The sequence below is a fragment of the Falco cherrug genome, chromosome 7, assembly GCF_023634085.1.
Source record: "Falco cherrug isolate bFalChe1 chromosome 7, bFalChe1.pri, whole genome shotgun sequence".
Classification (NCBI taxonomy): Eukaryota; Metazoa; Chordata; class Aves; order Falconiformes; family Falconidae; genus Falco; species Falco cherrug.
In genome coordinates, this window is record NC_073703.1 from 2,109,075 (window position 1) to 2,246,562 (window position 137,488).

Sequence of the window (137,488 nt, forward strand, 5' to 3'; positions counted from 1 at the left end):
ACTGTTAGACCCCATGCTATTGCAAGGTATAAATGCAGCAGGCAGCCAGAGAAGGGCTGAGTTTATCTTAGATCTACACACATGCAAGCAAACAGGGACAAGACAATCTTAAGCATGGCGGTAGCTAAAAATTATTCCTATGCTGCACCAAAGGCCCCAGGCTACAGCAGCCTGACACAGCCCTCAGGCTCCTTGCTGTCCTCACTGCACTTCTCTGCTCTCCCAATGCTCGGTGACTTTCCGGTCATGAGACAGCCAGCCTAGGATGCCACCCTCCCACTCCACACAGAGGGGCTTATCTGCCTCTGCTCCGTCACCCGGACAGCGCTGCCCAGCCCCAGGACATAGCGGCCTCCATCTCTGCAGATGGGTCAGAAGAGTAAACATGCTATCTGTGCTGACAAGCAAAAGCTCAGTGTGGGATGTGAACGCACCTTTCTCAAAGCAAAGCCCAGCCGGTCAGCATTTAGTTAGAAAAATACATGGAGGCAGGGGGAGGCTGGAAATAAAAGGGAAGATAAGCAAGAACACAATGTGCAAAGTTGAAGCACTTGCTTCTGCGCCAGCCCAGGCTGCTAAGGCTGAACTCACTCCCACTCTGCATATTTCAACAGACAGGGAACTTGCCGTTTACCATCTTCCTTCGTTAGGACACTGGAGAGGGTAATAGCCAGAAGAGACCCTGACCCACCCGCATGCTGTGTCAGCTGCAAAGGAGAGACAGGGCAAAGCCCTGGCCACTAAAAAGGATCTTCAGCACTTCAGATATGAGCAGTGGTCTGGAGCTGACCTCAGCCCTTTGGTCTCAGTGTCTTTCCAGTAAGAGGAAGAAATCCTGCAGAGTCAGACGTGCTTTGAAAGAGCTGCTTTACCCAGCCGGACCCCAGAGCTGGCCACCTGTGCCAGCTGCCGGGAGAGCATCAGGGATCACTCACCCTGCCTTTGGTGGCAAACGCTCCCCAGCACATGTTGAAACTGGGCTGGTCTTTGGGGAAACCTGTCCCTTCCTCACCCCCTCCTGCACTGCGCTGCGCCCTCAGGGAGGCGAAATAAAGGCAGCACAGCGGCCGAGGCCTTGGGGCTGGCTTTATACGCACTGCATTCATGGAAAGGCAGATCTGCAGAACACGGTGCTCCAGCCACCCACCGCCCTGGCCCCACACCACAGGTCTGAGGCCCCAGGACTGTAAAGTTACTTAAATCCCAGAGCTCCAAGCACCGAGACAGGCTGACTCTGTTTCTTTGTCTTCAGATGTGAGCTCGGGATTGTGCCACCTAAGCCCAGCTACATATTCTTCCCATGTCGCAATGTCCCCTCACCTATTTCTTGCTATGAAAACGGACAATGAGGGACCATGGGGCAAAAGAGCAGAGTAGTTCAGGCTGCCTGCAGCGAGGCCAGGGCTCCCTCCCTGAGCCTGGGGGGGTGCTGGCGAGGGGAGCAAGGCTGAGAGATGGAAGGGCAGCTGCACTTTGCCCAGCACCAATTTCCTCCTCTTCCCCAGCACCGCAGCCCAAGGAGGGATCCCACACATGTACTCTTCCCTCCGGGAGAAGGCTGGGTTTTGGCCAGCACCAGGAATCTTTCCCTTCACCCACAGGGCTGTAACGTCTTGAGGTGTCTTTACTGAGGCTGCCGTACCTGGTGCTAGTAACGATGGGCTATGGCGTGTAAGAAATTTAATTATGTGAAAAGCTGCCGGCTCCTGCAGAGCCCAGGGCTGAGGCCAGCGTTGCACCACTGCAAACGCAGCACATCAGGCCCAGCCCCAGCATGAACACCCATGCAAATGTCCCAGACTGCTGCTCTTCTCCATCCAGCTCCCAGCCTCCAGGACCAGGGCTCAAGCCGCAAACCGAGCCCTGCAGTACTGTGACCCCCACTGCGAGGGACGAGCCTCTCCATGCGGATGCAAACAGCAGCAGTGTGCTGACCTGCAGGTTTTACTAAAGATGCTGCGCTTGCCTTTCACTGTGTCTGGATCATTGGGGAAGTTAACAAGGGCTCCCTGTTGTCCCTGGCATCCCCTTTGCCCCTGTCCCATGTCTTCACCCTCCTCCAGAACCTCCTCTGCACCCTCCTCCCCACCCACAGACCCACTTCCTAAAGGGTAGAGGTTACGCTGAGCAAAATGCAATCTGTTAAATAGGACACAGGACTGACACGTAACGAGTGTGCCACACAGCTACCTCTGAGATCTCCCTAACTGATTTCCCTCTTGGCCTGTGTCCCAGCTAAGCGCTCACTCACTCTCTCTCTCTTAAAAAAAAAAAAAAAAAAAAAAAGAGAGAGAAACAGATATAAGCAGAAGCTGATCCCCTTGCAGGGAAGTGTCCTAACACTAATTGGCTTCGGTGTTTCTCAGTAACAGATCCTTGTTGTGTTCGATGCCGGGAAAGCCACCCTCTGACACAGATGCAGGGAAAGGTCAAATGACCACACCGCACATGCATGCCAAGCACAGCCCACGGACACAGGTAGAAATCAAGCACTCGAGCCCCCTCTTCCCCCGCAGCACAGCTTTACTCCAGGACAGGCATTTCCAGCCACACCAGCCTCCAGCAATTTAACTTTCCCCCCTACCTTCCCTAAGCAGGGCAGGGGAAACGTCTACAGAGAAATGCATAACCCCCATCCTCTGTTCAGTCTCAGGCTCTGTGCCTTTTTCCCTGCTTGCACCCCCTTTTCTGAGCCACTTAATGTGCCAGCAGATAAAACAAATGACGCAATACCAGAAGCAACCTTTTGCTGCCCTCCCTACCGGTGTTTCTCCCCTTTGTGCGATGACGGAGGCCACCTCCGAGCCACGCACCCACTGCCCTTCCCTCTGCTCCGGGCCCTTCCTCCACAGGCAGCAATGGGCCTGAAGGAGAAGGGCATAATAAATAATGGCAGAAGAATAACAGATGGCGCAGAATAAACCACGGGAAATTTGTGTCCTCTGAAGTTGTCGGCGAATAGGAAACACAGAGGAGCTGTTGTACTGCAGAGCAGCGTGAGATCTGCAGCTCGGCTCAAACCGCCGGCTTAGCCAAACACCAGAACTGCCGGGGACAAGACGGGGTCTTTTGTTAAAGCCTCCCTGGAGGGTATTAATCAAAAAGCTTGGAAGACACATGATAAAACCAGTAAACGTTAGTCTGCTCTTTTCAACACATGAAGCTCGGGCTGTACTCTAAGCTTGCTCCTTGAAAACATTTCTTTGTTCAGTTTCTGCTAAAATCAGATCTGATTATAAGTCCTTGTGTGACATTTCAGATGTATATATTTTCTCAGAGAACAGAGATCTTCTGCAAATATTTACTCACAGAACTCATTTGCAACTAACAGGGTAAGTACATCAGATGAATAAGAAAATTAACTGTATTATGCAAATACACTTCTCCATTTCTCTCTGCAAGTTACGGGAAATGGTTACTGTGTCTGTTTCAGGGCTTTTCGACAGCCTTTAATATAGCCAGCCTGTAGGAAAGTATTTTTAGAATATAAAAAGGAAAGGAGTTGGAAAGAACAGCAATCTAAAAATTCAATTAAAAGCAATCGAGCAAGCCAGAAGCCCCTTCCTGAGATTACAGGCATTTTAGCTCATCTTAATGAGGGCCAAAAGTCTCCCCAAAGAGACAAAAGGAATAAAACAAAAAGACCAACTCTTCTCAAAAAGCAAGACACAGGTAGAAAATGCACAGTGCAGGGAGCAGCTGTCAGCTGCAGACACTGCTGCATCTCAAGGTTGCAGCCCACCGCAGCCCGGGACTTACCTTGCGGAGCCGTGATGATCCTGGGGTTCACCTTGGAGCGCCCCGCTGCCCACATGCCCAGCTGGCTGGCCCACAGGGCCACCAAGAGGGCAACAGGCGACCTCCTGCCCATTTCTACTTATTCAGTGAGCAGAGATCATGAGCCTGTGAGGCTGACAGCTGCATCGCTCGCCTTATACAAAAGAGTGGGCAGCATCCAGGGCAGCCAATGAGTGGAACAGAGGGCGGGACCAAAGCAAACCTATTAAAAACACCGGAGACTTCATCTAACACCGATCTTCATCAGTTCATACCTCCAGGCTCTGCTGGGGTTTTTGGTCCTTTCTTTCCACCACCACCCCGCCCCTCCTCCTGTAAGGGGAAGGTGAGAGTCTGATGGCTTTGTTCACCTTCAGGCTCTTGAGAAAAGCTGCAGCTGGCTCAAGGCTCACCATCAACTTACCAGAGACTTTTAAGAGGAATATTGAGGTTGATACAAACAAAGTAAGAATTAAAATATGTGTAAGAACGCACAAGCAGCAAGAGCAGACCAAGGGTGCAGAGGCTGATAACAAAGGATTGCTGCACCCGGTTGCTTCAACAGAAGGATGTGTGGAGAGCAGAAAGCTGTGCTCAGAGAGAGGGCAGCAAGAACAGCTCACCAACAGAAGACCTTGCGCTACCATCAGGAGGATGCAGCAGGGCTGCAGCATATCTCATGCGCCAGCCCTCTTCCTGCTGGGGCTACAATGAAATAATAGCAAAAGGCCACTCCTAGCAAAATGAAACACTGCCCAAAACGTCATTCCTTCATCACCAGAGGTCAGGAAGACTATGAGACAAATACCAGAGACACGACGACAACTCATCTGTGCCTTATCCTGTGGCACACACCCCCCTCACCAAACCAGTCGAACTTGTATGGTGGTGCCTGCATGAGTGCTGGTGGGAATGAGTGTAATCCCAGAGCACATGTGAGAAATCCACTTGGAGCTGGGGTGAAGAAATACTCCTTCCCTAAGATCCCGCCCTTACTTTTGTGATGCTAATGTTCTCCGAAAGGAGGGGATGCTGAGCAGCCTGCTCACGGGGCTGGCCTGCCACAGGGCTGTGGCACAACCTTTGGAAAGTCACTTTGCTTTGCCAAACCTTCCCATCCTCCCGATTCCCCATCGAGAGGCCAGGAAGGGCTGACAGTCTTTGTGAAGCGCTGTGAGGCTTGTTAATGAGAAGAGCAGGGCATTACGTGCAAGGAAAGCGAGGTCGGACGTGACCAGAATAGGAGAGCCCCACGGGGAACTCACAAGGATGAGAGACGCAGCTGCACTCTGTAAAGTTGGTATTGAAGCTAGACCCGGGACTGCTCTGCTCCTGAAGGAGATGAACAGTGGCAGGGCAAGGGGGGCAGTCTGGAGGAAGCAAAAAATTAATGAGCCAGCTAATAGTGAATTTTAAGGACCCACAGGAATTTCCCACCAACTCTAAGTATGGGGTTTCATCTTTCTCTTTAACGAAGTACCTGCTGGGGTAATGACAGTGTAATAACATACAAATCATTCTGGTTTTTCACTTCTGGATATGGTGATTCCCAGCCTTGAACCATTTTGGGTTCCTGCTCAGCTTGAAACAACTGCCTGCTCCCCCACAGAGGCAGCTGCATTTCTCTACCTGCCCCACTGCTCCCAGAGGTGCTAAAACCTGTTATCACTTGTTTTCTTGCAGAGAATGCTTCCTGAAAAACATGGAATTCATTAGGACCCTTCCACACAGTCACAAGTGAAAAAGAAATGCCATTTGTAAATCAACAGTCTAAGCCATACAACCCATGCTGGTTCCTTAATAAAAAGATGGGGACTTAGCATTTTGCATTCACCCCAAATTTGGGCTCCACTATGAGAGCTGCATACGTTATTATCTGCTTTGCCTTCTATGACACGATGCAGCTGGTGGGCTAGGAAACTGGCTTTCAACTCCTACTCTTGACAAAGTTGCCAACTGGAAACACAGAAGGGTTCTGATCAGAGATGAACAAGGAGAGTTTCTGCCATATTAGAACAGCAAATCCTTTGCTTTTCCGTTTTTCTTGCCCCTAACACAGCTGGGGACTCTGCATGGTTAACTTTTAGGGGTTTTTTTTTCCACCTACAGCTAAATACAATGCTCCTGTGTATAAAATTCAGCTTCAAGCTCTCCCAAGAGCTTGGAAGTGTTCAGCTCTAGGCTCTTTTTACTTCAACACATGATACCACTCCACCTCCTAGACGAGGAGCTGAGCCTCCCCATGAACATGACTGTATTGTGGTCCTGGATACAGAACGATGTTGTAGCACCTTTGCTTTCGCGAAGCAAGAAACTCAGCAGACCGGCATGTATCAATTAAATACAAAGCTGTGTGAGATCTCTGCGTGCATCTCACCAGCAAAGGAGCGCACAGCAGAGGAGAAAAATGTGATAGTGATGGAACACGCAAGTACGCAGGAGCATCCCACTCAAAGTGCTGGTTACAACTCTTGAAATGAATGGTCTTCATTAAAACTGAGCTTTCACCCAAATGCCTTTGCTCCCTCCAGAAGCTACAGCTCACCTTAGCGTCCTTTTCCCTCCCCACAAGCTCCTTCAGGGCAGCAATGTGACTGCTCAGCCAGGGTGAGACGGACTCCCACAGATGAAGAAACATTAGATCATTGCGCAGGCCAACACTGAGAAAAAGACTTCAACATGCGGGCAAGATTTAGAGGGTCAGGGGAGTGGCATGACACACACTGTGTGATGCATTGCGAAAATAATCCCACCATGAGTTCCCCGTGGGCAGGGCTGTCCCACAGACGAGACAAGCAGCACAGCGCAATGCTGCACACATTTGATCAAGAAGCAGCCCAGCCTGCACACTTGGGAGGAGTGCAGAGATGGTTTCAAGGTTGCTTCAACCCTGTACCAGTTTGCAGGAGGCGCTGAACACAGAACATTGCCCTGAATACATCCAGAAACCTGCTGTGCACTAAGTACACACACCCCCGTCCCACAGCAGGAAGCACTTCTGTGAGGGTTTGTTTCTCAGGACCTGCTCAGCCACATGTCCTCCAACTATCCGACAAGGAACATGTAACACAAATCCATTAGATTCCAGGCACGAACTCCCGCCTCAGCCCCCTCCTGCAGAGGTTTCCGTCTGCTTCACTCAAGTATCAAAACTTCCACAGTGCAAATTATGTGCAGTTTTTTCCAGATCATGCTACTCTGTTCCAACATAGATCAGAAGGCAGCTTCCCCCAAGTATCCTGTAAAAATCATAAAGCACAGACTTTCCTTGGGAGGAACAGTTTTATTCATCACTGCAGAGAAGACAGAATGCTTTCGTGTTTGTGGCCCAAGCAGTCTAACCATTACGAAACCTCCCATTTTAGCTGGCATCTTTTCATTAAAGATGAGCAGGTACATAGAATATTATTCACAAGAACATCTCAGTTACCTCCTGCTAACCTCAGGCCAGGAATGTGACCCTGGGAAACAGTCAGTAGGCGTTGATGGGTTTGAACACAGACAAATCTTCCTTGGAAAAAAAATGTCAACACCACAAACATTCTTATCCCTGCAAAAGCCAGGCAAAGAAATTTTTTCTCTGTTGTGCTATCTCTTCCAGAAACCCGACAAGGACATCTCGATTTCTGGCTGTTATCAGCTCCAGCAGCTTCAGAATAGCACAAACAGGGACCTTTCTGAACATGGTGCAAAGGGCTGAGGATGCTCACCAGGTCCATCATGGCACATGTGTTTCCCCAGTCCCTCCCTAGACGATACTGGGAGACTGCATGTTTTGACACAGAGCACGGGAAATCCTGTTAAGCCCTGCTTGTGCAGGGACCCTGCTCTGGGATGGACTGATGTCCCATGAGGCTGGGACACAAGCATAAATGACCATTACAGAGCTTTGGAAGATCAGAGCTTCTATTTCTTACCCCTTGCATTTTGCCTTTGGGAACAAGTTAACTTATAAGCATAGACTTTAAGAGAAAAAATTTGAAATTCCACTCACTTGTTTCTTTTGGCACGGACCAACAGGTCCTTCAGTCCTCAGATGACAAAGTGAGGCAAGAAGGAAGCAAAGCAGATCATTTATCAGCAAGCTGCTGCATTCTGCTTTCAACACACAAATCCTACCCCCAACTCACATTCACTGCAGAGAGCTACAACCTCAACCATCCCTTCCTAAAGCCACAGCCCTGCAATGGCCATCAACCCTTCAGCCTCTCCAGGCATCCTGTTTTCATGCAAGCACATCTCCATCAGCTCTTTAAGCTGGACTGAGTCTGGGGGAGGGAGCTGATCAGCTGGTCTACCTCCCCTTCTCAGTTCTACCATGATGCTGAAAGACAGCACAGAGTAGCTACTGCCCCAAGAAGCGTTACTGAAGGGGTCAGAAGCCTCCACGTGCTAGATGCCACTCCCAAGCCTTTAAATGTGAGTCAGGGAAGGGGTGAAGGAACCATGTGTCCCAGGACATTTTCCAGTAGATCAACCCCTTTGACTTGCAGAAACAAACCCGTGACAGAGCTGTCTCATACTCAACTCTTTGGACAGCAGCACAAAAAACCCTACAGTGGGACTCCCCTTCTTTCAGTGCTTTCCCCTCTGCACTGAGGAAACCCCTGGGGCTCGCCCCAGGCAGGACCTCCCAGAGCAGAGCTTCACACCGCTAGTCACTGACTGCAGTAGCTTGCAGAGGTCCTGCCCGAGGACCAGCCACAAACTCAGCTCATCTAGATGACCCCAAACTACACCTTTTCTTTACAAACACCCATTTCGTTGGCAATATGCATTTCACCTGAATGCCTGTCACATTAACAAGCAGCACTGACAATATTGATTCAGTGACAACTCACTGACAGAGCAGGAAAGGAGGTAAAAAAGATGCACATCGGTGACATACTGCCACGTGTGCGCACCCCTCAGACAGGGGTGCCAAAGGCTTTAGGCAGAGTAAATTAAATCCAATGCAGAGTCCTACCCAATTAAGAGAAAGTTAAAACAAAAAAGAACAGAAATAAGTTGCTTTGTGGAGATTGATCTGCCACACTCCCACCTCCAGAGCTGCATATTGATATATTAATGCTGCACAGCACGTCAGCTCTGTCTTCTGCCGAGGGCCCAGCAGGCCAGACTCTTTTGCTTACCTGAAACTCCTGGTGTTTCTTTTCTTGACCGCTGTGTTTCTCTGCTTCCTGGCAGGACCTGGATTTCACGCTCTCCTGCAAGAATGGCTAACTTTCAGCAGTGGGCAATGCAGCCACCTCAGCAGTACCAATTCCCACATCTGCCAGCTGCTCTGAATGGCCCCAAGAAGGGTCCAGCACCCACCATCCCATAAACAAGCTTATAAGCCCCTTTTATCAGCTCCAGTAAACCCACAAAGCTCTCCTGGTAACACACAAGTTAAGGTTCACTCTCTGCAGTTTGGTCTCATCCCCTGCCATAATGTGGGTTGGAATTTTAGTCCACATTTCCCTCTGGGGAATCAAAGTCAGTCACCTGGCCCCCAAGAAGCCACTTCAAACTGCTGCTGGGAAAAATGCCAACAGAATCTCTTCTATGCTGACCAGGCACATAAGATTAAGTGGAGGCTGCTCAGGAAAGTAAACTATTTTATAGATATTAAACTGACCTTCTAGTGCTCAAGTACTTCCAGCAGTGATATCTGTCTCGCCAGGAAGGGAGAGACATCCAAGTGGTCCATTTCCTACTCCTCCCTCCTGTTTTGGCCCCTGCTAGCCAACCCTGGGCCAAATGACGCAGAAGGTAAGTGTCTGCAGTTCAGCACTGTCCTTGGCTCTAAATTCTGAGCCTGCCCAGTGACATGAAGGCTCAGCACCACAGATGCACTGGTTTCTCCTTCCATCAGACATGGCAAGCCCTCCATCTCTTCCAGCAGGAGGTTGGGAACAGCTCAGGATCTCACTCTGTGCTAGACCCATTTGACCTATTTTTCCCTGTGAGCTGTCAAAACTCTTAAAAGGGACACTGGCCTGGGCAGGAAAGAGCTCCTCTTTCTTCCTGCCTCCTATCTGCCCATCCCTGTTTAGGCTCCATGCCTGTCACCTGCTTCCCGGTTATTATGTGTCCAGACTGCTCCCACACAGCTCATTGTGAAAAGCGATTGCAGGAAGCCGTAGAAGCAACCAGGTCACAGACTTTTGGGAGAGGAGGAAAAGAAAAATAAAAAATGAGGTGGAGGAGGAATAAATGGACAGGAACTCACATGATCAAACACCAGCTGGCAGGATCCATGAGCTAATTAAATTATGTGTAACTGAAGATCCTCTGGGATCAAAGCATTTAATGCCAGGGAGCTACACCTTGGAATGGAATCCTGAAGAGACTGAATTGTCAGGACTCTTTCCCTTCCCTGGAACATGGACATATGCAAGCAACCCCATTAACACAAAGGTAAACAGCGTGAAGCCTGCTTTGCAGGATGTCGGGGCAGCATGCTGTGCATTGCTGTCATTAGCAATCCTCTCTGCTCTTTAGTGAGATTAAGTGACAATTTTCTTCCTGACTGCCTGACTCCCCTAGCTATCCTTGTCACCTCTTGCTGCTTCAGTGGCCACAGCAGTCCCAGGCACCCAAAAATGAAACCTCCAGCTTTACTGGGACCACTGCCACCCCTTTAGAGTGCAACATCCCAGAAATTACCTGTGCCACAGTCCCACGGCTGCACATCATCTCTTCCTTCCAGCTGCTGGACACTCTTGTGGGTCACTGATTTTGAAACTGTGGCTAAAGCACAGGACTCCCTGCTGCAGGGTGGGACAGAGGCTACAATTTTATCTGTGTTTAAAGAAAAAAGTTCTGTGGGGTCTGTTAACTATCAACATCCCATAACTAGCTCTACAAGTCCCTAAGCCTCAGAGAACTGGATGCTGGAAAACCTATTAAAGATGGATCTTTCTCTACTCACCCTGTTCTTAAGTTTTCCTGCAGCACCTGTTATTGGCCATTGCAGGAAGACAGGGGACTGGCTCTGATCCTACACAACCCATTTGATGCTTTTATTACCCCTGGAGTGGAACTCCACAGCTCTCCAGCTTCTCCCTCAAACTTAACACCTACAGTAATGCACCCTACTCAACAAGCGGTCCACGACTCTTAAATCAGCAAGGTACTTATTTCAGGGCCGGGGCAGGGCGGGGGAAAGTCACAAAGTGATTCTTTGTGCTGGCAGCCTGGAACACCCAGAAGTCAGCTAGAGAGACTGCGCAGTCAGAAATGCTCCCCCAAATCCTGGTCTCACTTTAAGAGCATTGGGATTTGGGTGGGGGGTTTTTTGTTGTTTTTTATTAAAAGTTTCCAGGTTCAGTTCAAAAGGACTAGAGTCAGGAAGCTTCACGTTCAAAGCCAGTGGCCCAGCCATTGTCTTGACTTCAAAGGATTTATCAGGGGATGTTTGTCATCTTCCCTCTGAACTTTCCTTTTGCTTACCATACTCTTAAACTCAAGCATCCTTTTAAGGCACAACTAGAACTACATGCACTACTATAAACCAAAGGATTATTCGTAAACAGTGTTATTTATAAATATACTGAAAATGTCACATCATGAAAATATTTCTATTTCCTAATACTTTTTTCTATATTTATACTTTTATAATGTTTCTGCTTACACCAACTTAAAATAGTCAGTTGCCTTAAAACCACACTGTTTTATAGTGCTGTTCTCCAGTTAGCATCAGACCGACTTAGCTGTGCAAAGCGCAGTTCCTTAGGAGGATGCTTTGATGACTGAAGTCACAGAGCTCCCCTTTCGTCACTTCTAAGGAAAATGTTGATCCATGCTAGGAAAGGGACTGAGTCCCACAGGAGACAGACTGTTGGGAAGCCGCACTGTATCACCTGTCCTGATCTTTGGGCTCTCACCTTATTCCTGATCAGCTGTCCCAGCATCCGTAAAACTCTTTCCTCCTTCCTCAAAAGTCTGCCTGAGACAGAGTAAGACCAAGATTTCATTATTTCCAAGGAAATCCCAACCAGGTCCCACTGCTCCCTCTTCCCTTTGCCCTGCCACTAGCCTGTCCCCCTTAGTGAGACTGTTCGGCTCACTCAACCGGGACAAAGCTAACTTAAGAATAAAACCTGAAAATGATTATGTTTCCTGACACTTCAGAATTCCCCACAAGGAAAAAGCTGAAAGCAATCGGGAAACTACCAAGTCCTTTGGAAAGAAAGCAAGCCGATGGGCCAGGTTTCTGCCAGATAAGTTCCCTGTTCGTGGCACAGATGTATCCTGCCACGCTGCTGAAGCTTACCCCTGCCCTAGCAAATCCCAAGGGAGACGCTGAGCTGCTGCACCCTGGAGCACTGTAGGAAGTCACCTTCACCAGTCCTCTGAATAACGTGCCACAGAGGAGCTGGGGGGCCGTGGTGTGTAGCCCCACACTGTGCTGGGAAGAAGAGAACAGCATTCCCTCAGCTCAGCACAGACATCTGTACTGGTTTTTGTACCAGCGTCCTGCAAGCTGGGGGCACGAGCCTCCGTTTGGCTGGGGGGAGCAAGGAAGAAACATTTATTCTGAATACTGGAGACACATGGGAGTACGAGGGGAAATCTCTCCCACTAGTCATTTGAAGTCAGAAATCAAGGCAGAAGAGCTTGAAACTTTGGTAGTTTATGTTGTCACCCAACAAACCACCCAAGCACGCCCACACCAGAGAGACTGCATCTGCACATAAACAATTAATACCTTAACCATCAACGTCTGGTCCTGGGATAGATCTTGCCAGTTGTGTTCATTTCACGCATGGGAAGGCTCCAGCATCATTGTAAAAGCACAGGAAGACAGAGGTGGGCAGTCACACAGGCTGAGGTACTGCAAAAGCTATCAGGGACATGAAGCCTAGGAGACTCTGCTGTCTCCATTTCACGCTTCTGCTGGAAAATTGCCCCTACACACTACTGCTTGGCTCCTCATGGAGACAATCGGCTCAGGACTGTCTTAGGCAGAAATACACAAGGCAGAAATGGTGAAAAAGCCATCAAGGTGGCCCACAAAGAGAAGCAGAGCACATATGGTGAAGAGCCTAGATCCCAGCCACACTGCCAGCCCCTGCAGGTGTCCACAATGCGCCAGCATTGATGGTCAAACACCAGAACAAATAACAAGATTACTGAAAACACAAGAGAACAAACAGCTGCTACCATTACTGCTGAAAACACCCGCTGTTACTGCCTCCCTTGTCAGCTCCGCTACAGGCAAAGAAGGCACTGGACCAAAAATTTCTCTTTCATGTCAGAACCAGAAAGTCCCTACCAAAAGCGCTTATGTTGGGGAACCGTGGTCTGACCTCCACCTCTTCAAAGGGTCAGCCAAGCACCTCCCAGGCTGCTGTCACAGCACAGATGCTTGGCTGGCAAACAGAGCATGGTGGAGGCTGGGCACACACGGAGGATACAGGTAGGCCGAGACCCAACAAGAATGGATGATCATCTAACCCAAACATGGAAGGAGCAAGCAAAGCTGACACGGGAGGAGGGGAAGGTGTCAGGGCAGTGGCACCAAGGATGGACCACAAAGAACAGGCAGGTGGGAGACAGCGCATCACAGTTTGCTCCCAAAAGAGCAGAATCTGTTGTGTTCAGCCACTGATAAATTAGTGCCTGGACTTAGCTGCTCTCTCAGCAAGCAACGGATACCAGCATCTCCCAGAGTCATTCCACGTTTGCTCAATATCCCTCTTCGGATATAGGCTCCTCCAGTGACTGTAGGAATAAGGACAACTGGCTCAGACAAGAGACCTCACATTACATCCCCATAAGCCACATTTTGGCTGCTAAGCCCAGGAAAAGGGCCTCTCCAAACGAGCGTGTGCCTCCTGCAGCCTTCACCCGGCCAGTTTCTCCCCTTACCAGAGGCTGTGCTGGCTGAGAGTTTTCTCTGCACACAGAGGTGCCTGCCAGCCCTGCTTTCATCTCAAAGCTGGGAAGCGGGAGGCACTTGGACACTAGAGCAGGTGGGAAGGCAGCGCTCATGTGGCTGCTGCACAGCCAGTTCTGAGGATCTCTGAGCTTCTACTCTCCTACCAGAGCTCCTGCATCAAAGTTTCCATTTCTCCTCCTCCTCCATCACCAGCCCTGCAGGTGCCAGGCAGAGCATCTCTTCCCATCCCTGCATCTCTAAATTTGCCTGGTTGCTGAGCACGTCTATTCTAGGCAGCCAAAGGCAGGCGAGATGAGGGAAGCGAAGCGCACGCATCAGCCGCATCGTGAACAGTATCTGCCAAGTTCTTCTCTGCTATAGCCAGTTCAGACAGAGAATGTGTCTGATGCAGTACTCCGAGCCAAGTAACAGTTTGTGAAAGAAATCAGAAAAAAGTTATTTCCATGCAAAATGTCCAAGCAATTTTCAATTATCTGGGGACACAGGGAGAAGCAGAAATAGCCATTAAAACAAGAAACTATTTAATACACAACATGGGTCAACAAAGTGATCAAATCATAAGAGCAAGGTCATCACAGGAAAGAAATACCATCTGGGACACCAAGCTGGCCTAAGCTGAGAATTGACGTGGTACAGCATAGTAAACTAGTCACCCTGGTCCCAAAGCTGGTCCTGCTAGCCCTGAGCCTACAAATGCTTTCCAGCTTTGGGCAGCAGCATCTGCGATACAGCTAATCCTCGGTTAGCCCGGGAGGATTGAGGGCTGACAGCAGGGCTTGTCTCCACAGTGGGGAAGGGAGGGAGGATGCTGTGCATATGCTGTTCACTCCTCGAGCAAAGCATGGGGTGAAAGCACCAGGAATGGGAACAAATTAATCAGTTTTCATACACGTAAAATCATCGCCATCATCTGGACCAGGTTTCCAAAGCGGGCAGTAACCCGGAAGGGTGGAAAGCCAGTTATGTCCATCACATCTTATATTCTACATACTGAAAAATAAAAACAGTCCCTCCTCCCTCCTGAGAGACTTAATCCTCTAGACAGGATTAAAGTCTATCAGTCAACAGACTACCCTGGAGAGAACAATCCAGCATTTGCTGGGTGATAGCTGAGATCGTATCAGCAAGCTATCATAGCACTTGGAGAGGATTTAGATGGGAACACAGGCAGCCTGAAGGTAGGAGAGCATTTTCTGCTTTTAGCTTCCCTAGTAACGCATGGTGGCATTTCAGGCAAACCAGCTCCCATTTTCATGCCTTGTTAATCTCAATGGTACAATCAGAGCGAAGTTAGGCCCAGCTCTGGTTCTGGCTTCTCTCAGTTCCCATTGACTGTAATTACAAGCAAATGCCTTTGATGCCTTTGCAGCTCAGGTCTTAACTGCCTCAAATGTGGCACCCAGGATTAAAGACCCTTTGGAAAACACTTGGCTGCGGCCAGACTAACCCGTGTCAGAGACAAGGCATTTCTCCCAAGTCATTCTGCAGCATCTCTCTCTCTCTGGCCACTGCCTCAACACTTATGCTTGTCGTCCTTTTACTGTCACCTTGTGGTGGCCATGAACTCCTGTGCCTGTACCCTTGCTCTTGTCAGCTTGCAGGACTCTACCAGCCTCACCCAACAACTGAGAAAAAACAGGTTTCTGCTGAGAAGGAGACATGATGCTTCTCTGCAGCACCTTCTTGGAGATATCTGCAGCACAAATAGTTCTTTTAGTAATGGACTAACTCATGGCAGGATGGCTGTGCAGGTCAGCTACACCCCAAACACCGCTCTCCTAAGAGATAAAGCTTTGCTCTCCGAGAGGAGTGCCCTCTGCTGAAATAACAGTCCTACAACAGGCAAAGCATTTTCTCCAGCCTCCTTCAGGCGATGAGCACGCTGCCTCGCAGATCTGGAACACAATCCGGGACAGACCACAACCCAAACAACAGGCAAGTGAATACAGTCCATTTAATACAGTTAAACACAGAGGGACCTCAACAGCAAACCAAGATAGACAGAGGCACGTCAGGTGGGCAGGAACAAAACAGGCAGGAGAATGTGTTGACAGATCTAAGACCACAGAACCATAGGTGCCACATCTCTCCAACACACAGAGCCACATGCTGCTCTGTGCTGGACAAATTCTGAGGTCAGGAGGAGGAGGCTGGAGAGAGGTAGCTGGAGCTGGAGGAGCTGCCCTCAGCATGGTCAGTGCTCTCAAACAGAAGTGCACTGCCCACCTGCAAGGAAAGGAGCAGGCATCCCAACTCCTCCATGCTGGAGAAAGGAACCCCACTGCAGAGAGGAGTTACAGGGCCAAGTCCCAGACCAAGGAATGTCACAGCTGCCACAGTGCAACTCACCAGTCCAGCCTCTCCGGCCCAAAAAGCTAGGGAGCACCACCAGCAAAGATGAGCTCCAGGGCAGCCTGAATGTCCCCTCCAGTGGCCTGCAGGGCTCGGAGACTTAGCTCATCATCATGTATGCCCATGTCTCGCAGCTGCTGAAGCTGTGGTTGCCACTGGCTCTACAGACAGGAGACAAAAGAAGCTAAGGGTAGGTGCAAGAGTCCAAGCAGAAACAAACCAGCTTTCTCCACAGCCCGCTCTTACACACTACATTCTCCCACCTCTCTCTAGCTCACGACTGCAATGCTAAGTGTGCAAGCAGATCTCGAAAGCTCAGAGTCTTGCTGCAAACTCCCCAAATCCACCAGCCCACCGTCCCACTTTCACTTGGTACTTTTGCACCAGTCTATCACACCTCCTGCAAGAAGCACTTCTCCGGCAATGTCCCTTTCAGCTCAGTGCCCTGTCCCAAGGGGCAGCTGGAAGAACCACCTCCACCCTGCAACGCTCAGTGAAATATGGGCTCCCGAAAGAAAAGGCTGTGACACTGACCTGCAGGCTGGGCTGCCCCGAGGCCTGAAGGGCATGCTGTAAGGCCTGGCTGAAGAGGTCGTTGGTGATGGGTGTTCCTGACTGGACACTGGATGACATTGGGGAGGTTCCAGAGGAGTGACCCTAGGAGAAAGTAAGTTGTACACAGATCAGAGGAACACTTGTCACAGAAACCAGAGCCAGCACAGAGCAATGCCTGCTGCATCATGCCTCCTTGAGCCCATATGAAAGAGAACTCAGCCATAAGAAAATAAAGCAGCGAGGGGTCCCAGACCCAAGCAGGGCTTGTGCTCAGTCAGGCGCTGGTTTTATGGCCCAGGAAGAACTCCCTAGCTGCTGTGCTGCCACTGTACCTGGGTGCCAGGGGTGGGTGTGTGGGAGCTGCTCTCTGGGGTGCTTGCCAGTGCCAGCGCAGTCGCCAGCTCGCTCTGGGTGATCGGCCGGGGCCCAGCAGCCCCAGCGTAGCCAAGGGAAGCTGGGCGGGAGCCAGAAGTGCTGCTGGATGGCGTAGACCTTGTGCTCTGCATGGAGGAGGAAAAAAAACCAAAACAACCCACCTCTGACGTCGGTGTCCATGTCCCAGTAAAATCTGTCTCGTGCTCATTCCGAGGGATCCCATTCCTACACTACTGGAAACTTACAAGTGCAGAACTTTTTTTAAAAAAAATATGACAGTAGGATGTGCTTTTTGCACAAACTCAGCTATTACAAAGCTGCAGAATCTGGCAGTAAACTTTTTAATGTATCATCCATCAGCTTAAAAACAAAGCATTATTAGCCCGTAACAAAACAACTAGCTGTTGACAGGCACTTTTCCTGTCTAAACACGCCATTTCTCTTACAAAATTCGTTGTCCTTTGGACAGGAAAACTTCCTATGGCAGAATAAGAGCAGAGACCAACACTCCCATGCTGCTTGGCCATGCTCATCTGTGCACAACTATTTCTGCATCAGTTTGGCTATGAAGGTATTTACTCTGAGGACAAGTGCTGCTTCAAGTTGGGCTTCTGCATTCTTCTGTTGTGACCCTACTTCAGCACTGAAGAAAATCTGAACACAAACAACATCTGCGCACGCCACAATCAACATCTGTCTCCACAATACCCCTGGAAGCCAGAGCAGCTCATGGTGTTCACGAGACAGGAAAAGAGAAAACCTGTGGAGTCTTTAAGGCCTACGAGTTAAACCCATATTGCAAGTCCAAAACAGCTGTTCCACCCAACATGGCCACTTACCTGGTGAAAGTCATCTTCATCATCAGAGAGACCCTCAAACAGAAAGCCACCTGCAACAGAGAGGAGAACCAACAGATGGAGAAAACTGGGTGCTGGCAGGAATGATGCACCAGAGGAGAATCCTGGGGAGCCCTTGGCCATGCCGCCAGGCTCAGCCCCAGCTAACGCACTGGTTAGGACAGAAGCCTCAGCACCAACCAGTTCACGTGCAGCAGGTCAGGCCCACCATTTGCACAAAGCAGAGGCCACAGCACAGCTACCAACACACCTGGATGGGAGGCCCTGAGGCCAAAGTGCCTCAGGTGAGCCTCACACAGTGCAAAACTTATCAAGCCACAGTGCATGTTTCTAGCTCAGGAACCCAAACCTCTTTTACTCTCAGCCTGGGGATGGGATGACCGTGTCAGTACTGCACACATTTATCTGCAAATCCCGCAGAACATCGTTTCTGCAGGTTCCTCACTCAACCGTATGGCTGAACGTACCTGGCATGTCCCGGTAGGAGCCAGAGGACATGCCTCGGGAAGATGTCTCTGGAGCTGGGAGGGGGGTGCTGCCAGCCACCGAGTGTAGAACAAGGACAATGGCATTCACAAGTGCAGGGTGAGCTGGGATTAGCCTGGAGAGAAAGCATGGAAGAACAAATCATGCACACATGGAACCTAAGAAATCAGCAGCTCAATACTGGCAAAGAACTTAATGGCACAGCCATCACCACTGGCTGCACCAACACCACTGCCTTTTGCTGTCCAGCAACAAACACCTCCCCACATCGTTCCATGCAGCTGAAGAAGCTGGGGCTCCTTCTTGACCCCACGTTGACCCTCCCATGGTACAGATTTCCCACGTGCCCTCATGGGAGCAACTCTCTGCTGTGAGCAACCAGATCCAGATTTGAATCCATGATCTGGAGACGATGATGGCCCTGCCTCCCACTAAATATCCTTCAGTTTAATCCAACAGTGGAGGCAGATGTGTATCAAAGTATCAGCTCCCTCCTTCCTGCTGCTGAGGAAGACAAGTCCTAACCTGGATCTCTGGCCTGGTGTATCTGTACTGGCAGGCAGGAGCAGAATTCTCCCACCCAGAGGGAAGCAGTCTATACAACAGTGCAACAAAAGCATTGCTTAGTCACTCCACCAGCTCATGTGAACTTACGTGTCCAGCATGTTGGGGTCTGCAAAAACTGAAAAGAGATCCTTGTCCTGTAGGACTCCTGAGAGGGACCAGGAAACATGACAAGACAGGATACAAGAAACAGGAGCCATTCAAACAAGAGTCATGGGAAAAACCAAAATAATTAATTGTTTTTCAGGAACTGAGTCACTAGCAAATACAATAAATACTCATTATTGTTCTCTCTGAAGCCTTTTACATCTTCCTGGAGAGACTCTCCATCACAGCCACCCACCCAGGGGATGGGGCTTTCCCAGCATATCCCATAGGCTGGGCACCAGCACAGACAGCTCCACCTTAAGGGCAGGATCAAATCAAGCCAGGTTGTGACCACATCTTGTATTCCACCTGTCTCAGAGCAACGTGCCAACAAGCCTAGTAACCATGTCAGAACAAGTGAGATGTAATGAACATTTTTGTAACACTTTGCAGCTGGGAGAAAGCACCCATCTCCACTGCTCTCCTTTGGGCTCCATGTTCCCTAATCCTTTTGAAGCCAGCACCCGTCCCCAGACATCACCAATGGAGCACAACACTGACACCTGAGCAGGCACTGACACTCATGCTCCACAAAGCAACCCACTTTCTCCAGAGAAGGGGAACTCTCCCTTCCCCATGTCAGGAGTTAAACACAGACTATCTTTATTTGGCTTTCCTCAGATCCTCTGGATCACATCTGGACTCACCTAAAGCAACAGGGTCGCTGCTCAGGCCAGGAGTGGCTACAATGATCTGATCCAGCGACTCCTTGTTCCCCAGCATTTTAAAGACCTGCCAGAGAAATCAGAGCAGATCAGCAATGTTGCACAACCAGGCTCCGCCACGGGACTCTCTTCACAGAGAGGGGACAGACAAAAGACACCCAGACAGCACAGTATGAAGCCCCACTCACTGCATCTCTGTAGGCAGGACTGCTGTGCAGGGCAGTGTGAAGGACCCGGAATTCCCGTACTGCTGCCACCTTATCCACAGGCTCTGAGGGAGAAAAAACAACAGAACAAAACACAGTTCTCTCTGTCAGCTTTACTAGCCATTTTACATGCCACTGGGGCTTCCACACTGCAATCGCAGTGGTGATTCTTTAATGCCCCTGGAGTCAGCTAGCCCAAAGAGGAAGGGCACAGACTAATGATTGCAAATGTCTCAGTACAGTTACCGCAGCATAACAAAGAACAGAACTTTCAGTTTCCAGATACATGAAAAAATATATTCTCCTACATGTAAAAAGGAGCTGTACTGAAGTAATTAACTCTAACAGGCAGACTAGGAACACACGCAAGCCTGCTCATCCCTCAAGCTGAGTAACCAGTCGCTTTGTTGTTGTCTATTCTCTGGCAACACCCTAAAATCGATTACAGTCAATTAAGGAAAGGATATTCACTCTCTGTATTAAATAGTTCATTCCTTAATGCTCTCATCAGCAAGAAAACATAACACCCATTTGCTCCTCTTAGAGGTGGAGGGTTCCTCCACAAACATATCGATCAATTCCTCCTGAAAAACCCATGTCAGCCTCCCAGAAACAAATCACAAGAGAAGCTGTTCCTCAGTCGCAAGGAACCTACACCAAACACATCCCAAGGCAATCTAAGCAGGAACCCACAGTCCTCTCCTCACCTGGTTTCTGATCAGGCTCAGGCCAGGATTTGCGCAGGACATGAACAGTGGAGCCAGGCTGAATGCCATAAAAATCCAGCGTCTGGTCATCCCTCAGCTTACGGCCACAATAGATGAGATCTAGGAGAGAGAATCATCTAAAGATAAACACCTCTGGCACACTCAGAAAGGGCCTTGGGTCTTTAAGTGAGGACTGCCTGGGGGTGATTGCTCCACATGTGTAGCTACTTCATCTGCCAGCCACACAGGGACTCCATAACACAGGGGAGTTATGGAGCTGAGATTCACAGAACGTGACTTTGCCACCTCCTTTAGAAGAGCTGACCTCTCTGACAGCTCTCATTAGAGTTCTCACAAGGACACACTGGTGGTAGCAAGTCAAAAGATTTCTTAGCAAGGGCACCAACACCACAGAAGCACTGTGATCTCAAGCACACACAGAACAAACTATGCAAATCACAAGGTACTACGACCACACTTTGAGCCCCTGGCCATGCTCCCCGGTTGCACCAAGTCTTCCCACCAGCCCAACACCAGTAACAGGGCATTCGTGTTGCAGCCGCAGAAAAGAGAAGAAGAGGGTGGCCCCAGGTGGGAGGGCTCTGACATGACACACACAAGCACCTACCGATGAGCTCAGGGTCTGGGACCGATTCCTGCAGCTTGCCGGTGATGAGCTGCTTGAGGTACGAGATGCTGCACCCACCAAGTGGGCATTCTCCCAGCTCTGTCTCCGGCAAATGTAAGATGGATTTGGGAGCCAGCGGCTGATCTGCCAGCTTCACCGCGATGTGCCACTCCGGCAGGGACATTCCAGCTTCTCGCTGGCTGAGTCACAGGCCAACCTAAGCCCCACAAAGCTCTGTCGGGAAGATCCACGAAGGTCTCCTCGGGGAAGGGAGGAAAACAAACCAAAGTGAGACCCTCCATTAACCAAAGACATTATAAATTCACAGGCCAGCACACAGGAGGCCTGACCAACACACAGCCATGCTTTTTAGGTTCCTACCTCTGTCTTAAGCCATATCTGAAGCTGCAGGGATGGCGGAAAGGCCTCTGCTACCCTCAACACCCAGCCGAGAAAGAGAAGCTAAGGGCAAGGCCCGGCCTGCCTAGCAGGCGCACCCCAGGCCCCTCTCCAACCCCGGAAGGCCCCGTTTCCCGGCACGGAGACGGCGGAGCAGAGGACAGATGCGGGGTAAGGCGCCCACGGCCGCTTAGCGAGGTACCCCAGCAGTACCAGGCCCCCCTCCAGCCGCACAGCCCCCCACCCAGCGCCCCCCCCCCCCCGCCAGCCCTTCCTCCCCTCGACCGCGTCCCCAGGGCGCACCGGAAGCGGAAGTTCTCTTCGGCTGCGCGGTGCACCCTGGGAAACGGAGTCCGCCAGGGAAGGCTATATGTAACGCCAGGCGGTTCCGAGGTGGGGATGGTGCCGATTGGCTGGGCTTACTACGACGAACGGGAACGAGCCAATAGGCGGCCAGCTGGGGGTTTACAAGCCGGAGCGCGCCCGGAGGGCACCAGTGCCGGCGGGGCCGGCGCCGGGAGCAGGGCTTGGTGCTGGGCCCTCGGGCAGGGAAGCGGGCTGTGTCACAGCTACGGCAGACGTGGGGGACGGAAGGACAAGCCTCAGCAGTAGGAGCTGAGGGGTCAGAAGCCCATGGAGACATAACCAAATGCTTCCCTCAAGAGCCCCAGCTACTTTTCAATTAACAATACTTAAGGAGTGGCCACCCTTCCCCACAGAAGGGGGACAGCCTGCAGACAGCCCCTGAAGTAGGGGCTTCCCCAGCTGAGCAAGTTCATCACCATCTGCTGCTTCATCTTATCACTCTCTCCCAAAAAAGGAGAGGCCACTACTCCTCCAGTCACCAATCTTTGTGCCAAGGCACCAAGTTTTTCTGACAAGAGCTGCTCGTGTTCTAAAAAAAGCCAAGTTACCATTAAAGTACAGAAAGGCTGCAAGAGTCACATACCAGTCAAGCTTTCCTTCCTAACAGTTCTTAACATGGTCTGCACTGCACAGGGCAGCTTTAAAAGGTGCCATTACATGATTTGTATAGCATTTCCCCCCAGTTTTGTTTTCCAAGTATTAAGCAGCAGGCAGCTACAAGCTATGTTTGCACCAAAATCATGTACTGCACAATAATTCCTTGTAGCAAGAAGATAGAGAGCCCATGCTGAAAGAAAGCAAGATAACCTCTTACAGTTTTTTAAGCTTAAGAAGTTTATTTGTTTTCCTACAAAGGAGTCAGTTGTGACAAATCTAAAGGTGACAAGTCTAACTTTAGTGTCATCCTACCAGTGTTACATCAGAGAAGTGAACAACCCTCCATCTATTTTCAAGCCCCAGAGCGCCATGAGGAGGAGCAGCTAGCCAGCCAAAGAACTACAGCCTAACAGGCCATTAAAATGCACATGTCACTACTCAGTACCTCAACATATTAGTTAAAACATGAAATAAGTAACAGTCAAACAATCCTGGTCCAACGTGGAAGGAGGAGGGTGCCCCAGCACGCATCCTGGCAAGGACAGCCCTCAGGTGACTGCCAGCAGTCCCTCTTAGAAGCACTTGCGATGGACAATGGAAGGGCCAGACTCATCATACTCCTGCTTGCTGATCCACATCTGCTGGAAGGTGGAGAGAGATGCCAGGATGGAGCCACCAATCCAGACAGAGTATTTACGCTCCGGTGGGGCGATAATCTTTATCTTCATGGTGCTGGGTGCCAGGGCCGTGATTTCCTTCTGCATTCTGTCAGCAATACCAGGGTACATGGTGGTACCCCCAGACAGCACGGTGTTGGCATACAGGTCCTTCCTGATGTCCACATCACACTTCATGATTGAATTGAAAGTGGTCTCGTGGATGCCGCAGGACTCCATGCCCAGGAAAGAGGGCTGGAATATGGCCTCAGGGCATCGGAAACGCTCATTCCCAATAGTGATCACCTGCCCATCAGGCAGCTCATAGCTTTTCTCCAGGGAGGAGGAAGAGGCAGCTGTGGCCATCTCCTGCTCAAAGTCCAGAGCAACATAGCAGAGCTTCTCCTTGATGTCCCGCACAATCTCTCTCTCAGCTGTGGTGGTGAAGCTGTAGCCCCGCTCCGTGAGGATCTTCATGAGGTAGTCGGTCAGGTCACGGCCAGCCAAGTCTAGACGCAGGATAGCATGGGGCAGCGCATAGCCTTCATAGATGGGCACAGTGTGGGTGACACCATCCCCAGAGTCCATGACTATACCGGTGGTGCGGCCAGAGGCATAGAGGGACAGCACAGCCTGGATGGCTACGTACATAGCTGGGGTGTTGAAGGTCTCAAACATGATCTGGGTCATCTTCTCCCGGTTGGCCTTAGGGTTCAGGGGGGCCTCAGTGAGCAGGACAGGGTGCTCCTCTGGGGCAACACGCAGCTCATTGTAGAAGGTATGGTGCCATATCTTCTCCATGTCATCCCAGTTGGTGACGATGCCATGCTCAATGGGATACTTCAGAGTGAGGATGCCCCTCTTGCTCTGGGCTTCATCCCCCACATAGCTGTCCTTCTGCCCCATGCCCACCATGACACCCTGATGCCGGGGACGCCCCACAATGGAGGGAAAGACTGCACGGGGGGCATCATCCCCTGCAAAACCTGCCTTGCACATGCCAGAGCCATTGTCCACAACAAGGGCAGCAATCTCTTCATCCGCCATGCTGACCAGGCCTGAAGCAAGTATGGACACAAAGATATCACAGAGTGCCAGAACAGAGCAAGAACATCACAGAGCCCTGAAACCTGCCCCTACACACTATACACCTGAAATGATTTAATAGGCTAGGGAGCTCCAACAGCAACATGAGGGATCTAAGGGGAGAAAGGATATTGAGGCATCTTGAAAGGTTGTCCCACAGAGCCCTCTGGGACTGAGTGGGGAGGACACCAGTGAGACATGATACCTATTTATTCCCCGAAAGCATACAGATATATACACACACAGCCCCAGAAAAGATAAGCACTGACCCTTCCCACTCCCTCCCCAGGGACCAGCAGGTACCAACCAGCGGGGATGGCCCGATACAGATCCCCCCCTACAGATCTCCATACATTTTCACCACAAACCTGAAAGGAACAAAGAAAAGCCCCAACACAGGGCAGCCCCTCCCCACCACTGAGGCCCAAGCAGGCAGCGGAGCCCCCCGAGCCCGCCCCCAGGGAAATAGCCGCCTCAGCCCTCACCTACACACGCTCCCCACCCCACAGCAGCTCCTCCTCAGCGAGTGCCAGCCCAGCCCCGCGCGCGCCCTTTTATCCCCCCGGAACCGGAAGCCGCTTCTTGCTTCGGTATTTAATTGGCTCCCGGCCTCTGCGCAATCCCGCCCTTTCCTCCTCTTAAGCCGCTTCCGGGCGCGGGGCGGTGGCGGTTCGTCTTCCGTCACCGGGGCCGTATCCGGAAGTAAGGCGGGCGCTTCCGTTACTGGGCACCGCCTCCGCCGCCCCGTTTCCGGCTGGGCCGAGGAGGGGCGGCGCGGGGTGGGGAGGGGGGGGGGCGGAAAGAGGCAGTGCCGCGGGCGGAGCTGAGGCGGCCGCGCACGGGCCGGCAGCGACCCGCTCCCGGGGCCCGCGGGAGGTAACGGCCCCGTTTGCCCCGGGGGGGGGGAGTTTGCGGTGGGTACGGTTGGAGGGTGGCACCGCTCTGGGGGCCAGGCCTGCAGCGGGGGCCGCTGTGGGAGGGAGTCTGGCTGAAGCTCACCGGCAAGCAGGGCCGGTTTGGGGCCGGGGGGCAGCCGCCCTTCTTCGGGGACTCCCCCCTTGGGGGGGGGGGGGTGCGGGGGTTATGGGGCGGGGAGGCCTCCGGTGAAACCGGGAGGGGTGGGGGGGGTGGCTGTGGAGTTGTTTACCGCCGCTGCAGAGCTCAGCCCCCCGGGCTGGGGGGCAGGCTGGCCTCGGCTCCTCACCTCACGCGTTAACTCTTTCAGGTGGTTTCCCCTTGGCAAACCTCTCCCCGGCGCGGAGGGCGTTTGCCCGTTACGATGCCAACGGGGCTAGTTACAAACGGTGATCCGGGGGCTTTTTGATTTAAGGGGTTCTCCCAGGGACTCGGCCACACAAAGGCTGGTGCTGAGGGTCTGAAGGTTAAACCGAATCCCTTTGCTGCCTTGGCTGGGAGAGGCACAAGAAGTAAGCAAATACCCATGCTGAGGGGTAAAATGAATGTGGAACCCTGGAGTGGTTTAATGTTATTAGTCTAGTTGTGATTGTTATCTTTAACTTTATCCTGATACTGTAGCTTAATTGTTTTCTGTGAGCAATGCATCTCCTTGTTGACTTAAAACTCCCTGCAAAGTTGGCCGTCTCTCTGCAGTAACACCGATACTTGATGTGGGCATCTTTCCTGTATCCAGAAATCATCTTTTTTAGAGGCTTGTGAGGTTTGTGCTGGGCTCTGGTGAAAACCCTCAGCAGTCGCACATAAATCCTGCCGTAACCTGTCACATGCTATTGTACCTGAACTCCAGGAAATACGCGGGCGCCGCATACCAGGGTGTTGCTGCACCTGAGGTGTGTTTGCACAGCACGTTATCCCAGTATCAGGTCATTTATTATTGTTAGTGTACCCGAGGCAGTTAATACACCCGAGTGTATTAACTGCACACCTCCTCCCAGGCAGGAGAGGTGACACCTCACCGTGCCTCAGGTGCAACAATATCCAGCAAGGTGTGGGCTGGAGGCTCTCTAGCCTGGTTTATGGTTGCTGTTGCAACACCCGCACCAGTTCATTGTTGTTTTATTGGAGGAGTATGTGTGGAGCTAGGCCAGATGGTGTATTGTGCTTTCCCAGCGAGTCTTAAGACTCTTTTCAGCTGCCAGGTAATGCGTTATTGCTCCTGACATTCAAACCACTAATCCACTTTATATTGTTTCATTTGCAAGCTAAAGCTATGCTGCTGCCTGCTTGATAAAAATGCAAATGCACCAGCCAGGCTTTTCATTTTGGTGATGGGCTGTTACTTAGTGCAGGAAAGAGTTTGTGAGTGGAAATGAGTTGGGCATCGTAGCTGGTGGGCACTGTACAAGAGATGTGGTCTGACCACCTTACGAGAAGACTTGGAGTGTGGTAGGGATGCTGTAAGTTGTATTTCACTTTTAAAACTGGTATCTGGTAGGTTATTTCTTGTTTTAGAAGGGAACTGTGTCTTGAGAATGTCTATTAGCAAAATAGTCTTTTTTTTCAAGTGTGTGGCTTGAATAGCACAGTGCTGGTTGTAAACAGGGTGGTGGGAGGTGGCCAGGAGACTGTAGCTTGTTTGTAGTTGGCCTTTCCTTTGTTTCTCCAAGCTGACTGTATTTTGTTATCAATGAACCTTGAAGAGCAGCAAGTGGGATCTGTTTAAGCATCTTTTTACATCAAAAAAACACCCAAGAAGGGCAGTCTTTGTCAGCAGGTCCAGTTGGTGACACAAAGTCCAAAATACACATGTTGATTTTAATGGTTGGGGATTAAAGGTGTAGTCGTCTTTCTAGGATTTACTCTAGATCAGAGCTGTGGTCTGTTCTGTTGGTCTTTGCTCAAGAGGAGGCTAGTGCTGGCTCAGCATGGGCTTGCTGCAGGTCAAAATGGAGAGCTAGGGAAGCTCTCGGGTCCTTCGGCTGGGAAAATCAAAGGGGGGCCAGGGCTTGAGATGGGCTGGCAACTCTGGGAACCAGAGACAGGAATTGCTCTGTGCTCAGCAGTCCATTTCAGGCTACAGCGATCTCTGCTGATCTCTCATCTCAATCTCCTTGGGAAGAATAATGGCTAAATATAGTTGGGGTTTTTTAAGAAAGATATATAAAGTGCAAAGAATTAGTAACATAAATAAAGCATTAAAGAATTCATAACTAACTGGTGTGCGATAAATTCCTGCCCGTTTTTTAATAGAAATATGGTCAAGCTTATCATCCCAGCTATCTCCTTTTAAGGTAGTATTTTCAGAAGCACCAAACCCTGGATGTTAAACCTAACATTTCAAAAGTAATTATTTAGGAAGCATGGAAGGCTTCTGACAAAAAATGAACTGCTGGGACTGTGGACAAAGGCATTTCAGATGCTGTATTTGGGGTATATGAAACTGAGGTTATAGCAAATGTGTTCAGCTTGAAAATACAATTAAACAGTCTGAAAATTGAATGCAAGTTTGAGCCTGAGGCTGTTAAACATGAAGCTGATTGTTTCACGGTCTCCTGCACAGGAAAGAGTATTGGCTTTGCACTCTATTTATCCTCTTCCTGGGGAAAAGATGAAAGCATTTTATATTCATACAGACAAATATTTGTCTATCTTTCAGATTCTGCCAATCTCCCAAGGTCGGGGCTTGAACCCTGCTAGATAAAGTCAAAAACGCCCCCCTCTTTTCCCAGCCATGCAAACTGCGGGATGAAGCTGGAAGCTGTGGTCGAGCAGCTGCAGAAGCAGCAGCAGAAGCAGCAAACGCCTCTGCAGATGGATTCCAGGGAGAGACAGCAGAGGCAGATGAGAGAAGCCCAGCTGCTCTACACTCAGCAGCTGGCTGTGCAGCAGGCTGTCCTAGCAGCCACATCTGGCAGGGCTTCAGGCGGCTCTGCTGTTGGTCCCTTGGCCAGAGGCCCACCTGCAGCCGGAGCTACGCGGGCATTTGATCAGAGCAGCATGAATTCAGAGCCAGAAGAGGAAGAGGAGGATGAAGAGGAGGAAGATGAAGAGGAGGAGGAGGAAGAAGGGGGTTTGGAAGGTGGCGATCTTGAGGATGGCGGTGATGTGACTGGAAAGGAAACCTGCTCTGCTCTGAAATACTTTCATGCTCCCAAAGTTGCCCATCACAACCAAAGAGTGGCCTCTACCTCTAATCCTCTTCCAGCTTCAGGGCACCAGCGGGGACAGCAGGGCAAAGAAGAACAGGGTAAAGACACTACTAAGCAACCATATTCGGGTTCCCCGTCTGGACGCCAGAACTGGCGGTTGGATGAGCAGCTTAAACAGGTTAGTGTTAACATTACTTCTGAGTAAAAATGACCATATTCAGTCAGAGCGAGGGTTTCTTCAGCCCAGTGTCCTGTTACAAGCACTGGCTGTTTGCAAGTGCTTTGGAAAGAGTGTGAGAACTGGGCACGTGCAGAACAATGCTTCCCTGGTGTATTCTTCCAGGTTTATTCTTTTATAAAGAAATTTCATAGGAACTTGATTTGCTTTACGGATACAGATTTCCAGCTAAAGATATAGAAATGCCAGTCTGTCAGATCCTTTGTTGGGGAGGGAGTGATCTTTGGCTTGTTTATCTTCTATCTCACTGCTGCTGTGCCATTCAGAATGGAACATGCTGGTGTTATATTTATTTTTGGTGCAGACACTTGCCTGCTAATGTCTCACCCAAGTTATTTCACGTACGATATCTATAACCCCTTTGTGTAAGACCTCTGGGATGCTGTGACTTTGGCTGGATTTCTGGTTGGTGATGTGGGCAGGCAGGGAAGAGTGTGTGTCCTGTCACTGATCCTGTGAGTAAGCAGAGGCACTTGATATTTCATGTGTGGGAAGGAAGAAGCTAGCTTGGTACAGCTTGGTTTTGGTAGGAGGTTAATTCTGTGTTTGAATGAAGAATTATAACTCCTTGTACATAAATGCCAGAGGATCAAGAATTCTTTTTTGTTGTAAGTGGGTATTTCAGTTCATGTAGCACTTCTGCTGTTTTGTTTCAGAGCTAACTTGAGCAGACTTTGAGACATTTACAGAATTGATGTGTATCTAAGGCAAAGGACTATATGGTTTAAATAAAGAAAAAAAATTTACTTAATTGTCCTTTTCTACAAATGTTAGCCTGAATGTCTTGAGGGTTAGGTTTTGCTTCAAATAGTTGTTTGAGCTAAGAAGCCTTGTATGGACAAAACAAGAATGCTCTTCTTCCTTGTCTCCTGCAAACCCGATGAAGTAAAAAAGCTGGAGCTGCTTTGTGGTGGCTGGTGAGCCATTGGTGTTGGAAAGTTTGCTGTGGGTGCTCAGGGCAGGCTCTCCCTGTAGCTGTTGGTTGCATGCATGCAGCTATTTGTTTTATGCTGTTACAGGCAGCCGTTTGAGGAGGAACTGCTAAAGCTCAGCAAGCTTTGTTTCTTCCATTCCATTCAGCATGCCTGTAGGCTCCTACCCAGCTGTTTGTGTAAACTGGTGCCAGTTTGCTGTTTCTACACTGATGCATGCGGCAAGAACTCCTGTAAGTTGGCAGGTGAATGGCAGTTGTACTCTTGGTGCTATAAAGCATGCTGGCAAAGCAGCCCTGGCGCATGGGATGCGGCAGGCAACTGGTTGCTGCTGTTTCCTCTGTGCTTTTCAGTTAGGTTGAAAAAAGTGTTACTCAAGCTGCTATAGGGAATTTAGGTGGTTATGTTGGTCAGGGGACAGTCACTAGAGAAATTGCTTCAGAATTTACTGGAGTGGCAAAACCTTCCTCTTTCAGGTCTCTGGGTGGAGAATAGTAGGCAGGTCTCTGGTGTCAGGGGGATCACTGTCTTAAAAAAACCAATAAACTTAGTCCTTGGCTGTTTTCATTTCTAGCTCAACCAGTGTGAACAAGGATGTTGTTGTGCTTCTTCCCAACACTTGCTGGTCTTGTGAGAGTCCTGTGAATCTTCCTGAATTAATAGGCTTGATTCCTAGGTCATTTGCCCTGCTCTGGGAAGACAGATGAGCATAAGTGTGCCAGATCTGTTTGTAGCAGATGTGGAATAGCAAATAAAAAATTAAAAATACTGGTTTATAATTGGCATACTGTGCCCTAATACTGATCCAGTTACTTTGGCCCATTTTGGTAGTAATCAAGTATTTTGGTACTAGGTTGCAGCTTAGCCTCATTTCAGGCCAACTTACTCTGGAAACCAAAGTGCACAAAGCTTCACCAGGAAGTAAAACTAAAAGAACAACTCTCTTGCTGCTGTGTTAATCTGTTTTGCTGCTGGGGAAGCAAATAGTACAGCAGCAAAGAAAGGAATTGGAGAAATTCATGGACATGAAGTTCAGGATGGCTTGTAAGGGAATATCAAGGATGTGCTATGCTACAGCAGTCCTGGGTGGTGGGAACATATGGCAGAAAGTGGGCAGGTTCACATGTTGTCCTGAAATAGTGTCTCCTTGTGCTGTCATTAGAGGTGGAGTAGTGGGCTAGATGGTCTGCCCCAGCGAGGCACGGCATGGATTTGTAGTCCTGCTGGTGAACAACGTTATTAGGGTGCTATGCTGTGCTCAAAAGGCCGTATTGAAGTGCCTCATATTAGTGAGGCTGGTGCAGTATATTCACCTTGAGTAGGGTAAATATTGCAGATCAACTTGTTTGCATTCACCAGTGGAGTCTGCATACCAGGGAGTAAAAATTTAACTGCGGTATAGCAGTTCAGAGCTGGTGAGCGGGGGAGCTGCACGGATGTAGGAATAAACCAGGGCAGGCAGGCAAGAACTGTTAGCTGGCATGACAGCAAAGGGGGAAGAAATGTGTGTGCAGCTGTGGACTGTTCACATTATTCTGTATGCTAAGTGGTAACGCTGCTCCAGTGTGAGCCTTGCTTGAAATTTTTCATTTGAAAGGCATACTTAAAAAAAGCCCAGTATCTTTATTTTTTGTCTTTGTCTAAAATGGTTGTGTTAGGCAGAAGAACCAGGATCAAATGGAGAAGTGCCTGTGTTCTCCAGTTTGTTTTCGAAATGATTCCTGAACTTGTCTTTTTTTAGCTTCTGTTGAGATGGAGGCTAATAACCAGTCTGTGTACGCTGCTTCCAGCTCGCTCTGCTCTGGGAGTATTTCTGGTATGCGTAATGGCTGTTGCTTGGGAAAGAGGGGAGAAAAAGTCACTTCTATTCTTTCAAGTGTGGATTGTTTTTCTGAAAGTGACACCCTTGGAGAAAAATGTATCTTGAAAGTGTAAGGCTAAGGTTGCCTGGAAGGTATGTGGTGTGAAGATGGCAGAAAGGTGGAAACTACCAGCAAGATGATGAAGCCCCATTCTGTTCAGTCCTGGACAGCCAAGTAAATAATTGTAGAACAAGCCGGCAGACAAAAGAGCTGGCTCAGCTTATGACACGGGGGCGGTGGGAATCCTGTCAGCACAAAACAACGAGGGAGTGGAGTTGCTTGTCCGGGAGTTGCAGTCTCGAAAGAAGAGCCGGGGAGGGGGGGGTGGTGCTCAGCTCGCTCGCTCCTCGGACTTGCTCGAATCCCCTGCAAATCTGTCACGGCTCCGACAGCCAAAGGCTCCCGCAGCCGTCCCAGAGAAGGGCGTTGTGGGCTGCCTGTCTCTGAAGAAAAATGAGTTTTTAATTCCGCAAGTGAAAATGTTGCTTTTAGCAGATGGTTGGGTGTGGGTCCTTGTCCTGTGGGTTCTCGCATTGCTTGGCGCTGGCTCTGGTTACCGGGGAGAGCCGTGCAGGAGGCGCAGGACAGGACCGCAGCCCACGGGCTTGCTGGTGCTGCTTGCTCCTTTTCCACTCGAAGCTGGTTCTGCAGCAGTAGCATGAGCAATTTTGTCAGTCTTTTACTACAGCATGCACGTTAGTATGTGTATTCCTTGGTGGAATGTAAAAATAAAGTTGAGTTTTTCAGGCATCAGCTGATACTTAATGCCTCCTTAAGTGCAGCAAGGTAAGTGTCCATACAGCAGCTGTCTGACTTGCAGAGAGTGGGTTGTGGTCTGGGTTTTGGGGATGTCTCATGTTAGATTCTCAGAAATCACCAGTCACTCCTGAAAATCCTGACCTAAACTTTTACAAAGGTCATGGTGTTTATTAAGATAAGTCAGCTTAAAATAATTACTTTGCTTTTGCTCTAGGGTCTAGGAATGAGTGGCTGAGATTCCATAACCTTTAAGTATGTGCCTCAAGTGGTGTGTGTATTGAGGTATTGCTCAGGAGATACTCATTAATCCAGAGGGGGTGAAGGTCCCAGGAATACAAAAGTTGCATTTCACACGGTGCATTTTTTTACCTCCAAGTTATTTCAGATATCCAGGCCCCAATTCAAGGGTTGGAATTTTATTTCCTTATGTGGGTCACCGGATATTTTTCTTTTCATGATTTAGTGGGAAGGGAATTCTTTATTAATAGCTAACATTAAATACTTGATTTCTCTTTTCCTGAAAGCTGTTTTCTGTAAGAAGCTTTTAAGTCCTAAACTGCCCATTGCTGCTTCTCTTGAAATTCATGGTTTAGGTTTGTTTTGATGAAGTCTTCATCCCTGTGACAGTCTGCTTCTGTCATAGCATGTAGCTCGGTGTTCATAGTGATCTGCAGCGCAGCATTAGTGGCTGGAGCAACAAAGTCACCTTTTTGTTTAATATATGAAATAACGTATGGGGAGGAGAACCAAGAAACCTCTTGTGATAACGACCGTAGGCAGCAACCTACAAACACCTTGTATTAGACGTCAGAGAGTGCCCCCAGATCTGCATCTCGAGGCAGTTCCACAGGCTTTGTCAAGGCTGCGTTGCTCTGCGGTGCCTGTGCTGCGTGTGGAGGCAGGGCCAAGGAGCAGAGCGAGGAGCTCATTTCTATCTTGGGGAAGATGTGGCTCTTTTTAGGATTTGTTCGGGTGCTAAATTTATCTGTAGGTAGAGTTGCAGCTTGTCTCCTTCAGTGCCAATTCAGAGACATTCTAGCTAACACTGGAGACAGGAGGTGGAAAGAGCTCGAATGTGTTGTATTCTTACACTTCTGTTTTTCTCACTTCAGGGTAAATCTGAGACTCTCATGTGGCAGTGAGAATTTCTCTTCCCACAGCCATATAGCACTGAACAAATCTTCTTGTCACTTACGTTTTAGTTAATTCCTCTGAGTATTTGTGAATAGGAGTCATTCACAAAGAGTCCAACTTTTCCTTAAGGATAAGGAAGCGTATTCCTGTTTTGCAAAGAATTGTTAGTGCTGCAGTCACTAGGTCGTGGGAGCACATAAAAGAAACTTAATAAAAAAGGTAATTAATCTGTTAACTTCAGTCCATTCTTTTTCTTTCCTTCCCCATCCTCCCTGCCATTCCTGAAATCACTAAAATGTTTTCAAAACCTGTCTTTGAAGCTTGTAGATATTGAATTGAGCTCTGTTATTAGTAAGACTGGGAAGGGTTTATTCCAATTTCAGCAGAGCTTTACCAGGCAGCTTGTGCATGCAGTAATTATAACTTGGTTCTCCATGCTTGAGAACTTGCAGCTCAGGGCAGTAGTCCTGATCTTATCAGCATTTTGTAGTACAACAGTTTTCTTTATAATAGCATCTGTTTCACTTCCTAAGGCTTAACTCTACCCACAAAAGGAATTTCTGTGGATTCTCTGATAATCCTGAAATTGCTGCCCCTGTACCTTTTCATTGACTCGGTGCTTTCAGTTAACCCATGGGGTAGGGGAGGGGCTCACTTTTTCACTGCAACATTTAGCCTTGTCCCTAAGCAGGTATTTCAGCAGATTTCTGGCCTGAACCCTCTGTCAAAACTGCAGGTCTGCAGTACAGAGGTGCAGAATGATTGAGTTTCATGCCAGAAGGTTTTTTTCTCTTTTCTTTTACATATTAAAGCTTTAGTGGCTTCTCTCCTGTTAGTTTGCCATCTTAATACAACTTTGTACTCTGGCAAAACCTCCTCAGGCTTTAGCTGAGCCCCTCTCAAACAGCTGTATGGAACTGGGTGGGGGAGAAGGGAATGACCTGGAAAAGGAGCATTTCCAGTTTCTCATCACTGTCTCTGTTTGCACACTAACTGTAATTTGTGCAGGCAAAACTGGAGGAAGAGATGATTTACTGCTGTTCTGTTTGCCTTAATACTTTTTTTTTACTGAGCAGAGTTTTGATTTAGTTCTGATCTCTGGGACAGACATGTGAGATGGTAATATTTGAGAGGTAGGTGTCCTGCAGGGAGGGGTTGAGGCAGCTGGTAAGGTTTTTGTCCGCAAAAGAATGGGCTGGATGAAGCAGGAAAGTTTGTCATCTCCTTTTCTGTCTGCTTGGCAACTCAGGGTTAACTCTGGCTTTTGAATGTGGGATTGGAAACCAAAATTGCTCTGGACATCTGAGCTTCCCTCTAATAAGATATTCCAGGTGGTTAGGGAGTAATCCTAAAATAGGTCCAGATATAATTGCTTCTGAAGCCGGGCCCACAGCCTCTTGGGGAGGGGGCGGTCTGGGGGGGCTCTGATGGTGTCTGCAGTGCAGGGAAGGCTCCCTGGCTCTGCCAGCAGCTCGTGAAGGTGGCCAGCCCTTCCCAACACCTGCCTTCCCACTCAAGCTTTGCATCAGGGGCTCAGGCACAGCCAGTGCCACTTCTGCCACCTTTTTCTGCAAGAAACCAGATAAATTCTTGCCCACGATAATGCAAGGGCCGTTTGTCAAACATCAGCAAATTCCCTCCATACAGGCGGGTAGAAGGAGAGGCAGGACTCTCCCCAGAGGATGACCTGCCTCTCTGAACAGTGTTTTTTCCTTCCTGCCACTATTGCCTGACTTATACAAAGGTCTTTTAATGATTTGTGAGGATATATTGATTTCTCAGGTTCCTGCTGTTCATATGGAGGAGGGCTTCTCAGCATAGGGTAACTTTGTTTTCCTAGGAGGAATGGAAAGGAAGCTTGATACCAAAGCTCCCGCTGAGCGCTCTTGCTGTGCAAAATGTAGTTTATTCTGCATTATGGAGCACCTCTTGCTTCAGTAGCTTCATGGGGCTCTTTACTAATTTACCTGTTCCCGTTGTGCTTGAGTCACTGTTATGACCACTGCCAATGTTTGGTATCTTTGGTCGTAGCCTTGGTGTGGACCCAAAGGTTTTGGTGAGCAGAATAGTCCCTCAAGATCAAAGCTGAGGCCTGGGAAAGTGCCTGTCGGTGCTCGTACTCGGCTCTCTGAATAAATAAGGCTTTATTCCCTGGCTGCTGAGCTGACATTTCATGCTAGCCTGAGATTTTGCTAACCCTGCTACCCAAAACAAACCTGTGCTCTGTCCTCATGTCTCCACAGCCCATGTGGTGTTTCGGTGCACCCTTGCTGATTTACACCACTGCAGCTGCTGCTTGCCCTGAGGTGGATGAGGAGCACTCCCCTTATCTCTTCTGATAGCTTAATGTACGAAGTGGTAACTGGCTTTAAACCTTTCCAGCTATTGCAGGAGGAAATGCTAATACTGTCCACTGTCTCTCACCTCGGATCACTCCGTGTCATGCCAGGTTATATCAATCTCTGCCAATTTTCTGGACATATGGCAAAACACTGATGGCATCGGCTAGCTTTAAGCTCCTTTTCACTAGTGATGTGTGGAGGAGCATTACTTCTGTGCTCTTGAGCATCTCAGGATATAGGTATGGGAAGTGGCGTGCATATATTCTGCTTACTCTCTGTATCAATCCTTAATCTTGTCATTCTTTTCTAATTACCCTTGTTCTTCAAATAGAACAAGTAACTTGTCTTTAATCCCATGGAAAGTTTTGTTCCTGGAAATTTTACAAAGTTCAAACCCACTGGCAGTAGAGAATTGTCTCCTTTAAGCTCTCATCTCTTTCCTGTCCCTGTCCTCAAATGCAGCAGAATAAGCTCTCAGCCTGACCAAAGTTCCCTGTGAAAGCACGTTTAACACCACGAGCAGCTTTTCCCTCTGGATTTATAACCAAATACAAACTTGGGAAGAAAGTGGCTCAGCCCTCTACAAATCATTTTGCCTCTGAGTGTATAAAGTTGAGGATGGGAAATATCTGCCGTCTTCTGAAAAGACTGTCTCTTATTCTGACTGTTCACATAGGTTTGTTGATCTGAGTTAACAATCAGTGGGGTTTAGGAGCAGCTGGATGTTACCGTAATTAGCAAAAAAACTGTGGTTTTAATCTCTGCTAGCAAAGGACACCCAGTTGAATCCTCCTGTGAACAAAACTGGTCTTCAGATCTCTTCCTAGAGAGGGCTGGGAATTGATCTGCTGTAATAAACAGCTGACATAACAGAAGTGGCAATAATCCCCCATTAAATATCTTTCAGTTGATGGGACTCACTGGATAATTGACTTTCCAGCAGGAATTACTGGCTCAAACTAAATCAGCAGGCATTAGGGCAGCTCACCAGTGTTTTTTAAAGGGGGCAATGTAGCTTTGCCCAGCCTTGACAAGAGCTATTCATCTGTCTAATTCAATGTATGTGTCACAACCAGATGACTCCAAGAATTCAGATATTGGACCACCTCTCTAATTTGCATGCTTTTTTTGATGTGTGCTGAAAACTCTTGCTATCTTCAGTGCTTTCGTATCTGTATTAGGATGCTGTGTGTTTATCAGAACAGGGTAGTCAAAGCTACCTTGCTGCATGGATTTGGCTGCTCTTTCCTCAAGTGGCTCTGGAGTACTTGCTGTGCTGGAGCTTTATGAACTTTATGGTTTAAAGATGCTTGAACATATTTCAGGATCATCCTTCTGGTCCTGCCATACAGCTGGAGGCTGTCCCTGCTGGTTTCCAGCCCTGGTGATCATTTCATGATGATGACTTACCAAGTAGAACAGGCCTAACTAGAGTAATCCTTTTAATGCCTAAGAAGAATGAACCTTAATCCAGCAAAGCTGAGCTTTCCATTTCTGTGGGGAAAATCCACATCCAGTAGCTTCCAGGAGTAAGGGTCCTGGGTGGGCAAGCAGCTTTCCAGTGGGATTATTTCCCTTTCTTTGGCATACTCTGGTGCTGGTTTTTAGGCAAGCCAGGGGAAGGACGGAAGGGTGTTTCCAAGTGTTTGGTGTCGCTGGTGAACAGAAAGGAAGGATGCCTGGGTAACACCTGGACCTTTCACTGGGGTTCTCGGATGTGCACTTGGTAAAAAGATGGATGTGGAGAGCAAAAGCAGCACCTCTATGTAGCTGCTGGAGCTCGTCACAGGAAAGCACCTGCTACAGGGGAGTTAGCGTGCTTCAGTTTAGCAGATGTAGGAAGGTGGCTGTTGAAGATGTTGAGGTCTTTTCCCTAGAATGGTTTTCCCTAGTGTCAAGACAACTTTTTTGAGATACATTTCTGTGGGAGAAGTCTCAGAGCTGAAAACTTCCCCTACCTGCAGTAGTTCCCAGGAAGGTGGAATGCCACTTCCTGTTTTGGGCTGAGTGTCAGAGATTCCAGGAAAGTGTTCTGTGACAAACGCACAGATTCCCCCCATCCTTCTAGTCGTCTTGATCTGAGGCAGCAGCTGATGTTGCATGTGTTTGTGCCCAAAACTGCACATTTGCAGGCTTTCAGGAATTGTCCACAAAACCTTTCCCTGGCAATCCTTTCACGCTTTTATTTCTCTCCCCAGAATGGCAACGTGACCTGGAGCGATGAAGGCGATGGATGCAGAGGAAGAGAAATTTCACGAGACTTTGCCAAGGTCAGTCTGATCATTGGCATTTTGGGGAGGGGGTGACTTTGAGGAATTCTTCCCTGGATCTGTCTCAGAGGGTGACTACAGAGCCCTCACTATTCCTCTATAGTGAATTTGTAAGACAACTGCTTTGTCCTGCAACCCTGTGCCTAAAAACCTGCGACTTTGTTGGGCTGGTTTGGGCCTATTTTGTTGCCTTTGGTCACTGGAATAGTTTGAACGAAGACTTAATAACCAGACTTTTGACATTTAAAATCTTAGTCATACTTTCTCCAGCTTGCAGAAGAGGATTTTGTTTCTTGAACCTGATTAGCACTGTGGTCATGGATTTGAATGTGGCAGCTGTGTGTCACATCAGCCAGAGGAATTCATTTTAAACGAAGCTGGCCCTTTCTGAAAGGGTGCAGCTAATTGCTCTGCAAATACACTGGGGTGTTTTCTTCCCAGAGCTCAGTGTGTGAGAAAGCACAGAGCTTCATAGGAAATGAGCCCAAAAAGCTCCTCTTCTTTTGGACTAGATGAATACCAAGTAGCTACCAGCACCTATGGGGAGGCTGAAATACATATTTCCCAGTGAATCTTTGCTTTTCCATTGAGCTGCTCCACAACAGTAGCTACAACCAGCAAAAAATTCCCTGGAGCAATGCAGGATTCTTCCTCAATGCAAACAAGAGAAGGAATTGAATTCTTCATGTATAGCACTGTCTTCTGTCTTGTTCTGTATCCTCCTGTATCTCAGCAAGAGACTGACCAGCCCTTTCAGCCTGTTGCTTTGTGGCCTCACAGGATTCTTGAGGGGTGAAAATTAGATATTTTTTTTCTTGTTCAAGAGGTAGCTGCAAGATGGCACTCATGCCTGTCCCTTCTGAAAAATCAGTGGATAACGCTAGCATACAGTGCCTCTCCTTTGGAATAAGCTGCCTATGGAACTTCATTTTAAATGCTTTAAGCCTTTTGGTAAAACTATTTCTGCAGCAAATTGGTTCCAGGATGGTTCCTGACTGAAGGCTTTTTGGCTTATTGTAGAGGGGCCTTTACTGCCAGGCAGTAGTAGTTACAGGAAAGCTCTGTCCTTTCATCTCTTCCTTCAAGGGACTTGGAGTTTGTCACTTATGTGACAATCCCTGAAGGAGGGAATCATGAGGCTAGGAGAAGCTGCAGAGCTTACCTCCATGGTGCCTCAAAGGTACAGACCACTAATCTGCCCTAAACCACCGTCACCTTCCTTTTGGTTGTCTCGTCTTTCTTTCCAGCTTTTCTTAATAGTGTCTCTCCCCTTTGCTTTTAGGTGCTTTCAAACCTGCTCTGTAACCAGTGCTGTTAACCGGGTTGAATCCTGTTCCCTTCAGGGTGCCAGTCTCTGCTCTGCGCGCATGAGTTACAGAGGGGCTGAGCAAGGCAAACTCTAAGGAGGGTCCTCAAACCTGGTCACCAAAAAACCAAGGAACCCTTCCTTGTTTTGCCTCTTTGCCTGCAGCTGCCTTTCACCCCTCCAGTACAAACACCACGTCACCCATTGGAAGAAGCCAATATTACTTTTTATGTCTCATTGTGGATTGTGCCTTAATTTCTGTGGGTTTTTTTCCTCCCAGCTCTATGAACTGGATAGTGACCCTGAACGGAAAGAGTTCCTGGATGACCTCTTCATCTTTATGCAGAAGAGGGGTGAGTGAGCACTTGTTTGAAGTAGGGTAAATGGGGCACAGTGGTGGTGCTGCTGCTTGACTTCTTCCCTCCTGAGTTTGAAAGAACAGATCCAGCCCTTGAACTTGCAGATCAGGTGGAAGAGCAGTGGTAAGACTTGAAACATTTGCCCTGGGAGATAGGGAGGGCAGTATGAAAGAACTCTTCTGCACTGTAACTTAACTTCACGCTATTTCTTTACCCTCCTACCTAATATTGATGGTGTCCATGCGCTGAAGAGCCCAAGCAGCCTGCTTCCCCAAGGATTTTTGAAACAAGGCTGAGTACCACTGGGGATTCTCTGGTCTCCCCTTCAGGTGGCATGATCACACATCATATGTTTGATTTCAATGGTATGTGGAAGCTGAGTGTGAATGCCTTCACGGCCTGCGTAGAGTAGTGGCGTGCAATCTGGGGACTGGGAAAATAGACACCAAGCCACATTTCCCTGTAAATTCACAATGTGTCAGCTCTCAGTTTTAGTAATTTTGTGTAACTGAGTGTGGAAGTGCAGTTTCTCACATTCCTCCCTGTGGTGTCAGCAGCTTGCAGCTTTCCTTGCTACAGGAGTGGTGATGCATGTGTGAAGTAGCTCAGCTGGGATGTCACAAGCCTCTTTCTGTCTGCTAGTTATCAAAGTTCAGTTCCCTTATTGCAAACTATGCATAACAAAAATGTACATGTATGTGGTATTGTATAAAACATGTTTCTGAACATCTGTAGTAAATCCATTGTGGTGCACTATTCCTTTACCCTGCCAAGCATGCCAGGCTAGACAGACTCTTCAACAAAAATGCTCCTGACAAAAAGTGTTAAATTGTGCTTATAGACCTTTTCATTGTTTCTGAAGAGTCTGCTGAAGGAAGGTGTGAAGAGCAGACATAAAAAGGGACCCTTTGCTCCCTTTTGGCATAATGCTCTCTGAGTGTGCCAGACCAAAAAAGCCAGGCTGTGCTTATTTGAAGGGGGTCTTGTTAGTGTCACCACCAGTATTGTGCCAGGAGTTTAATAACACATAAAGATGCAACATCTCAGTCTCATCTACTTGAAAGTTATCTGTTTGCTGAGTTTGAGCTGGAGTCTTATTTCCTGTTGTCTTTTGAACCCTGCATCTTCAGATGCATCCCCCTCTGGATGCCTAGATCACCAGCAGAGGAAAGGCTGTCCAAAATGCAGCTATTGCAGTTGCTCTTCATGTCTGTGTCCATTTTTCCTGGCTTGGCTAGAGCTGACAGCTGACCTGTGTGAATTTTTACTCTCCAGCAGTTTGAGGTTATGCTTCCAAGGTGGTGAAAAATTGGAGCAGGGTTTTGCTGGTATTTTTGGCTTTCATGTGCAGAGGCATAACTGGGCTTAATTAGTTTACTTGCAAATGTTAACCTGAGCTCACATGTTAATGTAAGGGCTGGGATGACTGACAAGACAGGACAATAATCTGAAGGGTGTGATTGGCAGCAATAGAAACCTCCAGATACCTAGGGAGAAATCTGCTTAATACTTCAGTGTCTCCTTCCTGTTACCTTTTAATTATTTATAATTGACATGTTCCCAGTGCAGGGGCTGAGCTGGTTACCAGCTGGTTGCTGTAGGAGTTTAGCTTTTAATCATCTGGGCATTTCCAAGTGTATTTGTTTTCTGGAGACTCCCTTGTTTTCTTGCTTGCTAGAAGGCTGAAAATGAAATACAAGAACCCAGTGCCCACAGGGGTGAGATGTCAGGAACTGACAGCACACTCCTAGAGGGGCTGGAAATGTTTGGCACTGCTCTGGGGGACTGGCTAGGTTGCAGGGTGTGAGGCAGTTGTGGGCTTGCTTTGTATTTTGGGACCCCCAAAGTAATAGGCAGGATGACTCTGGGGAGCTAAGCTGCTTCAGGTTGATAGGAGAGCTGAACAGCATACATTGAGCTATAGGAGGCAGCTTCTGTCGTTCATCTGAGCTGCTGTGTCTTAACTGCAGAGGAAATCTTTTGACTTGGCATGGTTTCCCAGAAGCTGGACTGTCCACTTTTCCTGCTATTCCCAGCACTGTCTACAGCAGGACTTTGGTTTTCTACTGAGCAGATGGACTTGCCCACTGTGTCCTATTCTGGGATTCTCAAAAATCTGGAATCTTCTACCACAAAAATATCATAGGATACCATTCAGGCTCTGATTTCTTCTCCCCTCGTTTTATGTGCCAAATGAGCACCTTAAACTATACAAGGCTGAACAGATGCCTTGTTCTGAAAGAGTCCCCCAAAGATGGGGACAACTGAGGGCTCATTGCACCTGAGAGCAAAGTGCTGTGTTTCTTAGCTAGTATGTGTGAAGGGCTGGTTAATTTGCACCTCGTGTCTGAAGGGAATGGAAAGCAGCTCTGCTAATAAACATTGCTGGTGTAAAGATGGGGATTTTGCTGTTGTCCAGGAGAAGTGCTGGCCCTTGTTTAGGACTGATGGATTTGTGGCACAGATTGCAAACTGATGCCAAACCAAAAAAAGCTCGAAGTGAAAGATAAATGACAGATTTCACAGGAGCTACCGAGTAGCTGGAGGGATGAAAAGATTTGGTTGTTGGTGCTGCTGTTAGGAATGTACCTAGAAATGTAAAGCCATGAAACAGGCTTAATGCAGATCAAATGTTCAGGTCTCATCTGCCTCTGAGCACAGCAGGTTGTTGCTGAATGACCACAGCTGCAAGTGATAAAATGGCCCTTCAGTGGCAATAATGATGGAAGAGGGAGATGAGAGGAAAGCTGTAACTCTTCCTTTGTTGGATGTTTTATTCCTTGTATGTGTTTAGGTGAATGGGTCCCACCATGGCTGTGATTGAAGGGGCAGATGGGGAGAGGAGGGGAGACCAGCCGAAGAGAGCAAATTACCGTGTGGGGCTAGCTTCGAGCCAGGCCTACGGCAGGACCAACCTGGCGCGGCTCAGCAGGGACGATGCTAGCTTGCTGTATTACCCTTTCCACCTTTCCTGGTTTTTTTCAGCTCTTCTGCAGTCTCAAACCGAAGGTTGTCTTTCCTCAGGCTGAGCAGGGATAAGCAGCTTCAGTGGTGGCTTCCCTCTGTCTCCGTTGCTGAGCTGGTGTCTTGTGACAAGTTGAGCCTTGGGGTCTGGTTTCCCAGAAGCTCTTAACCTCCTGCAGCGTGAGGAGCTGCTCTGTGGGCAGGCTTGTGGTTCAGGGCATTTTTAAGGGCACGGGCTGAGACTTCTCTGCTAGTGCACTGTGGAGAGGGTTGCATTGCAGGCACAGAGGCTGGATTTGTTCTGCCTGCTGCGGAGAACACTTGAGGCAGGAGCAGTTTTCTAAGTGCCCAGGCTAAAGCTGCATCCATCACAGTAAATCAGGGTAATCTTGTGTTCCCCCATCTTTTGTATTACTGAAAATAATTTTCTTACAGCAAAGTATGTAGCCAGCTAGGCAAGTTCATTTACTCGGGTCTGGCTCAGTGTTAGAGGTGATGACATCTTCCAATTTTCGGGTCTTTCTCACTCTGTGAACATACCCTGGTGGTAAATTTTGTCTCCATCTTTTTTGTGTGTGATAGAAGACATAGGTATGATGATGAGTAGCAGAAAAATGTAGCTGTTAGCCCTGTAGCATGTACTAGGTAGTGTAGCTAGACAGCTTTTTGTCTCCAGATAGTGAAGGACTGTCAGTGGTGTGACTGTTACAGCTGCTGAGGCAGCCACTGATAATGGAGCTGATTGTATTCCACTAGTGCTGGTCAGGAGAGAGTTGGAGTAGTGGGACTGTTTCATCCCCTGGAAGGATCAGTTGTGTTCGTGCAAGACATTCCTCTCGAGAAAAGGTTTGATGAGGAAGAGATCTAACTGTGTGCTATGGTGTATTAGGAAAGGCTCCCTTTCAAGGGAAGCTGTTTTGTTCATTTTAAGTACTGCCTTTGTGAAGACCTCATAAAATGTCTCCAATTGTACAGCTCTACTAATTTTGTTCAAGGTTTCTGTGTGACCTTGGTTTTCCCAGATGGCTTGACCATTCTGTTTTTTTATGTGTATATACATAGAAGGGGCTTTGTAAGTCTGACCGTGTGGTTTTAATGTTTTCCTGCTGTTGTATGCTCTGTCTGCACATTTTAGATGTGGAAATACAACAAATCCAGGGCATTGACAAAAGCGTTTACTGATGGATTCTTTTATCTATAGGCCAAGTGGTGTTTATGAAATGTTTGTTCAGGGAGTACGCTTCATTCTTCTACTGATTGTTTTGCAGGTTTCTTCTTTTGATCCTCTGGAGATATTTTTGTGCCTGAATTAAGCAGTGTAGTTCTGAGACATCAATAGACATAAATTCTCAGCATCCTGTGTTCATGCTACCTGCTTAATGCTGAGCCACAACAAATGTTTCCCTAAATAGTAGATTGTATTCTGCAGTGGAAAAATTCTCACTCGAGGCACTGCAGATATCTCCTCTGGAATGGACCAAACCAACCAGGAAAAGTCCTCTTCCCCGTTAGACTATTGGATTTGTGCACAGCGACTTCTCTGCCTCCTGTACCTCCTTTAAAGAACCTCTTCTGTGGCCAACCATACTGACTTTAGAGTCGGGAAAAATGATGGCTAGTGTCTTGTGCAAATGGTAAGCAGTGGGGACCAGTGAAATATTTTAGCTTTTTATTTTTATATTGTTAGAATGGAAAGAATGACTTTTCCTGAAGTTGTGGGGGGAGCTGGCATTCTGGTTTACATTCCTCTGTATGCTTTAAATGGTTTAAGCTTTTCAGAACATGGAACAGAACGCACTACTCAGTGTACTTAAACACTTCTAAGTGATGCTAGGGTAAAAACAGGTGCAAAGCAAGGTGCTTGGGATCCCTGAACAGCTTGAATCTGGCTCTTCTGGGGATGCAGAGTCCTGTACCTGAGGTAGGGTTCTCTGTAGCATCCACAAAACTCTTGCAGGGAATGTCTTGCTCCACCAGCCTTGGGTCCCAGGTGACTAAAGTCTCCACCAGGCACTTAAGTTGATATTTTGGGGGAGTTTACCTGGGCCAGTTTGCAAACTGCAATAACTTACAAGTAGCTGTCAGCAGGTCCTTCCCATGAAACCCAGACTTGCTCCCCTTTGTTTTTCATACACAAGACATTCATTGCGGCATAGAGACATGAGAACTTTTTTCTCTAATTTGGAAAAAGCCTGGAAGTTACCTTTTGGAAAGATTTTTTAAAAAATTTTTCTGGGAAAATACCCAGTGCAATTCAAATAACTAATATCCCTTAGTTTTAAGCAGCTGAAAAATAGTGCTTTAGAGTGAATGTTGCTTTAGCTTCAAAGAAAAATCATATTTGGAAGCTGCAGTTGTAATTAATGGAAAAATAGTACTGCAAGTTGACTTGGTTCTGGCTTACAGGAGATTTGTTTTAAACTTAGCCAACATGAGGAATGCTTGAGCAGCTTAAATGTTCTGTATGAACCAAGTTGGCACTTGACAGGGTACAGAAGAAGTTAATTTGAAATGATTGGCTGTTGTTGCTTTGCAGGAACCTTTCTGTAGCTTATTCAGCTGATACTACTCTGCTCTAGTGATTGCCAGCTGAGGATCTCTGGATCCCAGGTGCCCCTTCCTGGGTATACAGAATTGAGTGATGGAGTCAGAGGGGGTTTTCCTTGCTCCCCCTGAAGACTGAGATGTTAGATGGTCATGTGTTTCTCCAGTGTCTCAAAGCCTGCATGTTTTCACCTCAAATCCTGGTCTTCTCAAGCTTTTGCTTGTATTGGTACTTCCTCCTTGCTATGGGTGTTCTTGGCCTTTCCCCCCCTCTAAATTTTAGCAGCATGTTTTTCAAATGAGGAATGAACTGCTGCAGTCAAGCAGTGGAGGTGGCTCAGCACTGAAGAGATGACCCTGTAGATATCCAAGTGGATGGAAGAAGGTGGAACCATTTGACATGAAGATGCTTTAATTTTTGACTTGGTTCAGCCTGCCTGACCTACCTTTATTTTCCCCAGCTGCCCTCCTTTATCAGCATTGCAGTCAGTATTTCTGCCTCTCTTTGCCTGAAGAAGAAGAGTTTGCCCATTTAGTTCAGAGGTCACATGTATGGAAACCCACCACCAGTTGTGTGGCAGTTCACCATCTGGTGAAGAAATTTGTAATAGCAAATATATTAGACCCAGCTGTGTCAGTAGCAGCCAGACAGTTGGAGCTGGGTGCAGGAGAGCAAACCTCCGTGGGACCTCTGTTACAGGGGTGTGCAGGAGGGTTACCGTGGCCGGTGCCATGGCTAATACAAGGGGGCAGGGGATGCCAGTTAGGCTGCTGCTGGTTCAGCAGCCGAAATCTGATAAGGGGCTGCTGTCAGCCTCGCTTACTGGGGAGGGAAGCAGAAACTGATGGTGTTTCAAGGGGCGCAGATAAGAAGTGGGCCTCCTGTCAAATAGAGCATGATTAATTACCCTCTATCCTGGCTCCTGCTTTGATAGGAGTTGTCTAATGGTCTGCAGGCTCACAGATCAGGTGGTGACATTCCTGTTGGGAGGTGAGATTGCCTGCTGTGGAAATGCCATGCGTGGGGAGAGATTAGATCAGCTGTGGCATGAACAGGGAGGAAGAGGGGAGAGGTGGTTTCCTTTCTGTATCCCTTAGCTTTTTATTTTAACATTGAGTGCTTGGGACAGACTCAAACCAAATCAACACACAAAACTCATGCAAAGGAGCTGGGGTGGCTGAACGAGCAGCTTTGTGTGAAGCCAGCCAGGGTTTGTCCTTGCAAGAGGAACTGGGGCAGTGCAGAGTTCAAGTTGATTTGCTCGTGTTCTGCACTGCTGACTTGCTGTTGAACTGAATTTTCCTCTGTTTAGCCTGGGAGATGAGGAGGTTGTTCATACCAAGTAATTACTCAGTTTCCCTTCAAATAAACACGAAGACCTCTTCAAGATTTGGTTCAAAATTCTTTTGAATCACTATGGACTTCCCCGGTCTCCTGGGGAAAACCTGTTCCTTTTGGCTGTCTGATACTGTTTCTCTTCTGAACATATTTAGAGTGGAAGGTGGAAAGAGCAGCTCTTACCTGTACAGATAGTGGATTAAAAATGCACACACACACACACAGTGCCTATTTTTCACTCCAGAGTGTACTTTGTTGCGCTCTGAATGTTGCTCTGTGGAATAATGTTCGGGATTCTCACCTCCTTTGTTCCTTACTAAGAAATGGACACTTCTAAAAGTAAATTGGCTAGGAAGAAAAAAAAAAAGGGAGGTGATTGCAAAAAGTAGTGCTCCAGGCTGGGTATAATTAACTGCTCTTTGTCTCTTGCAAGCAGGACAAGTCATGGCTTAGACTGCTTGATGGTGGGGAACTCCCTGCAGTGGGCATGGCTCAGCAGGAGGAGAGGAGAGAGTGGCCCTTGGCAGGGGATCTCCATCGTGGAAGGCTTGCAAATCCCTCCAAAATGAGGGGATGCTTATTTTCTATAATTTGGTTATGAACAGTCTTAGGGGCAGTTTTCCTTGTTTAACATCGGTCTGCATCTTTAGTCTTAGATCTGTCTTAGCCGGGCTTCAGGTTGAAGAACGGGGGGGGGGGAAGTTGGGCAGCATGCTTGGGTGGATAGTGAGGAAGATGTTGGTCCAAAGCTTAGTTCCCTTAGGAGAAGGGGAAAGGCTGAGCCCCAGCACTGAGCGGGCGGCTGTTGTGCAGGGGAGCAGAGCCTGCGGGTGCCGATGGCTCAGGCAGTGCCCCCTCTCCAGATACTGGTTCATGGCCAATAGATGTAAAATCAGTCATTCAGAGATGGTCTGGGGTTTACAGCTTCCTCAGTCCCTTCTTAAATGGCTCTTGAAGGATGAAAATTAAACAGTTGCCCCTTCTGCCTCGCCGGTACAGGGGACATTGGGGACATTCAAGTCTATCCATATAAGCCCTTTAGGCTTCTGTTGCGTCTGCCTGGAACAGAAGAGGCTTTTGAACAGGGGGAAACAGCTTGGCAGAGGGGGCTGCCTATTTCCCTTGAAGGACAGAGATGTTTATAGCTAGGCAGGCTTCCTCCAGGGAAACTCTATTCCAGAAATCTGGATTGTAGTTACAGCTTGCTTTCCCTGCAGAAGACCAGGAGCCCTTGGGCTGTGGGATGATTCCTCTTTCTCCTTCCAGAGTTTGCCTGCCCTGGAGTTTGTCTTTCTGAGGTCTCCCATGCTCATCAGCTACGCATCACCCCTTTTCCAGTAGAAACAAGACTGCCTGTGTGTCCCAGTTTTGGGTGATTCTTGAAGGAATGGCCTGTACTTACATAGCTGGGGTTATACTAAAAGGAAGAGAAGTTGCTTACGAAGAAAACTAGGAGAGCAGGCAGTCATCTTCCTTATCCTCTTCTCGAGTCAGGCAAGGCTGCTGGCTCTTTGCAAGCACGGTATGTACAGCATTTCTGAGAGCCGGCAGAATAGAGAGGCTTGAAAGTACAGTAAAATGAGTTCGCCATCAAAAGGCAACAAGTCTTATGCTGTGCCCCCGGCTGCTGACCTTTCCCTCTGGAATTCTCCCCTCTGACCTCCGGATCATTAATCCTGATGCTGCCAGATGACAGTAATCCATCATGGCCCCTGACAAGCCTTGCAGCCGCCTGTGAAAGGATCCGCTCGGCTTCAGCATCCAATCGTCCCATGATACTCGTTTTTCAGCCTTTCCTGTTTGAGCGCTGGGGGTTTCCAATAAAGACTTTATCGCCTTGCCTTTCCTCGGTGAGGGGCTGGGGGAGGAGGGGGCTCCCACAGCAGCTTTTCCATGCTTCTCAGCTCTTTTACAGTCAGATCCTGTGAAACATGCAGTGCCCTGGCTTGCTCAGAAAAGTACAGTTAATTTACCAGGTCTAAAACCCAAATGGCTCTTTGCTCACTCTGGGAGACATTACTTGGAGTGGTGCTATGAGAGAGCATGAGAGGGAAGCGATTGCAGCCCCATGCTCAAGTGGTAGAAGGATGGAAGTAGTTTTGTCCCTGCTGTAAAGTTTCTCAGCTGGCATGAAGAAATTTTGTAGGGAGGAGAGAGGGGAAAAAAAAAAGCTGTAGGTCTTAGCTTAATTTATAAAGCTACTAATTAAATTTCAGGGCACTTTGGTCTGTGGGTCTTGTTTAAAAGCAAACTTCAGGAAGGGAAGGTGTCAGAGGGGTAGTAACATGAGGTGGGGAGGTCAGACCCGAGTGCTGTTTCTACTCCAGCCGTGAGCAGGCTCTCTGGAAATATATTTAAGCCTTTATTTCCCACTGTGTAGATAATGTTTGTCCCTTGCACGGGAGCATTTGGATAAATACGCTTTTGTCCCTTTTCAGCTGCTACGATGGGATAATCTCAAGAAGAATGAAACTGTTGAGGAAAAATGCAATATGTTAAAAAGCAGCTATTTCCTTACGCTCTGTGTTAGTGGCTTGTTTGCCTGAGGAGCCTTATCCGTGACCCTTCCCTTTCACTCTCCATCTGGGCACTGTCCAAGGAGAGCTGGATGAAAGTCCCTTCTGGACAAGTTAATGCTATTCCCTAAATTGGATTGGGGAGAAGCGGGTAGCTTGGAGCAGTGCGGGGTTGCTGGAGGAGGAGGGGAGAGGGTCTTGATGCTGCCCCCGGGGAGCAAAGGCTTTGCTGGCAGTGTGATGCCACTTGGGACACCCTGGCTCTCCTTGCTGCTGGGGCAGAAATGCTGAACTGTTAATGAAGGGGCATTTTGGGGTGGAAAGAAACCACCCCTGGCTCTTCCTAGAGACCTCCAACATAAATATTTCCCTGCTCTTCATTGGGAGCGGGCTGGGTGTGACTGGTTACTGTGGCTCAGCTGATGAATGATAACTTAAGGCTGGTAACATGATCGCTCCCAGCCCTCTGTGTGTCTGAAATGACGCTGTTGGTGTGCTCTTAATCTTTGCAATAACACACTGAGACAAAATGGTGGCTGAGGAAAAACCGAAGCAAACTGAGGATTGCATTTACACAGGCTGGCCTTTTGGGAGGGGCTGGCTCCTGGCTTGGGGCAGCCGGCTGGGATGGATGGATGCAAGGAGCTGCAGCACATTTAAACAGTTTGGAAACATCTCTATCTCTGCTCCCTGAGGGAACCGTCGTCTCTGAAATGCAGGAAGAGGATCTGATGCAGTTTGTGAAATTACTGCTTTGTGGACTTTTCTGCTGGGGACAGGGAAGGGGTTGTTTAGACAAGGCAAGGAAAAGAGGATATATTATAGATACGAAATGACGGAGCATGTGGACCAAGCCTGATCAGGTTGCTCTTTGTTTTCTTACAGTTTAAGAGTTAGTAACTTGGTGAAACTGAAGGGCAGCCCTTTTAAAGCTGCAAAAGTTTTCTTTTTCTATCCAACATCTCATTAACCTGTGGGAATTGGTACCATGAGCTAATGCATAACAGGCTTCAAAAAGAAAGGAAGAAAAAAAAAATTACACTTACATGTATAATGAGGACATCTGCAGAGCTGAGCTGAACTCCTTTTCACTAAACAGAATAAAACCCATTTATAAGGGCCATAAACTGCTCTGCTTCGGGGCATTAACCGAATCGCTGGCTGATGAGCAGTGGCAGAAGTCTCCCCTGTGGGTTGGGTATTCCATAATTGTCCATTACAGCGCTTCGCAGGCTTTCCTGTAAAGGCTGGTGCTGACCATTGTGGTAGACAGGATACTGACCTCAGATGGATGGCTCTTTGATCCAGGACAGTATTTCCTATGCAAAATAAAAGGTTTGCTATATCAGCAGGTTTTTTCTCCTCTTCCTCTCCTTGCCTAAATCTCATTAGTTTGACCTTTTCAAACCCTGCACGCTTTATCACTTTAAGGTGCTGCTAAAAGGGCACTATCGGGTTAAAAATCAGATGTTTCTTACTTCTGTTAACCCAGAAGATGACAGAACTGAACAGGAGGGGTAGAGCTGTTTCCCTGTCTGTCCTCTCAAGGATCGAGGATAGAGTAGGACCTTGTTTTGGGCTCCAGAAAGTGCTTGGGGGTACCTGGTGCTTCTCCCAGCCACCATGAGGATGCCTGGTGTTGCCATGTCTGAAGTCAGGCACACTGTTGCTTCGTCACACTGCTCGTTTGTTCATCTCCACCATCCCCACGATTGCTCTAGCTTTCTCGTAACAAGTTACGGCTCCAGCAGCTGGGTTGCAGTTGCTACCAAGGTACACGTGTGGCCTCAGTGGTGTGTCATTTGGGAGCATGTTCAGGAAGGGGTGGGAGGGTGAAAATGCTTTGTGAGAGCAGTAGCCGCAGCAAAACATGCACGTGCTTGTGAGGGAGGATAGAGGTGCATGTACGTGGGGGAACGAGGTGCTCTCAGGTGTCGTGGACCCCTTTGTCACTGTTCCCAAGCAATACAGGATAGCAAATCCTGGGGAGTTGAGGGAGACAAATCCCCATGTATAAGTAGCTTCAGTTGCCTGGCTGCTCAGCCCCTTCCTGAGCACAAGCAATACAGATTTTTATCTGAGATTGCCCTGGGAGCCCATAAAAAATGATTCCTCTGTGCTGCTCCCTCACCCCTAGGACTGAATAGTCCCTACTTCCCCTCTTTCTATTTTAGAAGTTGCTGCTAGCTGCAGGTTATTATTTGTCTGATAATTGCTTTTGCCTACAGGAAAGGATTTTTCATGGAAAGGACGTGCCATGTAGCTACACTTCTCTGGCTCATTTACTCACCCATCGAGAGGTCTCAAGTCAGGCTACAAATACAGTTGCCTGAATTTCCTATTAGAAAGAAGATCGATAGCCCCGACCTGCCGGTTTTCTTGGCCTCATTTTCTTTCTGACTCCATGTTTCCTTCCCTGCTGTTTCCCTCCAGGAACTCCCATCAATCGGATACCCATCATGGCAAAGCAGATCCTGGATCTCTATATGCTCTACAAGCTGGTAACTGAGAAAGGAGGGCTGGTGGAAATCATCAACAAGAAGATCTGGCGAGAGATCACCAAAGGCCTTAATCTGCCCACCTCCATCACCAGTGCTGCGTTCACGCTTCGAACCCAGTAAGTCCAGAAGGTCTGACAGCGTGGATGGGAACACGAAGCGGGGACTGGGGAGTGTGAAGCAGGGACTGGGGTGGAAAAATTGAAAGACTAAATTCTGCTCTGTGCCCAGGGAGGAGCTTTATTTGTCCCTCTCGCCCTAGGCTTGCAGTTTTAACTTTTCCTTTCTTCCTTCTGCTCTCATTTTTATTTTAGCCGTGATTCCCCTTGCATCCCTACAACCCCAGCACTAATATGCTATCGCCTTGTTCCCTGTGCTCTGCACCTCCCTCTATCCTGTGCCTTTCTCACCTCTTCAGAGCTTAAACTCCTCGGGGCAAGGAGGGTCTTGCTCTGTCTCTGGAGAGCGCTTGGCACAGCGAGGGGGGAGGGAGGCCTCCTGATTTTTAGGCATCAAGTATGAACTTGATCATTTCATGTCTGTAATCACTACTAAGTTGTGGAAACTTGCATTTAGCACCTGCTTACTGTGAGGATTGCTTTTCTGACCTGCAGTACCTCACATTGATTAATTTGAGCAATTAATTGATTAACATGAGCAATTAATGCGAGCAATAAAGAAGTAGAGTAAGCAGAGGAAAAAGAATGGTGAAAGTAAACCGCAAAGCTGTGCTTCAGTGACTCGAGCACGGAAGGCTGGGCTCTGGGAATCCATACCCAGCTCTTGTACAGACTCTGTTTTCTTGGAAGTTGTAAGAGCCCCTGGGACCCAGAGAGGGAAGCTCCTTGCCATTCCTACAGCCTTCAGTACAAACAGGCTGTCTCCTGTAAATGTGTGTGCCAGAATTCCGCAGAAGTGGTAAGGTTTGGTGCTGCCCAACAGAAATGACTTGGACAAGGGTAATCCTTCAAACTTCCTTCCTTGTGTTGAGTGTTACAGTCCAAGATCTGAATTCTTACAATTTTAGGTGGTATCTCAGTTGCAGAGGAATTCTGCATGGGTTTTTTCTGCCATTGTGGGTGTAGTAGTATGTAACTATGTGCTTCCCTATAAACACTGAGTAAACTCAAAGTTTGAGAGCTGTGCTTCACACCCAAACCGCTCAGTGCTCATCCAACCAAGCGTAGCTGCTGTCATGATATGCAAAGCCTCCAGATCTGCAGAAGACTTCAGTCGGAAGGACTTCCTGAATATGGTGCTTGTTGCTGTAGCCTATAATTTCATGTTCTACTGAGAAACCTACTTGAGTTTCCCTGTGCTCGCCTCTCTCCCAGGTACATGAAGTACCTATATGCCTACGAATGCGAGAAGAAATCCCTCAGTTCCCCTGCTGAGCTTCAGGCTGCAATTGATGGCAACAGGCGGGAAGGCAGGCGGCCCAGCTACAGCTCCTCTTTGTTCAGCTACTCGCCCACCACCACAGGGCCTCCTTCCCTCCTGTCTCCCCCAAAGATCCGCTTCCCCATCATCGGTGTCGCGCCAGGCAGTGGGACCAGCAATCCTCGGGTGTCTCCAGCAGCAGCTGTCAGAAAAGGTCAGCAGCTACTTGTACTTGCAGCAAAGAGGGCGGCCGGCGGTTTCCACGTTTGCGTGCTCGCTCTAGGAAGGGCTGTGGGAGGGACTAAGTGGCTCTTACCTTTTCTAGGTGACGGTGTGCCCTTGACTGTGTCTATGCCAAATCGTATTGCTGTGCCAGTGACCTTGGCTAGCCAGCAGGCAACTGTGGCAGCAAGAACAGCCACCCTGGAGCAGCTGAGGGAGAGGCTGGAGTCGGGAGAGCCTCCAGAGAAGAAGGTCTCGCGGATGACGGAGGAGGAGCAGCGGCTTGTCCAGCAGGCTCTTCAGCGCAACCTGTTCAGCATGGCGCGGCAGATCCCCATGAAGATCAAAATCAATGGCAAGGGTAAGCAGCACCTCTGGATACACAAAAGGTCGTTGCAGGCTGCAGCAGGGAGGGAATTGCTCCCAGTCTAGGATGTCAGACACCTCTTCACACACGGGCTCGATTATCTCTCTGGGTACCAGGCAGAGGTCGCTGTCAAGCAGCTGTTAAAATGGAGCACAGTAACTGCAAAGCTAAACTGTAGCAATATTTTGTTAGGTTTTACTTACTGCTGCTGGTTTTATTCTTGTTGATGCATAATCCAGCATCACCTGAATCCAGCCTGGATTCGGAAGAATCCTAGCTGTGTTCAGAAAGCTCTGCATCTAAGCTGATAAAACCCACTTGACCCCTACAACAAGACCCTTACTCTGGGCTTAGGACCTCCTGCGTTGATCGCGGTGAGATTGCTTCAGGACTCAAGCTCGCAGAACTTGCACTGTGGGGAATTACCGGTTTCAGTTGATGACTAGCTCGGTTGTCCTTGCAGCAGTGCTCTGTTACGTGCTGTGAGTGTGTTCCTTCCTTTATGGGAAGCACATGGGCTGGCTGAAACTGCTTTGGTTCATGTAGCTGACCCCTTCGTGTTTAATACCTGGTGTACATCAGATCCGAGAGCGTGCTTTAGCCTCGCCAAAGGCAGCCCTTCGATTCTGCTGTCAGTGAGATGGCTTTTGGAAGGGAAGCCTGTCCTGTGCCAGACGCTCAGCTTTCCCCTGTCTTGCTCTCATCTGAGCCTCCTGCCAGCGTTGTGCTGCAGGGAATGATTTTCTGTCCTTTCTTGCTCACAAACCCTTTCAATTGATCGTGTCGGTAACGGCTTTTTCTGTACGGATAGCAGACTGCAGGAGGTGGGGGAGAGATGCCCAGCTTTTAGGAATCCTTTGTCAGGTGTGATGTGGAGGCCACAAAGACCTGTGTATCTGCAGGGGCCCCTGCACAGCCCACGGCTTTTAGCAAGTCAGGTGATTTCTACCAACATCTGCTGCAACCCTACGCACAGCCTCCAGGCAAAGAACTCCTGGCAAGGCTGGGTTAGAAGGTCACATATAAGCAGCATTCATGGCCTGGGAAATGCACTCCTGAAATGCTTTGTAAAAGGGGAGTCGCCCTGTAAAGGTCACATTGTCAGAATCAATACTGTTATATAGTGCCTTCAAAAGCTGATTAAGTGCCGTGGCTCCCTTACCTGTCCCCGGGGCTGCACTTCACTGGACAGCAAAGCCTCAGAAAATTTCAGTCCCAACAGCTGCTTCCTCCAAACCTTTTGATCCATTAAAATTAAAGGGCTCAGACCCCCTATTAATTGTGCAGTTGGATGTAGGTGCAAGGCCAGGCAAGTTTGGCACCCCTTGGAAGAAAGGGAAGAGTTGTTCTCGAGGCCCTTGCTAGCAGTGCTGGTAAATGCTTTATTGAGACGCTTTGCCAGAAACGTACATGGCAGAGGGTCAGAGCAGGTTCCCCTCCGAAGCAGCAGCAGCTGGCTGCGGGGTTAAACGGCACTGGGACTTCCCATCACAGTTCCTGACAGCGATGCGTCCACCTACATTTCACCTTTACATAAAAACAAAACCAGTGAGCGAAAGGGAATACAAATTTTATCGAGTAATGTTTATCACTCTCATCTCAATTTAGTTTGGGTTTTTTTCTCTCCACCCTGAACTTCCGAAATCAAAATGCTAGGGATAATTTTAGTCTCTACCAAGAGTGACAGGCTGAGGGCTGAGCCCCAAGGACTCAGTGATACTACTCCCACCTTTGTTAGGGCACAAAAGACAGGACAGACTTGCTAATTTTCCCAATTGCAAAATAAAAATAATATTGAGCTTTGTAAAGTCTTTTGAGAGGCACTTTTGAAAAGCACTGCACGAGCTTATCATAGCTTGATAGCAATGTGTAGGTTAGATGTTGACAATGTCCTTAGTGTTCCTTACAGGGACGGTGAACTTGCTGTCCTAGCTCCTTCCAAGTCTGCTAAAGCCACGCATTTTGCATGCAGTGCCAGAGCCCGAGCAGACTGTCTGCGTAATCTCTCTCTGTTTTAATAGCCCAGTGCCCCAAAACCAACATCGGGTGGGCCGGCAACCACGGTACGGCTGTGCAAACTGTGCAGATGCAGTCCTGCGAGCCAGGGCCACGGCCACCAGTTGCTTCGGTTGGAGGTTCAGAAACATCCAGGAGAATGGGACAACCGGCTCCCCTGAGACATCAGTGCAAATTGAACCCCACGGACACTTCCAGAGCGGCCCATCAGGGCTTAGAAAGGGCTCCCCGGGCTGAGGACACTGGAAAAACACATTTCCCAGGCTGGAGGGGCAGCCAAGTGTTGTGCTGCTGGGTTGAGCCCCTGGCCCTGCGGGTGGTCCCCTCCCTCCAGTGGCCGCTGGAGCTGCTGCAGCCTGAGCCGTGCCCAGGGAGTCGCAGCAGCTCCCCGGGAAGCTGCCACCCCTCAGTGAAGGAGTAGGGGCATGTCCCTGTGCTCCCAGTCTGCTGCCAGCACGGCCACAGTCCAGCCCATTTAAATGTGCTCTTGTGTCGTGTGTGGAGGGGACGTTAACTGGGCCCTCCAGTGTGCGAGTCGGGGAGATGTGGAAGTGCCACTGGGCTCACAGCCGACCCTCGGATCACACCGAAGCGCTCAAACACCTTTGTAGACATAATAGGACTGGAAGTGAATGTTGTGAGGGATTTCCTCACCATAGAGGGGACAGGAGGAGGACTGTGTCCACCTTTGATCATCTCTGGGTAGTGCAGGGAACGGGATAGTTACTCTCTAACTCTGCATCTCTTCTTTCTTGAAAAGAAGATAAACCAGACTCGGCAGCGGCGGCGGCGGCACTGAATTTGTCACCTAACGGCATTGGGAGTATTAACATGTCTGTGGAGATTAACGGCACAACTTACGCTGGTGAGAAGGAACTGCTCCCGGGGGGGTGTGGAGAGCCAGGCTGGTGGCACGGAGCGGGGCACGGAGGGGGGTGGCGTGGCGTGGCGTGCTGTGCTCCCCGGGGCTGGCCTCTGCCGAAGCGTGACACGCGCAGCCTGCCCGGCTCAGGAGGCTCAGCAGAGATGGTTTCCATTCTTTCTGGGTTTTGGTCCTGCAGTCGAGTGCCCTTTCCTTTTGGCGGTGGTTGTTAGTATTCTTAAAATCCAAGGGAAGGGACTTCTACAGCAGTGTTAGTAGGAAGGAGTATGATCCCGCTTCTCCTGCTGAGGAGTGGCTTTACTCAGCTCTTCCTCACGCATCTCTGGGAAGCACGAACTGTTGTCCCGTGTACTCTGCTCAAGGCATTTCACTTCTGCAGGTCACACACGTGCATCCTTGGACAAAGCCCAGGTGGGAGGCCTGGCACTGCGGTGCAATGCAAGTTGCTTCTCTCCTCCAAAGGTGTTGAAGCCATTTGGGATCTTTGTCTTCTGTAAGCGCAACATCCCCGTGACAGAGGCTGCCAGAACAAGTCCTGGGGGATCCCTTCTTATATCCTGGTCACTATTGACCCTCTGATCTGTCTCTGAGCCTCCTTGTCTTGTGCTGAGCCTCTTTCTGTTGGGATGAGGTTGCTGGGGTTGGATTGAGTGTCCTTTGCTCTGCACCCTAGCCTTCTCGGCCGTGCCACCCCATAGTCCCAGTAACCCTTCTTTTTACCTCTCTCTGCCTCGCAGGAGTGCTCTTTGCCCAGAAGCCGGTCGTCCATCTCATTGCAGGCTCCAGCACCCAAAGTTCCTGCAGCAGCAGCAGCAGCTCCCACTGCTCTCCCAGCCCTACCTCATCCCGGGGAACCCCCAGCGCAGAGCCCTCCACCAGCTGGTCTCTCTGATGGACGGCCGAGCCTGCTGTCTCTCACACTGGCCTCCGGCAGCTCTTCTCTCTGCTCTCGGCAGGGAGCGAGCCGGGAAGGAGTCGCACAGATTACCTCATCTCAAGGAACCTGCTTTTGTGGTTGGCCAACAGCAAGATGATGATGATGCTGAAACCTTTCCATGCCAGCAAGTTTTTCTTCATCGTCTGTTTGTCCAGCCTTTTTTCTTTATTCTCCCCTTTCTTCCTCCCTTTTGCTTTTTGTTTTCTTCCTCCTCCTCCCAGGGTTTGCTGTGTTCCTGTTGCGGGTGGGACATGGAGGGGGGGGGGCATGCCTGGCGTTTTTCAATCAGGGACCGTCTCTAGGAGCTGTGGGTTGAGAGATGGCTGAGACGTCACCAAGGCAGGTGGAAAGACCTGGAGTTGGGGCCCAGAAATGTGGTTCTCCTCGAACCAGTGGCCGCAAGGACTCTTCCCACAAAACAACCCTGTGTATTGACAATCCTAAGAGCCGGTGGGGTGCCTTGCCCCTGTCCTCCCGGGGCTTGTGCCGTGTGGCTGCAGAGTGGGCAGGCTTCCTCTCTTTCCTTCTTCAGGCTCTGTCGTGGTCCGGTGTTCATCTGTCCTCCCGTAGAACACGTGTTCTTGGCTGGTGAGCCTCCTTCCCCCACCCTGAGGTCTCGGCAAGAGGGGAAGGACTTTCTCACCGCTATGTTTGACCCATAGACACATTAAAAACCTCTCGTCAGCTGCTTCGCTCTCCTGGCTGGTGCTGGCCTCTCCCCTACGGTTGCCTTCAGGCTTTCAGCCAAGTTTTGAATGCCCTTGACCTTGTCTCTCTGCCCTCGAGGAACTCATCCCACTGGCATTTACCCTGACAGCCTGAACTTACTGTGGCTCGGTGTTTTGATCCTCTGCCCCCCTCGTCACCAAAGAGCTGTCATTTAGATTGATCTGGGCTTCCTGGGGCGACTTCCTTCTCGTCAGGTTCAGTAGCCCCTGGAAGCTCTCCCCACCTGTGCGCTGGCCACATAGAAATTAAATATTTGAAATCTGATTCAGCAGGGCTGCAGGGTGTGTGTAGGTGTCGTGGTTAATGCCACACGTGTGTTCCTTGGTTGGTCTCTGGACAAGCCTGCAGAAGCCCAGTCCCCTGCAAATTGTACATGCACAAAAAGGCAGCTGCTCTCAGCTGAGTGAGACCTTCTGCGCTCCTGGGCAGAAGCAGGGAAGAGGAAATCTGGCCCTTCCTTGCCTTTTCCCTTAAACCTGCAGTTGAAAGCAAGTGAAGGCTGGCCCTGGCTCTCCTGTGTCTGGAGCCAAGTAAGCTGACTTGGTGACTCCATCAACTCCACTCCTGCGCAGGTGGCCTCATTCTGTCCCTTCTCTCCTTCTGGCCTTTCCCACACATGCTTTCCCCAGCCTGGAGATCAGGTCCAAGCACCATCCATCCTGCCCTGGTGACGTCCTTCCCATCCTCTGGGCCCAAGTCAGGTTTTTTTGAGCAGATGAAATACCTCAGATATGTACTTGTTGTTGGGTTTTTTGTTTGTTTTGGGTTGGTTTTTTTTTTAATCTCTTCAGGAAGTATTGGCATATCTTATCGCTTGGGTTTTTTATATGTGGTTTTGCTGACATTGTGTTGATTATTTTTTTTTATTTTTAATTGTATCACCAAAGACAAAGTAAAAAAAAAAAAAAAAAGCTGAGCTAAAGAGCAGTGGCTTCCCCAGCCTTTAGGCCAGCAGGAGACAAGCTGAACAGCATAGTCCCAGGACATGTGCATGACACGGGAGGACAGGTACAGGTAGGGCAAGAGTGGCTGCTTACTTAGAAGATGTGTCCTTTTGTGTTGGATGTGAGGGTGTCTCCAGAGTCCCTGTTGTTTTTCTAAGCTCCAGGATCTGAGCTTGCCTTTAGCAAAGCTGCTCAGCGCAGCTGGGAGATGATGGCGCTGCTTACACTACAGACTGGCCAAGCCTCTCGCAGGACGGTGGTTTCTGGCACCTGAAAGAACAGCTTGGCCTTGTGGTGCTGCACCCAGCTGCCTCCTCTGCCGTGCTGGGACTTCGTTACCCAGGCACAGCTAATTCTGCCTACACTACAAGACTAAGCCATGTTAGGTAGCCTTTGTGAGAGGCACCAAAATAAGAAGTTATTCTAGTTTTTCACCTGTGCGCGGGTGCCTCTGTAAGAACCACCTGAGCCAGTAGATATGTTGTGACCAAATCCAGAGGTTCAGGCTACTAAAAAGCAGTTTCCTGGCGTGTGGTGGGTGAGTTGCCCGGTGTCACACCAGTACGAGGTCACCTTTTTGCTGCTCGCGCAGGCGAGCAGAGCTGTTGGGAGAACTGAGCTCCGTGCGGGTCCGGAGGCTGGAGGTGCTGTGCCTGCCTGCACCGCTGAGCCCGAGCTCAGCCTGGAAGCGTCTGTCCTGTTCCTGCCCGGTCCTTTCTGCCACGCACTGTGAGCAGCCCAGCCCAGCCCGGGCTCTGTCAGACTTCACGAGCCCGGGGAGCTCCCTCGGTCCCCCTGGCTAGCTGCGGCACGGGCCCTGCGCCCCCGGGGTGCCCCTGCTCCTAGGAGCTCCTTATTTTATACTACTGAAAAGAGCACGGCTTTAAGAAACGGAGCCAGACACCACCACAGGAAAAGCCCCAGCAGCAGCTGGAGCATCAGGCTTAAAACCGTACCTAGGAACCAAAATGAATAATCCTTCCTTGGAACTCTCAAGCGTCAGGTTCTCCTTTTTAATCCCCCAGCGTTGCTCAGCGGTGCTGCTGCTCTGCCTTGAGAGCCGAGCGCTGGTGCCAAGGCTTGTGTAAACCGTAGGTAAGACCTCCTGGGTGCAAGCAGCTCTGCGCTCTCTAGACGTTAGTTTATACACTGTGGCTTGAGTTGTCCCGCTGCATGACGTCACGAGGACTTGGTGGGAGGACGAGGGAGAAGGGGTGGGAATGCCCGTGTCCTGAGATGGATGCTGCTCGAGATGTCCCCCCTCCAGCTGCTTTTAGCGGGAGCAGCGGCCGCCTGCGGGGCAGGGAAGCGAGCTGAGCTGCTCGTGGGTGCAGGGAGCTTGCTCGACAGATCCCACGGGCCTCCGTGGCACCTCACCCTCGCAGGCTCGGAGAGGGTTTCCCAGACTCTGGGACTCATTCAGATTGTTGGGTTTTTTCCCCTTTTTTGTTTTCTTTTGTTCGGGTTTTGTTTATTTTATTTGGGGGTGGGTTTGGGGGCTGTTTCCTATGAGTGGGACTGGGGCACTTTTTGCTTTTCCTTGTTCTTTCTTCTCTGGTCCTGGGGAGCAGAGGTTAGTAATGGGTGGTTTTGCTTATGTATCACATGCTAACATTGTGTTTTCTTGCACAGAAAGGCACTGGAATCACTGAACTGCTAAACAGCTTTGACACTACTAGAGTATTAATGTTTATAAGCTTTACACAACTAGACTGGAAATAGACAGGGACTAACAGATCGTTTTGTATCCAATTCAGGGAAAGAATCAAGTCGGGATGTGTAACAGATACCTCAGTAAAAATAAGCTGCAACAATAAACTGGTCCTTGCTCAGTACACGGGGGCAAGGACCAGCCCTTCAGACTGTGAAGAGTGACCCTTTCCCCCAGCCCGGCTTTGATACTGGCAGTTGGCTTAACGAGTGTTTTGCCAAGCTCCAGGTCTCCTGCTGAGCTGCCAGGCTTTGGGGACAGGGTTATGGAAACCAGCAGCAGAGACAGGGCGGCCGAGCCGGGAGCCAGGGAAGGCTGAGCAGGGGCGGTGGATCCCCCTCCTCTCCCCGGCTCCGCTTCATTTCACTCGACTGTGTTCGATTGTATAGTACTCAGGGGTTTTGATACTGCGGGTAGGACTGTTCCTCGCGTGAAGTGCTCTGCTTTGCAGTGTGGCTAATTCTCTTTCAACTCCAGACCAGCGAAGGTTTTGCAGTGAGCAGCCAAAAAAAAACACCAAAAACCAAACCAAAAGCGCCCAGCTTGCTTCCGTGCAGCCTTGATGCTCCTGTTTCAGGGGGAGATTTGCCAGCTGGGTTTGATGCCCAGCTGGGGGGAAAAAAAAACCACAAAACAAAAACAAAACACAAAACCAAACCTGCTTGTCCTCTTCCAGCAGATCCCAGTTTATGCTGGGAAGGCACAAAGATTGTGACCTGGGAAAGGGGGAAGAGGCAAGGGGGAGGCTGCGTGCCTGCTCGGCTCCCAAAGTGAATGTGAACGTGTCACACCAAGTCCTTTTGGCCACTGCGTGTGTGTGTGTGTGCTCCAAACAGAGTCAGATCAGATGTTTTCACCAAACAGCTGCAGCAGCCTTGCTACTAGTTTTCTTACCTATTTAAAAAAAAAAAATAATAAAAAATAAATAAAAAAAAAGAAATGTGATAGCCTAGGCGGTGGATAAATACCTCAACGTCTCCTTCCAACAAGTGTCTGTATATGTTGTTGTTGGGTTTTTTCTATCTTACACGTTATCTGAATGTTTATATTCCAATAAACTTCTACCTCTTCACACAGTGACCCTGCAAGCCTGTTTTGTGGCCATGCTGTTTGGCTGAAGCGCAAGTTAAAAATTTCCCAGCCCCTTCTTCATCCCGGGAAAATATTCCCAGAGGCTGGCTCAGCCTAGATCCTAGATGAGGTTTACGTCTTTGCAGGTCTTTGCTCTCCCAGTTTGTACCCTTGTGGGGAGAACTGGGCTCTAAACCCGCTGTGGCAGGCTGCGGTTTGGAGCGGTGGCTAGAAAGGAGCTGGGAACTTACGGGGTGGAGCCAAAGGGCTTCCAGGTTGGATGCTCCCTGGTGAACCCCTGCACACAGCTCTGGGGGAGAACAGGCGTGAAACAGGATGAGTTACGCTGATCTCCTCTCCCAGGCGTCCCTGGAGGGCTCAGAGCCGCAGCTGTCCCTGCCCCGTGTCCCTTACCCAGCCCCGGCCTGGCAAGGGCCAAGCTGGGGCAGGAGCTGCTCCCCCAGACCCTCCCGTCACCGCCTCCTGCACAAAAATGACATTTTGTGCTATTCACGCAGCACCTGATGTTGTTTTTCCAGTCATTGAACCAGTTCAGCCGTTGGAGAGGAACTGGTTTCCAGCCCTTTTCATACCAGTCTGTCTGATGCCTCGGTGTCTGTTTTGGCCAGTGGCCCGTCCGTGGTGGCTGGGTGCTGGGATGGGGCTCAGCACCACAACCTTCCCCATCCTCCCACCGACGCCCGCCATGCCCATGCCATGGAGTTGGAAACCTCTCCCCTCCTGCCCGCACCCTGCCTGCACTGCCCGCTGGCCTCTCCATCGGCACCTGGCTGCAGGGGGGACCCATGGGTGGCTCTGGAACACGCATCCAACGGCGGCGGCAGTGCCGGGGCTGCGGCACACGCTGGCACGGCCTCCCAGAGCACAGATCCACTTGGGCTTCCTCGGCGGCACCAGGGCGGGATGCTGTAAGGCACCAGTCGCGCCTGTTCTGAGCATCCTGGCTGCCTCGGCTGCCTCCCTGCAGAGGACGGAACAGCAGCGCGCTGATGGGTGCAGAGAAGCCGCCTGCTCGCACAGCACCCGAGCCACAAAATTCAGCTGCCTCTTGGGGTTTCTGCTGATTTCACTCCACGCTGTGCGAGAAGAGCCGTGCCTGTGTTTTACAGCCCCCCGCCCCCCCCCCCGGTTATCGGACAAGAGTTGGCTGGCAGAGCCTCCCAGCATACCTGGGCTCCGGTCCCAGCCTATCCGGGTGGCAGGCAGGTGAAGGCAGAGCCTTTCCCCCGCGTTCCCTTCCCCTTGCCCACCGCTGCCTTTGGCCTTGCCCAGCTCCAGCTTTTCCCGGCTCAAGGACCCATCTGCCCTCACTTCACACCTTAAAAGCCAGATGCCTGAAGCAGGTAAGGTGGGTTCTGGCAAAGGGGGGGAGCAAACACCCTTGGGGCGCACGGCCGTGGTGTTTATCCACCAGCAGCCTTAATATCGGGGGTGGGAATGTGTGGGCCCCAGTGCCGGGCTGGAGGGGGGTCTCAGAGACCTGTTGTCAGGTGAAGGGGGGCTCCATGGTGGCCACCCCAACCTCAGCGCCAAGATCCAGGACAGCCCTGCAGCCCTGCCAGCCTCCAGCCCTCTTACCTGCTCGGTGCAGCAGGTTGCTGCACAGCATCGTCCCACCTGGCTGCCCCAGCACCCTGAAACAGGCACCCAAAGGGGACCCCACTCACCCTCCCCAGCCCCACAGACCAGTGCGGATCTGTACGCCTGCGGTGGCCATGCTCCAGCCCTCCCAACTCGCTTTCCCAGGGCTGGATGCCCGTGGACATTGGCAGCCGTTGTTTGGGCTGGAATATAATCCTCCAGGCAAGTTCACATCCCAGCCCCCTTCCCTCCATCCCTCCCCTAAATGCCGCCATTTGCCGCTCATCCCACCGCAGCCTGGCTTCCCTAACACATAACAAAGGGCTAAAGACGCCCAGCGCAGAGGGAAGTATCTGGGCAGGAGAGCCCAGCGCCACGCGTGGGGCAAACACGACGATTCCTCCACCCAGGCGGCTCAGGCTCTGGCGGAGCTTTGCCCAGACCCTGCTCTCCGTAATCCCTCACTGCAGGGCTGCAGGCGAAGCCGGCTCTGTGCACGGGAGGGATTTGCATTGGCGCTTGTTGCTCACCTCTGAAAAACAAGTTTCCTACGAAACTTCAGCGCTGATGTCCAGGAGTTTGGTTCCCTGGTCCTTAAACGATCCACATGCAGAGATGCCACCCTGCTCAGCTGCTGGGGAGCCCGAAACCCCGCGGGCATCCCAGCCAGGAGGGATAAAGTCCAGCTTAACCCCCCCAGGACACTGGTCCTCTGGGCACAGCTTGGGGAGGAGGTGCCCCCTCTTTGGGGGCCAGGCTTGGATACATAACAACTTGGGGAGCGCTGCCGCTTTGAATCCAGCTCAGGCATCCCCAAATCTCCCCCTTGCAGGTCTCCTGCTCCTCCCCAGGGGCACCAGGGCCTCCCCACGCATTTTGTGCGCCCCCCCCCCCAAGCAAGCGACCCGCATCACCCTGGCAGCAGGGCTAATAACTGATAATGCCGCCTTTCCCAAGCCCTTATCACCCCCGGGGTGAGGCTCCGTTTGTTTTCGCCTCGCCGGAGCGGCCTGGTGTCAGGCTGCCCACACCCACAGGTGCCGAGCACGGCCCTGACCAAGCCAACTCCCACCTTCTGGCTTTGGGATGCCCCACTCCGATCCCGGATTGCAACGATGGGGGTGGGTCACAGGCATGGCAGGGGAGGTGGGCACCCAGGCCTTGCTCTTCTCCATTGCTCCATCCCCCGCCGAGAGCCACGGCAGTGCAGCCCTGGCAAGATCTGCTGTGCTAGTAGTGCCCGTCTCTCTCCAGTGCATTTGCAGGTCTTCCTTGGTGCAGGGCTGGCCCTGCTCTGTCTCAGCATCCTCCTGGGCTGCACCGTGTGCTGGTGGCACCGCCAGCACCCCCGCCTCAGCCGGGAGCAGGCAATGGTGGAGCTGGGACCTGCTCTGCCTGCCGGGACGGTGCCGGTGCCTGTCCAGCAGGTGTATGAAGAAGTGGCAGGGGAGGTGCTGGGTGCCCAGGAAAAAGAGGGTTCCTGTGCATCATCAGCACCCTGCAGGGCCTTCCTCCGTGGCAGAGCATCCTTGCCCACTCTTCCCTTCCCTAAAAAGCCGGCGAAAGCATGGCAGCGCTGCCGCACCATCTCCAGAGCCAAACTCTGCAATGAGGAAAGCCCACCAGTGCACCCCATCCCAGGACCACCCACCCCGCTGCCCGCTGGTGCTGGCCGCAAGCAGCGTCCCCGGCTCCACTGCAACTTGTTCTACTCGCCAGCTGAGGCCACGCTCACTGTGACAATTCTCAGCATCTCCTACCTGCCCAAGGGCTGCTACGTCAAGGTGTACCTGCTGCCGCAGCTCCCGGCATCCCGGCATGTGGCCGTGCACCACAGCAGCCTCCACCCTGCCCGCCGGCAGCCGTGCCGGTTCGGCCGGTACAGCCTGGAGGAGCTGAGGAGCTTCACCCTGCACTTCACCGTCTACACCAGGTTCTGCAGCCTCAAGGACTCCTTTGTGGGAGAGGTCCTCTTTCCCTGTGCTCAGGCCACCTGGGACCCCTGGGCATCTTCTTGCTACAGCTGGGAGCTGTCAAGCACCAAAACCAAGCTCAGAAAGGTGAGGCAGCAGCAGGCTCCAGCACGGGGGTTGTCTTCATGTTTTGGCTGAGCTCTGCTTGGTCTCAGAGCCCTAAAACTCCCCAGTGAGAGGCAGAGCCTCCTCCAAGCACCACCCGGTGGGAGGCAGCAGGAGGGACTGAAGGCACTGAGACAGCAACCCCCATCCCTGTGGTGTCCTCTGCTGTGGTGCAGGTTCATCAGCTGCCCATAATTAACATCCATCAACCATAAGGAGTGGCAGCATCTCTGCCTGGGGGCTTCGCTGAAGATGGGGGTGCCCGGGTGGAAGGGGTAAATGCAGAGCTGGCACCATCCTCGCGGGGATGGTAAGCATCAAATTCACCTTCCTGGCCCTTTTTTGCCCATTCATGACCCACCCGTAGTGTAGGTGGGAGGCAAGCATCCCTGAGCTGGAGAGACTAGAGGAGGTTGGAGAAGGTTTCACGGTGTTTCCTGCTCTCTCACCTCATTCCAGTGCCTCAGCGCCCATGATGCGAGCCGCAGCGTCCTCTCCTTCCCACCCAAACCACCCACATCCCTTGGCCAGCTTTTCCTTCTCCAGCCCTGGCCAGCCGCATCAAGGTGCTGGTCCACAAGGCAGAGCACCTGGGCCAGCTCTCGCACATGCCGGGCACACCAGGTAGGGCACGGGGCATGGACCGGGGGGCAAGGCGATGCCCAGGTGGGCACAGGGAATGGCAACCCCTCCTTTTGCTTGGCAGGTAGTCTTATTTCCTCTTGAACTTCTCTTTCCTAAGCTAAATGAGTACAGGTAGGGCAGCTAGGATCTAGACATCTCCAATATGGCCCCCAAACGCTTAAAATATACATATTTATATATGTAAAAAAAATAGCACGGGGCTTTCTGTCCCACTGGCTGTTATCATCTCTGTCTCCCCCCAGCTCACGCAAAGCCTGGGACGTGGGCAGGGACATGAGCTGAGGACTCTGGAGGTCCTTGCTCCCAACCAGGGAGGGGAGGGGTAGGTGCAACCAAGATGGACAGCATCTCCCTGTCCTCTGCCCACAGCTCCGCAGAGCCCCACGGAGGACCTGTAGCCCCCCCCCCGGCACCCCAATGTGGCTGCCCATGGCGTGCAGGAATCTGGCTTGCCAACCTCCAGCCTCCCTCCCTGGTGCGTGCCCGGAGCAGGTCCCTCTCACCAAGGCTCTGTCTCCATTTCCAGGCCACTATGTCATCATCCACCTTTACCACAATGGCCACGTCATCGACACCAAGGAGACCAAGTCCATCACCGGCTACAACCCCATCTGGAACATGCCCTTCCTCTTCAGCCTCCCTGCTGGGGACATCCAGAAGCAAGAGCTATCCTTGGAGTTCACTGTCATGCAGGTGAGCAGGATGGAGGTGACCACAGCTAAGAAGGTGGCCTGGGTCACCTGTGCTCAGAAGCTCCTCCTGCAACCAAGGGTCTCAGCCCCCACTTGCGGGAGGGGCACAAGCAAGCCCCAAGGAGCTATTTCTTGCTGTCCACGGGAGGTTGCTGGGGTGGGATTGCTCTTCTTGGGGTAACGGGTGTTCCTAGCTCTGCTGGAAGGCCACCAGCCATGTCCCACACTGCTTCTGCCCCTCTCCTGCCACAGGGTCGCATCTACACCTGCAGCTCCCCACTGGGCCGCGTGCAGGTGGGCCCCTGTGCCCCCGGGGCCGGGTTGCTGCACTGGAGGGAGATGTGCAGCCGGGGGCAGCTGGAGTCAGCGCGGTGGCACCGGATCCAGCCCGATGCTCTGGGACCCCGGCCGTGCCCGCAGCCCACGGGCAGGGCTTGTCCAGGGCTCAGCTGCCCACAGGAGTGAGGGAAGGGGGGTCTCCAAGCCTGGAGAGGTGAGGTCTCAGCCCACACATCCTTGTGGGAGAACTCTGGGCTCCATCACCAGGGCTGGAGATCCTCTGGGGGGTAGCCTGTGTGAGATGGCTTCAGCCCTGGGGAGAGAAGAGGAGCCTTCCCCTGCTACGCCCACCAGCCAGCCACTCGGTGCCTGCACCTGGAGTGAGCCCCGAGCACCCAAAAGCTCGGTTGTGGTAGGAGACGGGTGGGAAGCTCACCCGAATGGGAGACCAGCCCCGTGGCCACCACGGTGGTGGAATCTACTGTCCCTTCTAACCCACCGCCACCAGCCCACCCTTTCCGCCCAGTCCCACAGCAGGGAAGACCCTCACCAGGCTGTCCCCTGTCCACACAGGCTGGGACACGCTCTGCTCCTCCACGAGAGCCACAAAGACTTGCTGACACCACCCCAACCCTCCCTGCACCAGTGCTAAAGGTGTTCATCAGCACTTTTCATTAATTGCTGGCCCAAATGAGTGGTTGATGGACAAACAAAAGGTCTGAGCACGATTGCACACGCAGAGTGGTTGAAGCCCTTTCCTATCCCGGTGCTCTTCGCGTGGCTGTGCCATGGGCCAGCAGCATCCACAGTCCCGCTTTGGGAGCAAGGCTTGTCCTCCAGAGCCTGGTGGGAGGGGATGGTCACCTGTCCCCGTGGGGACAACGGTGGCTCTCAGCCCCGCTTGGTGGAAGGAGTTTGTCTGCAGAGCCCATGGGGGGAGAAGGTTCACAGGCCACAGTGATGGAGACCGTGGTGGGAAGGCCATGGAGAGGGCTGCCATCATGAGGGTTGTCATTGCGAACACTGTCATGGTGAGGAAGGCCATGGCAAAGGCTGGGCGAGGAAGGCCACGGGGAGGAAGGCCACGGTGACAAAGGCTGTGCCAAGGAAGGCCATGGCAAGGCGGCCCACGGGGAGGAAGGCCACGAGTGGCCCGGCCGAGGCGGGGGGCGGTGCGGCGGGGGGCGGTGCGGCGGGGGGCGGTGCGGCGGGGGGCGGTGCGGCGGGGGGCGGTGCGGCGGGGGGCGGTGCGGCGGGGGGCGGTGCGGCGGGGGGCGGTGCCCGGTGGCCCGGCCGAGGCGGGGGCCGGTGCGGCGGGGGGCGGTGAGGCAGGCCGGCGGTGAGGCGGCGGCCCGTGCCAGCCCCAGCCCGGCTCCCCGCGCCCCCCGGGCGGGCCCGTTCCCCGCGGCCCCGCGCGGCAGCCGTCAACTGCGGCCCCCGGGGCACCGAGCGGCGGCGGAAGCGGCCCGGGGCGGAGCCGATCCGGCCGCGCGGGGCGGGGCGGGGCGGGGCGGGGCGGGGCGGGCGGCACCGGAACCGGAAGCGGCAACGTCGGCGCTGCGGGGCCGGGGGGGCCAGGCCGGGCCGCACCCGCCGAGCGGAGGGGCGCGGAGGGGCGGTGAGCCAGCGGGGCCGGCCCGGCGGGGCGGGGCTGGGGGCGCCCGGCGGGGCCGCCCGGTGGGGCGGGGATCCGGCCCGGCGCTCCGGAGCTGGGAGCTCGGGCCCGGGCCCGGGCCGCCGCGCGCCGCTGTGGGACGTGTGGCCCCGGCGGGGACCGTGCCCCGGGGCGGGCGGCGGGGCCTCGGCCCGGAGCTCACGGGCTGGGGGCAGCCGGGCACGCCCCGCCCAGCGGTTACCGCAGCCGGGGAACGCGAGCGGCACCGGGGGGGCTCTGCAGGGGTCACCGGGGGGGCTCTGCAGGGGTCACCGGGGCGGTCTGTAGAGGGCACCGGGGCAGTAACTGCTAACGGCCTGCTTGCTGAGGGGAGGCCTCCGGCTGCAACCCCCCCACGCTGCCGGCGGGTGGGCAGGCGGGTGGGCAGGGGCCGGCTTCCCTGGGCACGCCGGGGGGCTGCGCCTGCACCCCTCGGGCAGGGGGGCTGGGGTCCCTCGGGGCGGGGGGACAGGCTGTGAACCCCCCTGTCCCCCCAGATGCATCACTGTAAGCGATACCGGTCCCCGGAGCAGGAGAGCTACCTGGCACACAGGTGGAAGAGGAAGAGGTCTCGCAGCAGAGACTACGAGGGGAGGCTGCGGTACCCACCCCGCAGGGATCTCGCCAGGAGGTCGCGATCGAGAAGGTACGGGGGGCTTCAGGCCGGGGGGACAGCCTGCCCGCCGGCAGCCACCCTGGCGGGGCGAGCGAGCAGGGACGGTTATCTAATAAACCCTCGTCCTCAATTCTGCTCGTGTTTCAGAGCAAGTGCTGAGCGCTGGCAGCTTTCATTTCCTGACTGCAGATCAGCTTTAGACCTGTAAATCCCAGAGATGGAAGTAAAGGGCTTAATTGCGTGTGCCTTTCCTTATGCATTTCTGCCGCTGCATCCAGCCAAAAGTTCTTCCCAAAGCCACGTCTTTAATACTAATGAGGGAGAGCAGCCTGCCCTGGAATCACATTTCCCGGTTCTAATGCTGTGCAGGCATTAAAGTCTTTCTCTCCCAACGACCCACTTCCTTCTGAAAGTGTTACAAACCAGACTGAAAGTAACGACACTTTTCCCTCGCCTATCCTGTCAGAAAGGATCTGAGCATCACTAATGATCTTTCCTGCTTTGACTCTGGATTTTTACCTTTGATCCTCTCTTTGTTCAGCCTTTCCACAGGGACAATTAGGTACTGGAAGCGGGGTGGATAAGGCCTCTGATAACAGAAGCTGCGGCGAGGTTTCTGGAATAGAGGCGGGAACGCTGATGGGGAGCCGTGTGCTGACATGTCGTGGTGTTCGACCAAAACAGGCTAGCAGTCCTCGCTGCTCGGTGGTACTGGAGCTGGTGTGGTTCCACTGGTTCGGCCAGTGGTTGAACAGGGCAGGTGCAGGCAGAAGGGAGCTGAGTTCATCTTTAAATTCCTGAAATGTTCTACAGATTAATTTCTCTTCTGAGCCTGGCTTTTGTTTACTTGAAGGAAGTGGATTGTGAAACACCCAGTGGGCTTTCCCATTTTTCCATCTGATGGGTTAGGTAGGACAGATTTGGATGAACACAGGCTTTTGCCGTTTTAGTTCCAGACTCTGAGCCTCTCACAGGTTCCCTGGTCTCCTCTGTAGCTGAGTCCTTCAGGTTGTCATTTCTGATTCCTCTGTATCTTGAAAGTAAACACTGAAGTTTCAAGGTGTGTTTGAAGTGGAGTATTGATGTTGGAACAGAGCCATGGGGGTTTGGGTTTTTTGTGTTTTGGATAGTTCAGTGGTGACCTAGAGCCACTGCTTTCAGCGGGCAGTTTGACATTGTATTCTTGACCCAAGAGGAGATGAATGTGAAGCTGTCGGCGAGACAGCTAACTGTTGCTAAAGCAGAGAAGCACAAACAACGCAGGTTCCTGTTTCCGGGCTGATGCAGCTGCAGCGAGGTCTTGGTTGGCGAAGCCATTGCTCTTGCTGTCAGCTGGGTGATGGCATTAACCTGGCCCGGCACGTGCCCAGAATGCTGCTGTTTGTCCTTGGAAAGCCAACGTGCTGTTCTTAGTTCCAGGTTGTGACATCTTCTACCAAAAATGCAGTTTCTCACTCAATATGTGTGAGAAAAAAGCAAGACTTGTGGTGGAGGCTGGTTTATTAGACCAGCTGCAAGGGCTAAGTGCAAAAGACTTTGTTGTGCTTTCGGGGGCAGAAGTGATGGAATGGAATCACTGCTAAGCAATACCATTTTTGTCGTCCAGTTTGAGAGGTACCACAACAGTGCTGCCAAGGAAACATGTGGGACCCGCAGAGCAAAAGGCAGGAGCTGCAGAACTGCAGTTTGAGGCACTTGGAGCTTGCAGATGCTTGCTCATTGAGCGCGGGGCGGGGAGAGTTGCTCTTATCGTTAATGTGCACACATGGTACCTAAAACCGTGCGTGCGATGCCAGCTTGTAAGTACTCCCTCAGGAGAGCTTTGTCTGAGGTCTTCTGGCCCTTCCTGATGCAGAGATGAGCTTGACCAAGAGTTTCCTTTAGATACTTGCAGAGCTCAGTTGTTGCTAGAGGTGCAGGAGCTTGACTATACTGTGGAGACCAATTTTTCCTTCTAGCTCTCGCTAATGGTGTGTTGAGCTGGGCTGTGTGTATATGTACACAGAAGGCTTGGTGGTTAGGGGACTCCAGTCCCCCCTGGGGTGATGCCTAGAGCACTGCTGCTGGCCTCAGTTCTCGTTTGCTTAAGAACTAATGAGAGACCTCCCTGGGGGAGGAGAAACGATGCTAGAAAAACACTTGGTATGGTGGCAGGGGTGGCTCAGATGAGGTAGGCAGCTCAGATCGAGCTCCAAGTGAGTTGTCTCCCCCCCAGCCCCTTGGAACATGGGAGTACCGCACTATTTTTCTCTTGAAAACTTTCTCCTTTTTCTCATCTGAGAAGCGGCCAGCATTGGAGCTGCAGCAGAGGGGTGGTTTGAAGCTGGGGCGCTAGCTGTTTCTTCCCTGCCACCAGGGAGTGGGAGCAAGAGCTCTTAAGTTTCAGCAGGATTCTGTCTTTCCTGCTTTTCCAGGCTTATAAATGCATTGTTGTTTGTCCTACAGCCATGACAGGATGCCTTATCACAGGAGATACAGACGGGACAGTGATGCCTACAGATTTGAAGACCGAAGCCCGTCTTTTGGAGAGGATTATTACTCGACCCGCTCGCGAAACTGGCGGCGATCCAGAGGCAGAGAGCAGCACCGTCCCAAGAAGCATCAGCATCACTGCCGGAAACGCAGGACCAGGTCTTGTAGCAGTGCCTCCTCGGTGAGTAGCATCCAGAATGAGTTTAGGATTGTTCAGGGGTTTAACTGTTCTTACCTCCTTTCAGCTCTGAACACTCTGGGTGAGTACCTCTGATCCCATTTTTGTGTGTGTTTTCATTACGTGGAATGTATAGTCCGAAATCTGTGTCTTGTTCAGTAGGAAGCATTTGTAGCTATTGGTTTTTACCAGTCCAGCCCCTGCAGCCTTAATAGTGAGGAAACGAAGCCGTATTCTTTATGGCTGGGGAGGGGATGCGGGAGAGCTTCAAATGGCACACACGTGACAGGCTAACAGGGGCGCGCCTGGCCGCGGGCCAGCCTGGCTGCTGGGGATGGGGCATTGTTCAGGTTTATACGTGGCTGGGGCTTCACTTCTGCGTACCGCCGCTGCTGCTCGGGGCTTTGGTATGCAGCGGTGGTACGGAGCGCTCCTGCAAAGGCACGTTGGTTTGACTGTGTGCCAGGATCCTGTACCAGATGGGATCAATCAGCCAGTTCTCCGAGTCGTTAGCCCTGTGCTTATTAACCCCTGTCCCACTGTACTTAGAGAAAGGCTTCCACCTTCTGAGGGTACGCACGTGTCCTCGTTGCCTGTTTCCACACAAGTGTCCTTGGATTTCAGCTTCTTTGAAAACTTCCCTGTTTTCCACCCTGAAACATAGTATTCCTTTCAAGGATTAACAGGGAATATTTGGAACTGGGTGGGGAGGCTGGTCCCGAGACTGGGAGTACCCTGGAAATGTTGTGAGGTATCGGACCGAAGGTCTCTGCTTCACTGCTTCTCTCCTGTAAGGAACGTTTCCATCTTTCACACGTTTGTCGCTTTTAAATGTCACTACAACTAAACGACCGAGTCCTGATCCCTGCAGTTGTAGTGGATATCTGCATGGCTGGGAACTTCTGACGGTCTGTTGCTTTCCTCCTTTTATTTCTTTCCAGTTGACTCTCTTAGTTTTAGGCAGAGCCAGGGTTATGATGAAAATGCTCCAGTGCGGTTTGTGTGTGTGTGATAACGGTGTACAGGTTTGGGCTGGCGTGATCCAAATCCCTTGAAGTCTCACAGCTGTCTCAACTGTCCTCTCTACCTTCTCCTCCGTTTCAGCTGACCTTTTGGGGTTTGATTGTAGCTCATTATTTTGGACTAGCTGGGGGGTGAGGGGCACAGAAGAGAAGCCTGATAGAAGCTCAGGAGTGGAAGTGTAGAGCTTTGTATTAATTTCTTCGGCTGTAGAGATTGTAACTATTTTTAAAGCTGGATAGAAAAAGATCAGGAATTAGGACAGCTCGCTTTGTGGACCCTGGGTCCTTTCTGGAATGTTCGGCTGGTTTTCCAGTAGAAGCTAGCAGTAGCAGAGGTAAATGTGACCTCGAACCTTTAGTGGGCACCTGAAGCAGAGTGAAATGCTCCCCGGGGATTAATTTAACTGGCCTGTTCCTGAAGTTCTCCCAGGCTTAAAATTGCATCCTAAGGCCAATGCACAACACCAGGTCTGTTTGCAGCCCGTCGGGCGTCTGGATTTAGGATCAGCATCGTAGTTGGTTCTGTCAAGAAGGGAAGGGCTGGTTCGTAGCCGGGGCAGGACACGGCTCTGGGTAGCTGGTGATCTGTCAACTGAGGTACAAAAGAGCAGGCTACACAGAGGGAGAACTGCTACTCTGGCTTCTACTGGACAGCTTGTCCAAACTGACAGCTTGTATACCCTTCATCACTTTTGCCAGCGGAGAAAATGACGTTCTTCTGGCAAAGCCCTCCTTCTTCTTGTGCCTCTGGCAGCATCCTCTGGTGCTGCGGAGGAAGCTGCTCCTGTGGGGAACGGTGGTGCCAAGCCAAGCCACCTAACACTGGAGCTTCCCAGCTGCTGCTTCCCTTCAGAGAAGAGGGGGGCATTTTACTGCCTAAGAGGCGGCGGCACCAGAGGTGTAGCTAATGAGAGAGTTTTCTTTACATACCTGTAGCTGTTGATTACTTTTCTGTTTTGAAGTTAGTTTGTGTCTTGACGTGTCCCTTGCAATATCCCTATCGTTATATATGCTGTGTGCCTTATGAAATGCTGGGATCTGGAAAATCCAACCACCGACGCACCGTCATCTCCACCTTTGAATGACAACACAATCCTGCCACTCGGAACTGCCCGCTGTGCGCGCTTGGTCGTATGCCGTTTCGGGGGGCGGTGTGTACAGAGAAGCCAACAGAGCAGTAAGCGCAGCAGGAGCGTGGAAGATGACAAGGAAGGCCACCTGGTGTGCAGGATCGGCGATTGGCTTCAAGAGCGATGTACAGCCACCTTTCGTAAAACTTTACCTCTCTACTTTCTATCCCCATGTTAGACGAGATCTCTCGTATTGTACTGGAGGGGTCTCTAGTGTTTTATTGCTTATAAATGGACTGGCCAGTAAATTGCCTGAGGCAGACAATAGACACTTGAGTTTTAAAGAGCGTAGCAGTGACATTTTTTGCTTTGACATTTTATTGCTGTGAAATTGCAGGACCTCAGCTCTCGCCAAGACCCTGAATTCACATCCACTCCTGTTTTCTCTCCTAGATGAAATTGTTGGCAGCCTTGGTGAAGGCACTTTTGGCAAAGTGGTGGAGTGTGTGGACCATGCCAGGTAGGCATCTTTCCCTTCCAGATAACTCGTCTGTCCCATGTGCACCAAGCCCAGATGCTGGCAAGCGTGGCAGGATTAGTGCTGCCAGTTTTGCCTGGGCCTCCACTGGACCGAACTGTTGTCACCTTCCACTTGTCGCTGTGGTAGAAGTTGTTTCTCATAGCAGGTGGGAAGGGGCCTCGTACCTCAGTGCCCCGAGTGTGCAGGCTGGTGTGTGAAGGGAGGCAGGGGAGTTTGTTCAGTGGCTGAGAGCTCCGGCACAGGCTGTTCTACTGCAGTGGACTCCGGCTGAGGGATGGGCCAGGCAGCTGGGGAAAGTGACCTCTTAAATCTGCTGGGGTACCTCTCTATTTTTTTTTTATTTTTTTTTTTAACCTCTCCTGTGATTACACTTGACCCCTGCCTCTTCCTGACCTTTTGTCTGGCTCTGAGCCGTGGGGGTCAACTTAGTATAGGAGCTGCTGGGATCTCCTGCCTCCTCAGAAATCTCTCTGGCACAGTTGGAGAGGGGAGGTGGCTGCTGGCGTCACGGTGACCTTACAGACTGCTGTGTCAGGAAATGGTGTGCTCGCAGAGCTGTCTGCAGCTCTCTTTGGAGTGTTACCAAGCAATAACCTTTCGCTTCAAATTAACTGCCGGTCAAGCAGCATAAATCTTTGGCAGACCTTGAGAGCTTTGTTGGGACCCAGAAATGATAGAACATTTCAACACATGAAGACCTGACGGGAGTAACTGGGATGTGCCCTCTTTCTGTGGACTGAGGATGTGTGTATGTGGGCTTTTCTGTCTGACTCCATTTTTTTGTCTCTTCCCTTACAGAGGCAAATCTCAAGTGGCACTGAAAATTATAAAAAATGTTGGAAAGTACCGAGAAGCAGCCAGGCTGGAAATTAATGTCCTGAAAAAAATCAAAGAGAAGGACAAGGAGAACAAATTGTAAGTTCCTACGAGACTCCTGGGTAGTCAGTACCACATCCTTGCAGATAAGCGCTCTGCTTGGGTGATGTCTAGAGAAACACGGGTTGAGGGCTTGGCTCCTGTGTGTGGGGAAACCTCTCTCTGGTCTTGGAAGAAGTCTGTCTCTAGTTCTACTGAACACTTGTTTTCTTAAAACTCTTAATGATTGACGTGCTAGGTCACAGTGAGGAAAAATTAACCAAAACTTTTCTAACAACCACCTGCTGCCTTGTCCCACTTGAACTGGAGATCTCTCCCTTAGAGGTGGTTGAGCAAAGTGGGGAGGGAGTGTCTCTCTGGTGTACATAGAGGGATTACTGTGCTTCTGAGTCAGCTGGCTCGGAGCTTTTGCTCACCAACCACTTCTGAAGTAGCCAGAAACAGGGAGGATGACTGTTCTGTCGACTCCCTGAACGACGGTTAATCCTCATGTCTTTCTCTCTGCACAGCTTGTGTGTCCTGATGTCAGACTGGTTCAACTTCCATGGCCACATGTGCATTGCCTTTGAGCTTCTGGGCAAGAACACTTTCGAGTTCCTGAAGGAGAATAACTTCCAGCCATACCCTCTCCCTCAGATCCGGCACATGGCCTACCAGCTCTGCCATGCCTTGAGATGTAAGTCACCCAGGGCCAGCCTCGCCAGGCGACGATGTCTCACCAGAATGAGTCGGGAGGGAGCTGAGAAGGGCTTGGCTTGGTGCTTTGATGGGCAGTTGTAGGGGTGCTTCAGCGCGTGGTTCCTTATATGGGGTTTTTTTTTCTCTCCTCTTTGCCACCTGTGCAGTTTTACATGACAACCAGCTGACTCACACTGACCTCAAGCCAGAAAACATCTTGTTTGTCAATTCGGATTTTGACACTCTGTACAATGAGAAAAAGGTGCGTCCAAATGAGAAGTGAATAGACGAGGAATAGCCTGCCTTTCCCTCCCTGCAGAAATTGGATCTTCCCTGTTCTGTACGTGCCCCACAGGGCTTTAAAAGTCTGTTTAATAGGAACAAACCGTAAGTCAGGCCTCTTCTTTCTCCCATGTCTTCTAAAAGCCTTAAGACTGCTTCAGTGGCTCCAGTCCACGAAGCGGAGTGTTCCGTGGCTTTCCTTAACGCCAATCTGAGACGTAAAGAGCTCAGAGCTTCACAGTTATAATCCTTCCGATGAGTAGTGCAGACATGGTAGCTCTGGGGTCAGAGAGCTCCTCTCAAAGCCTAGCGTAATCCTAACCCAGCTATTAGAAGCACTGAAGACTTGTTTGCTTGCAGAGCTGCGAGGAGAAATCCATTCGGAACACAAGCATTCGTGTGGCAGACTTTGGAAGCGCCACCTTCGATCATGAGCACCACACCACTATTGTGGCTACCCGGCACTACCGTCCACCAGAAGTGATTCTGGGTAAGTACTGCTGGGATTTCGGGAGCCGCAGAGGGGTGGAGAACAGTTGTCCCAGGAATGCTGCAGGATGATGCTGTCTAGAGGAAAACCAGCTTGAGAGTGCTCTAGTTCTTGGGGGCAACCTGTTCCCTGCCAGTCCTCTTGCCAGCATGCAGCACCAGAAAACGCACAGATAACTTCGAGATCTGTCTTTGTGTAGTCCCCTCAGTTTCAACGAGGAACTAGTAGAAATCTGGTGGGACTTGTTGAGAGCATGAAGTTAACTTGATTTTCTTTGCAGAGCTGGGCTGGGCGCAGCCATGTGATGTCTGGAGTACCGGCTGCATTCTGTTTGAGTATTACCGCGGCTTCACGCTCTTCCAGGTATGATTCTTGCAAAAGGCATTGTACCCTAAAAATCCTTAACGTCTAAAAAGGCTCAAACTTCAGTGAAGGGAAGGAAAAGGCAGATCAGGCAGTAAAAGTCAGAAGCTGAGTTTGAAAATAAGCGCAGGAAAACTCTGTGTGAGGACCTGTGCCTTGCCAGAAGGCCAAGGTTCAGATCTCTTCTGGTTTCTTCACTGTGCCTATGAATAGAAAAATGAGAGGATGCAGAGGTGGGCAGGACCTGCATCATTCCTGAGGGAGGCTTGTCTCATCTTCCCCTGTACTTGTATAGGTGACAGATCTTTCGTCGTCAGACCTCGCAAGTTCTGAATTAATGCACCATTGCTCTTTTCCTTTGCAGACTCATGAGAATCGTGAGCATCTTGTCATGATGGAAAAAATCCTCGGGCCAATTCCATCTCACATGATTCACAAAACTCGGTAAGAACCTCTTCCTGAACTCAGACAGTCCAGTCAGCTCTTGGTGACTAATTACTCAGGATGCCAACCCTCTTTCTTCACACTGGGTCTCACCTACATGGATGTAACTGTGGGAGACATGCTGGAAGTATGTCCCACTAACCACCTTACTTACCTTTGCAGGAAGCAAAAATATTTCCACAACGGGAACCTGGTATGGGATGAGAACACGTCTGACGGCAGATACGTCCAAGAGAACTGCAAGCCCCTGCGGGTAGGTGCTGCTCTGCAGCCAGCTGGCTGTGTCATGAGGCTGAGCTGCCGTGCCGTTCCCTTCCCGCATCAGCGGTGCGGGGTGTGTGGAGGGGAATTTCCTGTAGTAACGGGCTTTTAGAGAGTCCTAAACTCTCACCTGCGCTAACAGTAGGTTATTGGTGTGGCTGAAGTAGGACTGATACTAGGGCACTGGAGGGGCGCTGTACTTCGGGATGGGAGACAGCCCTTGCCTCGCTGTGTCACAGAACTAGGGCCTTGGGGTTCGATCCCTGTCCTACCAGAGCGCTGCACCCCTCTCTGTCCCCCCCCCTTCTCTTTTCAGACGTACATGTTGCATGACTCACTGGAGCATGCGCAGCTCTTTGACTTGATGAGGAGGATGTTGGAATTTGACCCTTCGCAGAGGATCACGTTCTCGGAAGCCCTCCTGCATCCCTTCTTTGCTGGCCTCTCTGCAGAGGAGAGGATGCTGTGCGGCCGAGGTGCCAGCCGCGACCTGAGCAGATGACAGCTGGGGAGGGTGCGGTGCCTGCTGGATCTGTACATACGGGATCGGTTTAGCCACGGCAGTTCAGCCCCGCTTGCTCTCTTCTCTCAGAGGCAGGGCACTGCAACAAGGACCCTGGGCGTAGGGGAGGGGAAGAAAAACTACATTGGAAAGCACAGATTTGTCTATTTATATGTTGTAAAGTTAAAATAAAGTGTTTCTTATTGTTTGATACTTCCCTTGTCAGCAGGTGTCGGGTTCTCTTGCTCCCAGCTTTGCCTTAATGTTGAAAAATTAACTGGAAACTAAGCAGCAGGAATCTCTGCTGCATTGGAGGGCAAAGAGCGAGGGTGCACGGACTGACCCCCCCTCGTCCCTGCTCCTCAGCCGCACAGAGCAGCGGGAAGGCTTGCTCCAGCTGCAGTGTCAGGCTCTAGCGCAACAGCGGACAAATAAACAGCTGCACACGAATAGCACACATGAATAGTTGCACTTTTATTTCAGGGCATCCCCCAGTAGTGGCAGGAATTAGTCATTACAAACATTAGGTCACAAATGGAGTATCAAGCAGTGACAGTGCAGTGATCGTCACATGTTAGTGACCAGAGCAGCACTCGTGGGCAGTTCCTAAGATGGTGGTTAAGGTTGGGGGTAGAGACTATATCAAACACAGCTAAAAAAAGTGTTCCATTCTTTGAACTAACTGGTGATGTGAGGAAAGGGGGAGAAGAAGGGACCCAGACCCTTCTCACACCTGCACATAAGATGCATTTCACATGGGTGAGGCCAGTGCTTCCACAAGTCAGCCTGCCAAATGCCCAAATCCACTCTCACCCCCAGAAAGCAAGCACACCGTGAAGTTCAACTGTGTCCAACACAGCCCAGAGCTGCCTGATGTGCCCTGAACACCGCACAAGTAGGGACTGGGAATCCCTTTCCTTCCCTGAGGGTTTGTACCCTTGTGTTGTGCAATACTGCTCACTGTATTAATTTTTTTTGCTTAAACGTGGGGAACCCTATTGCTGCATGGCTGGCAACGCACCGGCGTCTTGGTGCTTCCTGGATTTGTCCAGCAGCAAATAGAGATGTGATTCCAGCCGCCATCCCTGCAAAAACATCTTCACCTGGTTCAGTGCCCTCCAGCCAGTGGCACAGCAGCAGAGCGGCAGACAAGGACCCTGTGATGAAGACTTGAATATTTCTACACACCGTGCTCAGTGCATACAGTCTACAGTTTAATGGTCAAACCCAGAAGGGGCAAGAAAAGCTGCAGCCTGGTTCAAGAAAAGCAGGAATAGAAACAGCAAGTTCTCTTACCGAATGTCTTGAGCAAAGGAAGTGAAAGTAAGGGGACTAAAGCTACTGCTACTACAGCAACAACCAAGCAAAGTCATCCACCTTTTTAACCCAGCTGCTGCTTCTCTGCCTGGCTAAAGATTAGATGAAACTGAAACAGCCAAAGAAACAAGGCAGGCAGAGGGAAGCCTAGCATCTGCATGTTAAATATCCAACCACAGTGCTATTCCTTCCCAGTGCAGCTGAGTCAGAACCACAGCTTGTTAAATGCCACTCAAGTTCTAGCTGAAACATGGGTCACCTGAGGAATAGGTGCTCCAGCTTTGCCTTTTCTGCCGGAGAGGAACTGCTCGAGGGCAGAGCTACACCCATCACAGCACCGACAAGCCCTCGAGCCCTTCTGTGTGAGTGCCAAGGCCACTCAGAGTAAGCCGGCAGACACAGTTCAGCCAATCCAACCCTCAGCTGTGACAGAAGCTCAGGGGAACCTGGGGTCCAGACACCGACAGGGGCAGAGCCCTTCATCCTGCTGAGGTAGATACGGCACAGTGCAGGTGGTCTGGCAGGGGAAGAGACCCCAGCGGGCTGTGGGGGTGAGCCCCAGCACCCCCCAGCCTCCTGTCCTTACAGGCTGGGTTTTCCCCCATCACTCCATGCTTCCAGATGACATCAATTACTCCACTGCTTCTTTTCAACTGGGAAAGTCTCTTCCCTCAATACACCTGGCCTTTGTTCTAAGCAGATGAAAGGGAAAGACAAGCGCCTGACCTGTAAATCCTCACTACTCAGAGCACGAGCGGGTCAGTAGGTTTGCTAAGTGGGACTCACCTGCTTAGCAGAGCCCAGCAACAGAGCAGCTGCAACAGCAGGTGACCATTTTTAGATATCCCTGTGCTTCAGCCTCACAAAAGATCCAGCTCTCCTGGAGAAAAGGCACTGTTTCAAGCTCTAAAGCTCTCCCAGATGCCAGGAACAGGGTCTGTGCAGGGTACCAGAAGAGCAGCAGAGCTTCAAGTACCACCCACACTCTTGGCACGGGGAGCAAGGAGGGAGCTGAGCGCCACTTTGCAAGAACAGGGACCCTGCCTTGCCTCTGCCCAGTTCCTCAGAGGGAACAGCTCGCCCTTACAGCACCTCCTGCATCACTCTAGGTTCAGCACTTCCCTGGCTCAGCAGGCACAAAGCCTTCTCTGAAGCAGCACAGAGCCAGCATGATGGACTCCCAAAGCCAGCTGAGCTGAGGGTTTCTCAGCTTGTCCCTGCACCAGGGTCAACAAAATGAACACGGGAGAAGATAACCCAATGCCTCCTGGCAGCACGTGGGAAGCAAGTGCTGCACAAGAGCAGTTAGCAGAGCAACCCAGGGCAGATCCTCTACAGTAATTCAACAAAACCCGCCTGCCGTTCCCCTCCAGAAGGGCAGCAGCTCTCACCACACCATCCCCTACAGGCAAACAGGACCCTGTGAGCTGAGGACCCAAGGCCCTCCTCAAGCTGGTTCCCAGCACACAGACACACACACAAGCCCACCCTATACGCAGGCTTTGAGTCCAAAGGGAATGAACGGATCCGTGACCTACTTCCCAAACCACATTGAGTGTAGAAGGGATACTGGAAGCACTGGGGGAAATATCACCTGCACCATACACCATGCAACAAACTGAAGAGTGACACTGCTCTGCTTCACTATCCTTTCCCCAATTCAGCCACTCACTGTGCCAGAAAGAAGGCGGGAAAAAAAGAAAACCAAAAAAACAACCCCCCAAAACCCCCACACAACTATCCTGGAAAAGTTCTTTTCCAAAACACACCTCATTCCCGTATCCTGGGTTTCACCCACTAAGCAAACAAAAACCCAACAAAGTATATAAGCAAGTAAGGCCTAGCTGAGGACATCAGTGTTCCCAGAGCATGTGAAACCTGAGAGCTTCTGCTCTTGACACAAGCTTTCCAAAGAGGGAACGCTCTCCTTGAGGAGCTGGAGGGTCCACGAGGGAGAGCAAGCTACAACTGCCTTCAGAAACATAAAACAGGGGAGGGGAGTCAAAAAGAACAATGGAATGAAACCACGTCCTCCCTTCTGCTATGACTGCAACAGAAGGTATTTCTACACAATCAAGGGGTGCTGTTCCCACCAGGATGCCCTCGCTGGGTCTATCCACCCAGAAGGACAGAAACACATCTCAAATCTCCAAACCACCCATCACTTGTACCACCTCCACGTACACCCCCTCATTAAAGAGCCTCCCGGCTGGGGCTGGGCAGCAGCAGCCGCCTTCACTGGGGACAGACACCATCATCCTGCATGTTCCTTCATACAATGGCACAAGAGAATGAAAACAGCTTTGCAGGAACATTCACTTCCTCCTCTTTTTGTTTCTTTTTATGATTATTCTTTTTTTTTTTTAAACACACAATGTTTCTTCTGGAAGGAAAATTCTCCAGAACTTCACATCCTTAAGGCGTCACGAGTTTACTAGTCAGGATCCACTGGACAGCTTAATTTGACAGACCTCCTCCTTCTCTCTTCTCTCCCTTCAGAGCCATGGCTGGATGGGCTCTAAGTGGAGTGCAAGGGGATGACGAATTTGCAGCCGAAAGGCGAGTGGTAGTTTATTCCCACTTCTTGAAAGACCTTCTGGGGAATGCCAATGTCACAGAGGTACACGCGCCCTGCCCTCTCGCCCAAGGGCAGGGGCAGGCCCAAGGCCAGCGACCACTTGGCATCGATGCCCTGCTCCATTTCATTTATCGGAGGGTCTATGCTGAGGACGGGTGCCCGGTTCTGGTTGGCCCAGTCCACAACTGCTTTGTACCAAGGCTGATCCCTCAAAAAGGCATTTTCATGACAATCCAGGCAGTTGATCACTAGGTCAACAGGGGTATCTGGGAGATCTGAAAGAAACACAAACACCGCTGAGTGCTGAGGATCAACCTGAAACCACAAACTGAGGCTCAGTGCCTTCCCCCCCTGCACCGCCAGCAGATTTTTCATTTTTGCCTCCAGCACCCACAGTCTCGCTGCATGGTAAGACAGCCTGGTCTTACCTGTTATTGCTGTCATTCTGCAAAAAAGACACTGACACCAATATTTAAAAGCTCTTTAGCACCCTGGAGAACATTCACAGACTCTCAGGTACAAAAATCTCCTCAAGTGGTCAGCACGTGAGCAGCCCTGGATGCTGCTGCTGAGCTGGCTCACCAGTCCAGGCAGCCCAGGGAAGCAGCACTGCTCTCTCTCCGTTATAAAAGGACCATTTTATATTCCACAAGCTGAAAAGAAAGCTATTTTTCTGGAGCACACCAACCAGCTCTGCTATGGAAAGGCAGCTTGAGCTGCACTGCTGCCTGCCCCACTGAGCTCCACCAGTCTCAGTGCACTCACCTGCTCTGTACCACATCCACTGCATTCCTTTTACCCGACAGACCACAAAGTCCTTGGTGCAAAATCGCTTATAATCTTTACTAAGAGGCAAGTAGCTCAGCCAGCACAACACAGCCCCCCACGCCGCCAAAGCGGAAAACATTGTACAGTGCCCTAATTCCCAGGTTTGTTTCTCCCAAGAAGTTTAAATGGACCAGGTTTAAAACGAACACTGGTGAAATGACAAACAGAAGCCAGCTCTCTCACAGAAGATGGAGCATTGGTTTATCCTAGGACATACTAAGAGATGTGAATGTTGACAACTGCTGGGCCTAGTTCAGCAAAGCTGCCTGCTTGATTTGAAGCAGCAGCAGGATGCTCATTTGCTTGCAGTTTCGATGTGCTCGAACAAGGAAGGCCCTTATGCTAAGACAGCGGCTGGCCTGACTCAGATCCACGCAGCAGCTCTTCCATATTTGTTCAAACAGGAAACATCTGCACCAGCACAACCGCTCCAGTGTTGAACCTCTCAAGTGGCTGCTGCCCTGCCAGCCTCCAGGCAGCCACCTGCCGGTGGCAGTGCCACTAGATGGTGCCACCGGGCCAGGCAGGCAGCGGGGAGCCGAGCCGCGCAGGTCTCTGCCAGGTGCGGGGCAGCCCAGAGCAGACCTGCTCCCCAGCCGCTTACCTTTGACGCTGGACACCTGCTGGCCTTGCGTCTTGCCGAAAAGGTTCAACTCGTTGGTGATGGATTCCAGCATCTTGACAAAGTTGGGAAGGAAAAGGATGACGTGGACGTCGTGGTTGGAGAGGTGCCGCCCACAGCTGATCCCCTGGGCCCCCTTCACGTGGGGGCCGCACAGCAGGGCTACCGTAGGCCGTTGATGCACGTTCTTCGGATTCAGCCTGAAACACAGACAAAAGGGGACTGTTAATAAACCCCAGGATCTCCTACCTTCTTCCTGCAAGACAAAAAATTAAAAAAAATAATCACTACAATGTAAATTAGCAGGTGTTTTGCAAATCTTCCGTTGCCTCTGAAGAAGGAACCCACACCCTTTTGTAGTGCTGATGCCAGAGAGCTGCTCTGCCTGCACATTCCCTTCCAGACTTCCTTGCACCCACAGCAGAGAGCACAAGGTCCCGGTCTTTCCTAGCTCAGCATGAAACCAACTCATACTTTCAAAGCAGGGGTATTTGCACTGCTCGTGTAGCAAGCAATTTCACTTTTAGGAGGTTTTTTTCTTTGTCCCTCTGATTTTAGAAGAAAGCTGTCCTATATAACCTTAAAAATATGGGCTGACTTCTCTCGTCAGCAGAACCACAGTTAAAAAAATGAAGAAAAATAATTTCTACTCCCTAAGCCTCAACAACTGCAAAATAAAGCTGATCTATTTAAATGGCCTGCAAGCCACCAAGGGTGGCTTACACTAGGATTTTCAGTTGATAAAGTCAGTGCTGCTCTCAATCAAATGGTCAGGTCCCTGGTAAAGCACTACCAAACACACATATGGAGAGTTAACGCTTACCTTCCATTTCCGGAGCAAATAATTTGGAGCAGCTATTAACAACATAAAAATACACATGCAATTGTCTGCCCACATCAACAGCTATGGTAAGGCACATCGCTATGCAGGCACAGAGCAGACCTTTCAAAGGAGTCAGAACATATATTCACGTGCCAAGCAGTAAGTGCACTCCAAACCTGCTAGCAAACTGGGCCCTCCGAAAGGGCAGGATATTCTCAGTTTTGGTGCAGATGCCTGAAAGCTAAGTTAGCACTGTGAAAAGCTAAGCAGCACTTTGTTTTCATGAGCTGGCTTTTGGTTTTATTGATATAACTAATTTGTACCATGTAAAAACAGCAAAGGAAAGGAAGGTTTCCTTATTTGCAAAAAGGACTAGCTTGCTACATATTCCGCAATGGTTCAATCTGCCTTGGGCTACACCTGCATAAAGCTCAGTTCCCTGAAAAAACTCCCACTAAGCAAGAGAGAAAAATCTCAGGTCTGCCTGTTCTGTCTTTAACTCAAGGGATACTTCTGCTTCTGGGACACAGGAGCCAAAGAGAAGCCCTCAGTAAGTCACCCACCCAAGACGGTATGTTCAGCCAGCCCTTTTCTAGAGAGAGGAAAAGAACAGTAAGAACATGGAAACCTACTGTAAGTCTCTCTCCTACTTCAGGAGCTTGAGCCTCACACTTCACCATTTGGAAACAGGCTGATGCAGGAGCTACGACACAGGTCTGCATGGCATTAGGATGAGGGTTTTTTTCTTTCAGAGGCAAGGAAGGCAGAGTGGTGACAGCTGCCTCCAGCTGCAGGACCACTGAGGGACTAGAGCAAGCAGCAGCAGGCACTGACTCAAAGGTAACCTCTCCGGCTCTTCTCCCTCAGCTCCACTTAATGGAGCAAGACAAGATGAGCCCTGCTTAGAGGGGGCAAACCCGCAGCAGAGCAAAAGGGAACTGCTTTACCTGTTGGGCCCCCCAAGGAGACTCAGGGCCATCTGACTTGCGCACACTCCTGTCATCTCCAGCCTCCGCTCCAGAGTCAGCCCATGCTTCTCAGCAACTGAGAGCAGCTTTTTGTGAAGCTCGTAAGATACACTTGGAACAACCAGCCCGGAGTCTAGGGTTCAAAGAGAGGGGAGGGAGGAAGACAGAAATGGGTATTATCAGAGATTTTTCCAGAATGCTGCAGACTAGTAAGGTTTTATGTAACAGCACTTAGAAATAATGACAGTGAAAAGGCTTATTAGCTGCTACCAAGGGTCTGCTTAACCCAGTAATCCAGGTCCCTTCCGAGACCATCAAATGAATCCAAACTAGCGCATCAGAGTCAGCTTACTCTGGGCGAAGCAGAGACAGCTAAACACAACTGCTGGTCTTGGAATAATATGTTTCCACAAAAATTCAGCAGGCACCTGGCAATTCTAGCAATGCATGGACTGAAAAGGCCTTTTTGACTTAAAGGTCACCAGTGCTTTAACCCACACTCAAGCACATCTAAATGTTCCTAATCACTGTGAATGTCAGAAGAGCAGCTGTGAACCAGATTTCCCACCAAAACAGCTTGGATGCATTATGCTTCCTGACATCGGTAGTGACCAGCTCCAAACTTCCAGCCCTTAACCCACATATCACAGCAAAACAAGACATCCCACATTTACTAGGGAGACGTCCGCACCACCTGAGCTGTTGTCATGCCAGAAGGGCTGGCTTCAGATACAAAAGCTGAATCATGACACACTGAAGCAGCAGGCAAATGATGCAGCTGAGAGAATAAAGCCTGCAGAAAAATACTTCTCAGACATTTTTGACAGCCTGGTCTGTGAGCCAGGAAATGCTCCAGCATGTGGATGAAGGGAAAACAAACAAGAGAGGTTTTGTTAAGCACTGAGAACAGCGCCTGCAGTAGGCAGCGGTACAATCCTTCCCACTCACTTCTACAGTGAACTTGCCTGGCATCTGCAGGTAAGAGAAACACAAACCTGAACAACTCTTCTGGCTGATTTTTTTATACTTTACTTCTTCCAGGAGGCCAAGCTGACACTGACTTCACAGAAATAAATCCTGCAATAACATCTGTAAACTCTCCTGGAAACAGATACAGAGGATTCCTTGCTGCCAAAAGGTGGATCAGTTTGAGGAAAGCCACAGCAATTTTTCCGTGGTGTGCTGAATAGTGGAGGGCAAGGAAACTGAAAATAGTTACTCATGGTGTACAGAGAGAGAAGCACAAAATGTAAGTGACAGGTGAGAAAACTGCTGCAGCAGCCAGCCAGATATCCCTGAATACCTTCAGCCACAGAAATCAGCTTCTTCATTCTAACTTTTCTCCAAAATAATTCTGATATCCAACCCCTTTTGCTCTGTGTTTAAGGATTTGCAGCACTGTAGAATCAGAAACACGCTATTCTTCCCTAGAAACATCCTCCTGCAAGGCCTGGATGTCCTTAACTGTCTCCCAGCTAAGGAGCAGTGCAGCTTAATTCCCTCCCCATATGGGACAGCCACATAGCTGGAGCACAGCTGCCACCAAGAAAAGCTCTCAGCTCCTGCTGTTCACATCACTCACAAGCACTGCTCTGAGCTAAACAAGCAATCCCAGCAGAGTCCAGCCGGGCAAGGGTTCTGTGAATTTACTGTTAGTTCCTACTCTGGGACAGGCAGATGAGGTGCACAGGAATCGGGCACAATGGGACAAAAAGGTCCAGGACTCAGACCGATGCCTGCTAGAGCTCAGGCATGATGCCAAATGTCAGGCCAAAGCGTGAACTTGGTCCTTCCATCAGCACACACTGCTTCTGCAGTGTTCAACGGCCAGCAGCCCTGACTCACCCTTGCACTCCCATCAGCCGCTCTGCCTCTGAACTCGGGGCAATGGCAGCCACCCAGGTGCTCATCACAGCCCAGCAGGGCTCGGACCGCCTGCACTAATGGGGAAGAGTCGTGGGAACAAGACATGCTCCAGGGAGAATGCTCTGCAGTGATATGAGCTCAAAGAGGAACAGCCACAGCATATACATCCGCTCAGAGAAGAAACCAGTTACTTGTGGGCTCAGGCTCTTTTGTAGCCAGAACAAACGTGTGAAGAACCAGTTGTAACAAGCAAGTATCACATTCAATGAGAAAAGAAGCATACATTTTAATTGTGAGGAATTATTTGTACTGCCCTATTTCCCCAGGGTGCCCCAGTCACAAACCACTAAGTCAAGCTACGGCACAAATGGCAGGTTTTGTACATCTCGAGGTTTTCAGAGTCAAATCGGAGGTACTCCTGCAAGGTAACAGCAAAATGTTGTGGAGCAGATCCTGCTGAATCCTCCTGGCCTTCATTTCTGAACACACCAGCTAGTGCTTTGCAGATAAAGAGGGCCCAAACGTGTTCAAACACTTGACCTTGCATGCTAACTGCTGATTAAGCTACTTCTGCTAATAGTCTTTCATTACATGCAGCACACATGCAAGCATGTTATCAAAGTCATTTCAGACTCCTGATAGCAGCCTCTGAACATTTGGAGTCATAAGCCACTAATAATCCTAAGCCGTCGCACTAGTCACGCACCTGCCCTGTGTTCACACACCCTCTTAGCCTCCAGAGTCACGCAAGGCTCGGCTCTGCCTTTCCCATTCACACTTCTGCTACTTCATCAGGTCTTGTTTTTCAAGCTTGAGGGAGGACTTGGAATGAATGACCTGAGGTCAGGATCTCTCCAAATGGTTTCATGGGATGCATCCTCTGCTAACCTGAAACTGGGGGTCCCAAACTGTACTTTTGCTCCTTCTAATTTGCAGGACCACAAATTCCCCGCTTCGATTATGCACAAACTCTCCAGCTGGAAGGGTGAGTTGATCTACATTCTGTACCTACCCGATTTTAGCAGGACTATTGCCAAGGCCGCCTCTGTACCCATTTACATCTTTCCCTCAATCATTTTCCCCAGACCACGAGCTTTAGTAAACCTGCATTGACCATCAGCTCGATGCAACTCAGTGCCCAGTGGGTTAAAGCAAAGGGGGTAACTGGGAGGCAGGAGGCATGAGATGAACTTGCATTTAGCATGACAGTGCTACACTTTGTCCTAATTGCTCCCTCTCAGAAGCAGGCTTAAATGCCAAGAGAACTTCCCTTCTTCGCACTCACGCAAGGTCCAACCAGTCAGACTGGCTTATCAAAACCAGGCCGAGGGGAGTTAAATAAACTCTGGCAGAAAGCAATCAAGGAGGTGATGTGTAAACCCACAAACAATAACACTACTGCAACAAAACTGAACTCCTGCCAACTTTAATTATGTTTGGGTTGGACAGAGCATCTTTATTGTCTGGTAATGAAGGTAATAAAATAAATTAGCTCAGGCCTTTTAATATTAAATAAATGTATTTTACAGCTGCCTGGAAAAAAAAAAGGCAGATATAGACTAGACACTTTTGTGACATGCAGAGTAGTGCTGAAGCCTGATTAAACACGAAGTATTCTCCATTTATGAGGCACACTCTATACCGGGCACTACCACTGCGAACAAGTTCTCTCCTCAAGTTTTGCTATGCAACGTTACACACATACTGGTTGGATTAAAACACCCTATGCCAGCAGAAGGACTGAGCTAACTCTCCAGAATTTAAGAGGTTTTCCCCAAATAAGCCCAGCGCAACATTGCTGTCAGAATTCCAAAGGCCTGCCATGCTTGCTGTAGCAAAAAAAAAAAGAAAAAAAAGAAAAAAGAGAGTTGTTGCTGGAGTAACTCAACGTGTAAGCCCCATCTTTTGTCTATTTCAGCAGCTCTCTAGCTGCTAAAATAAATACAGGCAAGCTGCAGGAATGGATGAGATGGAACTAGACTTAGGATCTCCTGGAAGCTGTATGTAATGCTGTTAGTTCTTTCCTTTAGCAATAAATAACTCTAGGTTCCAGAGCCACACAGCTTATGGTATAAGATGCGGCTATGTGAAGCAGGTATAACTCTTGCCCAGTTTAGGAAGATGAGGCATTACTTGCAGTCTTTTTCTGGTTGTAAAGCTGGAGCCACCTGCCTGCCAACTCAGCAAAACAGTTACTTGCCCCACAACCATGAATGATTTTCTCCATAACCTTAAGGGCTAGATAATTAAAAATAATGATGACTAAAAAAAGTAAGACAAATTCTTTGAGTTCTGGCTGACCTTCCAATGTCAGCCTCTCCCAGCATTAGTGCACAATTCACCCCAGCTGAGCAAAAAACTGCCTGAGGGACAAAGAGATTTTGCCCCATGACCGCTTTGTTTTCTCCTGCCATTGGACAAAATGAACTTAATTTGCACTCTACTCAAAGATCCCAGAAACGCTTCACACATTCAATATACAGAATCGCTGTAAGGCAGTCATTCATAAACTGAAGAGCTAAAAGCTACAGAGAGCAGAAAAGTCAGTCAAGGACATGGAACACACACACACAAAAAAAAGAGATATACTGTCAGCATCATCCTCACAGAACAGACTCAGCCTTAGTTTTGTAGTCTGACCCTGGCACATAAGCTCTACCTGCTGCACTAATTTACTTCTAAGCGCATATTTTCTTTCATTATCTCCTTACCATAGGGAAAAAAGGTTTCTTGAAGGACAGGCTTGAAGTCTGGTTAGGAGGAGAACAGAGAAATACGGACAGTCAGATTTTTTTGAGCACAGTCCTGCTTTCACTTGACAAGTTCTACAGCAGCCAAGTTCGGAAAAAACCCCCACCACTTACTTTCCAGAAGAGACACTGAGACAGAAACAGCATATTTTCCACACTAACAGCATTAATTAGAAGAGAACCTGCTTCGGACAAAGCCTTACTAGTACATGAGGGAAAGAAATACATACCTTACCTATGTGGCATACAGCTCTCTACCCATTCCCAGTGTGCTCACAAAGACCCTGTCTGGCCAGACACCACTGCTCAAAAAGCCAGGCTTTGGGTACAAGCCCACCGCACACATCTGCACCCCCCTACACTGCAAGGGAAACCAGAAAGGCGAGGTGGTGTGGCATATGAGAATTTCAGTCCCATTTGATGCCCACAGTCCAGGTGAGGGAGGTTTTAATCCAGTATAATCATCACGAACTGGAACCCATGGTATGCATGTGGTACATGCTACCAGTGACTAAACAGAGTTGAGGAAAGGAGAGATGAACTGCAAAAAGGAACCACCTGTACAGCCTGCTATGCTTCAGGTTGTATTATACAGTTACTGACGACAAGCAGAGATACTCCATCCTGCTGCAAACTCCTCTGAGCTCCAACATACCTGCAGAACGCTGGCTTTGCACTTACTGCTACAAGACCTGATCCCAAAACAAGGTGCTGTTCAAACACAGATCATTTCAATGCTGATAGCCAACAGAGGAACCGAGACAGAGCTATGCCAACACACATGAAATTCTCTAGCTGGACAGCTCAAAGCAGAAAAAAAGACAGCTCACACAAGGATCAGCCCTTCCAGGGAGGGAGATTTTTGTTAAACAGTTGCACTCCTCCTTTCAAGCATCATGTAATGCTAAATAAAGAGACCGATCAATAGCAGCCAGCCCTAAAGAGTAAAGACTAATTATATATTTGGAAGTGATTTGTATGTGAAGCCCCAGGAACAGGCTCAGCTCAGTCATGCTCAAAGACCTGGTAAGCTCTATTAGCTTCAGGTTTTCATTTTTGTTTGGAACAGATCCCATCTTCATTCCCTGCTTACTTCTAAAACACATGCTAGTGTACCTACGTGACAGCCGGGCTCCATAAAATTAGCTCTCAGAAAAGCATCCTGGTAGACTGAAGTGTTTATCAAGCTTTGCTTACATCCTACACAAATCAACTTATTTTAGTCAGTAATAAAAACAGACTGGAAGCCCTGCAGATTAGTCTTTTAGAGAACTGGCATCAGCAGTTTGCTGGTTTTACTGCTGCACATCCTGGCTATTTCCTAGATCCACAGAAACATGGCATAAAAGAGCATGCAAGGATTCACAGGCTTCTTCCACAGGTAGAAGAGCTGGATATTAGCTCACTGTCAATCACCAGCATCACTTTTTTTGTGCTATTATAGCAGACAGAATAATCACTGTATCAGCCAGAGTTCTTTTAAGACAATCAAGATTGGACTAGAGTAAAAAATTACAAAGTACTTATTTCTCCTGTAACTAGGAAGTGCTTTTTGCAAGTAGAGCTCCCCTTTGAAGTCCAGGGAAAAGTCTGTAGGGAGAATTCAGAAGCGGAAAGAAAATTTCTGCCACAGATATAGCCAAAATCATGGATTTGGGGCTACTGGCACTCTCATCTCATTTCAGCGGTTGCTGCTCTTTGAGCCACTAAGAGGCAGGCTGCCTACAGTTTTGCATCCTCCTTCCAGCTGCTGAACAAAGAAATCAGGATTTATTCCGCCCCCCCCCCCCCCCCCCCCCCGCCCCAAGTGACAGCCCATCATTACTCCAAACACACCGAATATCTTTCTGTCCCTTGGAGGGCTGACTCACTACAGAAAACGCTAGACTGCATGCCAGAAACAGCAGGCAAGTTACAACTGTTTACAAAAGCTTTTGCTAGATAGCCATTAGCATTTCCTAAGTAAAAGTAAACTTCCTCAGAGGACACAAAGGAAGTTACCCTCTGTGGGAAAAATATAGAGAGAAATACAGCACTGGGACACTTTTATCATCATTCACAGGACTGTGAACATGCCTGGCTCAGCACAGGCGACAGGGAACTGTAGTTGTCAATACCCTGCCCGTTGTGTGACATGACAGCTTTTCTTCCAAACAAATCCAGAATTCCATAGGGGAAACTAATCATCCAACAGTAGCTAATGAGGCTAGCAAGACCCTGCAACTACAGAGGGAAGTCGTTCACCACCCTCCCTGCACAGGCTTGCCAAGAACAAAACAAGAAAACAGCAGCCCTTTCACTGTGCTGCTCCCTTCAGCACACTGCAAAGAAAGAGCCAAGAGTTTCCATAGTGAAAGACGATGGGAGTTTAGCAAACATGATTTCATTTTCACCCCCTGAATTTACTTACTGATGCTTGCTGCTTATTGCATGTCAGAATCCTCCTCCCAGGAACTGTACTGCTAGAACACCGTATTAGCCATACTTCTCAAGCTGGCAGCTAACAGTAGGTTAGCTTTTGTTTCAGACTAGACATACATAGAGGCCCCGTCTCCTCTAAACAAGCCAGCTGGAAGATGAATTGACAAGTAGTAAACTTAAAAAATAAAAATAGTAAATCACATACAAAAATGAAGAAGCGCTTATTCACACAGCACACAGGCATCTGGTGGAGCTTCTTGCTACAGGACACTCTGGAGATATTGAAAGCTTGCACAGATATAAAAAGCAGTAAGTTAAATTAAGCAGAAGGAAAAAAAACCTTCATCAAAAGCTATTAATATTGAACTAACACTTCTGCTTCAGGAAGTCTTAAAATCATGAAAGACAAAGCACTCAGGAGAAAGTCTCACTGCACGTTTACTCTGTTTTTTTCACTTTTCCTTATAAGTATCCTTGAAAACACAATACTGAGCTGGACAAGCTCTGATACGACCCAGTATGTTTTTACCTCATTCAAGAGCAGAACAGATCCACAGGAAGATGGATGATATGAATGGAAAAAATTATTTTTTTTTTAAATAAAAAGCAGCAAATCATTACAAGTGAATCAGCTTTCTCCTCTAGTGTTTCACCACCCAAACGGAGTTTCTGGGCAGAGAAAGAATGACAGATCAAGGACCTGATCACACTTCTGCTCAGTGACCAGCCCACCCAGATACCAGCTATTTAGTGTCTCTCCACAAAAAGATCTGAAATTTTATTTCATCCTGATGTAGAAAAGAAGTGTTCCTGGAATGCCAAAGCTCCTTCACTCCTACATTTTTCAAGTGCTAAAAAGCATGCAAACAGAAGGCAGGACACCACAACTAGACTAAAATTACAGGAATTGGCACCTAAATGTAGCATAAAGCACATATGCTGTACTTGATAGCATGTATATATACAGAAATAAAAAGATTCCTTGTAGTAAAATCTATTCACACACATAAGCAGCTCCTGTTGAAAGCACCATTATCTGGTGCTTGGCCAAAAAAATATACTACTGAACATAAAATGAGAACAATTCTACCCTTCCCCAGAGCCATGGATTAGGAGCTGAATAGTTATTCTCTGCACTGTGATGTTAGGAGTGCTGCCTCCCTGCAGCCAGGCAGCTCACTGATCCATCCCGCTGCCTTCACCTCCCCCCAAGAGTCTATGCAGTGGCAGCAAGGACCAGAAATCAGACTTGCAAGAGAACATCTGTGCAGCAGCGGGCACCAGTGAGCTAAACTAGTTTCCCCTGATGATACACTTCATGAATACTTCAACTCATGCATCTGCCGTGAAGTTTTTCTTTCCTTTTACAGTTAAGATGAAGGTAAAGCAAAGGACAGAAAGACACAGCTTGCTCTCAGCACACTCTCAATCTTTCACACAGCAGCAGTGGGCAGTAAGTTGCAGGGAGACCCACATAAAATGCCTTTTGTACAATGAATGTTAGGAATTAGGGCTGGGAAGAGCCAGAACTGTTTAAACATCATTGGTGTAAAAAGAAAATTCTGCAAAACCATGCAGAAATATGTAACTACCAGCCAAGGAATATCAGGAGCACATGACATCTACTTTTTATCAAGAAAGCACAATGACATGCTACCATGTACCAGAATCCTGAGACCATCCCTCCCTCTCAAGAGCCAGCCATCAAGTCCATGCAGGTTCATCATGCTACTGAAATCAAAGGATTCAAATGGCTCCTATTCAGTTTACATTCTTGTTATCCAACTATCGGCTTTGTTCCCTACTGCAAAAACACTTACCTTGTTGCCCTATCTGAATATATTTTATCTCTGATATATTGCAAAAAAAGGTTATATGTAGATACAAGGCACAAATCCAACTTTATGTAAATGAACACCCTTGCTTGTACCACATTAAGCTGATAAGACACCCCTTGGGGAAAACAATCCAACACATATGCCCCAGAAAAGTGGCAGAGTTTGCATCCTTATCAGTAAGGGACATGGCATACCCGTACAGAACTCTTTGCTAGCATTCTGGGGTACGACAATCCTTCTGTAGACTATGGGCTCCGATTCCAAGATGTTCTCATCGTGCCGATAGCGAGCTGGTTTCTCATTTGGGGTCCCCCGGGAACGAGTGCCACTCCTCCTCTCGTAAGTTTCAATCTCTTCAAACACAGCTGCCTTGTCAAAAAGGGCCAGGTTCCCTTCAAAATCAAAATCTGTGTCTGGGATTTCGTCAATGTCATCCCCAAAGCATTCATCATCTTTGCTCTTCATCTGCCCGTTTTTCAAGCCACTCTTCTTTGGAGTCACTTGGTTTGGATGACGGCTGCTGGATGACCCTAAACCAAAATAAAAGCAAGTTGAAAGTGTGTCGTAAATGGAAAAAGCCACATTTGCTCATACAGTTTCTCAGCAAATTTTGTGAGAGAGAGGAGCTCGTGCTTGCAGTCCACCAACTCAAAGGATACACGCTTCCCAAAGAAGCTACAGCCCTCACCTTTGGCATTACTCATGCTAAGATAAGCTAACAGAAAAGAGAACAAAAGCATCAGGAGAGAGACTTTCAGGGACTTTCCATCTCAGCAAGGTTAGAAAAACAAGCTTGACCACAGTAGCAAAAGAAGTGCATCTCCACTTTTTTTTAATTCAACATGGTGTCAACATTAGTGATAAGATAATAAGCTAGACATGATCTAGGACAGTTTTTCTCCTATACTGAGCTCATGTTCACTCAGGCATGTGGCCCAAGACTTTCTCTGGAATTTCCCTAAATTTCAGAAACTAATGTAGGTGTTTAATTCCATAACAGGCTGACCACCTATTAATGATCATTAAAGGAGAACTTAAAACCCTGAATATAAAGCATTTCTTTCTCCTTGCACTTGCTACCATTAAGTACACATTTCTGTAGTGATATAAAGTCCACTTCCTTATTCCTAGTTCATTATTCTACTTAATTCATCACCTTGCATGTTTAAGTACACTTCTTTCCAGTCACAAGAAATTGTGAAAGCCTGATTTCTCTGGAGTAAGACAGATGAAAGTTTCCTCATTGTCAGCTTACAGCTGGAGCCCAAGGACTGATACAAACCCACGTGCAATTATAAGGCCAATATATCCCTTTACTTGCTTATTTGTTATGCTATCATTCAGGTCACCCCTACAAACTCGGGTCCAGACAATACTAATCTGTTTGCTATACCTATTGTTAAATATGCAATTAGTAGAAAATATTTCAGGCTAACTTCAGCAATTACAGGTATCACATACAGTGTCCAACAGATGGAGTAAGAGTTACTATGCCAAAACTGCTTCCTCTACTAAAGTATTTCTTATAGTTTAAGACAATCACTTTTCTGAGTAATTTCTACGAATGAATTTATTGACAGAAGCCATTTGATAACACAGAAACAAATCATCACCAATTTACTAGGATGATGTGTGTTCTTTATATACCCCCTCCATAAATAAAAAAGCAGCATTTCTTTGTCTTTATACATTATTTCCCATCAGTAAGAGAAGACAGGAAGAATTTCAAGTCATCTAAGGATACTTAGACAATACCCCAAAAAGATCTGCAATAGGCACAACCTTCATGGCATCCCACAAAGTTACTTGTCACCTTTGTAAGTGCAGACAAGTCTAGCTTGACCTTGACAAACCCCTCCTCCTTCCCCCTGCCTGGAAAGGCTTATCTGTAACCTTGGGTTAGACCGGTGGAGCAGTCGCAAGCTGCCAAACAAACCTGAGCTCTGGTTTCCCACATTTCCCAAGCGTGAAATCCTCCACTCCATCACCAGGAACAGCACTTCCCTAGAAAGCGAAGGGCCTTCCTCCTGTCAATTGTTTCTACAGGAGCGTTCATTCATCTCAGGGTCAGGACAGGAACTGCTACACTCAAAACCAACGTGCCGGTTTTGGCCAAGTTAACAAACAGAACTCATCTCTCTATAGTAAAGTTATTCAGTAGCTCAATTACACAATTTAAATTGCTGCCATTAACTCCAGAACACCCTTATGACCACCTGAAGCCTTTACAGAAAGCACTACAAAAACAGACTGGAGCAGAGCATGCATCCCTGGAAGATACAGATGGGCTTGCCTGTGGCTCTCAGACACTTACCATGGACTTTGTGAGCTCTGAAAAATTTGTTATACAGCGTGATACTAAGTTCAATAACACCATATCTAACTTATGCCATGCTGAAAGATGGCTTGCTAAGGATATATACCTGGTTTTATTCTCAACTAGGAATATGCTGTCTCAGTAAGGATCTTACTCCATTTATTTTTCCCCGTATTTTAGACAGCATGTTGCTTGTTTGTTCTAGAGAACTGTTTAAGTGACTAGCCCGAAAGCTTTCCCAGCCCCACAGCAAGAAAGGTCTGTAAAAAGCTCAGCGGCTCCTTCTCTGGAGCCTGTCTCAAGTACTTGAGCAAAGCAAAACAGAACCAAACACCCTAAACACTCCCTCTCAAAAAACTTCTTCAGCTTTAGTCTCCAACCATGCCATAGTCCAGCAACAACCAAAGCACACACAGGAAGTCAGTGTCCAGTTATTTCACACCTTGAAAAGCCAGAGATAAGACCCGAAATCTTCAAAGCTTTGCAAAGTCATCACTCCCCATTAAAAAAAAAAAACAACAACCACCAACCACACACCAAACAAAACCAAAACAACCCAAAAAAGCCCCACAATGACAACTCTCCTGGTGCAAGTCCTTTATGGTTCTGGGGTTTTGGTTTGTTTTAAATACGGCAAGAGTTTGAGTGCTCAACTTATACCAGTTTAAAAAGTTTTGCTCAAGCATCCCTAGCAAGCACTGAAGAGACTGGAAGAATCAATTTTTCCCAGCTTTATCACCTGGCCTAATGAAAGATGTTAGCTCTTCCCCTTCTTCTCCAACACCATTATAGCTATAGCACTGCTATGTGAAATAAAAGATCTTAAAGGGCATCCAAGAGATTCATGAGTATAACCTGAAAGGAGGCTGTGGCGAGGTGGGTGTCAGTCTCTTCTCCCAAGTAACAAGCGATAGGACAAGCAAAAACGGTCTCAAGTTGTGCCAGGGGGCTTTTAGACTGGATATTAGGAAAAATTTCTTCCTGAAAGGGTTGTCAAGCCCTGAACAGGCTGCCCAGGGAAGCAGTTAAATCACCATTCCTGGAGGTATTTAAAAGACATATGTAGACATGGCCCTTAGGGACACGGTTTAGTGGTGGACTTGGCAGTGCTGCGTTAACCATTGGACTTGATGATCTTAAAGGTCTTTTCCAACCTAAATGATTCTATGATTCTACAAAGTTATGACAGCTAACAGCATAAGTCTCTTGCAGCAACACAGCTACCCTGCCTTCTAACCTCACTGCATCATGAAAATCCCTGACTACAGCACAAAGCCAGTTACTTCTTCAAAACAGCAGTATCAGTACAACAGCCAGCATGAAATACTTATTCTGCACATACTGGAGCAACTGAAACTAGCAGCACAGCATTGTGTGGTCAGCGCTGCCACACTTTGACAATACTATTTATAATAATTTTAAATTACTATTAACTACAGGCAGTTCATTTTCAGACAGTGATTTTCAAGCTGCTGGAGACATCAAGGAGTTTTTACATAAAAACAACTGGGTGAGTGCAATACACCTTTTGCCAAGAAGCCACTGAAGGACAGATAGTAGAGTTCAAGAGTTGCTGGTGACAAAACATGATTTAGGACAGAGGAAAGGGTAAGGCTTTCTGGCGAGCAGAATTCCAGTATGCAAGCTGTGACCACTCATTTACATGCATAGTTTTGAGAGAAAGGAAAAGCTTTTTACTAACGCACAACTTTCTCTTCTGTGAAGGATCCCCAAACAAAAGCTGACAAAAACCACTCCGAAGTTGTGTACAGCTTGGTATGGAGCTTGCAACTGCCATTACTGACAAGGGAACCGCATCCAACACTGCTGCTACCAGCCGCACAAGACCAACCAGACCCAGCCAACACAATGGGCTGAGTTCTCCCAACGCTCGCAAACTCCAGGTCAAAGCAAGTCAAGAGACTCTGAATTCAGATGAATAAGCTGGAGCCTACACTGAACACAATGGCAAAACAAGCATGCTTCTTGTGTCAATGTCAAGTGTTATGACAACTCAGTCTGTTCCTGTTACCCAACAAGAGTTTTTACACTCATTGCCAGATTCTTCTGCAAACAACTCCACGCTACCCTCAGCTGACCTGAAAAGCAAAATGTGGAGATAGATCCACCGCCATGCAGTGGATCCAGGGGACAGAAGCAGCTGATGTGAGCAGTATGTTAATGCAGCTTTTCATTCTGTCAGCATTTGAAAAGCTGCAAGAACAATGGCTGGAAAGCTCCCCAGGCTCCCCTGCAGACACAATGAATGGGAGCCAAGACCGCACCTCATCAAAACAAGACATATCGGCATTGTGGTGGGCAGCTCTCTAATCCATACCAATGGATGCCAACTCCAAAATACTGCTGACCCACACAACTGGCTGTCTTTTCACGGACTGTGTTACAACCTCGGAATAGAAGTTGCTCAGAACACAGCACAGGCCTCCAACGAACTCCAAGCGGTTACGTGGTGCTCCTCTTAAAGCATCTCCACCTGGACAGGCAAGACGACTGGCAGCTAATTTCATTCAGGGAAAAGAGAAAAGCCTAAAAAGAGGGCAAGGGGATGGCAGGGAAAACTCAGGCAGAAGAATCTGAGATAAGGCTAACAGGAGAAGTGTCCATTGCCTTCCAGGGCACTAGCGTGACACACCAGACCAAGCCGTTGCCTGAAAGCTGCTACTCACAGCTGCGCTTGCCTCCATGGCCTAATCCAAGCAGCTACAGAAAGCCAGTCCTTCCAGTCCAGCTCCTTCGGATCGCAGCTTCCAGCGCCTCTGCCCTGTGTGTGTATGCATGAAGCTTATTAAGGAGAACAGCACATGGCTCCCCATCAAGCTGGCAGCTTGACGCTGCACAGAAAAGCGCCTCCCTCAAAAGATAAACAATACTTCCCAGGCTTTTTTTGTTCCTTAGGAAAAAAAAACTTTCATGTATAGCACACAAGCAAATGTAAAGTCCCTAGTGAGCTGGCCGCCTTCCTGCAAGATCCCTGTGGGAGCTTTTGCTGCCAGCCCTGGCATGAACAAGCCTGGTGCCAGCACGGCACAGAAGCCATTGTTGTGAAACCTGCGTTGAAATTTGTTGTTTATTGATTCTTGTCACACAAGTACTTTGAAGAGGGAACTTTGTCCCTGACTTAGCACGCTAAAGGGCATCAAGAGGTCAACTTTCAGCTGTAATAAACCCTGTATGTCTTAAGTTCTAGATGACATCTCAGCCCACTCTTCCCGGATGCCTGTACTCAGCACCTCCATAGAGCCAGGACCTCCTCCATCCCCCTGCCAAGATTCAAGCATCATTTGCCCTACTCTCCAAATACACACATTTTGGAGGGTAAGAGTTTACTTCTCTACCTCACTTGTTCTAAAACGAATCCAAGCTAACAATAATCTACAGCTAGCACCTTGCTCAACTTCTTTCAAAATCCGTAAAAGAAAATCTGACCTCCTGTTGTGCTCATGTAAAACCAACGCAGGCTATTTATGGACCCAAGTGGTCTGAAGCACTCACTGCTCACCCCAGACCTACCAGACACTGACAAAACAGCGGTGAGGTAACCCTCCTACACACTCCATTCAACCAGAATAAAACAAAGCAGAAGTTATTTTAGACATATAGGTAGCTGACATTGAAGTTTGAAAAAGTTTTCCTAAGAACAACCAAAGTAACATACTTAAACAACTAACTGGAATTTAGGAAGAGCTGGGGAATCAAAAAAACAAAGTTAAACCTAAAGGAGTCACAGCTCTCTTCCTACAACAAGTACTACACAGTATTTAAGCCTGGGTAGAAGTAAAACACTCAAAGACAGACAGGCTTGAAGATGGTCACCAGGCACGCCAAGGAGTGCACACCTCCCCCTCCACATTGTTCTAGCCTTTCTCCTCCCCTCAACCCTATTTGGCAATCATTTAAAGAAGTGAATATGAAAAGAGTTGCAACCCTTTCAGAAAATAATGCAGCTGTTGGTGGGGGAGGAAGACTTCCAGAGGTCCAGGCATTTCTCCACAAAAATACACCCTTTGATCTCCCCGTTTAACTGGCCTTGCCCACCTTGGTTTTGTTTCTTTTCTAAACACAAAAGAAAGGGGAAAAAATGAAGTCATGGAAATCCTCTGGATACGTACTGATGCTTCAACAATTAAGTCATGGAAATATTCTGGATATATATACTGACATTTCAATAATTGCATGATGAAGATCTGGAAAGGAGCATAGCCCAGGGGACTTTAAGAAGAGAAGAACATATTCAGTTTTGGCACAGCATGAGAGCTGGCTGAAGATTTTATGAACAGAAATAAAAATAACGGATGCTTGACTTTGAGATGCGCTGATTGTATCTTTACATCATCCCCATTACAGCCCGTTAATTTGTATTTTTAACAACACAGCAAATAACATTTGTAATTAACTTGCAGGGTGATGTTGTAATAGGTTATGGTTATACAGGCTTTAAATAGAAAAGCTTTATAATATTGCAATTTGTTTCCAGTTCCTTTTAGAGGAAAGACGGAGGCTGGCACTTGGGCAATTTTCAAATAGGAAAGACGGGAGGAATGAGGAAATCGCTGTAACTGGCATTATTCAGCTCTACAGTTTCTAACATCTGATGCTGGTGAAGCAGAATAACACACAGGGTGGGACAGGGAACATCTCCACTAATTAAACCTGAATATTCACCTTAACAAAAAAATTGTTAAAGAACTATTTGCTTTTTAGGTAAACAGGCGTCACCCACACTTCTCAGAAATGCTGCAGTAAAGAAAACACCAGTACGTTGCTCTTCACACGCTCAAGATTGTGGATGAGATTGCATCACCATCTAAGCATAACAGATCTGAAGATAAGTGCCAGACATTTGGAAGATCTGTACTTATAATACTTTGAAGCACAGCTTGTGAAGTCTTTCTCCTCACTGTTTAACTTCCTCTTCTCCAGACCTTCAGGTGGCAACACAAGCATAAAAGCAAACAGAGGAAAGTTTGCAGCACTGTTTGAAACGTTCTTGCCAAAAGAGGGAAGATGTTGCAGCAGTAACTCAGGTAGGCAAAAAGGAAAGCTGCAGGATAACACCCATACTCACAGGAATTGTGTCTACGACGGAAGCCTTTGGATTGTGTCAGTGTTTCCACGTGTCGATCCATGTAGCTCTTGGAGCACTGTTGCTGTGGAGAGATGATAATATCCTGATTCTTCCCGTCTGTTCTCCTTGGGATATTCTGCGGGGCACTGCTGGAGATGGGCTTCTTTAACACTTTCCCGGTGCCGTTCTGACTGGGACCCACTTGGCATCCAACCCCAGGGATGCCCATTTCTGTCTGCTGCAGATCCCCACACTGTCTGCTGTCCCCTGGCCCTGGGATCTCCAGAATTTTCAGCTCCGTAATGTCACCTGCCCTAAAAACAGGAAAAGAAAAGCAGACATTCAGGAACTTAGCATTCCAGGTACCTCTGCAAAACATAACCCCTATAAAAAAATCTGCAACAATGTACAGTGTTTTTTTTCCAATGCCATTATCAATAGAAACAAGAAAAAATAAAGTATTTTAATTCTTAAGCATAGAGAATATTTCCACAGACATCAAAATATTACATGGAAATGGCAGTAATCTTCAAAACAACAATGATTATTTCTATACTGCACCTGGATTTTATTTGAAAGGTTGTTCCCAGCTGAAACGGGAATCAGTCAAGCAGAAAATGGAATCAACTGGCACAGATCTTTGCAGAAATCTGCAGTAATTTAACAGTTTCTAGACAATATAATTAATCTCAGCCCTGAGGCTACTATTACTTTTAATCTGTTTCTACAGAAAGCTACCCTTAGATTAGTGCAACTCATGCTCAGATAAGGATGGCACTTCCCACTTCCTCAGAAAAAGGATACGGAAACTAATGTAGCACAAGCCAAAATGAAACACAAAAGTCATCATTTGCAGTGATTGCAAGAAAAAAAAAAATCATCAAAAATTAATGTCTTCTATTTTAAACTTTGTCCAACTGGGATACAAAAGTAGCCAGAGCTTGCTACAGACGTTCACACTTCTGGAAGAATATGGTTATTGTCTCTCCCCACTGTCTCTCTTTAAAATCCAAGGGGAAAAAAAAAATAGACTTCAGGGAATCAATCTTATTAAAAAATCAGTGACTCAGTCTTAACTATCACAATATGCCAGGTAACAGGAAAATTTCCAGTGAAGAGTGACTCTTTATTTATTCTTTTTAAGCACAGTGTTACCAGGAGCTGGTGGGAAAGAACTCCTGAGAGCTACAACTCCCTCCTGTCTACACAGAGGAAAGAACGTAGCAGGAGGCAGAGGGGATGGAGCTGGATTTAGTCACTGCATTTAATTGTATGAGGGCAATAATTTTAAGTGATCTACCACTCTGCCTTCTCTTCTGTCATACTTTAATTAGATATAGTATGCATGCTGAGAGCAAAGCTTTAAGAGAGTATGCCATCCTTCTCAGCTGCCCAGAAACCTAACAACAGCGTGTATACACAAAATACATATACAGATACACAAACCTATATATATATATACACACATACACACACACAGTCTCACCCACAAATAACCTCCAAGTGTGAGCTACACCATTTCTAACACTAGGATCACAGAGCCAGAAAATAACCTCCTGCGCACAAACTAACAGAAACATGAGAGGCACTTCTCATCCAAAGATGCTCAGTGGCAGCAGGGAGATTTAAGGCAAAAAACTAATGTCTGGGGAAAAAGAAAACAAAACCAAACATCCAGACCATCACAGACCCTGCCTGAAAAAAGGGAGGGGGGGAAAGGATGACACTAACCTGAAGGTGACTTCTGGCACGAGGCACTTGACCCCATTATGGAAGGGCCGCGTCAGGGAAATGGTCTGGCTGACCTGATCCACAGCAGACACTCGTCCTTGGTAGACTCCCAAGCTTTCTCCACAATTAATTGACACAATGCTCCCGAGCCAGTCCGTAGCCATATTTCTGGCACACAATTGCTGTGAAGAGACACAGGCCTGGCTGTAACAAGATGCAGAAAGTGACAACCTGAATCAGCACCAACTGCATCCCCCAGCCCAGAAACCTGGCTCCCACCCAGGCTCCAGCTTTGTCAGCTTCTCTCTTCTTTGTGGGTGGAAATAACATCCATACAGACACTGGCAATCACAGCGAGCGTGTAAATCCCTGGATGGGGCTTCGCCTATACAGTTGTTTGTAATGCAGATCACTGTTTGTATCATTAAAGGAATAATTTTCTAACTGAATTCAAGACCAACAGCTTCCAACAGCAACATTTAGTCCTGTCTGCGGGCATGCTCCCTATAATTTCAAACAGAAATTTTTTTTCACTTCCCTTTTTAAAATTTTGACATCTGAACACTGGGGCAGGACAGCTTTTGTGAATACTCAGCAGTGAGAAGATTGATCTCTGCACTTACAAATGAGAACCAACACCTTTAATGGAACAGACAGATACAGAGGGGAGGGAAAAAAACCCCAACACTGGAGTCCAGGACAAAAGCCTTCATGCTCTCCAAAGCCAGGAGTATTAATATTACTGCCACAATTAGATAAATGAAAAAAGAAAGTTGCACTCCTTTCTAGTGCCAAGTCCTACCAGAATACAGGGGGAAAAACACACTTTATTTAGTTAAGATGCTCAGTCCCACGTAATTCCCTCAGTTTTGATGCTTGACTGAACTTGTATCAACACACTTTGAAGCAGCTAAGCACATCTTTTGATCTGAGATTTCTTCCTCCAGACAAAGAACACAGGAAGATGACAGGCTCACTAGCATCACGGTAGCGTGGAGGAGCTGACAAGCTCATAAATGAAAATTACTACCGTATACATTTGCCTTTCATTCTGTAATTGACAGTAACAGGGAGAACGCTTAATATTTACTCTACAGAACACAAAGACAGAAAGCACAGGAGATAACCCAGGAAGATTAACATCAGTATATAAACCACATTTCTGTGAGAGTCATTTTAATTGTCTTCAAGCCCTTCCTGTCCCAAGCTTCTTGGAAAAAGATGCAAGGGAAAAAAACCTGGAAATAACTAGGATGTATACATGCTGCCAGAAAAAAAACCTCCTCACTTCCCTCAGCTTTCAGGGGACTGAAAACAGGACACTTCAAAGTTAAGTGAACGCTAGATTTGGTGACCAACCCATAAATTTGTCAGAACCATCCTCCTCTCTTTCCTGTTTCTGTGTATTTATATTAACCCATTATAACAATGTCTGGATTACAAAATGACAGCTGATAAAAAGCACTTTCAAAACACAGATAACACATCCCCAAGTATCTCCAGTAAAACTAAAATTTCACTCCCTTTCCTGTTTTTTGTATCTCTTTTTGAAAACAAGGGAATGAGTTCAGTATGTCCTACCATCTTTAGAAGGATTCTTTACAAAAAATAAGTCTCCTTTACCAAGTAAAAAAAAACCCAAAAAGTCTAGGTTTGCATACAAACATAAACCAAACCAAGGGAAACTCCTCATCTCAAAGGAGATTCTACCACTTTGTGTGCAAATCATTTAGAAGAGAGAATGAAATACCCATGCAGTGAACAATTTACTTCATCACATGTGAGAAACATGAGCACATTTGTTTGTTTACATACAAGTGGAAAGTCAAACCTCCTGTCTAATATTGGGTTATATTCCAGGGTTTTTTCGCACAACTGATATCTTGTATTCCCCCACACGTCTTATTTCAAGTGGGTATTTTTGAAACACCTGACATTCTTGCAAGTTTCAAAAGAAAGTAAAATCAGAGCGTACTCAAACATGCATGCAGCACTTTAATAGTTTGTAAGCAACAACTTAGCATGTGGTGAGTCAATAGCTTTGCACAACGGACACTGCTGGTTGAGAATAATGCCACTGTGCACGTTGTCTCCAGCTGCTAGATGAGTTAGCACCGAGGAAAGCAGCCACAGGGCCCACCCGCTCCGTCCGGGGGGGACCAGCTGGCGTGGGATACACGCTCCCAGCGGGGCTCGGCTCCGCCGGCTGGGCCCAGGCCGGCCCCCGCCGCAGAACACAGGCCCCCAGAAGTAAACACAGGCCCGCTCTGCGCGGAGCCCAGCTAGAGGCCTCGGTGCCCCGGGCGGGCAGGCGCTCGGCCCAGCCTCCACAGGCCCTGCCCTGCCCTCCCCAGCCGCTCCCCGGCCGCAGCCTCCCCACGGCGGCCCCAGGCAGGCCAGGGAGGGCCCGGCGCCACGGCCGCGCCTCACGGGAGGGCCGAGCGAGGCCCAGCCCCCTACCCGGGGCCCCGGCTCTTCCCGGCCCGCTCCCGCCGGACCCCTCGGGACGAGGGGACGGGGAGGGGGAGCGCCCCCGCCTCACCTGCCCCCGCCGCTCGCTCCCCGCCTCACCCGCCGCCTCTCCGCCGCAGCGACGCTCGGCGCTACCGTCACTTCCTGCCCCGCGCCCCGCCCGGGAGCGGCGCTCCAGCCACCGCCGGGCGACCATAGAGAGGCGCGGAGGAGTCGCTGCTCGGCGCATGCGCAGTGCGACGGCGCGGCGGGAGCCGGGGCCGGGGGGCGGCTGCGCCCTGCGCGCGCGCGGGACGAGCGGCGGCGCCCGTGCTGCGAGCGCCGAGCGCGTGCGCGGTGCGGGGCCCGGCACCGCCGGCACCCCCGGCACCCCCGGCACCCCCGGCACCGCGCCGCCATCGCACCGCCCTCACACCTCCAGTGCCTTCCGCGCACCAGCACCCCTCCGCCATGCGTGCAGCACACCTACGTCACGTCTACATCACACCTCCATTGCCTCTGTGACCTCTGTCACACCCCGTCACTGTTGCCTCACGTCCTCCATCAGCTGTCACCTCCATCCCACTCCAGTCACCTCCATCACATCCCTGTCACCTCCATCCCACCCCAGTCACCTCCATCCCACCCCAGTCACCTCAGTCCCACCCCTGTCACCTCCATCCCACCCCAGTCACCTCCACCCACCCTTGTCACCTCCATCCCACCCTTGTCACTTCTGTCCCACCTGTATCACTGCTGCCACACGTCCTCATCAGTGGTAGGTGTCCCTGCCCATGGCACAGGGGGTGGAACTGGGTGATCTTTAAGGTCCCTGTCAACCCAAACCCTTCTGTAGTTCTACGGTTCTATGTCTCTATCACCCCCATCACCACTCCAGATGTTCTCCATCACCTCTGTCACACTTGCATCCTCTCTGTGACATCAATCACACCTGCATCCCTTCTTTGACCTCCACCACACCTCTATCATCTCCTCCACACCTCCATTGCCTCCATCATGCCTCCATCACCCCCATTATATCTCTATCACCTCTGTCACACCTTCATCACCTCCTTCACCTCCATCATACCTCTGTCACCTCCATCACCTCTGTCACACCGCAATCAGCTCCATCACACCTCCATCACCTCCACCACACCTCCATCACCTTCGTCACCTCCATGACCTCCTTCACACCTCCATCACCTTCCTTGGACTCACCGGCAGAGGCACGGATACATCCATCTCCCACTTTCCCCTTGGCTCCATTAAAAGCAGCTTTTCCCCGCTCTGAAGCCGGAGGCTGTTTTGCTGATTACTGGGAGGAAGGAGCGGGTGGGGTGCTGGATCCGCACGCTGCTGACCTTCCCCAGCTAATGGCAGGCTGTCCCGGGGATGCTAATTAAAAGCCAAATCGTTGTGATAGCAGTCAGTAACAATAACACTAAGGTGAGCAAGGTCATGGGGGGAGGAAGGCTCCTCATACCGAGAGCCGCTTTTCCACAGCACAGCCCCAAAATTAAAAATAACTGAATTATTCAGCTGTCCTTTATGTCTTGGTGATAGACAGCGTCAAATATTAACTTTTCTGCACTTATTCTGATTTTGTCCCTGTGTGGGGCAAGGGTAGCTCACACCACAGAGCACCCCAGGGCAGGGATTTGGGGAAAAGAACACGTTTCAGCAGAAGACTGAATTTGGCCAAGATTCCCGATGTTACAGCCCTGTTTGAGGGCTTGGCTAAATATTTGTGGCTCATGAAAATGTCCCTGTGGGGCAAGAGCTGTTTCCTACCCTGCCGAGCTGGCAACCCTGGCAGGCTGGTCCCTGCAGGGATGCCACTTCAGGTATGCACCGGCCCCAACTTTCCATATACTTCCATATTATTTGCATGGCAATTTAATGTTTCTTGCCTTTTTTAAAAGTTAAGTTATGCAAAGCCTCAGAAATAACCATGCTTCGAGATGGGGAAGCACAGAGTAGGCAATGGCTCAAAGCATCCCTCTGTGGACTGCCTCCCTGAGGGCTCTGAAAGGCTTTTTTCAAGCTATTGATTTTTTTTTTCAGGGACAGAATGGCTAATCTTGATTTTTAGTGAAAACCTGAACTAAGCCAGAGCTTGGCATCACCTCTCTGCAAATCACAGCTGAGGCTGTAGCTTCTTTATATACGCAGGAAGAGGGACCAGAGACAGCACCCACAAGGGCTAAAAACTGCCCCTAAAGGCACTGGGGTCCCAGCCCTGACAGTAACAGGACAGCCAACTCACGTGTCTGTAGGAAAACCCCTGATCCAACATACCCAAGTCAGATTGTAAAGGATGATAGAGAGGTAGAGGGGGCTTCCCCCCCTCCCCCCAAAAAAATCTTTTTCCAGTGGAATAAGACCAGCAAGAACCAAGCAAGAAACTTTCATATACATATTTATTGGATTAGAAATACTGTGCAGTTGATATCCCAGCATATGGATGCATTCCACACAAGCAGGAATTGCTGCTCCATTTGCCATGAGAATTCACCTTCACGCTGGCTAAAGCAAATGCAACATAAGGCAGCGCATCCCCTGCGGTCCTCAGACCAGTGCTCCTGTTACTTGTCTGAGTATAGACATCTATTGCTTAACAAAAAATAAAACCACACTAGTTCAAAACAAAAGATGCATAGCCTGAAAGCCAGAAGTGTTCTGCTGTGCCTCTTACTACATCTTGTCCCTTGTTCTGAGTCCTTTGATATTTTCCAGGAGGCTTCTTGTTAGGAATTTAGCTAATATGTCAATTTGCGAGCAGCGCTACTTATGAATATATATAACTTTTTTCCCCCCAGTAGGCCGTCACCAAGGATTGGTAGAAACACTTGGGTATTGATTTAATGAATTTACATTCAGGGAATGTGGCTGTGCGAGGTGGCACCCAGCAGGGCTCTGCTTGGGCTGGGTGCTGCCGCAGGGAGCCACTGCATCGGCTGGAGAGCCCCTTCCCACCAGCACAGGGAGCCAGCGGCTTGGCAAACAGCTCTGCCAAATGAGCTTAAAGACTTTCCCCACCGCACAAAAAGGCTGGCCAGGTTTCTCGGGGAGGAACGTGCAGGTTTATTCCCATTTTGTGGATGAAGGGAGTTGCCCACAGCAACTCCAGCTCTGCCTGCAGCACCAGGCAGGTTGAGGACACCCCTACTGATGTCCCACACTGCTTCTCCCAGCCCAAAGCCTCCCCCTCCCCACCACAGGGCTGCGGCCCCCTGGACTTGCCCAGGAGGGGTGGGCAGGCTGGACCCCGGTGAGCTTTCCTGCACGCAAGGGCAGTGGAGCAGTCTGGGGGGGCTGCGAGGAGCCCAGCAAATCTGGCGTTATCCCTCCCTGCTCGCAATTACACGAGATGAACAAGCCTCCAGTGAAGCAACACTGCGAGGGGCTGCGCTGGCTTCCAGAGAGCGCTGGCAAAGGCAGGCTGAGTGTCTGAGTCCAAGGGCTGGCTTTCTGCAAAGCGACACGTCCTCCCACAGCTTATGCTGAGTTCTTCACGGGGAAACGCTTCTTAATCTGGAAGCACTCGCATTTCTTGTATTTCATTGTCAGTCCATACTGAGGAGTGATGTCCACCTCCTCCCCAGGGAGAAGGCTGAACTCCAGCTGCTGCAGCATGGTGGTCAAGAAGAGGAAGATCTCCCACCGGCCTATGGACTCCCCGATGCATCGCCTCTTCCCCAAGCCGAAAGCCATCACCTTGTCACTCTCTGTCCTACTTATTTCAGTCCCTGCAGCATTGAGGAACCGCTCAGGGTTGAAAGTTGAAGGGTCCTTCCAAAGGGTCCTGGAGCAGAAAGGAGACATGCTGAAGGGAGCTGTTTTCAGCCATTGTGGTAGGGACAGCAATAAAAAAAAAAACCAAACAAAAAACCAAAAACAAAAAAACAAATCCTCGCAGAGAGCAGCACTGCAATGCTTTCTCATTTCACCCTCCAAAAACTTTGGCAACCTCTACCCCAATCTAAAATGCCAACTAAGTGTCAGACACCATCAGCTCAGTCTACTGAGACCTCTATTTCAAACTCTGATTGTGTTTGCCTGTGCAGATACCAGAGATGGATTTAATTCAGCATGCAATAGCGAGAGATCCTGCAGTTTCAGCCAAAAGGAGAGCACAGAAATCGGTCAGCAGCTCATAAAAAAAAAAAAAAAAGAACGGAAACCTGAAGGTTTTGCTGGTAGAACTCAAAGAGGGAAAACTTCCCAACCTGTCCCAACTCAGCTGCTGGGAGGTGCCAGGTGGGATTTTCCAGTGTCTTAGCTAAGAATTTATGCTTGGATATGGAGAATCCTCTCTGACCCTAAAGACACTGTCCTGTTGCAGTGCTCACCAGCACAAGCAGAAGAAAAGTTTAATGTTTCTGCACTGCTGGGCTATTTGGATACAAGTCTCTTGAACTTCTGATCCAGAACACCTGGTTTGGGAACCACCTTGTGTATCAAGCCTTAGTCAACTTACTGCCCCCCAGGAGGGTTTCTACTGGAGAGCAGTGGAGGAGTAAACCAGGGCTTTGGTTTCCAGAGCCCCTTTCAATCACCAAAGCTGATTATCAGCAATAACAACATGAGCCTATTGAGTTTAACGAGAGGCACGTCAGGGCATATTTCTTCCTGAAAGAGGGAACCAGGCTCAGCTCTTGCTGAGCACATCCAGAGCCGTCAACCCAGATCACAAGGGCTGCTTGGCAGCAGGATCTACTGATTCCTGATTATTCAGCAGCCCAAGCTGCCAGCCCTTGCACGTATGTGGAAAGTCCGGTGCATTGAGGACATCACATTACTGCACAGAAATTGGGTAAGCCCTGGTGTTGGGGACTTGCTGAACTGGTGACCAAGTCAACCCAAGGTGGCTCCATGCCCCGGAGAGCCAAGGCTGGGCTGAGGAAACCCACGTGATTTTTGGTCCGATCTGCCTTTTCCTGCCTTCGTGGCCCATCTGGCTTTTGGCATGTTGCTCTAAAGGATCAGAGTGATCTTAAAGCCAAGCAAACCCACGGCAGCCTGGGTGAGCACGGGGGGTTTGGGATACTCACTCATCGTGATTCACTTGCCACTGGTTGATAAACACACAGGTATCCTTGGGGATGTAATAGCCATTCAACACTGTCGCTTTTGTTGTACTGAAAGTAATAAAGGCAGGGGGGAAGAAAAGTTAAGAGGAGACCCACAGCTTTGCAACAAAACAAAGCTTGGCAAGCCCTAGGGGCGTTCCGTTTTCAATACCCTATTTGTACTTCTAGAGCTGGCTAGAAAATACCCCGGTTTGTATTTCAGAGACTAAATAGTCTTGGTTAACACTTTTCCTCAAGCAGAAAGATTTTAGTTTCAGGAAGCTGGATGAGTTGTGTTGTGGTTTCTTCCAAGGCAGAGGGAAGTAAAAACCCAGGGGTGTTCACCATCCCTCTACTAGCAAAGGCTTTGGAATAAAACTACCCTCAAAGGAAAGGATTCACCCCCAGGAGGGCAAAAAGCTGGGCAACAGATGCAGCCACAGGCGCCAGCACTATCAGCGAGCACGAAAGACACAGGGAGCTTTAGCACAAGTAACTCAGGCTGTGCACTGGAATATTTCCCCGTAGCAGGGACTGGTTCCCAGGCAATTATCTGCCAAAATGGCACTTCCCAGAAAAACACTCCAAAAAACCCCCAACACCCCAGACAACATGTCAGCCACTCCAGCCCGTACCTGTGCGGGATGGTGAAGGGCAGGAAGGAGGAGTGCCTGAACATCTCCAGGATAAAGGCTTCTGTGTAGGGCAGCATGCCCCGGTCCGACAGCCTCGGTCTCCTCTCCCAGCCGATGGTCTGGTCTGTGGGAGGTCGAGAGAAGGGAGTGGGTTGGGGCCAGCCCTTGCCAGAGAGTTTTTAGCCCTGGCAAAAGCAGGTTCATGGACTCACCTAGTTCTTCATGGATCTTCTTCTGGATGTTGGGATACAAGGCAACATACATGAGGCTCCAGGATAGGCCAGTTGTCACAGTGTCAAAACCTGGGTGGATGTGAAAAAGATACTTAGTTACCAAAAGAGGACAGGCTAGCAGGTATTTACAGATCCCATCACTCCAGACGTTTGCCTTGGAGCAGTTCCACCATCAGCTATGACCAAATAACCATTTGCTCTGGTCACTGCTCAGGAGGGCACCCAGGAGCCCAGCAGCAGCTCCAAACACTCAAGCGTGGCCAGGGTCTCACCCCAACAGCTCCAACGCCCCCACCCAGCCTCCCAGCAGCAAGGCTTCACCCCCAGAAATGTTCCCACCTGCTCCAAAGAGGTCATTGACAATGCTGATGATCTTCTCGTTGGAGAGCAGGACACAGGCATCCTCCCCTGTGCTCTTCTCCTGGCAGTGCTCTATCAGCGAATCCGTGATGTCCCGGATGTGCTCCTGGGGAAGAGCAGGTGAGTCAGGGACATCATGGACATCCAGGGCTGGGGAAACCTCCCCCAGCCAGTGCCAGCTCTCGGGGGCATTAACTGCAGATTGGAGAGCTCCGAGGAGCTTTCCTGGGCAGAGGTGGGGGGACAAGGGAGTACCTTCTTCCCGGCATTGCCCGGCAGGCAGCAACTGACAGTTGTAGGCATCTCTAATCACATCCAAGAGCATTCCAAGCTCTTACCTTATCAAAGCTGGTGTAATGCTCCTGGACAATTTTTTGCACAAAGAAGCTGAAACGCCTGTTGATGTCCTTGAAGAGATGCATGGTGCGGCTGGGAAGATACCGTAGCATGGGGATGAAGTCTGCAGGGTTGCCAGCAGCAGCCACATCCCCAAATTCATTGCCGAGGTTCACCAAGCTGAGCAGCTCTTGGTCGTTGTGCTCGTAACGCTTGCCAAAGCAGATGGCACAGATGACATTGGCCACAGAAACCACCAGGTACCGGTTCAGGTCAAAGCTCTTCTCCTCATCCATCAGCTGCAGGAACTTGGTGACCAGGTAGTCAGCCTCCTTGGAGACGTGCTCCTCCAGCAGGCAGGTGGAGGAGGACGTGGGGCTGGGGGCGATGGAGAAGGTCTTCAGGGCGTTCTGGGCCAGCTTTCTGCGGGCTTTCCACACCTCCCCCGAGTCGGGGCTGAAGGCCAGGCTCTGGCCGTTCGAAATGTATTGGAAGCTGTGGAGGTCCGGGCGCCCCATGAAGTCTTCTCCTTGCTTCACCAGCGCTTGCTTGATGGTGTCCAACCCGCTCAGCACCAGGACGGGACGGGTGCCGATCCTCACCTCCATCACGTCCCCATACTTCTGGCTCAGTCTGGTCAGGACCAGGTGCGTGTCCTTCCTCAGCTCCAGCACGTTGCCGAGGATGGGGTAGCCTCGGGGTCCTGGGGGGCTCTTCAGCTCCTTGGGCACGTGCTGCTGGAGGGACTGGAGCAGCAGGAAGACCAGGCAGAAGACGGCAGCCGCGAGAAGGACCTCAGTGGCCGAGACAGTGCCTTGGCTTCCCACCAGCGACATCACAGCCTTCATCGCTGCCGGCATGTAGGAACCTTAGTAATAAGCCAAAGAGGCATCATGAAGGGGGGAAGTTCCCCAGGGCACCTCTGATTTGAAACACCCTTAGCAGTGACCGCAAAGGGCTGCGGGCAGGAAAGCTGGGCTTAACTTCTGATCCAGAGCTGCACCGGTTTTCTGCACTTCAGGAAACTGCTTGCACTTAAAAGCAGTTTTTGTGCTAGCCAGGAGTGAAAGGAATAGGTCTCAGAGCTATTTCTCTGTGTGTCAGGGAAGGAACCATGCTCTCAACTACTCTTTTCTACCACAAAGCCCTTTCCAGAGTGCTTGACTGTAGGAGAGCTGAATCCTCCTGACTGGAGTCATTAGGTTGCTTGCACCGAGCCTCTGCTCGCCACCAAACTGAATACAGCAGTGCTACTAATTCCTACGAAACCGATGGCCATGAAAGACATGGCTGTGGCATGGGGTGGCGGCACCAGGCTCCCAGCTTTGATAGGAATCCCTCAGAAAACCCTGAGCCAAGGGTAGGAAGAGGCTGGATTCGAAATCCCACCTGCCCTTGGGTTGGGCAGGGTGCCACAGCCTGGTCCCACAAGTTGAGGAGCCTGGAGGGCTGATGGGATCCCTGCACCCCAGTGGGTGCAGCCCAGCCAGGACCCTCAGCCCAGCCCGCAGCTGCCGATCGTGGCCACCGCAGGGCAAGGATCACCCCCAGGACCCCCCAGAAATCACCTTCCAACAGCTATGGGAAGGATGCTAACAGGGATTCGGGGAGCTAGAGCAGGGGGACCACCCATAGCAGGGCACCCCCTGGTTTTCCATCCCTCGGGGGTCCCGTGGGGGAGCTGGCAGTGCCCCCCGCACCTCTCCATCCTGCGGGCACAGCCATGCCCCCTACTCACCTGCGGCGCGGCGCGGCGGGGGGCCCGATCCTCGCGGCAGGTACCCCGCTCGCCCTTCGCTCCTGCTTTATATGCATCGCCGCTCGCCCTGATTGGCCCGGCCACCTCCCGTCACGTGACCGAAGCCTAATCAAAGTTGACGTGCGTCCAAACTCCGAAATAACTCCCCGGCCCCCCCCCCACCCCCCCGCACCCCCGGCCCCTCCGCTCCCGCTCCGCCCGTGGGCTGCGGAGCCCCGCTGCCCTGCCTGTCCCCGTGGGAGGCTGCGAGGGGGCGGGGGAAGGGGGGGTTGTCCCAACGGGCCGGGGGGTGCCGGTGCCTCCCGTGGGTTTCAGACCGGGGCGGGCATCGCGTGCGAAGCGGGCGGGATGTTTGGGCAACCCGCACCGCCCCGGTCACTCCAGTCACGCTACCGGCAGGATCTTAAAGGCGCCGGTCCCGAGCCCCGGTTCCCCCCACGACCCCCCGGGCAGCGCCCCGGCTCCGCCGCTCCCCGCTGTCGCAGCCCCCGCTGCGGGCACCCGGTTCTATGCAGCACCCCCGCCCCAACCCGCCGCCGGTGCCCGCAGCCCCGGGATGTCCCCGGTGTCCCGAAACCGCGGGGTGAGCGGGAGCGTGGGAAAACAGCCCCGGTGCGCGCGGTGCCGGGCGGGAGGAGGGGGTCACCCCCTCACGGTGCTCCTCGAACGCGCAGGGATGAGCGCTGACCACCCTTCCCACCGCGGTGCTTTAGCAATCCCTCCCCGGGGGCTTGCCCGTCCGCCCGCCGGTGCTGCCCCGTAAAGCAGAGGGAGGGGAGCCGGAGGGGGGTCACCGGCTCCGTTCCGCCCCCCGCCCAGCTACGGGGACGCTCTGCTGGTCCCCAGCCCGGACCGGGTCCCCCTGGGGAAGGGGGCGGTGGGGCAGCCCCAGGGGTCACGGCCCTCGCTGCCCCGGCCCAGTTAAAGATTGTCCAGGTTCGCGTGAGAAGCCACCGCGCCCTCTGTCACCTCCTGTCCCCTGCGGACAGAGCGACCCGGGGGTCGAGGTGGCACGGGGATGGGGCTGAGGTGCAGCTGGAGGGGGGGGGCACGTCGGGGGGGATGTTCGGGGGACCAAAGGGGGGTCTCAGGCAGAGTTTGCAGCTCCAGCCCTGCCCTCTCCATCCCCGGTCCTCGTGGGGTGACAGGCCAGGACCTGCCCTTCTGGGAGGACAAGGGGGACCAGCCTGAGCCGCAGATGTCACCCCCTTCACCCGCACCCCTGTCCCCAGCCCAGCCACAGAAGGATGGGAAAGGGACCGGGGGTCCCGCCCCGCCGGTGGGTCACAGAGGTGGCACCGGGGACATCGCGTGCGAAGGGGCTCCGGACAGACCCGGGAGGGCTGCCCCGGTCACTCGCAGTCACGCTATGGGTGGGTGGGGGGGGAAATGGCTTTTAAAGGACCAGGGCGGTGGCCTCACGTCCAGGAGCCTGGCCCGGGGTCAAGGCGGCGCCGGAGCCGCTCAGGATCAGCCCCCCCGGCTGCCTGGGGCTGGGGGGGCTCCCCAGCACCGGGGACACGTTCAGGGTAACGGGACTGCATCCCCTCTGCCATGGGATGCTGCCATCACCTGCAAGGGGACAGCAGCCCCCCCTGCCACTTGTGTGCCCCTCCACAGGACACAGACATCCCAGCCCTTTCCAGCCATGAGGAGTGAGGGAAAGGGCAGCTTCCCACCGTGCAAAGCAGGGGGGCTCAGTCGTGTCACCGCCAATGTCCCCTTTGTGGCCCTGGGTACACTGAGCAGTGCCCCAGGCTGCTCCGAGGGTCCCAGGCAGGGCTGTCCATCCCCGAGGGGACACGCTGTGCAAATGCCCCTGTGCTGCCTTTCCCCGCAGCTCAGGAGGGGCTCAGGGCACATGGGCCACACAGGACATGGCCACACGGCTGTAAACCCCAGGCAGAGATGTCTCCCCACACGCCGGCACGCACTGTGGCACCCCATCAAACACAGGAGGCACCCATGCCCACAGCTTCCCTGAACCCACGTCCCAGCGCTCACGCGCGTGCATTCACCCCATCTATAGGTACACCTATACAGGCATGTCACTGCGCATACAGACTACACATATACATTGCACATACAGAGCTGATGCGCATCCACGCTGACCCGCAGTGCACACATGCCCATTTTAACATGCTCTCATGTACACAAACATTCTATATGTGTCTTATATATACATAAATAGCTCACTTGCCTACAAATGCACAGCACATTTGTGCTCTTGCATGTATATATTTGCACGTGTTCACATACACACATGCTCTGCCACACGTGCACATGCCTGCAGGCGCCGTCATCCCCTTGCTCACATAGATCCTTGCACACACATGTTGGCACAAGCATATGCACCAACAGCCGGGATCCTCCCCTGAGTGGTGACCCACGGAGGGAAGCAAGGGGCATCCTCGTGCGCTCACAGGCGTGTGCGAGCCCTGCCAAGGGCAGGGGCCCGGTGGTGGCTGTGTGGCTGCCCCCCGGGCAGCTCCGGGGAGCCCAGGGCTGAGCGAGGGGCGGTGGCAGGGTGGGGGCCCGTCCCTGGGTGAGGATGTGTTTGGGGTGTGAGGCTGCCTGGCACGCAAGGCGGCAGCTCTTAACGCTGTTCTCATCAGGAGGCACCCTGCCCTGCCAGGGCTTGGCAGCCAGCACAGAGGAGGCTGTTGGGGGGGCAGGGAAAGGGGATGGAGGGGGTGGAAGTGGGGCAGGTGGGTCCTGGGGATCCCTTTGGTGTTCCTGATACGGTTCCAGGACCCTCCCCAGTTCCTCCAGTGCTTTGGGATATGATGTATCAGGAGAGGCTGGTGGGGGGTTCCCCATCAGTGCAAGGCCACAGAGGTCTGAAATGCTGCCTGGGGGGGGTCAGTCTGCACCCCCACCTCCCCAAGCCCATGCAACAGAGCCAGGTAGATCCATGGGGATGGGAGAGGCCATGTGGACCTAGCCTGTGGGACAAGCCCTGTGTTGCCCTGCTCCTGCGAAACCCCAGCCTCCCTCCCCAAAACACTCCCAAGCATCTTCCTCGCTGAAGCCAGGGCCGGTAGGTCTGCAAGGTGCCTGGCAATTATCAGAATGAATATTAGGAGCCAGGGTTTTGTAACTGTTCTTGCCAAACATTAATGAACAGCGTCATTGCTATTAATGAGCCCGATTAGACCAGATGTTGAAAGCCTTTATTAAATATTAGCTCAGCTTTTACCTGGGCCAAATTCCCACTGTAGTTTTCAAAGATGGAATGAAACCTAGGGCCAAACCCCAAAGCCCTGGCTGGTGCCTGCTCATCCCGGCTGCACTTCCCAAAGCCCTGAATTTTGCCCCAACTGGAGCAGCAGCCCTGCTCCCTCCTGCATCTCCTGTGGGTTGGCACACTGTGTTTTTGGAGGGATGAACCGGTCCAGCCTTGCCCAGTACTGCCCCTTTCACCCCTCCTATCTCTCCGGCTCACCTCCTCCCCTCTGCCCTGCCACTCCTCTCCCTCGGAGGAGCTGGGGGAAGCGAGCCAGCCGCCTTCTCACGCAAGCCTGGGCAATCGTTAACCTGAGCCTGGCTCTGCCGCTGGGCCAGAAGGTCCTGCCACCACCAGTCCCAGGGCACAGGGTCACGCCGAACGATTCCCCGGGGATGGAGAGGGCTGTGGCTGTGGATGCCTTGCTGCAAACACACCCCCTCGCTGCTGGAAGCAGCCAGAGCCTGCAGCTCCCACCACCTCCAGGGTGGCCATGGAGGTGACAGACCTTTGTGTGCTGGGAACAGTCTGGTCAGCCCAGAAAAGGTCTCTGGGGGAAATGCTGGTACCCACATCCCACGAGGCAGCAATGCCAAGAGCGTGTCCTCTGTCCTCCCTACAGCAGGGGGTGGGGACCCCCTTCTGCCTCCCTGTCCTGGGCTCTAGGGCAGGCACGTGCACTGGGTAGGAGAAGAAGTCACCATTTTTCCCCCAGAGCCTGTTGGAGCTGAGGAATTTTCTTCCCTTGTTTCTCGGGCTGGCTCCAGCCAGGCTCAGCCCCATTTGTCGGTGGGTAGCTATGCCCCAGGGCTTTCATGCTGTGCCCCCCAAGAGATAAGCACCCGGCCGTGCAACAAGGGGAGCGCATATAAAGCTGTGGCCTTCCAGGTGGTGGGAAAAGAAGGCCCAGGTGGGAGATGAGGATGCCCTGGGCTCCCCAGGGCAGGCGGTCCAGGCACCCTCTGCCTATCTTTCCTGGGAGCCACAGGCAGTACAACCTGCCCTGTCTATTGCAAGGACCTGCAGGTAGGAGACAATGTGTGTGTGTGTTCAAACATGGATATAGGACTGGAAGGTCATATACGGGTCTAAAGGAGGAATTCATGCACCGGGCTCCCCCTCCCTCCCCTGCCCACCCAGCGAGCCATGTGTTCCTGCAGGACAGCCCTGTGGCACCCTCGCTCCCTGCCACCCAGCCACCAGCAGATCCAGCCTCCTGCCTACACACGCTCACAGGGCTGGTGGGCATGGGGCCAGCTTCACCAAGGGGTGGCTGGTCCTTTCCTCCTGCCTCCCTGCGCTGTTCTGAGCTGTGGTTTTCTGTGCCTCAGTGCAAACAGACTGTCTGCCCTGAGCAGGAGCCATGGCTGTGCCAGTGGGCACTGGGGTCTTCTGCAGGGGAAGGGGTGCCATTAAAGGTGCTGGGGGGCTGAGGTCCTCTGTAAGCGATGGGTGTGTCTGGAGACTTTACAGGTTTCCAGCTTTTGCCCTTGAAAACCCCAAAGTGCTGCACAGACAGCTCCATCACCCTGAACTGTTTAAGGACACTTGTTGCCTTTTCTCAGCATCAGGAACATCTGCAGGACTCAAGCTCTTGCTAATCCCGGCTCTTCACCACACTTCTGGTTAACACCTTTAGGGTTCCTACATGCCGGCAGCGATGAAGGCTGTGATGTCGCTGGTGGGAAGCCAAGGCACTGTCTCGGCCACTGAGGTCCTTCTCGCGGCTGCCGTCTTCTGCCTGGTCTTCCTGCTGCTCCAGTCCCTCCAGCAGCACGTGCCCAAGGAGCTGAAGAGCCCCCCAGGACCCCGAGGCTACCCCATCCTCGGCAACGTGCTGGAGCTGAGGAAGGACACGCACCTGGTCCTGACCAGACTGAGCCAGAAGTATGGGGACGTGATGGAGGTGAGGATCGGCACCCGTCCCGTCCTGGTGCTGAGCGGGTTGGACACCATCAAGCAAGCGCTGGTGAAGCAAGGAGAAGACTTCATGGGGCGCCCGGACCTCCACAGCTTCCAATACATTTCGAACGGCCAGAGCCTGGCCTTCAGCCCCGACTCGGGGGAGGTGTGGAAAGCCCGCAGAAAGCTGGCCCAGAACGCCCTGAAGACCTTCTCCATCGCCCCCAGCCCCACGTCCTCCTCCACCTGCCTGCTGGAGGAGCACGTCTCCAAGGAGGCTGACTACCTGGTCACCAAGTTCCTGCAGCTGATGGATGAGGAGAAGAGCTTTGACCTGAACCGGTACCTGGTGGTTTCTGTGGCCAATGTCATCTGTGCCATCTGCTTTGGCAAGCGTTACGAGCACAACGACCAAGAGCTGCTCAGCTTGGTGAACCTCGGCAATGAATTTGGGGATGTGGCTGCTGCTGGCAACCCTGCAGACTTCATCCCCATGCTACGGTATCTTCCCAGCTGCTCCATGAGGTTATTTAAAGATTTCAATGAGTGATTCCTTCATTTCCTGCAGAAAATTGTCCAGGAGCCCTACAAGACCTACAACAAGGTCAGAGCTTGCAGGACCCTCACCTGTACCAGAGGTGCATCCGTGCTCTTTGGTCTATTAGCAAGCTGGTTTTCTTGCAGCCAAGCATCAAAGGGCAGCTACGTTCTTGCCGGTACTGCTGCACTGAGCCGGTCCAGCTGCAGCCTCTCTCACCCGCAGTCTCTCCATGCGCAGGCCAGCACTGCAGCCCTCCTCCTCCTCCTCCTCCATGGCCCTGTGCGACAGGACCACTTTGTTGGTTGGACACCTGATCTGTGCCACAGGTTCCATGCAGGACTGTCTCCTTGTTTTCACAGATTGCAAAAGTGGTAGGGACCAGCAGGGCTGGAAGATGATGATGTTCTCCAGAGCTTGTGTGACCCTGGGCTTCCCCTGCATCAGTAACGCCCATTCCTCTGTGGGTTCTGCTGCCATGACTTGTCTTCTCTTCCTCTCAGAGCATCTGAGACATCACTAACTCCCTCACTGATCAGTGCCTGGGGAAAAAAGTGGTAGCAAATATTGTCGTGCAGATCCCTAAGTAGAAGATCATCAACCTTGTGAACGACTTCTTTGGAGCAGGTATCTTTTCCCACTAGGTCCCTCAGCTACTGCGGATTTTCTCAGGTTCCTCATGTTATAGCTCCATCTGACACATCTTTGTCCAACACCAGGCAGCCAGTTTGGGTCCAAGCAATCGTTCTTCTGCTCATTGGTCTTCTTCGACCTTCCAGAGAAACCTCTTGAGACAGCATGGGACATTAGCCCTGGAAAGAGGCTTCAGGAAAAAGCAAAGGGCACAACTTATAGTCAAGCCTCACAAGCCAGGGTGGCTTTTCCTGGTTCAGGGAGGTGTCTATTGAATGACTGATTTATCTTTGAGTTACTCTGTGGAAACTCCCCCATTCCAGAGAAGTTATACAAACCTGACATAACCGGAGGGTGAATCAGGATGCATGAGAGCAGAATATTTTAGCAAAGTTTTCTCCGACAGGATAGAAACCCAAATCTCACTGTGTGACCCCAACCGGCTCCCTCCTCTCGACCTCCCACAGACCAGACCATCGGCCGGGAGAGGAGACCGAGGCTGTCGGACCGGGGCATGCTGCCCTACACAGAAGCCTTTATCCTGGAGATGTTCAGGCACTCCTCCTTCCTGCCCTTCACCATCCCGCACAGGTACGGGCACAGGGTGCAAAGGAGGGAAGGACAAGGTGGACTTGAGGCATCTTGGGACAGCCACCCCAACAGCAGTGGGCGAGAGGCAGGGAGAGTATTATCGACTTGTAGAGTGATGGCTTCATGGTGGACACGGGGAGCTCACAGCCCTGGTGCAGGCTAACGTAGGAGCTCCCGAAGAGCAATTCTTGCCTTCACTGAAGATGCTCCACCCAGCTCACGGTTGCCCAATCTAGCTCATGGACAATGCAACCACCCCTCATAAAGCCATCTCTCCGGGCCACATCCTTACTTCAGCAGTGTCAGAAGCAAACTAATAGTCCCCTGAGGATGCAGAACCTTTTTGCTTCCGGAACTCTCAGAGACTTTTCTCTCCCCAGCAGGACCAGGGACATAGTGTTGAACAGGTACTATAGCCCAAAGGGCTGTTGTGTGCTTGTGCATCAGTGGGAAGTGAATCATGCTGAGTAAGCACCTTCTGAGGCAGAAAGCCTCCTGCCATGACATACAGGACCCTTCCTGCACAGTTACCTTCCTAGACAGGAGTGGGGTCAACCCACTTTAAAGAGAAAAGGGAGCACGTGAGCTATCTGCTAAATTCAGGGATATTCTTACGGACAGCTCCCACCTTCCAGTGCCCCCCACACCTGTGGCCAGGAGATGCCATCCCAGCATCCAATGCTTGCCCTCCAGGAAGCTTTGGAAGGATCCACTGACCTCCAACCCAGAGCGTTTCCTCAGTGACGAGGGGACCCAAGGGAACAAGGCGGATAAGGAGAAGGTGCTGGTTTTCAGTCTGGGGAAAGGGAAGCGCAGTCACCAGGTGGCAGGTCTTCCCTCTCCTCTCCACCTTGCTCCAGCAGTTGGAGCTCAGTGTCTGTGATGGCAAGAAGGTGGACATGACGTCACTTTATGGACTGCCCCCTGGGAGCACACAAGATGTGACACGTCCAAGCCAAGCAGTGCTTCCCCATGAGGAGCATGGACTGAGCAGTGGGCTCATCTGCTGCCCAGACGTTGCTGGGGGGCAAGGACCTGGGTGTCGTTGCGGCAAAGCTGGGACTGGTACAGTTTTACGGGATGATACAATAAACCGAAGCCACTGAAACTCCTTTTCTATCTTGTTCACTGTGTAGCATTTCTTGCCTTTTTCATTTTCCAGCATTTCTAGTGTTGGATATTCCATCAAATGCTGGATATTCCATCATATCTAGTCTTAGTACCACAAAGCACGTTTATGGGGCATGTGAACTGTCTTTCGCTAGAGGGAAAGGGAAAATACCCCAAACCAGACCGTCTGAGTACCACTGGGCTGTATCCTTTCAGAATCACGCTTCGACAGCTGAAGGACAGCCCACCCATGCCATACTCCTGTGGCCCCCATCCATGTTTAAAATCTTGGATGAACTGATGCCCAAAGCTTGGGTGGAGAGGAGGAGGATGTTATTGAGGTCCAGCCAGTACCACTGTTTCTGGACTAACTGGGACAAGTTTTCAATGGTTGAAATTTACCTTCATCGTTGATGTGTCTGCAGGGAAAAAAACCCCTTGGAAATCTTGGAAAAATGCTAATACATCTCCAAGTCCTCTAAGGACATCTTGTTCCCTTGTCTCTATACTACATTTTTCATCACCTAGCTGAATTATCATGTCACTCTAAGATCCCATTCAAGAGTTTATCTTTGTCCATAAAGAAGCTCAAAGCACTTCAGTGCCTCTTTGAGAATCTGTCAGACAGCCTTGCAGCAGGGGTTCTCCTGCTGCTCAGGTTACTCTCTTCAGAAAAATGAGAGGGATCCTTCAAATGAACTGGGCTGGAGCAAAGCCCCTATGGAGGGACCAGCGTGTTGGAGGACTTCAGCCACCTTCAGCCTCCTTCACCATGGTCATTGAAGGCCCTGAAGGACACAAGGAAGGACACCTTTACTCCTTGCTATTGAGAAAGTCAAGCTGCTGGGATTCTGGACTGGAGCAAGGGTGTTTTCACAACGGGGCAAAGAACGAGAACAGGACTTCCTCTGACTCAGACCGAAGAGTTTACATTGGCTGCCAGTCAGCCCATGCCAGCAGAGCCAGGTGCCTCCTTTTCTTCCACTTGCATGCAGTGCCATCTTAGCCAGCCACCGCAGTACCTGGCAAGCGATGATACTGGAACAAGTATAACCATCAGGTGCAACGGGTGCTGCTCTTGAACCTGTTCCCATGCTCAGCCATAGCCCCTGACCGATGAAAGCTCCGTGCAGCTCCCAATACCAATCACTCATTAAGCAATGCACAAAAACTTCCCAGAAGAGACAGAAACAAAAGAGCGTGTTGGGGAAGAAAATAGGGAAGCTGATTGCCCAAGACTTCAGGGAGATTCCAGCTAGAGCAGGGAGGTGTTCAGACCCGCTAAACAAGCCCGAATGAAAAGGAGTAGCTCCTTGTCTCTGAGTGTCCAGGTCCTGCCCGGTCACCAGTTTGTGATGAAACACTGAGACGATACAGCCTCAGACCCACCTGAATTCATTGAACCAGCCCAGGCAGCTTCGCTCCATGCTGTGCCGGCTTTGTCTTCACTGTTTAATGTTGTAATCAAAATATTGCAGGAAAAGAGAAGGTGAGGACTGGGAGGTCCAAACCATGGTTTGAGCTATCAAGGCTATCAGAAGCCTTGGAGGAAAAGTAGAAGGATGGTTTAGGACAGCCCATGAGGTCCATCAGCCAAATAACGTCTCCGTTATACATGACAAGGGCCATAGGTCAAGACAAGAGAGTCAAGAACCACCTTTCCACTAGGGACATCCCAAAGCTGGCATTCGTCTGCTGCAGGGGAAGGTAAGGTGGGATCTTCCTGGGCATGGGTCTCTCAGTGCCTGACTTGGTGATTCAGAAGAGCACTGGGACCAGCAGGGACTCAGTGGCAGCGCCTCACACCATCCCTGTGGGGCGGAGAGGCTCCCATGGACTTGGCCCAGTGACTCCAGCTGCAGTGAGACCATGCCAGGCTGATGCTGGTGTAGGACCAGAGGCCCCGTTTTCTGAAGCTGTTGCGTGACTCTGCCTGTGTTTACCGATAAGGCCCGAAATAAGCAAGTGCAGTTATAAAGAAGGGTGGGAATTATTTTTTTTCCCTTTGGAGATGAGTGTTTTATAGCCGCCGGGCAGATAAGCAGATTAATATTAACATCACTGAGGTGAAACAGCCCCTTGGTGGTGGAAGGTCTCCCTGAGATACATTTATCAGGGGCTGATTGCCTGACCGGGGACACGGCTGCCAGTACCAGCGGGTACAGCCTGGAGACCAGAGACCTGGAAGAAAGAGTCACCCCAGCATCAGGATGGAGAAGGGAAAGGGAAGAGGCTCGAGGGGAAGAGAAATGGGCAGGTGGCTATCCCTCCCCACGCAGCCCTTCTCTTTGTGGCGTTGGAGGCAAAACACCCCACTTTATAAAGCCCCATCTTCAGGTGGCATCTCTCCCCTCCCCTGGATGCCAATGGAGACATCACATGCAAGAGACCTTTCCAGGCAGCTTGCACAGGTGGGAGGATGTCCTGAGACCCTGGTCTGATGTCCCTGCACGCACACCTCTCCTTGGACATGCTGGCCCGTCCAAGAGCCCAGTGACCCCTGGTGAGGTCCCACTTTTCTTGCTGGGGGTGCTGCAGCCACACTGCCCCTTCAAGCCCTGCCACCCCAACCCCATCCCCAGGCCTCCTGCCTGCTCCTGGACAATATGGCTGGAAGATCAAAGCCAAGGAGGCTCCTTCAGCAGATGCTTTCCCTGCCGGGTGTGTAGGCAGCCTCCAGCATGCAGGGAGGAGAGCAGCGAGCACAGGCTGAGCATCAAACCAGGTCGCTCAGCCCTGCACTGCTCTTTGCTCTGGAGCAGAGCTCCACCCCCAGATCCCCCCAGCCAGGGACCCTCTGTGAGAAAGGGATGGGGGCACCCTGCTCGCTTCAAGGTGCAGGATCTCAGCTCTTCACCGCCTCCTCTTCCTCATTTCTTCCTGATAAACAAATCCATCGATCAGCATCATGAAAGCCCCAATTGCTCAGAGAAGGTAAGGGACTCCAGCTCCCCTATCTTTGCTTTCCCCTAATGATCTTCCTCAATTAAGCAATCCAATTACTCCCCAAGTAGCCTGCAAGTGCTGTGATACTGAAATTGGGGTGGTGATAAGTCAGAGGAGCTTTTATCACTCCACGGCCAATTGCTTTTATTGTCGGTTTTAAAATGAGTCAGCAGACCAGCCATGGCAGCTGAGCTTCAGCTCCTCTTCCAAAGCGGGGGCTGCTCCCAGCTCCCTCATTCCCACAGGGAAAGACTTCAGGCAGCCACACACCTCCCTCGAGCTGAGACACCTGCCTGGTGCCAGCATTCGGGGTGGTGGCATGTCCTCCCCTCCTGTACCCAGCCCCAAAACAGGCTAGAGGTACCACTCTTCCTCCCAGATGGAAGAGAGGGGCAAGTTGCTCCAACACTTAATGACCCTCCTCAATAAAAGCACATCCTTTATTTCTAACTTCTTTCCTTTGGCTGCTTGTTTATTCTCTTGTGAGATCTGTTATCAGGAATCATCTCCCCATGGGGATTAACTCTTGGGTGTCTCCCTTTTGCTGCTTGTCCCCAACACTGATGACAATCCCTTGATGTCAAAAATTCCACCCTTGGTGCCCTAGAGCTTAAAATAAAACTCTGAATTGTACCTTAAACTCTATTTCTGAGCCATGCATGATTTTTCTTTCTGCCAGTGCTTTTGGGGACATGTCTATCTGAGCTGGTGGCAGCCGATCCTCCAAGCATGGTGAGCTTTGCCCCTGCATCCTGCTGGCCCTGCTGCACCGTCAGACCTTGGGAGTTCATCTTTCTCTTTGCAGCTTCACTCCTCGGACAGTCAGGCTCCCCCGTGCCTTGAACCCCAGGAGCAGTGCTTCACAGCGGGGATAATGGCCGGTTTCTGCCTTTTGGGGGAGAAAATCTTTGCTCAGCCTCCAAGACTGAGCAGCTTCTGGAATGCTGGAGCTGATGGGACTTTTCCCTGGTGAAGTTTCCTTCTGTGGTGGCTCAGAGAAGATGCTGGTCCTCTGCTCGACCCAGGCTAGACCTGTGGATGGAGGAAAGCTGGAGCCAACAGAGCTGGTACATGGCTCTGCCCCTGTGCTGTGAGGGCTCCTAAATCAGTATGAACCCCTCTTGAACAGTCTGTCCAGAGCAGCTGTGGGTGCCCCATCCCTGGCAGTGCCCAAGGCCAGGCTGGACGGGGCTTGGAGCAGCCTGGGCTGGGGGGGGTGTCCCTGCCCCTGGCAGTGGGGTGGAACTTGGTGATTTTTAAGGTCCCTGCCAACCCACACCGTTCCATGATTCTATTCCTTCTCCTCCTCCCACTCCTCACCTCCCTCTTCCCTCTGGAAAGGAGACAGTGTTTGGGCTGATCGATTGCCCTGTGTCATCAGCGGTACAAGGTACCTGTTAATGAGAGAACATGAGAGTGGGTAAGGATGGAGTTTGTCCCCAGGTTAAGAAGGGAAGAACAGAGATGCAGAGATAACCGCTCTTTGCACGCAAAGCACTACTGGAGAAAAGCTATAGGCTCCCGGGAACAGCCTCAAGCCTGGCTGCCCCCCCACCCTTGCATGGGCATGATTTTCCATGGGGGAAAGCAAGGGAGAGGGGAGATGGGGAGCAGCCCTGGAGACATGTCCCCATGGAGCTGGGGGCCACTGGGTGCTGCAAGCACTGGCAGCATGAGCCAAAAGTCTCTGGGATTTCGGATGGTCCTCAAACCCAGCCTCAGCAGCAGGGTGTGGGCTTGGCAGCCGGGATGCATGTCATACAGGGCTGGCAGTCACCTGTATGTCCCCAAAGCTGGTGCTGGGTCTGTGGTGGCAGGCTAGCAGCAGCTACCGCAGAGCAAGTGTAGATCTGGGGGCATCACACAGGGGGATGGGTTCTCATCTGCCCTCACAGACTCCTGTTAACTGGCCCTGTAAGGAGTCCCAGGTCACTGCTCCGCTCTCACCTAAAATCAGCTCCCTGGGTCCCAGCAGGGTGGATAACGCAGGGCTGGCGCTGACCCCCCCGGTGCCAGGGGGGTCACAGGCAGAGTGGTGGGTCTAGTCTGATCCCATGCTGGAGGTGAAAAGCCACCCACCGAGAGCAGTGTCCCCAGCCCACTCCCCTTCTGCTTTAATTAAAACTATTCTGGAACCCAGGGCCCCCCAGGAGACCCCTTCAAATGAGGCTGCCCTCGCACCCGAGGGGCTCTGGGGGCTGGCACAGGGTGAGAAGCCCCCAGAGAGCCAGGGCTGGCTGCCAGTGCTGCGCGGAGCGCAGGACTCTAATTCACTGAAGCATTTTTGTCCCCTCTCGCTGGGGTTTGGGACATGAACGCCCTCCGGTGGCATCTGTCACACCAGCTCTAGCAGTGCCTTTCGCTGCTGAGCACAGGGCCAGGGGGTTCACCCCTGCTCGGAGTTTTTGGAGGGAGCTACATTTGGGGAGGGGGATCTATAGGAGACTGATCCACCCCCCCCCTCCCCGCAGAGCATCCCATGTCCCACACCACCCCTGTAGTTCTGGGAGCCACAGAACCAGGCAAACCTGGTTCCCTTCAGGGTTTTTTCAGCTCGAAGGTGAATCCTCCAGGGTCGAATGAGCTGGGAGCTTTCACGCCAGCTTGCCTCTGATGTTTCCAGCCATCGCCTGCGGATTCTCCACTGTCTCGTACATCCAAGGCAGCAACATTCCCTTTCCCTGCCCACCACTCCTCCTCCAGCCTGCACCGCCTGCATCCCTTGGAGGCACCAAACCTGCTGCCCAACTGGGACGCCACAGCCAGGGGATGCAGGGAAGCAGCAGACCGATGGGTGGGCGGTTGCCCATGCTTTGCTCCCTGAAGCAGAGGAATATCAGCCGGTCGGGATTTTATTCACAGCTCCTCCTCTCTTGTGTTCGGGGTTTTTTTTTTCCCCTTTTCTATTATTTTCCCTTTTCCTGCCGATTCCCGCCAGCTGAAGGGCCCCCTCTCCTGGTGCAAGGCAAGGAGGTGGCCCTCCACCTCTCTGCCTGGCGTGGCCAAACCCATCCTTCCCTTCTAGCCAGGGGATCACCCACCCTTCAAGCAAAGACCCTTCCTGGGAAAAATCCCAGCCAGGAGGGACATCGCAGCGAGCTGTGCCCAGAGGATTCCCCTCTGGGTCTCCTGCATGGCTCAGCTTTGGCCACCATCACCTGTGTCACCCTTCCAGCCATCTCTGGGGATGCTGATGGTCTTGGAGATTCAGGGATAAACCATCAGAGGGGAGACACCCACCCCCTGCCACCCCCAGCAGCTCCGAGCATTCATGGCTGTGTGTTTTTTGGGGTATTTTCCTATTCTTAGGTCTGAGGGACTGGGAAAATCTGGGACTGGAAACCATTCACCACCAAGCTGGATTCTTGCCTGGTCTTTTCATCTGACAGCTGAGACCCACCGGCCCCGTGCTGCTCCCCATCCTGGGGAGAGAGGATTCCTGGATCCGGTGGTGCTGAGAGGAAGGATATTTCTGGACTTCTAGTTACTGTCACACAAAAAATACACGTGAAATTCCCACCCGCTGATGGAAACACCCGGAGGGAAAACGCCCCAAGTCTCACCTCCCTTCTCCTCGGTCTCTGGTCCCTGTGGCTGTTCCACCCCTGAGTGCACCACCCGGGTGGGGGGCTGTGTAGCAGCAGGGTGGGGGCTGCGTTGTGCCCCCAGCAATGGGATCTGGCAGGGAGAGGGCAGGCGGGACAGGAGCGCTCAGCCTGGCGGGCTGTGCCTTTACTCCGAGCAGAGGACATAGATGCTGGGTTTGTGCGTGCTGGGCGTGCAACCGGCTGTTGGCACGTGCATGCACCCACCCTGCACGCACACTTGCACACCCAGCTGCGTTTGTGAGCAGGCACAGGTAACGCCGGTGCATGTGCAAACCAAGGTGGGTGCACTGATGCATGCGTGGGTGGGTTGGGGCTTGCAGCTGCGGGTGCGCTTCTGATGCAAACAGATGCATGAGCTGGTTTCATTTCCTCCCAGTACCGCTCTGCATGGGGGCTGGGTGAGCATGAGCCCCTTCCCCACCTTCCCAACGCTCAGTGAACCCGCCAGGTCCCAGGGGAAACTCGGGGCTGCGAAGGCCCTGGGATGCTGGACGCCAGAGCGGGTCCCTGGCTCTTTCCCACGCGCTGTAGGAGCAAGGATGTGCTACCTGGAAATAAGCAGGGCTTTGCAACCCGCTCCCTCAGCCACGGGCATCTCCCCAGCTCTGTCCCCTGCCTCTCCCTGTCCCCTTGTCCCCTTCACATCTCCATCACTTCTTCCTGGTCCCAGGGAGAGCATCTCTGGCTCTCTGAAGGGCTTGTATTTTGAGCCCTCATCCTTTATCTAGCAGAAGAGGGGCTGAGGTGGGTGGGAAGGGTTCCCCCCTCCCCATCCCTGGGGGCATCACACTCAGCGCAGGGAAGTTGGCCACAATTTCTTCCCACGCAACGGCTTCGGAGCAAAGCATTCAGACCCTCCCTGGGCCACCAGAGCTGCTGGCACTGTGCTCCTGGCCGGGCTGGTTTTTGGTCGCCCATGCCTTGGTGGGGGGATGCTGGAGGATGGGGGGATGCAAGTGGGAGCCAAAAAGTGGCGGGAGGCCGGTGCCTGGGCTTCCTGCAGTGGCGTACATGGCGGCAGCGCTGGAGCAGGAAGTGACAGCCACCTCGGTGTCACCGAGGCACCATCACACTTCAGCGTTCCGGCAGCCCACACGGCCAGCGGGGCTTCTCGGTGGCAAGTGGGGGGTCTCTGGGCCCTGCCAGTCCTGCTGCCCTGCCCCAGCACTCCTGAACCTGCGCCCCTCCCCACGGATGGATGCACTGGGGACTGAGCAGGTTGCGGAGCATCCCCAGGGACCAGCATGGTGGCCGACAAGGAAACGTGCCAGGATGCCCAAACACCATTTCCCCTCTCCCAGACCTCCCTCCATCCCGTTCCCTTGCTGGAACAGCCCCCCACACTCTGGCACCCCCAGGGCACTGCCATGCTGCGGCCAGTCAGGGTGGGGGGGTGCCTGGCCCAGGGGTACCCTTGCTCTCTGCCTGCCCGGCCGCAGCTGGAGCCCACTACCCCCTGCCATCATCATCATCATCATCATCATCATCATCATCATCATCATCATCATCATCATCATCATCATTGCTGTTTATATTATATTGTAGAACCATAGAAACATAGAATGGTTTGAGTTGGAAGGGACCTTAAAGATCATCTAGATACTATAGTATGTTATATTTATATTACAGTATATTTATATTATGTTGGTTTATATTATGTTATGTTGTATTATGTTACATTACTTTAGAGATTATATAATTATTTTGTTATTTGAGCATTTTATTATTATTTAGTGTTGATTTATTATTATTATATTAGTATTTTAGTGCACTTTTAGTACTATTTTGCGCCCATGCAAGCACCCACCAAGCAGGCACCCCCGGCCCACGCAGGAACCCGGGGGACAGCACGAGGCTGGGGCTGGGCAGCACGGCTCGATGCTGGTGTGGGTACGGGTGCTGGTGCAGGTACTGTTGCCGATACAGGTGTGGGTGCCAGTGTGGATCATGATGCTGGGCAGGTGCAGATGCGGGTGCTGATGCTGGTGTGGGCACAGTTGAGGGTACAGGTGCTGGTGCAGGTATGGGTGCGGATGCTGTTGTCGATGCAGGTGTGGGTATGGGTGTGGGTGCCAGTGTAGATGGTGATGCTGGTGCAGGTGCGGGTATGGGTGCTGGTGCGGGCGCAGATGCTGGCGTGGGTGTGGGTGAGGACGCTGGTGCCGATGCCAGTGCCAGTGCCGCTGTGGGTGCAGATGCTGGTACCGACGTGGGTGCCAGTGCCGGTGCGGGTGCCGGTGCGGATGCGGGTGCCGATGCCGGTGCCGCTGCGGGTACGGGCGCGGGTGCCGAGGCCGGTGCGGACGCGCGTGCCGGTGCGGACGCCGATGCCGGTGCGGACGGGCGCGGTGCGGCGGTCCCCGGCAGGTGGCGGCCCCGCGCCGTGCCCCGCCGTGCCGGGCCGAGCCGTGCCGGCGCAGGCGCGCTGCTCGGGGCGCTCCGATTCCGGGCGCCGCTTCCTTCCAGCAGGCCCCGCCGCCCCGGGCGGACCCCGCGCCCCTCGCCCGGCCCGAGGTGGGCGGCGGACGCGCAGCTCCCCCCCCGCCTCCCCCCGCCCCCGCGCCCCGCCGCACCGGCTCCCCGCCGCACCGGGTTCGGCCCCGCCGGGCGGCGGCGGCGACTCCGGCGGCTCCGGCTTCCTCCGCCCCTTCCGCCCCCCCGCGCCCCCCCGCCGGCCCAGCCGAGCCCGGAGGCCCCCGGCAGCGCCGCATGGAGCAGCCGGCGGCGGGCTGAGCCCCCTGCCCGGAGGGAGGTGAGTGCCGCCGCCTGCCCGCGCCGTACCGGGGAGCCCCGCCGCCCGGGGGGGGGGGGGAGGTGGGCCATGGGGGGTGCCCCTCCCCCGGGTACCCCCGGTTGGGGAGCGCCCCCGCCGCGGGGGGAGCGGGGCCGGGAGCGCGGCGGGTGCGGAGCGCAGACAATGGGGCCTGCGGGGCGGGCCGGGGAGGCGGGGGGAACCGGAGGGGGACGGGGACAGGGACGGGGACGGGGACAGCCGCCTCGGGCTGCTTGACCCGGTGGGTGACCCCATCACAGGCCGCTCCCGCTCAGCCACCATCCCCGGGGACCCCAGCATCCCCCAGCCGCCGGGGGGGCGGGGGGCGCATCCTGCCGGCTGCGGCGGCGGGGAGAGCCGGGGACCCGGCAGCATCCCCCGCTCCGGGGGGGCCGGCCCCGCAGCCCCGGAGCTGCCCCCGGTAAGGGGCTGCGCCCCCGCCCCCTGCTGTGGCCCCATCCGGTACAAAGACCGGGGCCGGTTCGGTACCGGGAGGCCGAGTTGCTGGCGGGGCTGTGCAGAGCGGTTCGGGCAGGAGGGGGGAGCTCGGGCCGGCCCTCAAAAGGGGCCGGCAACAATATATTTTTTAAATTTATTTTTTTTTTTTTTTTTGTCAATAAGGCGTTGACGGGTTATTTATAGCCCTGGCTGTTGCTCGTAGGTTTATCGAGAGTGAAAGGGGCTGTGCCATCGTGGGGAAAAAAAAGTAAAAAAAAAATAAAAAAAATAAAAATTGAAAATCGAAGGTGAAAGGGCCAGGGAGCCAAAGGAGGAGGAGGAGGATGGCTGCCTTCCTCTCAGGACAGAGGGGATCTCGCCCCTCACATTCCCCCGGGGTTTGTTCCCTTGTTCCCACCGGACCCCCACGCAGCCCATCCCAATCCTGGCAAGGCAGAGTGGCCGAAGAGGTCCGTGGAAGCGCGGCGGGGGGATGCAGGAGGCTTTGGGAGCATCCCTGGGAGAAGGGGGTCCCTGTCCTCCCATCCCTCATTGGGCATCAGCAGGAAGGTAGTGATGAGCCAAAGCCTCGCGACGGGGAGCGGCACTGGGATAAGCTCCTCAGGGATGCTATCCCTGTGAACCCGGGGAGTTTTGGGTGCTCTTTGCCCTGCGACTGCTGCCTCCCCGCTGCCTTTTCAGTTTTGGGTGGGTGTTTGCAAAAAAACCTTTCAACCGCATCCTGGCTTGGCCCCTGCCAGCGCCAGGGCGGCTTCACCGGCAGCCACTCCTCTCCGCACCATGTGCCCATTTCTGGGGATACCCTGACACCCTCCAGCACCTGGGATGGGAATACCAGGGTGACTTGTGGGGTAATGAGGGCAGGATGATTTCATCCTGATGAGGATTTTCATAGGGAAGAGGAGGACCAGGAAAACCCCTCTGCGATGGGGAGGCCGGGAGCAGCATCTCTCCAGGCCTCCACCTGCCTCCGACTATCCTCCAGGCACCTTCTGAGGTCTGAGCAGCAACATCATCTCTTTTTCTTTTGAAAAGAAGAAACACACATCCCCAAAGAAAAAAAAAAAAAAAAAAAAAAGGAAGGACCCCCCCCTCCTTCCCCAGCAGGGCACCTGGTCAAAGCTGGGTTGGGGGAGCAGCAGCAAAACCCTCCCTTGTGAGCGCAGCCAGCTCGCTGATGAGATAAAGGAGGAACGTTTTTCTTTCGATTATAGCAATCGTAGGTGTTACTTGTAATAACAGGCGATAAGATCTTTTGGAGAGAGTAAGGATGTTGTCTGGTTTTAGGTTTTTTTTGTTTTTTTTTTAAGTTTAAAGAAACTCGGGTTGTTGAGCGCTGGGAGATGTTTTGGTGAGGGTGAGATGGATGAGCGGGGTGGGGTGGATGTGGATGGCGCCTGCATGCCCATTTCCGACAGGAATGAAGCTTTCCTGCCATCTACAACTAAACTTTTATTTTAAATAGTGTTGCAGGGTCTGCTCCCCGTTTCCCTCCAGCTGATTGGGTTTGAAATGGAAATGCAGCATCTTTCCCGCAACCCATCCGATGGTGCCGGTGCTCTTCGGGTGGTTTGGGGTCCCTGACTCCCCCCGGGCGCCGGTCCCAGCCTGCCTGCGGGTTTGGCACAGCACGATTTTGGCTGGTGATTAACAAGAAAAAAGGTTTCCCTGGCTCATTTTCGTGGTGCCCTTTGGATTACCCGTGTGGCAAAGCTATTCACCGTACCTGCCCTGCCCACCTTTCCCAGCTGCTGGCTGCTGAGCCGGGCTTCCTGGAGGGAAATCCAGGAGCGGGGCTGGGAGGGAGGCAGCAGGGATGGGCCTGACCTGGTGGGTGACCCCATCACAGACCGCATGGCCCCCGGCCCTCCGCAGCACCGGGCTGAGGTTCCTCACCAGGGTGCCTGGGTGGAGCGGCTCAAAGGATGCTCAGGCGGAGGATGGGGAAGAAAGGGAAGTGGTTTTCTGCGGAGAAAAGGCTGGTGGGTGCCCCGGCTGCTTCCCTGAGCCCCTCTTTGGGGATGGGGAGTTTCCAGGGGGAGTGAAACCCTTGTCTGCAGGGCTGAAAATAGCCAAACCTGGCCCTCGGCCCTGCTGAATTGGTTGGGCTGCTCCGTGGCTATATTTTTAATTTAATTTTATTTCTTTTCAAGCTGACTTCTGCTGCTGCGCACCCTCCCTGGGGAAGCACCTCTGCTTTCGGAGAGAAGGGGCGATGCCGGTGTTTTCCCGGAGCTCGCCGGCAGGGAAGGCAGGGGATGCTGCCTTTAGGCTCTGGATCTGCACCAGCATCACTGCATCCTTCTCCCAACCCGGCATCCCATAGGGATAAGCTGGGATGGCGGAAGCGAATGCTGGCACGAGGCTGGGGCCGGCCTGGGTGACGGCGGGTGACGCGCTCGGCAGGAACCGCTGGCTGTCACATGAGGCCACCGCAGGCAGCGGTGCCTTCGGGGGCTGGTTGGCAGTGGCCCCGGAGCTTGGTGCTCTTGGGGGCCTGTGGTTTCCTCCTCTTCGGAAAGCCTCGGCTTTAAGGCAGAAATTAGGTAACAATTAAAAAAAAAAAAAATCAGGCTGCTGCTTAAAAGTCATCCTCAGGAGGAGGAAGGTCTGTGCCGACGTGTAGAAGGGGGCGTCAGGGGCTCTGCGAAGGGCAGTTCCCGGTGCCGTTAACCGCCTCCCCTGTAGAACCGATAAGCAAATTTCTTGCGCTATATTTATAACAATGCCACCACCTGATGCCATGAATGTCCGTGGTTCAGGAAGGTAAAAATCCTGGGTCTGGCTGGAGTGTGTTCCTCTTGGTGTGGTTTGCTGGGACAGTTTTGTCTGAGAAAGAAAATACTCTTATGAAGGCTTGAAACCCGAAGAAAAAAAAGAAGAAAAAACTATAAATTTTGTATCCTCTCTGCATTTATGAAATATAAATGCTGGTGACATTCGTGAGCTGAAAGCTCAAACAACCGGCCTCGGGGATTGGGAAAGTCCAGCTCCCACGCAGGGTGGAAAATGGCTTTTCCAACCTCCAGGTAGACTGTGGTCCTGGGACAGACCTGTGGGCATCCCTTCCAGGTGATGCTGCCCGGCATCCCCACCCAGCTCCAGCAGGCAAAACCCAGCTGGAATTTTCCAGCTGTGGTCACATCTGGGTTGAAACGGCCATCCTGCTTGCATTTTCTCCTTTGGTTATTTTAAAGCGGCAACACCGGAGTGCCCAGCCTGTGGGAAGCGCTGACTCAGCGCTTCGGGGCTGAGCTGCTCCTTGAGCAACACCCGGGGCCGGCTCCTGCTTGGCATCTGGGCGGGGGGGGGGGGGGGGCGTGGATGGAGAACGGGGCTGAAAACCCAAGTGATGGGAAATTGCCTCCGCAGGGATGCAGGGGCACGTATTCCTAAACCAGATCCTTCCAGACTTCAGCCACATCCCTCTGATGGAGAGGTGTAGTTTATTCCCTGTTTTTCTTGACCTGCATTTCATACTGGTGGTGTCCAGACCCTTTGCTGAAATTTTTGCTCCCCACCAGGTATAAATTCAGAATTTAACCAAAAATCACCGTGAAAATGAAGAGGGTTTGAGCTGGGGCTGCATTCCCAGCTGATGGTCTTCAGTCCAGCATCACCCAGTGCTGCCCTCCCCTGGGTCCTCGCCGCCTCGGTGATGGTATCCCCAGGCTCGTGGGTGCCACCAAGTTGGGTTTGGTGCCATCTCGAGAGGCTTTTCTTCATCAACAGCCCTGGGGCTGGCTGGGAGGAAAACCGACCTGACACATGGGGCCCTGACGCTGCGGTGATGGGCTTCACTGGTGAACCCCAACGCTCAGCTTTGGGTCCCCAAGCTCTGTCCTTAGGGTGAGCACCTGAGCCTTGATTTCTCCTCTCTGATGCCAAAAATAAAGCAACTTGCAGCATGTCCCCTCTCCAGGGGAAGGTGAGGGAGGTCGTGACAACGTGATGCCTTTTCTGGAAGGCTCCGGGCACGGCTGTGGTGGAAGCGGGGCCATGCTCGCATGTTTGCACCCGCTCTCTTCCTCCCCGTGGTTCTGCCCCTTATCTTCTTCCTCCTCCTGTCCCTGCCGGCCTTGCCTCTCGTTTCGGTTCCGCCTTCCCAAAATATTCTGAGCTGCTGACAGCAGGGCCGGGAGCAATGGCCACTGGCAGCTCCGAATCGATATGAGGAATTCATTACCTGGGTGGGTTTTGGAGTGTGCGGGCAGCAATGCCCTGCCTGCATCCCACGCATCCTGCTCCGTGCCCCCCGCTCGGCACGACCCCGGTGCCCTGGCCCAAGAAAGCCTGGTTTGACGCCGGGGCCGGTGACTTCATCTCTTCCCAGGGGTAGAAGTGGCGAAAATAAAGCTGGGTTTGTTCCCCTCCCACGTGCAGGGCAGGATGCAACCCAGCCCAGACGCTGTCAGGGGGGAGCACAGCACCCCCGGAGAGTGCATCCTCCTGGGATTTAGGAGCCGGCAGGAGGTCCTGTGTCCCGCAGCGCTGATGGGTTTTATCCTGCACGGAATAGATTTATTTTATTTCTTTTGGATCCCAGACCTGGGAAGCTCCCAGGGCTGGATGTTTCCACACGTGGGCCAGCAGGCGTCATGGGAGAGCGGGGCTCAGGCTGCATAGCCCCTGGTGCTGCCGGGGGGGATGGACACCGGGATGCTGGGTGGGGTGTGAGCGGGGGGCTCAGGGTGGCTGCTCCTCGCCAGCTGGATCCCATCGCTGCCCTGTGCCTCAGTTTCCCCCTTGGTGCTGCAGGGCCTGTGCACTGCCTTGCTGATGGGTGCACCACCCTGGAGGAGGGTGCAGGAGGCTTTGCAGGATGGGGCTGGGGGGCTTGCCAAGGCAGAGGTGGTTGTGCACATGCCAGGCAGAGGGTCTGGAGCTTCTCGCGGCTGGTTCTCAGCTGGCCACCATGGTGCAGTAACCACTCTGGGCTGGGGAGTGGGCTTCAGCTGCCCCTGGAGGTCATCTCAGTTCCCTTCCCATCCCCGGGCATCTCTGCACCGTCCTGGTTTTTCCCTGGGATTGCTGGTGCAGATGCTGCAGTGGCCACACAGCATGTAAAACTCCGCTCTTAAGAAGCTGTATCCGTGCAAATACCTTATAATCTGGGTGAGCAGCTCGGCGCCGGCCCCCAGCTGCCGGGGGGGCTGAGCAGACCCGGAGCTCCCACTTTCACATCGGGTTGGGGACGTTTTGGAAGCAGCACCTCAGGCAGGACCTGCTCCCTTCTCGGTGGTGGAAGAGATGCTTGCTCA

The 137,488-nt window shown here is 51.2% G+C and overlaps 9 protein-coding genes and 1 pseudogene across 16 annotated transcripts in view; 4 read left to right on the forward strand and 6 right to left on the reverse strand.

Moving 5' to 3' along the window:
- The window catches only part of SEMA7A (semaphorin 7A (John Milton Hagen blood group)), a 28,144-nt gene extending 24,201 nt beyond the window's left edge, over positions 1–3,943 (reverse strand). The window contains 1 exon segment of the mRNA XM_005437458.4: positions 3,760–3,943. Coding sequence (XP_005437515.1) covers positions 3,760–3,871 — 112 coding nt within the window. The 5' untranslated portion in view covers positions 3,872–3,943.
- Positions 3,944–15,606: 11,663 nt separating this feature from the next.
- On the reverse strand, positions 15,607–21,839 carry UBL7 (ubiquitin like 7). 2 transcript variants are annotated; one of them, XM_027802811.2, is made up of 11 exons: positions 21,590–21,839; positions 21,209–21,465; positions 20,581–20,700; positions 19,856–19,938; positions 19,650–19,734; positions 18,946–19,003; positions 18,273–18,406; positions 17,788–17,837; positions 16,906–17,073; positions 16,553–16,675; positions 15,607–16,179 (listed from the first exon to the last, which is right to left on the reverse strand). In XM_027802811.2, the coding sequence occupies exons 2-11, from the start codon at positions 21,390–21,392 to the stop codon at positions 16,042–16,044; spliced, it is 1,143 nt and encodes a 380-aa protein (XP_027658612.1). In that variant the 5' UTR covers positions 21,393–21,465; positions 21,590–21,839; the 3' UTR covers positions 15,607–16,041. The 2 variants fall into 2 exon arrangements, with proteins under 2 accessions (XP_027658612.1, XP_014134099.1); XM_014278624.3 differs by having other exon boundaries at positions 21,209–21,468.
- A 954-nt stretch (positions 21,840–22,793) lies between these two features.
- Positions 22,794–24,906, reverse strand: LOC102056825 (actin, cytoplasmic type 5). Of its 2 annotated transcripts, none has more exons than XM_027802772.2 (2): positions 24,815–24,906; positions 22,794–24,284 (listed from the first exon to the last, which is right to left on the reverse strand). In XM_027802772.2, exon 2 carries the CDS (start codon positions 24,271–24,273, stop codon positions 23,143–23,145), a length of 1,131 nt encoding a protein of 376 aa, XP_027658573.1. In that variant the 5' UTR covers positions 24,274–24,284; positions 24,815–24,906; the 3' UTR covers positions 22,794–23,142. The 2 variants fall into 2 exon arrangements, with proteins under 2 accessions (XP_027658573.1, XP_005437512.1); XM_005437455.4 differs by having other exon boundaries at positions 24,798–24,877.
- Positions 24,907–24,952: 46 nt separating this feature from the next.
- Positions 24,953–61,703, forward strand: ARID3B (AT-rich interaction domain 3B). 4 transcript variants are annotated; one of them, XM_005437454.4, is made up of 9 exons: positions 24,953–25,014; positions 27,887–28,557; positions 37,845–37,916; positions 39,503–39,575; positions 51,378–51,561; positions 52,777–53,036; positions 53,148–53,405; positions 56,188–56,292; positions 57,048–61,703. In XM_005437454.4, exons 2-9 carry the CDS (start codon positions 27,976–27,978, stop codon positions 57,200–57,202), a joined length of 1,689 nt encoding a protein of 562 aa, XP_005437511.1. In that variant the 5' UTR covers positions 24,953–25,014; positions 27,887–27,975; the 3' UTR covers positions 57,203–61,703. The 4 variants fall into 4 exon arrangements, with proteins under 4 accessions (XP_005437511.1, XP_055571709.1, XP_055571708.1 ...); XM_055715734.1 differs by lacking the exon at positions 24,953–25,014 and adding an exon at positions 25,050–25,188; XM_055715733.1 differs by lacking the exon at positions 24,953–25,014 and adding an exon at positions 25,092–25,226.
- Positions 61,704–68,489: 6,786 nt separating this feature from the next.
- CLK3 (CDC like kinase 3) lies at positions 68,490–78,660 on the forward strand. Of its 2 annotated transcripts, XM_055715354.1 has the most exons (13): positions 68,490–68,616; positions 69,150–69,298; positions 71,714–71,921; positions 74,102–74,195; positions 74,464–74,530; positions 75,350–75,466; positions 75,937–76,103; positions 76,273–76,367; positions 76,748–76,877; positions 77,158–77,240; positions 77,605–77,684; positions 77,847–77,937; positions 78,262–78,660. In XM_055715354.1, the coding sequence occupies exons 2-13, from the start codon at positions 69,150–69,152 to the stop codon at positions 78,445–78,447; spliced, it is 1,467 nt and encodes a 488-aa protein (XP_055571329.1). In that variant the 5' UTR covers positions 68,490–68,616; the 3' UTR covers positions 78,448–78,660. The 2 variants fall into 2 exon arrangements, with proteins under 2 accessions (XP_055571329.1, XP_055571330.1); XM_055715355.1 differs by lacking the exons at positions 68,490–68,616; positions 69,150–69,298; positions 74,102–74,195 and having other exon boundaries at positions 71,784–71,921.
- A 242-nt stretch (positions 78,661–78,902) lies between these two features.
- On the reverse strand, positions 78,903–106,223 carry EDC3 (enhancer of mRNA decapping 3). Of its 2 annotated transcripts, none has more exons than XM_055715353.1 (7): positions 106,135–106,223; positions 103,593–103,774; positions 101,862–102,175; positions 94,653–94,988; positions 85,563–85,716; positions 83,775–83,992; positions 78,903–82,617 (listed from the first exon to the last, which is right to left on the reverse strand). In XM_055715353.1, exons 2-7 carry the CDS (start codon positions 103,754–103,756, stop codon positions 82,283–82,285), a joined length of 1,521 nt encoding a protein of 506 aa, XP_055571328.1. In that variant the 5' UTR covers positions 103,757–103,774; positions 106,135–106,223; the 3' UTR covers positions 78,903–82,282. The 2 variants fall into 2 exon arrangements, with proteins under 2 accessions (XP_055571328.1, XP_055571327.1); XM_055715352.1 differs by having other exon boundaries at positions 106,164–106,209.
- A 2,225-nt stretch (positions 106,224–108,448) lies between these two features.
- On the reverse strand, positions 108,449–114,581 carry LOC102056146 (cytochrome P450 1A4-like). The gene is made up of 7 exons (XM_005437451.3): positions 114,421–114,581; positions 112,685–113,550; positions 112,326–112,452; positions 111,966–112,055; positions 111,754–111,877; positions 111,101–111,187; positions 108,449–109,851 (listed from the first exon to the last, which is right to left on the reverse strand). The coding sequence occupies exons 2-7, from the start codon at positions 113,540–113,542 to the stop codon at positions 109,545–109,547; spliced, it is 1,593 nt and encodes a 530-aa protein (XP_005437508.1). The 5' UTR covers positions 113,543–113,550; positions 114,421–114,581; the 3' UTR covers positions 108,449–109,544.
- Positions 114,582–118,813: 4,232 nt separating this feature from the next.
- LOC102049464 (cytochrome P450 1A5-like) lies at positions 118,814–122,321 on the forward strand (annotated as a pseudogene).
- An 8,240-nt stretch (positions 122,322–130,561) lies between these two features.
- LOC129736467 (translation initiation factor IF-2-like) lies at positions 130,562–132,050 on the reverse strand. Its single transcript, XM_055715837.1, has one exon. The coding sequence runs from the start codon at positions 132,048–132,050 to the stop codon at positions 130,941–130,943; it is 1,110 nt and encodes a 369-aa protein (XP_055571812.1). The 3' UTR covers positions 130,562–130,940.
- Positions 131,583–137,488, forward strand: part of CSK (C-terminal Src kinase) — an 11,515-nt gene continuing 5,609 nt past the window's right edge. The window contains exon 1 of the mRNA XM_055716876.1: positions 131,583–131,747. The gene's annotated coding sequence lies outside the window, so the exon portion shown is untranslated. The remainder of the gene's footprint in view (positions 131,748–137,488) is intronic.

Bases quoted from the DNA above. Each gene is read 5' to 3' on its own strand.
- UBL7 (XM_027802811.2), bottom strand. From the start codon at position 21,392: ATGTCCCTGCCGGAGTGGCACATCGCGGTGAAGCTGGCAGATCAGCCG. The intron at 19,004-19,649 runs GTGAGTCCAGAT...GGTCCCTCTCAG, and splicing joins CAGCGACCCTGTTGCTTTAG to GAGTCCTACAGGACAAGGAT. The intron at 16,180-16,552 runs GTCAGTGTCACA...TCCTGTCTGTAG, and splicing joins CGGGGCAGCCCAGCCTGCAG to AGCCAGTGGCAACCACAGCT.
- LOC102056825 (XM_027802772.2), bottom strand. From the start codon at position 24,273: ATGGCGGATGAAGAGATTGCTGCCCTTGTTGTGGACAATGGCTCTGGC.
- ARID3B (XM_005437454.4), top strand. From the start codon at position 27,976: ATGAAGCTGGAAGCTGTGGTCGAGCAGCTGCAGAAGCAGCAGCAGAAG. The intron at 37,917-39,502 runs GTCAGTCTGATC...TTTTCCTCCCAG, and splicing joins TTTCACGAGACTTTGCCAAG to CTCTATGAACTGGATAGTGA. The intron at 39,576-51,377 runs GTGAGTGAGCAC...GTTTCCCTCCAG, and splicing joins CATCTTTATGCAGAAGAGGG to GAACTCCCATCAATCGGATA.
- CLK3 (XM_055715354.1), top strand. From the start codon at position 69,150: ATGCATCACTGTAAGCGATACCGGTCCCCGGAGCAGGAGAGCTACCTG. The intron at 75,467-75,936 runs GTAAGTTCCTAC...CTCTCTGCACAG, and splicing joins AAGGACAAGGAGAACAAATT to CTTGTGTGTCCTGATGTCAG. The intron at 76,368-76,747 runs GTGCGTCCAAAT...GTTTGCTTGCAG, and splicing joins CTCTGTACAATGAGAAAAAG to AGCTGCGAGGAGAAATCCAT.
- EDC3 (XM_055715353.1), bottom strand. From the start codon at position 103,756: ATGGCTACGGACTGGCTCGGGAGCATTGTGTCAATTAATTGTGGAGAA. The intron at 102,176-103,592 runs GTTAGTGTCATC...TCCTGTTTTTAG, and splicing joins GTGCCAGAAGTCACCTTCAG to GGCAGGTGACATTACGGAGC. The intron at 82,618-83,774 runs GTAAGCGGCTGG...TGTTTCTTTCAG, and splicing joins GCAGGTGTCCAGCGTCAAAG to ATCTCCCAGATACCCCTGTT.
- LOC102056146 (XM_005437451.3), bottom strand. From the start codon at position 113,542: ATGCCGGCAGCGATGAAGGCTGTGATGTCGCTGGTGGGAAGCCAAGGC. The intron at 112,453-112,684 runs GTAAGAGCTTGG...GCTCTTCCCCAG, and splicing joins ATTACACCAGCTTTGATAAG to GAGCACATCCGGGACATCAC. The intron at 112,056-112,325 runs GTGGGAACATTT...ACATCCACCCAG, and splicing joins CAATGACCTCTTTGGAGCAG to GTTTTGACACTGTGACAACT.
- LOC129736467 (XM_055715837.1), bottom strand. From the start codon at position 132,050: ATGGTGGCTGAGCGGGAGCGGCCTGTGATGGGGTCACCCACCGGGTCA.